The sequence below is a fragment of the Mesoplodon densirostris genome, chromosome 8, assembly GCF_025265405.1.
Source record: "Mesoplodon densirostris isolate mMesDen1 chromosome 8, mMesDen1 primary haplotype, whole genome shotgun sequence".
NCBI classification, from domain to species: Eukaryota; Metazoa; Chordata; class Mammalia; order Artiodactyla; family Ziphiidae; genus Mesoplodon; species Mesoplodon densirostris.
Genome location: NC_082668.1, coordinates 1,458,828 through 1,603,006, shown reverse-complemented (window position 1 = coordinate 1,603,006; position 144,179 = coordinate 1,458,828). Strand labels below are relative to the sequence as shown.

The following is a 144,179-nucleotide window of genomic DNA, read 5'->3' as shown; positions in this document are numbered from 1 at the left end:
TCCCAAATGCCCCCCTGACATGCAAGCTTCCTGTGACCTGGCTTTGCTTCCCCTTCCACCACCTCGTTCTTGAGGGAGCCCTCTAAATGCGTCCTGGCCCGAGCCCCTGGGTCTGCCCACTTTAGCAGGTCTTCTCCATCACCCGCCAGCCCCACCCAGACTGGCCTCCTCCTGGCACCGTCACCTGGGATTCTGTATCGATCATTCACTCGCTTGTTACATAGTCTCTGGGATCCGAGCTCCCTTGGAGCAGGACATGGCCTGCCCTGTCCTCCAGCTTTACCAGCTCCTAGACCAGTGCCGAGCACGTACTTTAAATTAGTTAATTATTCCCCATTCTTAGAGCCACAGACAACACCCTCGGCAAATGGAGGCTTCAGCCTCTGGGACAATCCCTCACGAAGAGCAGGCGCTCCAGTCGTGGAATATCAGCATCAGGGCCCATCGGGGCGCCAAGAGGGCTCTGCGGTGCATGGTGACTTGACGTGAGAGGGCTGCTGTCCCCTGCCGGACTCCCACTGGAAAGGAGGAGCCTGAGGACGGGCCCAGCTGCGTGAGGTCCGCTTGCCTCCCACTGCGTGCGGGGCGGGTCCTGGACCACGTCCCCAGGCTCCGGGGTGAGAGGCCGGCAGGGCCGAGAGGAGAGAAGGAAGGGGGTGGCGGGGACCTGTTTGCAGGCACCCCTCCCCAGCCAGGACTTGGCAGGTGTCACCCAAGCAGGATAATTAACAGGAACAAACAACGGACAAGTCGGTGGAGGACGCGGCAGCCCCGTGAGGGCAGAGCCCATGTCCGGTGTCCTCAGGCCCCAAAGCACCCACTCAGGGATGAAGAAGTCCCTCCTTTACAGAGGGATCCTCAGGCCCAGAGAGCAGTTTTCCCCCTTTATTTATTTATTTACTTATTTTGGCCGCGCCGGGTGTTAGTTGCGGCGCACGGGATCTCTCGTTGAGGTAAGCGGGCTCTTCGCTGTGGCGAGAGGGTTTCTCTCTAGTTGCGGCGCACGGGCTTAGTTGCTCTGTGGCATTTGGGATCTTAGTTCCCCGACCAGGAAACCCGCGTTCCTTGCTTTGGAAGGAGGATTCTAAGCCACTGGACCACCAGGGAAGCCCCAAGGGCCCAGAGCAGGTTTTAACCAGGCCAGCAGGGACCAGCAGGCCTCCTGGTTTAGACAGTCCCCTCACTGTCCCACACGTCCTGTGAATAAGCAGTGCCCCCCTTGGAGCTTTATACAGCAGACCCGGCCCTCATGTCACCTCCCTCTCAAGGGTCAGGCCCTGGCTGGGTGCCCCGTGGCCCCTGTCCCACCATCTCAGCAGCTGCCTCTTCCTCAGGGCCTCTCCGGGCAGCGGGTGGGAGTGAGGTGGGTACAGGAAACACCGGTCCTCCTGGTGAGAGGCTCACACTCTCGTCAGACAACCAGGAGAGACGCCTGGCCTCCCTGTCTGTCACCAAGACGTCCCTGCCCTGAACTGTGCTCCTGAAAGCCAAGACCACGGTCACAGTCCTGCTGGTTATTCCTCTTTCCGTGGCCCCAGAGTGCCGTTATTTCATGTATGTTTACAGAGGCGCATCTCACACTTTCCAAGTCGTGTTTGTGGATGGGGCTCTGGCTGTTTTTCAGAGCTCAAAGGACACTGAGTCCAAGTTAATCCCATAGAGAACCGTAAAAGCTTAAGCCCTTGCTGCAGAAAGAGCATTTGGCAACCCGGTGTTAAAATTCTCAAAACAAACTTATTAGTTAATGCAGCCTGTCACCATGACAACCAAACAGCGCAGAAACAAACCATTAGCACACAGATTTATTACTGTGGAAGGTTTAGCTAATACCGTTCCAGGGGCGTATTATTTTCCACTTGCAGTTACAATAAAAAAGTCTAATTTAAAATCCGGCATGAGAGCAAGACCTGTCACAAATCTCCACTTGCAAAAGCAAAGCCCCCAGTGCACTCGCCCAGCCGTGTGTCTGCATGTGCGTGTGCGGCCCAGCACCTCCCTTACCAGCAAATTTCTCAGGTGTGCAAGGGGCACAGGTGCGCCCCCTGCAGTTGGCCACCCTCCTTGACCAAAGTGACACAGAAGGTGTCAGTAGTGACCACGAGACCTAGCTATGGACCAAGTCCTAGACCAGCGACACCAGCCAGGTGTCAGGGTGTCCTTTTAGAGTCATCCTCAGAAACACATTAGAAGGAGCTTCCCGAGTTCACTCCAGGAGACCCTGGTGGGACATGGTCCCATTTGCAGCTCGCGAAATGGTCATCGTGAGTCTGGGAGGTGACCAGTGCAGTTCCTGAACCCTCCCTCCCCTTGTTTTGGAATTTCAATTTCTTTCTGGAAGAGAAACCCCACCCAAAGCGGGTCTGACCGGGTCTCCTGGTGCCCCTCTCCCTCTCGGTGCCCTGACCTTCCCCATGACCTTCCTCCCCTCTCCACCCTCCTCTTCCCCCTGCCTAGAAAGACGCTCCTTCCCCCTGTCCTTTCCTTGGCCACATTTACTCTTCCTCCAAGACTCAGTTCCCAGCAGGCTGGGGTCCTGGCTGGGGTCTGATTACACCTTTGCCAAATCTCTGTCCCTTGTGACCATTCTCTAGTTTTCTAGATTATCTATACCCTGAAAGTAGAAACTTGGGGCTTTAGCTGCATCTCCAGCTCAGTGGGCTTGCATCCATGATCAAACTACGAGGAGGGGACGTCCTGAGATTCCCCTAGGTAGCCAGAAGGGGGTGATTCCATGATCGGACGAGGGGCTGGTAAAGATGGTGACAACGTGGACATTAGTCCACGTCACTGTGAGGCCACGGCACCCCAGCGAGTATCCCAAAGTGCAAGGGATGGCTTCCAGGGACAGGAAACCCCTACAGGGAAGGAAAGGACCAGGAGAGTGGAGGGGTCTGACCAGGTCACCTTAGAGACGCCTCAGGGAGGGACCAAGATGCTCCCATGGGCGTCGTTTGGAGGACACCACAATGGCTGGTGTCCCAGCCAAGGATGGGGACCATGGTGGTCGAGAACAGTGGGAGTCAGGGACAGGAGAGACGTCTGCTGACCAGGGTGTGACTGTGCTCACCACCTCCTTAACTTCAGCCTTGACCATGAAGGTACAGAACAGGCGTAAGAGCGTACTGTGATCAGAAGGAAGAAAACACACCTGTCCATATCTTTACGAGCCTGAATCTAACAGCGGGCCCATGAAACGTGAACAATCACAGCAGAATGTAACAGGGAGGGCTGTACACGGGCCAGTTTCTACGGGGAGTGTTTCAGTACTTCATTCGCTCACTCAGTCCACCAGGCATCAGGGTCCGGACTGTCACTGCCCCCAGCGTAAGGCAGGGAAGAACGCAACGCTCATCACAGGGCTGAGTGTTTGCCTTCGACGCTGGAGCCCGAGTCCCGCCCCAGAGGAGAGACCCCGGGGCCCAAGGAGGCGGCAGCCGATCTGTGCGCCGTCCGGCCCCCACCAGAGTGTGTCGGGCAGACCCGGAGCTCCGGGGGCCGTCAGACAGTCAGGGCCTGGAACAAACCAGCTAACAGGTAAGCAGCTGGGACAGATGGACCAACTTCTTTCTGCCTTCGCTCCCCAAGCTCGGGGTCAAGAAGCACTTGCCCTGCTCCATCCCACGCCACACCCTTCATCTGAGGATTACCGTGGCAGCACGACCTCTGGGGAGTGGAGGCCAGGGCCGCTCGCCCCCAGACCTTCCCCAGCAGCAGCAGGAGGGGTTGGCTGGTGGACGGAAGGCCAGCTGAGCTTGTACACATCATCCCTCCTCCTCCTTTGAGCTGGACGGCGGGCCAGCCAGGGTCACTGCAGGGCCAGGAAGTGGTGGTGCTTGGCTTGAGGACTTGGCCAGTCTGGGTGGGGAGGGAAGGTGGACGCAGAGAGCCCTGGGGACCCACCCATCATCTGAGTGGGAAGCAGCCCCAGGCAGGAGCAGGCAAGACCCTGGGTGCCCACGTGCTGGGGTACCTTTCTGGGCAGGGCCTGGGAATGTGGGACAAATGGAAGATTCTGGAACAGAGCTCCCCTCCTGGGCAAGCAAGTGTCCTACCCGAGATGAAGCTCTGGGGTCCGAGGCTGAAGTTGGGAAGGGGTGGAGCTGGCGGAAGTGTAGAGAGGTTTAGAGCAAAGAGGCAGGAGGTCCACATCCAGACGGGAGGGTGCAAGAGGAGGAGCCTCCTTCAAAGCGGCAGGTCCAGGAGAGAGGAGAGGACAGAGGTCAGAGAGGCACTGAGAGTCGGGGGGTGGGGGCAGGAGGCAGAGCCTGCAGACAACAGGGTCACAGGAACCTCGGGAGGGCCAGCCCCCTGCAAGGGACGGAACACAACAGAAACAAGTGATCCTCACTGGGGGCGGTCATTACAGAGCCAGAGGGAGGGATCCAGGACGGGGTGGGTGTGGTGATGGATCTTCACCCAAAAGAAGATGAAGTGCGGCTGCAGGATGGTGGGCAGGGACCCCACCTGACAGTTGTCTGCTCTGAGAAATGTGGACTCAGGGCCTCTGAGGAGAGCGAGGGGAGGGGGGCAGGAGGTGCCTGAGCAGATGGACAGGAAAGGCAGGGACAGAGAATCCTGTGCAGCCCTGGGGCCACAGCTGGGATTGGAGCCTCTGCTCATTGGGCACCAAGTGGTGGCATTTGCATTTTCTCCAGCTGTGTTCAGCATCCTGAGGGGGTGAGTAGGAAAGGGGAGTGTGGGATACAGGCACCAGTGGACAGGGCAGCATTGGGAGTGGGTTTTGTGCATGAAAAATGTTGCTGCCATATCAGGAAACAAAGGATGTTGCAGCCATCAAGCCATCACATTACAGCCACCCCGATGGTGAGCCCTGAGGGAACTCAGGATGAAGACAATGGGCTGCCCACTGCCAAGTCCAACTACTTATCAGCCGCTGCAGCCACCCCCAACGGTGCACCATGCAGACACTCAGGATGAGAAAGCACAGGATGCTGGCCCCAGATAGCTGAGGTGCATATTAAAGGGGTGATTTCAGTGAGCCCAGACTCTTGCATCTTCCCATACATAGAAAAGCACTAAATTCCTTAACTTGAGATGTCTGGTTTTCTTTAATTAACAGTAATCTTTTGATGTCCCAACGACCTGGTTTTTGTTGCAAAATCTCCTATATATCCTCCCCCCAACCCTTGTCTCTTTGGAGCAGTCCCTCAGAGCTATCTGAGGTGCTGTGTCCCGAGCTTAAGGTCTCAGTTTTGTCAGCTGAATAAAACATAATTCTCAACTTTAAGGTTGTACTTTTTTTTTTCAGTTGACAGTATAGAGGGGAGTGTTGGTTCAGCCCTCCATTTTTAATAAGTCCCTTCATAATGACTCTGGGGAACAAGCAGTCCGGGGACATTAGAGGACAGAGGGGTGCAGTGGGTTACACTGGATGGAAATAGCAAAGGCCTGAGGGGAGGAGAGATGTCGACAGATGGATGAACAAGACCATGTAATTTTTCATTTTACTTCCAAGCATTTTTCCCATCACCTTTCTTGTAGGAGCAACATACAGCTTCTCTCAGGAAATGGCTTCTCCCCTCTCTGCCCTACTTGGCTCTGGAAGGACCAAGAGATTGCTCTTGATTTTGCCACATTTATCTGGAGACATTTTGACCTCATGGCAAACACTTTGTTCTGTCAAATAACAGATGGTTATTCATAGTTCATGAAAGAACTGAATAAGCCATAAAATTCAGTCATGGACAAGAACAATTATCCAAGGGTAATTACATGTCACTTTTTTCAGGACTAGCTAAGAAATACAAAGTACTGGACTTTTTTCCAATTCAAATTTAAGGTTATTGGTAGAAGTAACACAAAATAAAGCCAACAAAAACTGAGGCTGCATACAATAGACATCATTATAGATAAAAATTGAACAAAAAATCGTTGCTAATATTGAAAATTATGAAATTGAACCAGAAAGAAATGAGCCTTGTTAGAAATAATCAATGGAAAATGAAACTGACAGTATGTAAAAATACACGTTAAATTTTTTAAGATTTAGATCGAAGAATTCTTAACAAAATTTATTTTTTTTATTAATTTTTTTTATGTGGACCACTTTTAAAGTCTTTGTTGAATTTGTAAAAATATTGTTTCTGTTTTACGTTTTGGTTTTTTGGCCCCAAGGCATGTGGGATCTTAATTCCCTGATCAGGGATTGAACCTGCACACCCTCTGCAGTAGAAGGCAAAGTCTCAACCACTGGGCCGCCAGGGAAGTCCCCTTAACAAAATTTAGATCTGTGCAAATTACCCAAGAAACCTGGCTTTGTAGAAGTAATAGCCACAAAAGAATACTCATTAGCAGAAGATACAATTCTGAAATTAGACATCATTTAAAAACAAAAATGAAAAAACACACAAAAATGGATGAATCAAATCTTCACTGAAAAATAAAAATGGAAACAATCTGGTTAACTGCACTTTGTAGAAGTTGATCCAAGAACTAAACTGGCTTAATGGAATTAGCTTCAGAAAATGCTTCCTTGACAGACTTCAACAGCTGCTGGTGTCATTCTGATTAAATGATGGTGCATGAACTCAGAGTTAGAAACTTTCTCAGGATGAAAATGTCTTCTGGTCAAAATGGTGAAGCCAAACAGCCTAACTTGAGAGACCCTCAGTGAATGGGCCAACCTTTCCCTCGGCACCGGTGGGGGTGGTCATGCCACGGTGGCCCCCTGGGGCCAGCAGCCAATCCAGTGACCACGTGTGAGCAGGGCACAGTCTGTCAAAGCCCTTCCATGAGATTTAATACCTGGACTCTGCCAGAAGGAACGTCTCTTTCTTTCTTCTAGATCACAAGCTGTAAGAATCCGGACTTGGGCTCCGCTGGCCACCTTGGCAGCCAGGTGGAGACACCTGCTTGAAGAACAAAGTCAGTCCAAATTGAGACAGAGAAGGGAAGGCAGCAGGAGAGGGGGGCATGGAAGGAACAGACGGCCTCCCCTGAGCCCAGGGCTCCAGCTGTGCCTGCAGCCGTCAGGTCCTGGATGTGCCAGGTAGGTGAGCCAGCCATTTAAGTTGGGTTTCTGTGACCTGTGACCTAAAGAGCCTGAATAGCATAGGAGCTGACCTCTGGACCAGGTCACAGAGCAGGTGTCAGAGAGTGAGGGGACGAGCGAGCCAGAAGGCAGGAGGTTACAGTACAGACGTGGCTGCAGGTTCCAGTTCCAGCGCGATGCCAAGGTACGGCTCAAGGTCATGAGCACGTCTGCTTGAAAGACGGTGAGGGTCAATAATCTTGAGAAAGTTCAGGGATTGGGGCTAAGACGGTGAAGACGTGACCCACTAGGAACTCAGAATCACCCAGAATGGTGTCTGTATTGGAGAGATGATGAGCCAGCCTCCAAATTCCCTGGGGAACAGGAGAGGGGCTGGTCAGGAGGTCTGTAGGTGACAACGAGGATGTGTCAAGGGTGGCATCCCCAGATGTTATGAGGCTCGAAACCAAGGAAGGCCACTTCATGGGGCTCATTGTCAGCGTTCTATGAAGTTCAATTCCCCAACTCAGTTACTGTGGGCTGAATTGTGTCCCTGCCAAAATTCGTATATTGAACGCCTCATCCCCAGGACCTTGGAAGGTGACCTGATTTGGAAATAGGGTCACTGTCGAGGTTCTTAGGTAGGGTGATGTCAGACTGGAGCAGGGTGTCCTCTAATGCAACAGGACCGATGTTCTTACAAAAGGAGGGTGTTCGAACCCGGACAGGCACCCGGGAGAACAGCGAGCGAAGGAAGATGGAGGCACGAGACAAGGAGCACAAAGCGTGTGAGCAGGAGGGACGCCACAGGCAGATTCTCCCCGGCAGCCTCAGAAGGAAACAGCCCCGCGGCCCCTCCGGTCTCCTGACGGCGCGGGAATGCACCCTGTGGTGTAAGGCACCAGCTGGCGGTTCCTGCTACGCTGCCCGGGAAACTAGCGCGCTTAGGAGCCAATAATCCCACCCCAAGGAGTCCTCCCGTGAGAATGAGTGTGATGTCCAGACAGACGTGTAGGGGGGGATCCTATGAACCCCAACCTGGAAACACACCGATGTCATCAACAGACGCGTGGATGAGCAAGTGCCCCTCGGGCGAGCCTGTCACCCACCCGATTTGGGTTCCCAGGGGACCAGAGGCAGAGATGGCAAAGGCGTGGAGGTCACCCATAGGGGTGGGGGCAGTGATCTGGGAAGGGAAGTCCCTCCCTGGGGAGGGGATAAGGGAATGGAGCAGGGGTGGGGTGGGGAGAGAAGTTGGGGGCGTAGGGGAGCCGCGGCCTGGCTGGACAGGACCCAGGTGAGTGAGCTCTGTGTCCACTCGCCACAGCCCCTCTCTCTCATGGGCCACCACCGGAGGCCACTAAAGCTGTCCCGTCCTGAGACAGTCCTCAAAACCATGTGGCCATGCCCACCTTGCACACCTTCACTTATAGGGTAGACCCAAACCTCTGCCCACCCCCTTTGGTCTGGAAAGACCCAGCTCCTGGCTCCTCCCCGTGTGGCCCCTTCACCCCAAAGCCCAGGCTCAGGCCCCTGCCCGCCCGGAGCAGCTCTGCCCAGGGCAGGGCTTTGACCCCCAGCTCCCACAGGCTCTGTGGCTTTGGACAAACCCCTCAGGGCTCTGAAATGGTCCCTTCATGTGTAAAACAGAGATCTGGGACTCACCAAGGTCCTTTCTATAAGATGATCACCAATGTCACTGTTGCAGGTAGGGAAACTCCTTCCAGGGCCCGAGAGCGGGCTCTTGTCTAACCCTCGGAAATGAACTGTCCGAGGAGACACTCGTGCTGACAAAGCAAGAGACTCTATTGGGAAGGGGCGCCCGGGGGGGGGCAGGAGGGTGAGGGGCCCAGGAGGGCTGCTCTCCACGTGGCTCGTGGTCTCGGGTTTTACGGTGATGGGGTGAGCTTCCGGATTGTCTCTGGCAAATTGTTCTGACTCAGGGCCCTTCCTGGTGGTGCACGCATCGCTCAGCCAAGATGGATTCCAGTGAGAAGGACTCTGGGAGGTTGGTAGGACATATGGACTGGCATCTCCTCTCTCCTTTTGACCTTTCCCGAATTCTTCCGGTCGGTGGTGGCTTGTTAGTTCCGAGTTCCTTACCAGGACCTCCTGTTTCATGCAAGTGGTTACTATGAGGCCTGGCCAGGACGGGCGGTTTCTGTCAGTGGTTCCCCTAACATCACCATTCCGCGTTGCCCCAGAATTTGTCCCCCTCCCATCGCACTGCCCCGCTCTGGGTCCACTGTCCTCCCCGACTTGGCTCCTGCAAACAGAGGAGGGTGAGGGTGCTGCTGACTGCTGGGCTATAGGTTTGGGCAAGGGCAGGGCCAGGCTGGGAAAGCTGAGCTGGGTCCCGGGCACTCCTTTGCCCTCGCAAATACACGGTCCCAGCCAGGCGCACACCCCAGGGGCTCTCAAACGGCCCTCCAGTCTCGTCTCCAGGCTGGACTCTCCAGGAGGCCTGCTCCTTTGTCCACCCGGGGAAGCCAGCCCAGTCAGGAAAAGCGAGCCCTCACACACAGGCCACACTCAAGGATGCCATGTGTGTTTTATTTTCTTTTTGAGCCTGAGCATACTTCGCTTCTGGCAGGATTGCCCAGATAATTCATCACCCAAGACAATTCTCATTTTCACTTAATGGGAAATCAAAGGTGTCCCCGAGTCACCGGCCCTAACGTTGGGCTAACGTCGTGTGAGGTGAAAGGGGAGGGGATGGAGGCTGCGTTACTTACTTTTCTGTGATTGGTGAACAACTGGCCCCTTCTCCTGCTTTTAAAACTCTTCCTTTTCATGCCAGAGAAAACCCAGTAATGAGAGCTGTGTTCTTTTAGGGAAAGGTTGTGCATCTGAGAGCACGGGGCTGCCTTACTGCGAGCGCAAAGCCTGACCTGAGGTGCTGTGATCCCACCACCTCCTCCTCCTTGGAGCCACAGCCTGCGTGGTTTGCTGCTCGGCCTTCAGCTGGTTTTGAGAAATAATTGTAATCTACCCACTGACACCATTGCAGCTTGTTCTGATCTAGGGACACGAGCTATTGCTGCAGGGCTGTGTGGAAGAGTCTGTCTTAGGGTTAACCTCCCAGCCCTGCCAGTCCTGCTCGCAGGCCAACATGGAGGGAGTGCCTGGGGGGGAGGGGGCGCTGATTCATCAAGGTCCAGCCGTGCCGTGAGGACACCATTGCCGATGGCGCCTTAGGGTGTATCCCTTGGGGAGATCTGGAAGCGACCTGGAGGTCTCGGTGAACGGGTGACAGCTGGCTTTCTGCCACCCCCTGGCCATGGGGCTTTGCTCACTAGTAGGGACGAGGCTGCCGTAACAGACACACCAACCTATTGGAGGGAAGTCACGGCGGGGGCGGCTCCAGGTGGTCACTCAGGGATCCAGCCAAGGAGGGGCTGCCCTCTGGAACACGAGGCTTCCAAGAGCACCCTGGTGTCTCTATCCCAGGAGGGAAGGAAGGAAGGACATGGAGGAGGAACACAGGTGGGGTCTTCCTGGACCAGGCCTGGAAGAAACCGAAATGGCTCCCCCACACTCCATTGGCCAGAACTCAAGACACAGCATCCTCTATAAGCACGGGATGCTGGGAAGTGTAGTCCCAAACAAGGTGGAATGCTGGGAACTGTAGTCCCCAACAACACTGGATACTGGAGAGTATAGTCTCTAATAGCATGGGACGCTGGGCAGTGTAGTCCAGCTGTGCGCTGGGGCTGCAGGGCTGCCATTATGGCCTTCCAGAGCACCTGGGATGGGGCAGGGGAAGAGGTCCAGAGGCTCTGCCGTGTGAGGACCTGATGAGAGAGCTGAAGACACTCATCCTGGAAAAGGAAACTCAAGCGCGTTTGCGTCTTCAAGTACTTGAAAGTCTGAAGCAGCTGGACTCTGTACTTGAGAATCCAAAGGGAAGTGGAGAAAAGGGTAAAATGCACAGAGAGCTATTCTGAGTCTCAGGGAAAATTCTCCCTGAGTGGAACAGCTGCTTCGTGAAGCAGGGATCTTGCTGTGTGGATGGAATCCCTAGGCCACAGAGAGCCCGGGGCCGAAACTGCAAAGCAAGAGGGCTCCTCATCTTACTGCTTTTTAAAAATCTTTTTCTGCACATCCCTCTTTCTTTTCTTAATCCATCTTGTTTCGTGTCTTTTTCTTTGATCTGTGAACTGTTGCTCCTTCATCTCTGAGCAAGAGGTTGAGGCCTGGCCTGCAGAGCTGGGTTTATCCAGTTGTGTCTCTGCTCAGGCAAGCCCTCAGTTTCTGTTTGTTACCTTGTTTCTTCACCAGAACAAGAAAAAAAATTATTTGAGAAGAAAGAGGATATTGAAGGCCACCTACCTACCTTTAGAACAGACAAGAAATATTACAAAGCTCTATTTGTAAGCCACCGTGAGCTTAAAAACAAGAGTGCCCCAGATGTTATTGTTGCCAAATATTTCCCCATGATATTCACGGATGTGACGTGGGAAGGCAGGTAACCTGAGGCCACCAGGTGCGCACGCTCGGTGGAGGGCAGGCTGAGGGCAGGTCTTGCTGTATCGTCCTCTCAAGAGAGAAGGAGCCTGGAACTGTCAGTCAGCACGTCTCCTGCCAGGCACTGCAATTTGGTTCTAAATGGGGGCGGCACTCAGATCACAGCTTTCAGACTGGACAAGATGCCCCTTGAACTCAGCCTGGGACCCACCACGTGGCAAAGGTGGCCTGGTGACAAAAGGAGCTGGGGGAGGTTGGTTGGCAAGACCCCCCCATTCCCTCAGGGGCCAAGCTCCCTGGCAGCTCTCTCCCCTCCCTGGGCTGATCCCCATATTCATCTCAGAAACCAAGTGGCTGCAATGCCTTCCCCACCCTGTGCGCAGGCCTAAGGGTCAGGTACAACAGTGCGTGCAGAGCTCAGCCCCTGGCCCAGGATGAGGGCTCAGGCGCCTCAGTTATTATCAGGACATTAAGCATATTGCTAAATCAGGGTCACCTTCAGCCCGAGCTGTGCCAGCCATGCCTTATTTTCACCACCAAAGAGCCCACAGGCCAATTCCAGGGTATTTTACTCTTTCAGTAAGTGTGTCTTTAATACTAACTCCAAAATCCCCTACTCCTGTAGAAAAACACAGAAGCCTCCTCCGAAGACCCCTGAACCAACCCTGGAGACTGCTTGCCTGCCGATGGGCCAGAGAAATAAGCGGGCCCCCTGCACACTCCCTCTGGCAGCGAGACACCGCGTCCCCGGCAGCAGACCAAGTCCCCGCAGGGTTAGCCCTAACCCTGCACCGTCCAGCTCTCCAGCTCGCGCTGAGCTCCGGTGAGCTCTGCACCTGTCAGGCCGCTGGCCTGGCCCGGCTGGGCTGCCAAGGCCCCAGGCTGAGTCCCTGCGTCGGAGAGCGGCTGGGGGCCCCCTGCCGGCCCCTCCTGTGTCAACCAGCAGCTCTGCCAGAGCAGAAGTGCTGGCCTGGTTAGTTTCTAGGTTGTTTATCTCCCAGCACAGAACACACATTCCTGAGTGTGTGTTTAAATCCATAGATTCCAAAGGGCAACCAGGACTGTTTATCCAAAGCGGGGCCTCCTTAAACCATTGTTTTACGTAGCCCCCTTTTCCAAGCCATTTCCTACTTTCCTGCTGATACCATGAAAACTTAAAATGTTTCCAAAGGCTGTGAACGCCTGGAACGGCAGACAGCTGGCCTGAAGCTGGAGACGCGTTAGAGGATCAATGGCCCACGGGAAATGGGCGATTAGCCCCTCAGATCAGCTGCTCCTGCTGATAAAGGGCCCCTCCCTTCTGCACGTCCTCTCCGCCACTGGAAACCAGCCACTGACTCTTGGGGCTAAGAGGGCAGAGGGGAGGGTCACGCCCCAGCCAGGCCTCGTCTCTTGGCCTGACCCCTCACCACCAGCCCCTTCGGAGCAGCCCTGGGGCCCCGTGTGCTTGTGCTGGAGGGCCGAGCACGGAGGTCTCTGCAATCTCGTCCATGCAGATGCTGACATGGCAGCGCCAGCTGGTGGGAGGTGCCGCAGCTCTGCAGCCTCCTGGTGATGGCGGTGAGGCTGCTCTGTTCAGGGTCACGAGCTGCCCATCAGCACCGCTGAGGCCCTTCGTGAAACCTTAAGGACTCTGGGCACGACACTCTTTCACGTACAGATTCACCTTTACCCCACGAAGGAGGCAGAAATTTCTCCATATTGCAACTTGAGAAAATGAATGCAGAAGTGACCGCTGAAAATCACAGCCAGGTCATGGATTCATTCAACAAACACCTCTTGAGCACCGACGATATGCCAGGCATTGGGATGCAGGGCTGAGCGAAGTCAGAAGTGGGTAAGGTTTAGTGAGGAAGGCGGAGAGTGTTGAACAGCTGTGCAAACAGCAAGAACCAGGAAGGGGTGGACTTAGTCTGGACTGGGGCCCAGGAATCTGAATTTTACAGAGAACTCCAGGGAGTTCTCACCAAAGAGATCTGGGGAGAGCATCAGAGCTGTGGTTCTCGGTGCCCCCAGAGATTGGCTGCACCCCGAGAGAACCCATTAAATGGGTGCTCCCACGGGCACGGGGGTCTCTGAAAGTGCCCAGAAGGCCTAGTGAGCATCGTGGCCTCTGGGCGGGTTTGGCGGTCCGGCGAGGCAGGGAGGCATCCCCAGGAAGTGACAGCCGGAAGTGCCCTGCCCACATGTGGGCAGCGAGGGTCCAGCCTGGGGCTGGGCTGAGCTCTGGGCCCTCCCCTTGGGGATCCTCCACGTGACTGTCTGAGAAGGGCGGAAGGGCCGGATGGGCTGGGGCCGTGGGCAGTGGGCAGCCCCAGGGACCGAGGGGCTCCCTCCCTGGCCGCATCCAGCCTCTCCCCCTGCTGAGCCCACCCGGGGAAGTTAGCAGGCACCCACTTAAGACAGCACCGAGCCGCGCACACAGAGCAGAATCACAACGTCACCCTCCTGCTGGGCCACAGTCAAGGTCACCTCTGGCTCCAGGGCCTGAGGATGCGAGTTATGCAGCTGCAACACCCGACCTCCAGCCCCAGGAGGGAATGTGGGGTTCGCATCCCAACACGATGCTGCCTGGACACACGGCAGGCAAGGCCTGGCTTGCCATGAGCCCGGAGGCCCCCAGACAGAGACCCCGGCCCTCCTGCCCGGCTGGCATCGGACTGTGCTTTATGACAGATGGGTAACGGGCTGGTTTCAGCCCCCCGGAGTCTGGCAAATGGGCCGAAACCAGCCATGGGAGACTCTCGGGGCTTTCTTTGCCAGCACACCACACCAGAGGGCAATGGCTTGAGAATCTCAGAGGGAATATATTGCCTCTGAATTTAGGAAGATTCTTAAAAAAAAAAAAAGCAGAAACTAATGAATAAAAGTGAAGCCAAAACAGCAAACGGTTTAGCTGTGGATCAGAAAATCCTCTCACCAAACGCCTATGGAGTGTGATGAGCCCAAGTCCCTGGGCTGTGTCCTCGGTGGAAATGGGGGTGGGGACGCCCAGGCCCGGCCCCATGAGAAGAGCAGGCCTCTCAGCGAGGACAGGAGAGCAGGACGGCAGGCGGCCACCTGGAGGGGGGCGGTGAGGGGTCGGAGAAGACCGCTGGCCAGGGGGACCGGGTCTGCCCTGGGTGGGCCGTCTCCAGGTTTATAATAAAGACTCCAGGACGCACAGTCTTTACCCAGACTTACCTTGAGGGTCTCAGAGCTGCCCATCTTATGATTTTCACCAACACCGAACGTTCCATGGTGTAAAAGGCTGAGGGGTCAGCTCTTTCTCACTTCTGTGGTGTTTGGATGTTCTCTGTTTTGTTTTGATTTTTTCAAATAAACAATGTTGTAATGCGTAGGAATCCTAGTATACTTAATGTGAGAGTTTCTCTAGGCTGGAGAGCTAGGAGTTGAATTGGAAGTAAGCTGTCAGCTTTTAAGACAATGTCAGGTTCCTTCCAAAGTAGTTGTGCCCACATTTTATTTACACCCCCTTCTCTGTTGCACATTTTCCTATCACCAACCACGTTGCATTGTGTACGAGGTGTTTCAGTTTGCATCTCTGATTGCCGGTGATGCGAAGCCCTGTTTGTGTGTTCACTGGTCACTCGTACTTCTCCTCTGCAGACTGCTCTTCCTAATTTTGCCATTTTCTGTTGGGCTGTGTGTCTGTCTCTGTGGCACTGGCGCAGTCTCTTGGTACATTCCGGGCCATTCATCTTTGCCTGGATATCAGTAGTATCTTATCCAGTTTGTGCTTATTTTTTTAGCTTAGTTTTTTATCTCTTGTGTCATAAATCTCAATGTGATCGATATTTTTCATTTTGCTGTGAAGTCTCTCTTTTAAGGAGGATTTCCACACATCAATGTCAAACATATTCTCTCCTCTATAGAAATGATTTTAGAATTCCATATGCCTTTACGTTTAAGTCATTAATAAATATATCTGGCATCCATCTGTATGTATGGTATGAGGTAGGAATGTAATCTTTCCCAGTGTTGCAAGCAATTCCTGGTGAACGCCTGTCACCCCCTCCCTGGTTCTGTTAAGCCCTGGTTCACGCACGTAAATGGCCTCCTGGTCCTGTGTGCATGACCCGGCACTCTTGTCAGCTTGTGCTTTCACAGCTGGTGGGACAGGAAATAAAAAATAAAAACAAAACCAAAACTCCTTTGCTTTTCCACCTTAAAATTGCTTGCAATTTACACCTTCATATGAATTTTAGAATCGCTTTGTCAAGTTCCACAAAAAAATCTTTTTTCCTATTACATTGTGGAATTTCAATTCGATTTGCACTGATTTTAAAAGTTCATCAGGGGCTGAATTAACATGTTTAGAACAGGAAGTCTTCCCACCATCTGACATGGCATCACTCTCAATTTTTTCAGGTCCTTGTGTCTGTCAGCAAAGTTTTATGACTTTCCCAGAAAGCTATTCTTAGGCCTGTTTCTAAGTACATATTTCTGTAGGGGTTTCGAACACGACCTGTTTTTCTATTATACTCTCTGATTAGTTTCCGCTGGGACATAGAGAGGTTTGGATTTGCACAGAGATTGCACGCCCCCTGTGCTTCGGAGCTCTAATAATTCCATGTTTGTCAAACCATCGGCCCAAAAGCTTTGGAAAAATAAAATCTTGAGTTGAGAATCCCACTGACAGAAGGGATGAAAGCGCTAAGCGGGTCTTTGATGCTGTCTGATGCCTTCACGGTTTAGCTGAAAGCAGGGGTGACTGGCCAGCTGGGCTGCTTCCAGCTCTGAGGGTCAGTGCCCTAGAGACCAGCCCCTACCCCCTATTCCCACACAGTTCCGGCCAAGCCTGGCTCCCCCTGGCAGGAACTGAGGACCTCTGCCCTCCTGGGCCATCACACAGGTGCGATGATCCCGGGCCGCAGGTGGTGGGAGTGGGCTGGGACCACCCTGGGCCCTCTGACCTCCAGGCACACCTTCCCTCACCCATCATGGGGGTCTCAATAGCAGAACCTGCCAACCAAGAATTCTGGTCAGAGACGTTTTTTTCTTTTTTTGTTCTCAAAGTCAATGTGGTTTCTTCTCTGATTTCCACCTGGGCTCTTCTTGGCCTAAATATTATGTTAGACCTAGATTCACATCTGCCTGCCTGTCTCGTCCAATTTTCCCCTTGAAGATGACAAGTTTCATGGCAGGTTTCCCTTCTGACTTCAGATAATTCCACCATAATCCACGATTGCCCATCCCCTGTTCCTGACAGGACTTTGAGTGACTAAGGGGACCTTCAAGGTCACGGCCATATGGGATCAGGGTTCCCTGTAACGACCCAACTTAACTTGATCCTCTGCAAAGACCCTGTTCCCAAATAAGGTCACCTTCACAAACATTGGGGTTAGGAGCCCAGCATCTCTTGGGGGGCCACAGTTCCCCCCTTGGCAGTCTGTAGAGGGGTAATAACTAGGCCTGCAGGGTTGTGAGTTGTGAGGATCTGGGAGGTGTGCCATCCTAGGGTCGAGAGCAGGGGTGTGAGCGAGTCTCTTGGGGGTTACTCGTCCCCCGCCCGGCCTGGGAACTCAGGGCTCTGTCTGCCGGGAGGTGAGTGACCTGGACACTGGCCTGGGATTCCTGAGTGCCCACTCTATGGCTTCAGGGACCCAGCGGCCTCTGGACTGACCCCAGCCTGGGCAGTCAGATTTCCTGCTTCTGTGAAGCCCGAGTGTGGACCTGAGGCTTTTTGGTTGGTTCTAGTCTCCTTGTTCATGACCCTGTGGTTTAAGGGGAAAAAAGGAAAATAAAGCCCACCTTCCTTAGTTCTGCACCAGGTGCCATAGTTATTGTAACAGGAGTTTCTTGTTTGGTCCAGTGACCACATGGGGACCGGGGGGTCTCACTGTAAGGTCCCATGGCTCCAGAGCACAGATCCCACAGCCTTCAAACCTGGGGCCACTGGGAAGGGGACAAGGAGCAAGGGAGGGCATACGCAGCCGAGAGCTCCATGGCCTTGATGGGTGAGTTCCTGGCCTCAGGGAGTGTGTTTGGGTGGGCAGGCAGGTTGAGACAAGGATATGCCAAATCACCTCCAGGGGACACCACCTCCGGGGGGCAGAGGTCTTACCCCCAGGGAACATCACCTCCAGGGACATCACCTCTAGGGGATACTACCTCTAGGGGATACCATCTCCAGGGGAGACATTACCCCCATGGAACATCACCTCTAGAGGACATCACCTCCAGGGGACATCACCTCTAGGGGACATCACCTCCAGGGGACATCACCTCTAGGGGGTCATCACCTCCAGGGAACATCACCTCTAGGGGCTTCCCTGGGGTGGTGCCACATGATATAGACCACATACTTCATTCTGTAACATTTGAGCAAAATGTCTTTGCTTTCAAACATTAGTAACTTTCTTATGCTCCCATGTTTTTCTTAAAGTGGACTTTGACTTACATAAAACTGTACTGTTGTCCTGGACTCTGAAACTTCTCTGCTCTCCTTGGGCAACAGCATGTGCTGTGAGCTGCTGAGTGGGAAGGAGGTGGACGGCCCCTCCCGCTGTGACACTCCAGTGGCCTCTCCATCGCCTTCTCCAGCAGCGCCCCGCATTCCACCACCACACACGCAGCCGCTCCCTTCTTGCTCTCTGCATCCCTGTTTCCCATCGTTCTCTGCCTTGCAAGTCCCTCTCTCCTGATCTCAGCGGACAGGCCCACAGAGCCAGCCTGGGTCTCAGCACCAGCAGCCCGAGCAGTGAGGGCACCCTTGTCTGCTTCTCTTGCCAATTCCTGATGGCAGAGGCATCTGGACACTGTGGATGCCCTCGTCCCGCTTGGTGGGGAGACAAACGAGGAGGGAGGTAGCGAACCCGGTCCTCCAACTCCTCAACAAAATCATCAAACCTAGGCTCACGTGCACCTGTGTGGGGTCGTGCACCTCGGTCCGACCAAGAAAGGAAAGTCAGGACCATCTCTGGGAGGAGGGGATTTTCTGTGCCTGTCCCTGCACCTACATCCACACATTACCCTGGAACCCACCTCCATGATTGGGGCAAGTATGCTCCTGTGCACACATCATGGGTTCCAGCATCACAGTGTGGAAAGGGTTAGGGGGGCAGGCAGCTAGTTTTTGACTTTTTGAGATGAGGTCATCAACACAGAAATCACTCCAAAAGGAGAATGAAGGAGAGGTCCTCATGCAGATGGCTTTCTGCCTCCTAGCAGGTGCCCCAACCCCACGTGTTCCTCCTTACTAAGAGATTCCCCACTGGGTCGGGAGGCAGGGGGAGATCTCATATTCTCAGGGGGCATACACTCTTCCCCTGCTTCTTAGCTGATTTTGAAAACCCTGATCCTATTTTCCAGATGTTCATTCTCCCAGCCTCCCTTGCAGAAAGGGATGGGCACATGACACAGCTATGCTGAGTAAGATGTAAGCAGAAAACTGCTCGGATATTTCTGGGAAAGGTTTTCCCTCCTCATAAGAACTATAGATGCAAGAGGAGAGTTCTCTGGTGCTATTCTTCTCCCTTTGTTCTGCCTTGGAATGTAGATATGATTCCTGGGCCAGTGGCAGCCACCTTGCAACCATGTAGTATAGGCATAAGGTTGAGAAGATTTCATAGCAGGAAGATAAAAAGAATCTGGAGCCCTGATGGCATTACTGAGCTTCCAGACTAATACTGATACTACTTATTAGAATTCTTGTTGACATCATGACAAATATCCTGATGGTTCAAATCATGCTGTTGGATTTTCTGTTACTTGCAGCTATAGATGTCCTAACTGATGTGTCATTTATAAGATAAATTTCTACACATCAAGTGCTATTGCTGATACAGGGAGGTATCAGTGGAGACCTACTGGGGATTGGAAAACTCCTATCCCCACCTTGCAGTAATCAGGATCCCTTCTCCCAGGGGTCAATGGAGGTCAAGTAGGGAATCTGGATTTCTTCCCACCTGGAAGTAATGGGGCAGTGCTCCCACTTCCCCTGCAAGAGCAGCGTCACAGGAAATCAGCTAAAACAGATGATTTAAACAAGATCCAGAGTTTCAAAACATAATACACAAAGTATCCAGATCAATTGAGAATCATTTGTCATACCAAGAGCCAGGAAGTCTCAAATGGTATAAAACAAGAAAATCAAAAGATGCCAACAATGGGATAACAGATATCAGAATTATCTGACAAAGATTTCAAAGCAGCCATTATGAAAATACTTCAATAAGCAATTAAAAATACGCTTGAAGTAAATGAAAAACTAGAAAGTTTCAGAAAACAAAACAGAAAGTCCCAACAATAAAATAGAAGATATGTAGAAGAACCAAACAGGAATTTTAGAACTTAAAATATATGTAATAACTAAATTAAAAAACAATTTTTTTTGAAAAATCAGTGGATGGGCCCAACCAGAAGAATGGAGGAGACAGAGGAAAAATAAGTGAACTAGAAGATAGAGTATAAGGATTACCCAATCTGAATAATAGAAAATTTAATTAAAATAACAGAACCTCAGGGACCCGTGGGACTCTAACAAAAGACCTAGGACTTGTGCCTTCGGAGCCTCAGAAAGAGAGGAGAAAGAGGGAGGGGCCAAAAAAGTACTTGAAGAAATAATGGCCAAACTTCCCAAATTTAGCAAAAGACATAACCCTATAGATTCAAGAAGCTGAACAAACCCCAAACAGAACAAACCACAAATAGTCCAAAGACAACATCATAGTCAAACTTGACAAAGAAAAAAGTTTGAAAGCTGCCAGGCAGAAATGAAGCATTACATGTGAGGGTGGGAGAGGGTAGGGGTGGGGGAAACAATTTATATTACAGTGAATTTCTCATCAGAAACCATGGAGGCCAGACAAAAATAAATGTGGCAAAACATTTTTCCCATGTTGAAGGAAAAAAACTGTCAACCCAGAGTCCTATATCGGAAATCAAGGCATTCTGAAATGAAGAAAAATTCAGAGAATTTATCACCTGCAGATCTACCATAAAAGAATGGTTAAATGAAAAGAAAAGATAAAAGAAGGAAATTTAGGGTATCTGGAAGGCAGAAAGAACAGGTAGGAAAAAAAAGGGTAAATACAACAGATTTTCCTTTCATTCATGAGTTTTTTAAAGTATGGTTGGTGATTCAAGCAAACGTTGTAACACTCTGATATGGTTCTAAGTGTATACAGAAGAAATATTTAAGACAACAATGCTATAAATCAGGGGATAAAGGCATGTAAGGAGAAGTGACTCAAATTAGCAAACTAAAGATACTGGTAGACTGTGATAAGGTATGTATGTATAATATAACACTTAAAACAACCACTAAAAAAGCTACACAAAGATATACACTTAAACCCCATAGATAAATCAAGATGGAATGCTAAAAAATGTCAAGTAACCCACAAAAATACAGGAAAAAGAAACAAAAACCAGATCCGGCAGAAAACAAAAAGTAAAACGGGAACCATAGCCTTTACATATCAATGACTGCATTAAGTGCAAATAGTCTCAATACTCCAATTAAAAGACAGAGATTGGAAGAGTGGATAAAAAACCATGACTCAACTATAAGCACACCACAAGAAATTCACTTTAATATAATGATATAGAAAGGCTGAGATTAAAATCATGAAAAGAATGTATCATCCAAAAATTAACTGAAGGTAAGCGGGAGTGGCCACATAAATAGTAAAGTGGACTTCAAAGCAAAGAAAAATACCAGAGACAAACAGAACATCATTTTGTAATAAAAGGTCAATTCATCAAGAAGACATAGCAATCCTAACTAAATGTGTATGCACCAAAAACAGAGCTAAAAAATATAAGAAACAAAAACTGAAAGACATGAAAAAAGTAAACAAACCCTCAATTAGAGTTGGAGACCTCAACACCTCTCTCAACTATGTATAGACCAACTAGACAAAACTCAGCAAGGATATGGACAAACTCACAACACGACCAACCAACTTACAGAACACTCCATTCAACCACAGCAGAGTATGTATTCTTTTCAGTCCCAAGGATATAGCAAAATAAACCATGTCCTGTGCCATAAATAAACCTCAACAGATGTAAAAGAATTGATCATACGAGTGTGTTCTCTGACTAAAATGGATTCAAACCAACAATCAAAAATAGAAAGATAACAGAAAATCCTCCAAACAATTGGAAACTAAACAACACACTCTAAAATAATTCATGGGTCTAAAACTGAATCTCAAGGAAAATTTGAAAAAAATACATTGAACTGAATGAAAATGAAAATACAGCAGATCAAAACTTGTAGGACAGACAAAGCAATGCAGAGAGGGAAATTCATAGTACTAAATGCATATGTTAAAAAAGAGGAAAAGTCTCAACTAAATAACCCAACACCCTGCCTCAAAACCCAGAGAAACTGAGAACAAAATAAACCCAAAGCAAGTGGATGGAAGAAAATAATGAAAATCAGAAATCAATAAAATGGAAAACCAAAAAACAAGAGAGAAAAATAAACAAATAAAAGAAAATTTTAGTTTGAAATATAAAAATTATGGCAAGTCTCTAGGAAGACTGACTGTGATACACAGAATAATGATTCCCCCTAAATATGTCTACATCCTAATCCTCGGAACTTGTCAACATGCTAGTGTACACAACAAAGATGAATTGTTTGCAGATGGAATTAAGTTTGCTAACAGGTCATCTTAAAAAGGATAGGAAAAAGATACCAAGTAAATAATATTTCAAAGAAAATTAGACTGACTATATTAATATAACACAAAGAAGATTTTTAGAGCACAAAGTATCAGAGCAAAAGAAATATTTCATAGCCTAATTTTATAAGAGTTAAATCATCAAAAGGAGAGAAGTCTTAAATACGGATATACCTAATAACAGAGCTTCAAAATGTATTAAAAAAAACTGCTCAAACTAAAAGGCAAAATAGACAAATCCACCTTTTTAATCAGACTTCAACATTCCTCTCTCAATAATAGAACAAGCACATCAAAAATTAGTAAGGATAAAAAGACCTGAATAAATATATAAACCAATATTATCTATTTGACATTTATACAACACTCCACCCAATGAAAGCAGAATACACATTGTTTTTAATTGCATATGAGATGTTTACATAAATAGACCATTAAAATTTTCATTAAATTTTAAAGTATTCAAATCATTGCAAGTATGATTTCTGATCACAACAGACTTATACCAGAAATCTATAATTAAAAACCCTGGAAAATCCCCAAATACTTGTATATTAAATGTAAACTTTTAAATAACCATTGGGCCAAAGAAAAAAAATTGCAAGAAAAGTTAGAAATAACTTGAACTGAATAAAAATATACAAATACCAACATTTATGGAGTACAGCAAAAACTGTACTTAGAGGTAAATTTATAATATTAAATGCATATATAAGTAAAGAAGAAAGGTCCCCAATTAATAATCAAAACTTCCATTCTAAAGATCTTCAAAAAGAGCAAAATTAATCATCAAGGAAGCATAAAGAAGGAAATAATAAAGATAAAATCCAAAGTCAATACAATCAATGAAAATATAACAAAAATGGAGAAAATAAATAAAAAAGCTGATTCTATGAAAATATGAATAAACATGGTAAACATCTATCCAGATTATCTGAAAAAAAAGAGAGAAGTCAAGTTATACATGGAGGGACAACACTACAGATCCCACAGACATTAAGATTAAATACTATGAAAAACTTTATGTCAATACATTTGTTAACTTAGAGGAAATGGGGAAATTCCTTGAAAGACACAAACTACCAAAGCTTACTCAAGAAGAAATGTATAACACAGATGGTCCTGTATCTCAGTTTGGGGAGAACTAACTTCCTTTCTTCCATGTCTTAATCCCACGTGCTCTGGGATGCCACCTTCGATGCTCTCCTCTCTGGATCAGCTGCCAGCCCTGTTTCTCACTGCCACTCCCCTCTACTTAGCCAACTGTCCAGAAGGTTCAGCCTCTTTAGCACCCCTACCCCATTTCTCACCCCCAGCCTCCTCCTGCCTGGTTATTGAAGAAACAAGATCGGGGGCCCTTCTTGTGTTGAGCGTGTGCTCCTAACACCTTCAGGGAAACAGAGGAACGTTTGAAAGATCAAGTCTGTACAAGCCCCACAGGTTCTAGAAACACACAGCTCTCAATGCTGATGCCGGTGACCCCTCTGAAATGGTATTAAAAAGCCTCCAGGTCTTCATTCTTCATGTGGGTGTAATTAACCAGAAGCCTCAGCCCTCCCCCTTGTACTCGCAGGAGCTCTGGTCCTTTCTCTGGTGGTCCAGCCCATCAATGACCCAAAAGTCCTCCAGCGGGAGGGAGAGTAAATGATAGAACAATGGATGCGTCCATCACTGAATGGGCATTTTACCCTGCAGGGCACTCTGGGGTGTCTCATCCCTTCCGTGCTCCTGGTTACACTTCAAGTGTAACGTGGTAACTCTTCAAGTTCTTGTCAAATATCTTCTCTCTGCTTCTCTTCTTGACCTGCCCATGTAGTCATCTTTCAACGCTCCCATGGCACTTTGTAGCCTGGGGTTACCTGCCTTGGAATGGTTGTGAGAACCTAACAATATAAAGACAGACACCACAGGGCACGGCACGTGGCACACAGTGTGCCCTCAACAAGCTCCAGTTCACTTCTTCACCAAATGTGTCTACAGCCAAGGGCTACACAGACCTCAGGGGTGACAGCAGGTTGGGGGGAGAAATATTCTATTGGGATTTACCAGGCCTTGATTCAGAGTGGTTTAACCTGCCTCCCCTGACAGTATGTGTACTTCACAAACGGTACCTTAATAATCTTTATACACCAGGCAGAGAGAAGAGGCTCAGTAATAATTTCTTGATGTGAAATAAATAAGAGGAGAAGGAGGGGAAAATAGAGGGAGAAGGAATGTATTTTGGGAAATGGATCTCATTTGGAAAAAAATTATCAAAGATGAGAAAGGAGAGGAAAAAATAGCCTTTTAGCTTTTAAGTAAGAGTAAAAAAGTGTTCACTCAACAGCAAATGAAAGCGACTTTGGAAAGGGGCTTGAAATGCTCCTAGGCCTGACCCCACCCCTTGGTGGCCTCTGTCCCTGGGCTGGGTGTTGTTGTCACACACACAGAGTTAATGTGACCCCAGCCCCAGAGGTGTCCCTGAGGGGAACTGCACACGACCTCCTGCCAAGTGGAGAGGAGACTCAGCAGGACCGAAGGTCTTCTTGCTCCCGAAGGCTGGTGCCAAGTGGGGAGTGGCGGGGGGATGTGAGCCGCAGACCGGGCCCTGCCCCATCTCTCCACCCCTGTGGTCGGCCCAGGTTTGTGCTGGAAGGTGAGAAGGGCAGATTGGCCCTTAACCTCAGCCCCTGGGCCCCTGGGCCCCTGGCCCCTCCCGGACTCAGGCCAGCTGTGCTCCATGTCCTCCTCTTCTGGGAATGCCAGCCCCCGCTTCCTCTTCCAGGTGCTGCCAGGTGATGCCCCCAACCCGGGGATATGCTCCATCCTCTCCAATCCCCCCTCGTCCCCGCTGCTTTCCTGTGTTCTCCTCCTGGGATGGGGGGTGATGGGGGGAGGCTGGGTTAGCGGAAGTCACTTCCAGTTATTCCTTTGATGTTGAGTGTCTGGCACATTGTTCACCCCACCCCGGACACCCCCAGTGCCCCACAGCACCGGGGACAGGACGGGTAGGTGGCCCATTCACATCCAGCAGAGGCAGGGTCAGTCTTCCAGGCACACGTCTGCTGTCTGGACGGCGTCCACAATGGGGTGAGTGGAGATGACAGGGTGAGCCGAGGGGCTGGAAGGGTGCGTGTGCCCGGGCGTGGAGGGGAAGCAGCAAGGCGGGCGGGGGGGATGTGGGCCTCATGTGTCCGGCTGCAGAGACCGGACCTGAGCCTCTCATCAGTGTTTCTCCAAGTGAGGACTTCTGGCTAAGCTAGTTTGTTGGCTGCTTCCTCCCTGACCCCGCGGCAGGTTCCCAGCTCTCCTGTAGCCCCCGAGAGGGTCGTGGGGCCCCAAGGGTAAGGGGACCGGGTCTCCCAGAGTCAGAAGGAAGACACAGAAGAAACTGTCAATTCACCCACAATTCTGACCACAAACACGTTTATGATGACTGCTGCTCCACACGAGCACACTGCTGAAAATCGTGGAAGTGTTCACCTCACATGAGCGAACTTTATGATAAAAAGACATTTTTAGGGCCTTACACAGGGTTTACTGCATTTGCCCCCCACTCGCCATCACCCACTTCCCCGGGAGTCCACCTGGGGGCAGGGTGGGCACTGGTTTGGTTGCAGGCAGAATGCTCTCAGTGTTCTGTCTGGGCTTTTGTGGTCAGCAGGTCCCAGAGACCTGAGACCTCCACAGTGGCCTGAGGGCTGGCAGTGTCCCTGCTGTTCTGTGTCACGCTGGTCCTGGAGACGGGGTCCCAGGCAGTGGCAGTGCCTTGGGGATGGGAGGTGGGATGAAGAGGATGCCTGCATCGTGCTGGAGATGGTGGTACTGAAGGTTCTTATTGGCTCAGTCACTACTGGGATCTGACTTGGTTCAGGCAGAGACAGACTGGCCGCAGAGTGTCAGCCTGCCTGTGAGGGTTGGAAAGGACACATTTTTAAAAGCTCAGCCTGGTCAGCAACAAGCCCACAGGAAAGAGTCACCTTCTGTGGAAGCCGGATCAGAGGGTCCAACTTCAGAAAGAGGAAAAGCAACCAACAAGGAGCAAGAAAGAGAAACTCTTTCCTGGGGTGTAAAGTAGACAGTTTCCGAAAAGGAACAAAAGAAGACACATCTCAGCATCTGGAACAACTCACACCGATGGCAGACATTCCCAGAAAGACACGTCTGACGAGGCAATCAGACAATCCCCCCAAAATCAAGTAGCTGCCACCTGCATCCATGACGTTCCATCAGGAGACGGTGACAGCTTCAGGCTACTCCGAGAGGTTCAGGAGAAAATCAGCACCTTCAGGGAAGCCTGGAGCTGCTTTCACAGACACTGGAGGATTCAGGGGAGCAGGGAGTAAACTTGTTCTGCAGCAGAAAGAACATGAGGAACCTGGAGCAGGTGCACAGGAGGCCCAGGTGGACATGCCAAACAAAGAGAGGTGAGGAGACCTGCTGGGAAGGGCACTTGGACTGGATGGAAAAAATCCATCAGAAACAGACCAGCTGGGAGGTGCAGCAGGGGGTCCAAGGGCCCCGATGGATGAGGCTCAGTTAAACTCCTGTTTGAAAGATGCCACGTGTGCAGGAGAGCAACCGGCGCAGGTGAAACCATCGATGCCCTTAAAGGCCACCTGCCATTTCTGCCCTGGGAAAGCTTCGCCACAGTCAGGAAACCACAGTCAGAAGGGGGAGGCCAGGGTCTTTGGATCCACCCACCATCGGAACAGCGTGCCGCCTGCCTGGCCTCCATCCTCACCTTGCCCCCTTGTCCCAGAGCAGAGGTTCCAGGGGTCCCTGAGGCAGCTCCTGGGAAGAGGACTCTGCCCTGCCCCCCAGATTCCAGAACAGGAGGAAGAGAAGCCTGGGAATCTTCCCCACCAGGGCTCCCCTGCCAGGCACACCCTCCAGGAGGGCGTCTGCACCCAGCACTGTCCACACAGCCTGGAAGCAGAAGTGAGTCTCCTCTGAGTTGCCCCACCTGCTCCCGAGGATCCAGAACCACAGGGAGATGCTTTTCTCTCTATTAAAATAATTTTGATTTTTCTTCTTGAGTTTTATTACTGTGAAATGATTAATCAGTGGCTCAGATGGAATCCTCTTATTTTATAAATTCTAGATAATATTCTATAACTGCAGTGTTTGAACAACTCTTATGCTGTTCCTTACATTTTATCCTATTTACAAGTAGTGTAATTATAGTACCTTGTTATTGCTAATAAATTTATTAAAATAACCTAGGAACATAGCCAGAATCTTGTCTTCTAAAATAAATACAATTTTTTTCTCTTCTGGTTTTGTTGCTATTATGTGAATGATCACACAACATCTCAAATGGAGACTTGGAATTATGGCTCTTGGGACTGTGTTCTATAAAGTATATTATATAAATGTGAATCATTATGAAACTGTCACTTCTCATTTGATTTCCACAGAGTACAAGTAGAATATTTTTGTCACGTGGTTTAAAGAATGCCTCCTATTGATCCAGGAGCTGCAATATTTGGTCTCTCACATAAAGCAATTTTGGATTTCCTCTCGTTTGGTTTCACTGCTGTAGCTAAGTGATCACACAATCTCTCACACTGAGGCTGGACAGGATTGTAACTCCTAGGACGGCAATTTGTCAACAGAGCTCGTGTGGGCCTGGCCGGAGACAACCCTAACCTTACGGGGAAAAGGCCCCAGATGCCCCAAACAGAGTTTACAGGTCAGACCAGCCACTCTGCAGCCAGGCCTGCCCCAGGAAAGGTAGAGGTGACAGAGATTTTCCAGGACCCCCGACTACCTTCCCCAGCTCGCAAGTCTGGTCTTGGGTTTGGAAAGGACCTCAGATGTCAAGCCCCTCACCCTCTCCCTGGCCACCTTTGACCTCAGCCTCTGCTTGGCCACTCCTGTGACAGTTGGAACTGATGGCTGTTTGCAGGGCCCAGAAACACAGGACCACTGAGGCCCCCCCGCATGGCGTGACCTCGGGCACTGTGGACCCTGCTCACTCAGCCCCCGTTCACCACTGCCGTTGGGTCAGGGAGGGCCACCGTGGGGCTTGACCATCGTGGGCGTCCAGCTGTCCTGTATCTGGCACCCACTGAGGGTATCTGGGCTCACCAGGGCATGCATCTGAGAAAACCGATGTTTATGTGAATGCAAAAACACCTAGCACCCAACGAGTTAAGTCCACAGTGTCTGGATCCAACTTAAAATCACAAAGCCTGCCAAGAAGGAGGGAAATGTGACCCATTATAAAAAGGAAAATCAAGGGAAACTGACGGTGCTGTGACTGGATGGCGGCACTCGTAGACAGGACATCGAGGAAGTTGTTACAACTTCACCCCATGTGTTTAAGGAGCCAGAAGCAGACACACTGGTTAAACAGAGCAGTGAAGGTGTTAGAAGTACCCAAACCTGAGTCATAGAGACAAAAACTGCAGTGTTGGAGGGACTGATGGATGGTTTGATATTGCAGATGAAAAGATGACTGAACTTGAAGACAGTGATGGAAACCATCCAGAATGAAACACAGAAATTTAAAAAGACCAAAAAAAAAGCAAAGAAAGAAGTACGTACTGCACGAATCCATTGATACAAAATTCTTGGAGAGTGGATAGTGACAGGTGTCACCATACAGCTGGGGGTGGTATGGGCCATCAGGGAGGGAGGAAGGGACCTCAAAGGAGCATGAGGAAAATTTGGGGGTGATGGGTATTTCAGTATCCAGATTGCGATGGAGGTTTCATGGTTGCAAATTCATGTCAAACTTATCAAACTGTGTAGTACAAAATACACAGTTTATTGTAGGTCAATTATAGGTCAATAAAGTTGTTGAATATATATATATATACATATATATATATGCATATATATACATGTATATATAGACACATATATATGTATATATATGTCTATATATACATACATATATATATACATATATATGTCTATATATACATATGTTTGAGAGAGAGAGAGAAAGAGAGAATAGAAAATATTTGGAAGGCCATTCAGCAGAATGGTCACTGTGGTCATGTCTAGATGGGTTCATTACCAGTGGTTTTTATTTTCTTCATTTGTCATCTGGATTTGCTGATCTTAGTACCGGGGATTTGCACTGCTTTTTGTCATAGTTATCTGCTTCCACATAACAAATGATCACAAGTGAGCAGCTTAGTCAACACTCGTTTTATCAGCCCACATTTCCATGGGGCAGAATTCAGCATGGTGAGACTGGGTTCTCTGCTCGGGGTCTCATAAACACCAACCAACATGTGGCAGGACAGTGTCCCCTTCTGGAGATTCTGCCAAAGAACACTCGCCTAGCACATGTGGCACGTTGGTTGAATCTGTGTGACTGAGGTCCCATGTCCTTAAGCTTCAGCTGGGGCTGCTCTTGGCCTTTGGAGGCTCCTTCAGCTCCCGCCTTGTGGACCCTCAGGCACGCGTGACAGACTTTCTCCATGCATCTTCTGTGTCTCTGGCCTCTATACTGAGAGCTAAAAGCCTCCACTGACTAGGCCAGCCCACCCCAATAATCTCCTCTTTGATTAACCCAAAGTCCACTGATTGGTGATCTGAATTCCATTTGTAAAGTCCTCTTTGTCATGCTAAGTGTTCACGAATTCTGCTGCTCCTGCCCCTGCCTGGGGGTCTCTAGGGCTTGGGTCATCCACCTGGTCAGACTCCAACTCCCATCTAGCCTCAAGCCCCCAGGACAGCCACAGGGTCTTGGAGAAACAGTAGAGTTTTCAGGCCTTGCCCTGGACCCTCAAAACCCCAATCCTACCAAAGCTGGCCCCCTTCAGCGCCTTGGCAGGGGGGGGGACTTCACCATGGCCCCTTTTGTTAGGAAAGTGCCAGCTCCGCTGGGCACACACTGAAGGGCAGTTCCCACCCGACCAGCGAGGGGACTTCCCCAGAGTGTCCTCCTCCAAGCCCGCCTAGGATGCACACCAGCAGAGCCCTGAAGGCCCCTAGGGAGAGGGACCCAGGTCACATGACCCACAACGAGTGGCTTGGGAAGGGAAGTGACTGGTCACAGCCACACTGTCCTCCCTGCTGCCCACGACTGGGCCAGCGTCCACGCCCCTCCAGCTCTTCAGTACGGCCTCTGGGTGGACAGCTAATTCAGGTGCAACGCTTCATAAAATCGGAGCCTCTTGTTTGCAGAGCGCTTGGCGGCATTCAAAGGGTTTCATGCACTCTGAGATCAGAGCAAGAAGGGCCAAAAGGGTGGGTCTGGTGCTTTCCCAGGGACCCCCCAGCTTCCAACCAGAAGCTGAACCCACCACAAATATCACCTTATAGGGCTGCGTGCCAGCAGAGCCCCCTGAGGGGTCACAGGGCCTGCTCTCCAGGGTCCCAGAGAGCAGTGCCAACCCCTCTCCCAGCCAGGCCCCCCCACCCTCTTGCCTCTTCTGGTCACCCTCATCCCAGGGGACCCCGAGTCCTGCCCGGCACAGAGCATCCTTGTGGAGTAAATGACAGCATGAATGAATGCATTTTCAAAATGCGAAAATTATCGAAATATCAATGAAAGAGAAGCAGGTAAAAGGGGAAAAGCGGAGAGGTGTTCCATTTCACCAGGAAACTCCTGCTGTTGGCACCCACAACAAAGGGGTCTCCCTGGTCTGGGCAAGCAGAGCCCCAGAAAGCCCTGCCCACTCCCACCAGGGGGCCTGCCCTGGGGGGTCTGGGGTCCCTTGTGGCTGGATCCTGTGGGTGATGCACTCGGCCTCTGTCTTCACAGGCCGTGTGTTTTTAACACACATTTCCTCCTGCAATCTCTTGGATTGTCCCCCTAGACCCAGCGGCGCAAAACCCCACAGGGGTGAGATTGTATCTCTGTTTGTTTTGGTCGACTGAACATTTTCTTTCCTTGTTCAACATTTTTCAGATTTCTGGGGGCTGTTTTCCACCTCTTGATGTTATCTGGGCCCCAGCCAATGGAAACACACGCCGTCTGCCTGTGGCTGAGGGCGGAGAGCAGAAGCGAGGGGCTGAGATCCTTGTGAAATTTAGCTGCTCCCGGGCAGTTTATCTCCGCTAATCATAACCAAGTGGAATCTGATTTCCCTAAAGCCAGCCCCCTGTGTGAATAAGTGCTTCCCTCCCAGGGCGAATTTCCTGGATCATAGGCCAACACGGCTCCCTAAAGAGTCCAGCTGCCGCAGCAAAGGGCAGAAACAAGGGGGACACAGGCACTGGGGGTTTCTCACTGAAGCCTCGGACCAAGAGGCGGGAAGCACACAGGGCTGGGTTCCTGTGACCCGAGATGGGGCAGCCTGATATCCCACCCAAAGCCTGCCCTGGAGGGCCCTACATCCAGCTGGGAGGGGACAGCCCATCTGTCACCCATCACAGAATGGATGGTTGATCTGGGTGGTGGGCACACAGACGAGGGTCTGTGTGTGAAAATCTTCATAATCGGAAAAGAAAGGAAATCTAAAAGTCTTTGGATCCACACACGGCCCATGTATCGGGTCACCTTCTTAATCAAGTGGGTTCTAAGGTCTCCATTGACCAGAAGATGACTGACCCACAGTTCCCAGGCCTCCAGCTTCTGCTGGGTGGTGCAGCTCTGGACCAACTGGGGTGTCGAGGTGAGATGGGCATCCCCCGCCCGCCATGTCCCCCACTCAGGGCGCCTGGACAGCCCGTCTGCCTAGGAGCTTGGCACCCCCCCCACTGGGCAAACCCCCCCCCCAGCTCTGTGCCCAGAGCTCAGGTGCTCCCACTCACCGGAGGCATCGGCCATGCTGGGGACCAGGCAGAGGCTCCTCAGGAGGTCAGCCTCAGTGGATGTGACAGGTTGGAGGCCTCGGGGAGGACATCAGGACCGAGAGGGGTGTGCTGTCCTGAAAAAGATTTTCCAAGAAGATTTCTAACATGCTCATCCACCAGCTGCCCAGCCAGGCTGTGAAAACCCACCACCGTGCAAAGAGAAGCATTTACCAGCCACGGAACAGTCGGCACCCTCCACCCTGATGAGCTCAGCGCCCAGGAGCACGGCCCATCATGAGCAGAGGTAATTGAGAGGAAGGAACCTCGCTTCACCAGCAACTAGGAAGAAAACTGATTCAAAGTCGCTGCATCCGGACTCAGGTGGCTGGGGGGATGGCGCCCAGAGCCCAGGTGCGGTGGCCACAGCCAATGCTCTGCTGTCCGAGACTGAAGCCCCTGCCCCCTGCAGACAGCACTGGTGTGTCAACAGCTCTGGCTGCTGGGCCACGGCAAGAAGAGGTACTTGTGACTCGGGAGTCAGCACTCTCGCGGCCTCCTGCTGCCGTGACGGTCACCCTTTCCAGGAAGGGGAGGAGACGCCAAAGGTGAGGGGCCACGCTGAGCCTCTGTGCAGGGACAGGGCCTGGGAGAGGCGACTCCACAGCCATGACTCTGTGTGCCTGTGAATAAACCTCTATCCTAATGCAACTTGTTGCAGTAGCATGAGCCTGGCTCAGCCAGGCGGCACCCGGGTCGGCGATGAGCTGGTGGCCCAGGGGTCAGATGAGCCCGGCCCTGATCTGGGTCCACTTCCCTCCCACTGGCTGCATAACCTCAAGCAAAGCATCTCTTCACCATGAGTTACATACAGCTCGTGCTTGTCAAAGCGAGGCTGCAACACCTAGTCCACAGAGCAGTGTGAAAACCAAATGAGAAACGTCTGCCAGGGAGCCCAGGGTTACAGATACTGCCCTCCACGATGAGCACAACTCACATGTGAAAAGAGAAACTTTCAGACTGTATGCACCAGGCAAGACCACCCAAATGGCAGGGCTGGGGTTCAAGGTAAGCAACTCTCTCTCTAAGCCCCAGTGATCTCACCTGTGAATGGGGATGACAATACACCTGCCTCAGTATATGAGGTACATGCTGTCCTCAAGAGACACACTTTAGATCAAAGATGCCCACAGATTGAAAGGAAAACCATGGGAAGATTCAGCACGCAAACAGCAGTCACAAGCAGGCTGGAGTGGCCACTTTACTAACAAACAAAATAGAACTGGAAACAAAAATACGACAAGGGATAAACAGTGACACTTCATAACAAGAAAAGGGTCAATCCATCAGGAAGAGATAACAATTATATATGCACCTAACAACAGACCACTACAATTCATGAAGCAAAAACTGACCAAAGTGAAGCATGAAACAGGCACTTCAGCAATAACAGCTGGAGATTTCGATCGCCCCACTGTCAGCAGTGGAGACAACCAAGAAGGAAATAGAAGATTTAAATAACAGGGTAACAGACCTGTGTAGAACACCACACCCAATCGCTGCAAGACATACCTGCTTCTTGGAGGCACATGGAACACTCTCCAAGAGAGAGCGTATGCTCGGCCATAAATAAACCTCAGTGAATGTAACAGGACAGAAATAATACTATATTCTGTGACCACCATGGAATGGAAGTCAACAGCACAAAGAAAATTGGGAAACTTGCAAATACGTGGGAATTAAATAGGTCAAAGAAGAAATCAAAAGGACATTTCAAGATGTTTTGAGATAAATGACAATGAAGACACGACACAGCAAAACTTACCGGGTGCAGCAGAAGCAGGGCTTAGAAGGAAATGCACTGCTGTAAGTGATTATACCAAAAAAGTAGAAATATCCCCAATCTTTCTAACCTTCCATATTAAGACACTGGAAAGTGAAAGCATATTAAATGTAAAAGAAGCAGAGGGAAGGAAACAATATTAATTAGTCTGCAAATTAATGAAATAGAGACTAGAAAAGCAACAGAGAAAAATCAATGCAACCAAAACTGGGTTCCTTAAAAAGGTTAACAAAAATAACAAGCCGTTAGCCAGACTGATCAAGAAAAAAAGAGAGGAGACTCAAACTACTAGAATCAGAACTGAAAAAGAGGGGTCATTACAACCAATCTTACAAAACTAAAAAGGATTATAAAGGGGGACTTCCCTGGCGGTCCAGTGGTTAGGACTCCGTGCTTCCAATCAGGGGGTGCGTTCATCCCAGGTCGGGAAACTAAGATCACACATGCTGCGCGGTTCGGCCAAAAAAAAAAAAAAGGATTATAAAGGAATGTCAGTGTTGCTGAGGATGAGGAGAAATTGTGGCCTTTATGCACAATTCCCTTTGGCCTTTGTGCTGGGGGGAGATGTAAATGGTGTCGCCACTTTAGAAAAACGTCTGGCATTTCCACAAACAGTTAAATATAGAATTACCATGTGATGCAGCAATTCCACCCTTAGGCAAATAATCGAGGGAAATGAAAACATACATCCACGCAAAAACTTGTACATGAACGTTCATATTGGCATTATTCATAGTATGTTTTTTATTTTTATTTTTTTGCGGTACGCGGGCCTCTCACTGTTGTGGCCTCTCCCGTGGCGGAGCACAGGCTCCGGACCCGCAGGCTCAGCGGCCATGGCTCACGGGCCCAGCCGCTCCGTGGCATGTGGGATCTTCCCGGACCGGGGCACGAACCCGCGTCCCCTGCATCAGCAGGCGGACTCAACCACTGCGCCACCAGGGAAGCCCTATTCATGGTATTTAGAGGATGGAAAAGAACCCAAAACTGTATCAACAGATGATGGATAAACAAAATGTGGTTCATCCATACAGTGGAATATCATTTGGCCACAAAAAGGAAAGTAGTTCTGATACATTCTACAACATTGTGCTAAGTGAAAGGAGCCACTCCCAAAAGAAATGTCCAGAATAAGCAAATGTGTACAGACAGAAAGTAGATTATCGGTAGCTTGGTGTGGGGGATGGGAGGATAATGAGGATGATGGCTAAAGGGTTTGGGATTTCTTCTGGGACGAAATGTTCTCAAGTTTACTGTGGTTTGGTTGCGTTTACCTGTGAATATACTAAAAAACCACTGAATTGTACACAAAAAACTCAGTCGGATGAACACAGTAAGACACAAATAGGAAAATAATTCACACCTGAAAAAATGAGAAAAGCTTATCAATACACCTACAGTGCAACAGGGAAGAATGGAAAGTAACTGTAGAAAACATGAGATTAGCCCAGGAGCAAACAATAAAGCCCTTCACGTGCTAAGCGGTAGCTGGAATTTGGCTCTGAGATTGGGGTCATCCAGAGCAAAGAGCAGAACACACGCTGGTCCCATCCTGTCTCGAGGTCTGGCTGGTCCTGGCTTCGAGGGAGTCCCCTTGGAAAGGTGAGGCTGGAGCCCCATCCCACTACTGTCCATGAGACCCCACTCACGTCTGGCTCAGCCTCACACCAGCCTTGCCTTCCTGGCCCAGAACCTCTCATAAGAAAACCCCGAACACAGAGTCGAAATTCCATCCCTCAAACACTCAGAGTCTGTGTCTCTGCCCAGTGGAGGCCTGGCGGTCAGAGCCCCTGACTCTATCTCCTCTTCCTCAAGCAGGAGTGGGACATGGCAGAATATGGGTGCCCACCCTTCTGAGTGGGGTCTGCATCAGCACCTCGGGGACCTGCTTATGTGAATCCTGCAGCAATGCCTGGCTGGAGCTTATCTCAGTTCAAATCATCATACTGCTTTGCAAACAAGTCATGGGATACACAGGCTTGGGCTGAGGCCAGGCCTCCCATGGGAGTCCCCACGGTGGACACAAGAGGACAAGTCTTCACCTTCCCTGGGTCAAAATCATTCAACTATGAGTGGGGTGGGGCCCTAGCAGGAGTTAGGGTCCTCGCCTTGGGGAATTTGATGATGACGCCCCCAAGGTCAGGGAAGGGGTCTGGGGGAGGCAGCCACTCCCATATCCCAGCCAACTGGGCTCTGCTGTAGCAGATGACAAGGCCGAGAAGGTTGGAATCACAGCTGCTCTGGGTCTGGCTGGGCTTTCGGATGTGCTCGCCAGCCCCGAACGGAGCCCCGAGGCAGCCGGCGGGTGAGTGGCAGAGGAGGCCTGGGGTCGCTATCTCCGACGATCAAGTCTGAAGCCATCTCAGGACATGAAGCAAAATAAGCAACCTCCAGTCGAGGTCACTCAACAGCCAGTGCGCCAAGAACTGATTCATGAATGAAACCCCTGTTGTTACCGTTAGAAACACGAGCTAGAACCAAAGACGCCGCTCCACGTGCATGAGGAGGGTGGACCAAGCTGGCAGAGCCGCGGAAGATGCAAGATTTGACACTGAAGATGAGAACGAGTCATTTCAGTGGATCTGTTGTTAAAAGGAGATGCTGGAATCAGCTGCGAATTACAGAAGGGCTGAAGAAGAAGATAAGATGTCACCTGAACAACAGAGAGAAAAGACAGTGGGCAGACAAGATCACATCTTTCACAGAGGAACAGGTGAATGTTATGTTTACTTCAAATACTACCCAGGGTTTAGCACCAGTGTACACCTTGCATTTCAATAAAAATGGTGAGGGGAGACCCTGGGTACCCTGTCCCCGGCACTCACAACAGCTTCTGCTGGTGTGTGGACAGCATCCGGCCTCCTCTGGGGGCACACCGCGACACCGCTGTCTCTGCTGACTCAGGGTCCCTGGGTGGGAACTTCTAATCCACAACACATCGTAGTGGAGAGATTTTGTTAAGTTTCCCTTAACGTCTGAAGAAAGCAGCAGTGCCTATATGTCTGACTGTCGCTCATAAAGTAAGCAAGCCTGATATCTCAGGGAGATTCCTGATGCCACACGGCATGTGGCTGAAGAAAGATGCTCCCCGGTGAGCCTTCACACAGAGAAACCGCTCTAACAGGGCTCTTTGTGGAGGGTCCAGGAACCCCCTTGGAATTATCACAAGTATCAGTGTTGAAAATACAGGACGAGAACATTTCTCAGCACCGTCTTCACGTGAAACATAATTTCAGTGATTATTCACATTCCCAATCATCTTTTGTGTATCTGAAAACAAACAGTTTGGCCAGGACAAAACCAAATGCATCCGATTTTGTATCACCTTGTTCACTGTCCGAGTTGACTGTCACACGTCATGACATGGACGTTTCAGATCCAAGCTGACTTGCGGAAGTAGGGGTTACCGCACACTCACAGCATCTCCCACGGGCTCCAGCACTAAGGGTCACGGCCTTCAAGACAAGGTGGACCAAGGCAGACGTCAGCAGGGCCACGGGCCCCGGATGCATGTGGACCGTCACATGGGTGGAGGGTGCCAGCGAGAGAACGTTTGAGGCCCTGGGAATTCTGCTAAAGCTCTCCTGGTTCAAGCTCACACCAGCATGGTCCGGCTCTCCTCCCAGTTTGTGACGACCAGTGTCTCTCTCCATAAGCTTCCGGCACGGGGTGAGGGTCTGTTTCCGGCCTCTTCCAGCACCAACTGCATCACCAAGGCCTGTCTCTTCGGCCTCCGTAATGGCTCTGGCTGGCGTCCTCCTCTCGCTACCAACGGGCGCCTTCAGGGCCTGCTTCCTCCGCTTCTCTACCCACGTAGCTCCGTCGGCAGCACCACCCCGCCCCGCATCTTGACCCCCGCCCCTGTGACAGTGCCCCCTTCCGGCTCTCCTCCGCTCTCTGTGACTCTCCCTTCTCCCCTCTCCACGGACCCCCTGTTCTGACACCCTCACCTCTTCTCTGCCCGTGACTCTCTGTTGAAAACATCACATCTTTCTCATAGGATAGGCTGAAACTCAGGGGCCACCGACCCCCCAATGAGGTGCCCTCTTCCACGTTGGATGTGGCTACAAGAATGTTCCTGAAGTACCTCGAAGTCAGCAGGTCCCAAATGGACATGTACTTGCCGCCCAGCAAACCTGACCCCCTTCTCCACACTCTCCATCTACCCCGTCACCGGAGCCAGAAACCTGGAGCCCGGTTCCCCTTACTCCCCTTCCCCCGCACCCATTCCAGCCCCGAGGCTGGTGGCTGTGCCTTGAAGAGAAGAACCTTGACTTTGTCCTCTTCTTCATCCCTAGCATCACCAGTCTGGTTCCCATCTTCATCCTCCCTCTCCAGGACGTCTGTGAGGCCCCTTGCTTCCATTGGCTGAGTTATTGACGGGCACTTAGGCGTCTCCTCCATGAACAGTCTGTGCTGAGCACAGGGAACCCAGCGGAGAACTGAGCAGGGCTGACCCGTCTGTGCCCTGGGTCTGCTGGGATCCAGAGATGAATTTTCTACGCCAGGGGAGCACTGCGACCTCCGCCAGCCCGTGGACACCCCCATCCAGGCTGTCTAACCTCACATATGTCCTTACCAAGATTAATGGCAAAACCAAGAATAATTCTCTCCGGAAAACATTCAGAAAAAGAAAATTTTTAGCTTCCACGGAATACCACCTGAACCACCGGTCAGTGTTGGCCTCATTAAAAGTGGAACAACCGGCCACCACGAGCGTCAAGACGTGATATGGTAAGAAGTCTACATCACCACCTATGAGACGTTCTTCCCTGAAAAATTGGACCTGAAAATAACTCAGGCTCCGGTCCTAAGTGAACCGGACCTGGTTTCTCCAAGGAGCCAGTGGCACAGAGAATGAAAGGGAGGGGAGAAAAGAGAGTGAAGCAGACTTCGCAACCTCCTGCGGGGTGTGCCGGTGCACATCCTCATTCACATCAGTGGTGAAAGCACATTCCCGGGTGATTAGGGACATTTGAATATGAACTTGTGTTTGGTATAAGATGGTATAAAGGAAGTCTTGTTAACTTAGTCAAATGTGACAATATGTGTGTGGTTACAGAGGAAACAACCTTTATCAATTAAAGATGCAGGCGGAAGTTTCTACAGGTAAGATGACAGGATGTTTGATATTTAATGTATTTTATAAAAAGAAAAAAAAAGGGGGACAGGGGAATAGATACAACAAGATTGGAAACTTTGAAAATGTTTGCATCTGGGTGATAGGTACAGCATTTTATTCTCTCTACTTTTGTAAGTAGTTTTAAATTTTCTGTAATGGAGAGAAGGAAAACAAAGCATATATCATTTTTATTCTGTATTTTTAAAGAAGCAAACATTTTCTCTTAGTTTATAAGGAATTCTATTTTCAACACTGAATTATCTTTTTTTGCAACAAATTACTAAGCAGTTAATGAAAACATAAATTCTGTGATCAACGAGTGAGGATCTCGGCCTGAAAATCCCTTTGTCTCAACTTGGTAGCTGCCTTCTCATTACTTAGAGCAATATGGAAATGTTCCCAGTGCCTAGACACATGTGAACATTCTTTCTTGAAAATGTAAGTATACACATCTAAGTGGCTAATTTTTCAAGTTTCTATTTAATAACAAATTCAAGAGAAATCCCATTTTATTGAAAAATCTATCACTAAAATTATGTGTGATGAATCACCTCCCATGACTGTTCAAGGAAAAGGAAAAACAACATTTTTAATATCACACTTTTTCTCACAGTGAAGAAAAATGAATATGCATATGTTACAGATGAGCGAGTTAGAGAGAGCTTTAGAACAGAAGTAGATTGGATTTGACTAAATATGGCCTTAAATTAATAAAGCCAGAGGGGTAACGTTGGCTGCTTTTTTCTGTTGTTGTGAAGCTCCTGTTGTATTTTGAAAAGTAGCCCTATGTGATGCAGATGTTGGGAAAAAAATCCTTAGAATAGACAGACTCTCAAACAGTGAGGCCAAGACTGTCATGCTTTTCCTGATAACCTCTGAAATACTTTTTTTTTTTTTTTTTTTTTTTTTTTTTTGCGGTACACGGGCCTCTCAGTGTTATGGCCTCTCCCATTGCGGAGCACAGGCTCCGGACGCGCAGGCTCAGCGGCCATGGCTCACGGGCCCAGCCACTCCGTGGCATGTGGTATCTTCCCAGACCGGGGCATGAACCCATGTCCCCTGCATCAGCAGGCGGACTCTCAACCACTGCGCCACCAGGGAAGCCCCTGAAATACTTTTTATTTTATTTTGAAGTAGCTCAGCCGGAAGTTCCCTCAAAAGAGGTAGCTGCCCCCATCTGGTTCTCAATTATTAGACATGCTGTTTAAAAAAAAGACAACAGACCCCAAAAGGAAGCGTGGACGCCAGAGGCTCATCCCTGTGAGGAGGGCCTTTGGGTGACATGGGTCGTGGTCTGCTGCTTCTGCGAGGGCACCCGGGCCAGCGCCCAGCCAGCCGGGTCCCTCCTCTGGCCGCTGGGCAGGCCCTGGAACAGAGCAGGGCTGAGGGAGGGTTTTGTGCTCCTTTGCTTAGTGGTGGAAGGTCAGTAAGTGCACGACTGGGCGGAGGCCTCAGCCGTGAAGATGGCTCCCCTGCTGCCCTTCTCGTGAAGGCAAAGGAGGGGCCGGTGGTGCCCCAGGTCCTCCACCCGGTGCTCCTGCAGCTCTCAAGGTGGGGAAGGCACGGGGCCGGGAGGGTGACGTGGCTTTGCCAGAGCAGTGTGGCTGCTTCCAGGCTCAGGGGGGAGCTGTCAGCGGGGCAGCCCCACCCCACTGGTGGGACACACCTTGGAAAAACACCGGGCTATGGGGCACACAGTGGGAGCGGGCACGGACCCTCCAAGGGAGACCTCTCAAACCTCCCTGGAATCACAGAACGGTCTTCAGAGGACTCCAAACTGGGACCACAGGGCCTGAAGTGGGCTGGCCTGGGACGGTGCCAGGACCAAGCAGGCAGCGGGCCGCTGGGGCATCTGCGTCCACCCTTTGGCATCCCGAGCCGGGGCCTGGCTCCTGTTGTGGGCACCTGACAGACGTGTGTAATAGAGCTCACTGCGGGTCTCCAGGCAGCCATGCTTCAGGGGGCAGCCTCCCCTCGAGGGTGGGCAGGGGAGAGCAGCTCCAGGCCACCAGCCCTGCCCACCTGTCCCACCTCCGCCCCCGATACCCACTGGCCCTGAGGGGGCTTCCTGGCTCAGTCTGAAAGCCGCTGATGCCAATGGGAAGCCTTCGCTTGCAGGTGGAGAAACCAAGCCCCAGAGAGGAGTGACGACTCCCTAGTGGAAACAAGCGTCCCAGATCAGCACACAGACCAAGTAGGAAGCCGCTGACCCCAGAGGGGCAGCTCAGCAAGCGGCCTTGGCAGGTGGCCGGAGTGCGCAGTGGCAGGGGACCTGACCTGGACACAGAGTCTTTCCGTTGGGTGTCTCTCACCAGCACAGCCCTGGGCCCCGCAGGAGAGAAGGCAGACTGCCCGGGCAGAGCCGGGAGGGCCGAGGCAGGTGTGGGCCAGAGTGGGAGGTGGAGCTTTGGGCGTCGTGCGGGGGCCACGAGAGCTCAGTAATCACAGCTCTGGCTTTGGAAGCTCCTGTGAAGAGTCTAAAAGGGATCACGTGTCTAGGCTCAAAAGACGCTTGTTTAAGCCCTAATTCTGTTCCTGTCATTCTAACAAGGCTCAGGGCCCGTGGCCAATGGGAAGGCCCCGGAGCTGGGCCCAGGCCTCCTGGTCTGACTTGTGAGGCGAGAGGTGCCAGGTGCACCCCTCCTCCTCCGATCAGGATCCAGGATCGGGGCAGGGTCCGTGAAGAGCAAGTCGTCAGGAGAGAGCGCGGCATTGACTCTGCACGCAGCGTGTGCCGGCATTTTGTCTGCCTTCTCTCCAGTGGGGCAGGGTGTCGTGACCCCCCCTTGCAAGAACCAGGATCAGACAGGAATCTGGTCATGGGGCGTGGTCGGCAAACCTTCATTCTGGGGAAAATGAGTCTCTCCACTTGCCAGCTAGAGAGGCTGGGCCTCGGGGCCAAACGCTTCAGCACCCACTGGGTGGCGGCTCCAGTCCAGACGCGGAGCTTACCCCTGGAGGACACTGGACCCCCAGCCAAGACCCTGAAAGTCTGTGCCAGATGCTGACCGGTGTGAGGGATGCAGTCCGGACACTGCCCTGGCCCTTGGAGGGGCTGAGGGCAAAAGTCAGCCAGCAAGGGCAGAGCAGGCGGGGGCCTTCACTTCAGGGCCTCTGAGGCTGGTCATCCTGTGCAGTGTCCCCGGGGCCACGTGGTGAGACCAGGCCAGACACCGCAGCCCCCCCGGCGCCCTCCCCATCTCTAACCGCTGGGCGGTGGGCCAGTCAGTGCCCCAACGGCAGGCGCCCAGCACAGAGTCCAAAGCAAGCTGAGTCCTCGAAGCCGTTCTCGCAAGTAAACGCCATCTCCCACTTCCTACCGCGTCATCCCCTGGGGCAGCAGCAGCCCCGGGATGAAGCCCCCCCCACCGGTCCCGGGAACTGCGCTTTACCGTTTCCAGTCCCTCCCGCACCCCCTGACTCCCAGGCCAGCCTTAGGCAGTGAGTGGAGTGGGGGTTCAAGCCCTCATGAACAGAGACCCAAATTCAGGGTCAGAACCAAGTGCAACTTTGCAGATCGGTTACCAGGATGACCAAGTCTCACGGGGTCTCTGAGACCTGTGTTGTCACTGTCCCCGCCGAGGGCAATGACCCTGCCAGCAAAGGGAAGTGACTGCCCAGGGAGACGGGGTCTCTCTCGGGGCTGGGCCTCCCAGCTCTACTTTCTCCTGCAGATCTGGTCACCTTTGCAGCGGGGCTGTCCCCCCATGCCCTCCCCCCCATGCCATCCTTCATGGCCCTGTCAATCATTCATCAAGCTCACTTCCGTCTCCTTCTAGAAGGGAAGCCCCTCAAGGGCAAGACTATCTTCAGTTTTGATTTTTTCCCACTAAAGCTCCAGCACCCAGAACCGTTCCTAACACGTAATAGGCATATGATATCTGTTGAGTGAATAAGTAATGAGTGTAGCCCTAATTGATTATAGTCTTATTAAAGGTTCTACAAACAAAAATTCACCACGTGGTCACAGTGATTGCCTCTGGGTACTGGGGACGTCGGGGTTTGAAGGTTCTTCGTGTAACTCAACCAACCCGTGGACCTGTGAGGTCCCATTTCAAGACAGAATCATATTCCAAGACACCTGACAGGGACTTCTCTGGTGGTCCAGTAGTTAAGATTCCATGCTTCCAGTGCAGGGGGCGGGGTTTCGATCCCTGGTCAGGGAATTCATAACCACATGTGGCACGGCCAAAAAAAACCAAAGAAAACAAAACAAAAAAAAAACACACAGACACCTGACGTACAAACAAACAAGAATAATTCCCAATTTTTACTTGCTTCGCAAAAGGACTTCTCTTACCCTGCAGTCTCCTTCCAAACTTCACTCAGCCCATGAAACATTTATTTGATAGACTCTGCGGATTTTCATGCCATCTGGGAGGAGAATGTCACGGGAGAGCCCTCAGGTAGGTGGGGGGCCGTGGACTGGGACTCAGCCATGTTGTGGTTCCCAAGGAGACCCGTTTTCCCTCCCATCAGGGGGGTTGTGAGCTAAGGCTTAAAATTACGGTGCAATTCAGCCATGAGAAAGAACGACATTTTGCCATTTGCAGGAACATGGATGGACTTGGAGGGCATTATGCTAAGTGAAATAAGTCAGGCAGAGAAAGACAAATATTGTATGACATCACTTATATGTGGAATCTAAAAAATACAACAAACTAGTGAATGTAACAAAAAAGAAGCAGATTCACAGCTATAAAGAACAAACTAGTGGTTACCACTGGGGAGATGGGGGAGGAAGAGGTACGAACTATTAAGTATAAAATAAGCCACAAGAATATATTGTACAATACAGGGAATATAGCCAATATTTTATAATAACTATAAATGGAGTATAATCTTTAAAAATTATGAATCACTATATTGTACACCTGTGACTTATATAAATTGTATAGAACTATACTTCAGTAAAAAAATAAATAAAAATATTACGTGCAACAAACTACAGAAAAACATTAAGGTGCAACATTAGGTGCCTGACTGTGTGGTGAACCTGGCAGGGCCTCCAGGGGTCTGAGCTCAGGCTCTGTCCCCCACGCTGCTCCAGGGTGCTGCAGACTGACTGTGTGCCTGCCCGCAATTCATATGTTGAAGGCCTAACCCCCATGTGAAGGCATTAGGAGGTGGGGCCTTTGGGAGGTGATGAGGGCTGGACAAGGTCATGGGGTGGGGTCCCATGGTGGGATTAGTGCCCTTATGAGAGGAGATAGCAGAACCTCATGTGAGGACACAGCGGCCGGCCATCTGCAGGCCAGGACGAGAGCTCCCACCAGAACCCGACCTGCTGGCACCTGTTCTCAGTCTATGACATTTTGTTACAGCTGCCGGAGCTGAGTAAGGGCCCAGACAGAGAGTCCTCCTCGTTCAGGGACCGGGAGCAGAGCCTGCTCACCCCTGAGTACTGTCTTCAGTTCGCTGCCAGCCTCCAGAATTACGTAAGCAAGTTCATCGTGTCCTTTGGAAAGCAGGGAGCCCCACCCTCCTGTCACAGCACAGCCCCCTATGTTCATTCCATTGCCCAACACAGCCCATGTGGCCCTGCCTGCTGTGCAGCCCCTCCCTGGGCTGTGAGTGTACGTGACTGATGACTGCTGTCTGTCTGGTCTGCCCAGCATCCCGGGTTCAGCCTCCCCATAACCCCACAGAGGGGACCCCTCCTTCACCACCGAGCTGAGTAGAAGGTGATTGAATGACAGCTGCCTGCCAGACGCTGGGCAAAGCCACCTGTGTCCCACGGAAGGACACTCCCATCAGAAGACAGCCCTGTGGCCTCTGTGGGACGTGGCAGGAGATGGCTCAGGCCCCCACCTGCAGAGCCTGCAGACAGCCTGGGGCCCGGAAAGGGGCAGCAAAGTGAGAGAAGGAGGTTAAGCCTTCTGCAGACCGACACCTCCAGTCTGAGGAAGTGTTCCCTCCTGGGCTATCCATTGAGAACAGGAGTCTCCAAATAGAAGTCCCATTTCCCAAAAGGAGTCGGGGTCTCTTTAACCTCCCTGGAGTCCTGTAATCCCAGTGGGGCTCAGCCATGGCCCGAGCTACAGAATGTGAGCCCCATGGAAGCAGGAGGCTCTGGGCCCCAAAAGGAGTTGGGGTCAGTGGAGGTGACTGGCTTCAGATCACTTTTAATCCTCAAGCAGCTCCGGATCGGGGTGTGGGGGTTGTCCTCAGGAGAGTGCAGCAGAGAGCCAGGCACGCTGCTATTCGCCAATCAATTAATAACTGTTATTTGCAAATCAATATGATAGGCTGACCCCATGTAAGCTCCCGCAGGTCCCAGCCTGTGGGCACTGCTGCAGGAGCCACATAACAGACCCCTGAAGTGCCATCTGATCAGGTCCCACTTGGGAGTGTGGCCCCCAGACCCCACGGTCTCCCACTCCTGCCTGGGGAGGGGAGACAGCCAGGCAGGCTGCTTAGCTGACCTGCTCACCCCACTGACCAATGGGAACAACACACTTTGGCTGAACTTGTCTCCTTTCTCTGGGCCCCCGAGCTTTGGCATCCCACCCTGCACGCAGCCCCCTGCTTGGGGCCCCCCAAGACACAGCTGGCCTGGGGGAGACTCCCTGGATGGAGGGTCGGGTCCTGCCTCCCTTGGTCTCACGTCCCCGTTCTTCCAGCCTGTTTGCACCCGTCTCTCTAAAAGGAAACCTCTGTGTGCCTGACTCAGACGTGCCAGCAGACTCGTGGTCAGTGCTGTCCCTGACAGTGGCCCCCGATCCCCACCCTGTATTGTAATAGCTCCCCCCATGATCCTAAATCCCAGTTTGTTTCTCCTTGGACACCCACCAGCATCCACTGCAGAGAGGCTCACTCTGAGTGTTTGAGGGGTGGGATTTCTGCCCGGGGACAGGTAGCTAGCAGCAGGGGTCAAGGCTGTGGTTCTGCAGCCAGGAGTTCAGGGCCAGGCAGACACGGTCAGACGTCCGTGGGGCCCATGGACACCAGTGGGGTGGGGCTCCCACTCACCCTTACAGGTGGGTCCCTGAAGGCAGATGGACCTCGGGGCAGGATTGTGGCTTGTGTGCTTCTCATCCTGAGTCTCCTCAGAGTGCACCGTCGGGGGTGGCTGCAGCGGCTGATGAGTAGTTGGACTTGGCAGTGGGCAGCCCGTTCGTCTCCATCCTGAGCTCCCTCAGGGCTCAGCATCGGGGTGGCTGTAATGTGATGGCTTGATGGCCGCAACAGCCTTTGCTTACTGATGTGGCAGCAACATTTCAGTTCTTACTTCCCTCTTCCCTTCCTTCCTCCCTCCTCCTCTTCCCCCTCTCTTCCTTCCCTCCTAATCTCCCCTCAATTATAAACAATCGTTCTTGAATGAGTTTGCCCGACATCACCTAGAGGGAAGCAAGGATATAATTTACAGCAGATTTCTCATCTGAAAGCAGCGAGGCCAGAAAGAATGGGCACATTTTCCAAAAAAGAACTGCCAGTTGCAAATTCTACACCCAGTGAAGATATCTTCACTGGGTGAAGGAATAAAGGAATAAAGCAGGAATAAAGGAATTCTGTGATGAAGGGACATTAAGAGCACCTGGTGCATGAGCTAGTGAACCTCCGTGGACAGAAGAAATGAAAAATAACCAAAGTCTCCCGCCATGTATAAAAATTCACTCAAAAGTGGTCACAGACGCAACGTGGAAAACTATAAAACTTTTGGAAAACAACACAGGAAAGTCTCAGGGATCTAGGCGAGGTGAAGAATTCTTAGACCTGACACAAAAGCACAATCCATAAAAGACAAAACGTGATAAAATTGGGACTCATGAAAATTAAAAACTTTTGCTCTGTGAAGCCCCTGAGAGAATGAAAAGACACACTGTGGTCTGGTAGACCGTCTGACAATGGACTCAGATCTGAGATAAATAAAAGAGCCTCAAATCTCAACAGTTAAAAATATGCAAAACATGCAAACAGATATTTCACCAAGAAGATACACAGATGAGCACACGAAGAACATCCGACATTGTTAGTCACTAAGGGAATGAAAATTATGACCACAATGAAATATCACCTCACACCTTCTAGCACAACTGAAATAAAAAGTGGGCATAGCACCAAGGGGGGGATGAATTGGGAGACTGGGATTGACATATACACACTCCTATATATAAAACAGATAACTAATAAGGACTGCTGTAGAGCACAGGGAACTCTACTCAATACTCCGTAATAACCTATATGGGGAAAGAATCTGAAAAAAGAGTGGATACATGTATACATATAACTGATTCACTTTGCTGTACCCCTGAAACTAACACAACATGGTAAATCAGCTCTATTTCCATATAAAATGAAAATTAAATTTTAAAAAGTGGGGACAGGGCTTCCCTGTTGGCACAGTGGTTGAGAGTCCGCCTGCAGATGCAGGGGACACGGGCTCGTGCCCCGGTCCGGGAGGATCCCACGTGCCGCGGAGCGGCTGGGCCCGTGAGCCATGGCCGCTGAGCCTGCGCGTCGAGCCTGTGCTCCGCAACGGGAGAGGCCACAGCAGTGAGAGGCCCGCGAACCGCAAAAACAAAACAAAAAAAAAAGTGGGGACAACACCAAAGGTTTTCAGGAGCCGCACTGCCTTCCCGAGTTCATGCTCATGTCTGTCCTTCTCTACAGCCGCCCAGCTGAGCTGTGAAGACAAAAACCAAAGTGCGTGGCCACTCGGCTTAAGTCCTTCTGGCGTCCTCCCGTCGTTCTGAGTCGATGAGGAGAGAATGTCGTGTTGGACCCGATGAAGCAGGTGTCCGGCATCTCTGGGCCGCGGGTGGCAGGTAGGCAGACGGCAGTGGTGAGAGCGCCCGGGGCATGAGCCTTGGGGACACGGGTGAGGCCGGGGAGGAGGCTGCCACGTCTGAGCCAGGAGGTGACTCAGGACAGTGGGGCTCCGACGTGAAGAGGGAGGGGAGGCCGGGGAGGCTGACCCGCTCGTCCCACACGGGTTCAGTCCGTGCATCGCGCCTGTGCTCACATAAGGGGAAAATGAGAGCGCAGGCGGCTCTTTCAGGGGCACAGGGTAAATGATGACACAATATTCTCTTGTCTCTCAAAATTGTTTAACTGGCAGTGACTTCCGTCTTGGAGAACCAGCGCCTCCTGCCGGGGCTTGGGGGAGGCGATGAGATACAGGGGCGCACGGCCTTCCTGGCCTCCCCGTGGGCCCCATGCCTCCACCTCCTCCCGTGGTCCCTCAAAACCAGCCGCTGGGGGCTCCCGGGGGCGTCCACTACCCAGCTGTCCTTGGGGCAACTCTCGGTCCTCCGCCCCCTCGCTTCTCCGCAGGGCCGCAGGGACCCCGGCCGCCGTCCCGGCAGAGTCCTCGCCCCGCCCACTGGCCCCCCGCCGCTCCAGGGACAGACGGCGCAGAGGACAACCTCTCTCCAGGTCACCGCGTCCACGGACGCCTCCTGGACGCGGGGACATTTCTCCGCCTGCCTTCCTAGTCTCTCTTGGGCCCTGTTCCCAACCCAGAGATGGGTGTTTTCCCCAAATTCCATCCTCACCCCCACCCAGGTTCAGAAGCTGCCTTCTCAAGGTCAGCCACAGCCATGGGGGAGACCCCCAGCCCCTCTGCACTCCCGGGGCACCCGGGGCCCCTCAGACTCGGCGCGCGCACGCGCCCACACATCCTCTGACCGCCTGCGCTGTCTATCCCCTCGCCCTCCTGCCCCGTTCCTCAATGGGGCCGCCACCCTCTCTCACTGGCTATCTGTCATGGCGGAGAACTGGTCCTTTGTGTCCCCCCGGTGCTGGAGGGAAGAACGCCCAGAGACGCGCGTCTGTCCCCGCGTGACGCTGCACGCTTCTCCCTGCTGGGGGAGAGGAGCCCTGAGCGCCCCTGCCCCTCGCGCGACCCTCCGCATCCCTGCCCACGGCCTTGTCCGCAGCTCCCACCTCCCTCCGCCAGGGGAGGGGTCTGGGATGGGGAGGGCTGGGGAGGGGCAGGAGGCAGGAGGCAGCTCTTCACTGGAGCCTCTGCTGCCCTGCTCTCTCCTGCAGGAAGTTTCCTTGCTTCCCACTCACGACAGGCCGTGAGCCCCAACTCTGGTGCCACGGGACTTGTACCTCACCCCCTGGACACTCAGCTCCAGTGCCGTCTTATCAGGCTGCTGTCCCCATGGTTCAAACACTGATGCAGATGCTGCTGTGAAGGTACCTGGCAGGTTGGTTAGCACCAACCATCAGCATCTTTGAGTAATGATCAACCTCAATAAAGCAGGTGGGCCTCACCCAATCAGTTGAAGGCTTTAAGAGAAAACCCGGAAGTTTCCTGGAGAAACAGGGAATTCTGCCTCAAGGCTGCGGCATCAAGTCCCACCCGAGTTTCCAGACTGCTGCCTGCTCCATGGATTCAGCCCTGCCAGCCACCAATCCTTAAAGCTTAAAATATATTCTCTCTCCTATTGGTTGGGTCTCCCTGGGAACTCACGGTTGATTCATTCCACAGGTAGAACCCGGGCTGCTGCTTGGAGTCAGGTGTGGGGACGCAGCAGAAAACAGTGTAAACCCCCTGCCCCGGAGGAAACAGGAGTAAAGGGTAAACAGAGCCCGTGGGTTAGAAGGTGAGTGGTCAGGAGAAAAAGGGGAGAGAGGGCAGTGGGGCAGGGGGCGCAGCTGAGGGGGGACAGCTGCCCTGTAACTGCAGCCCCCTGCAGCGTGCCTGTACACAAGGAGGTGACAGGTGTACAGGGACAGGGGCCAGAGAAGTAGTGGGCCCAACGGCGGGACGCCACGTTTGCAGCAAAAACAGAGATTACCTGCCCAAGACAGGCCATTAAGCCTTCCGTTTTCAAAGGGATTTGTCAGTCTGGGTGGGTCGCCACGAGCGGGTTTAAGTAAGTGCCCACTTGTGGGACCCCTTCCATGAACCTGGCTATTCGCTACTCCCTCAAACACAATAATTCCGTGTTCCTGATGGCTGGCTAAATATACATCCTTCGCTCTTTGAGGAAGTACCAGGTAGCTGACTCATAGGTCCTGATACCGTGCTCCAGAAAGCGCTTATTATGAGCTTTTTCACAGCTTCCCGGCTGCGCGCTGGACCATTCTGGCTCCTTGCTGAGTAAAGAGTGAATTAAGAGCATTGCCTCTAAACCACAGCGCTGGGGCCAGAGGCGAGTCCTGCTCGGGCCGCCTCCCAGACCTGCCTGGACCCTGTACTCCCATCCGTGGGCCGGACTCAGAGGGGCTGGCTGCTGGGGTTCAGGTCTTCCTCACACATTGGAGGAAGCCACCCTCTGCCGTCCACAAGGGAGGGTCATGCGGCCGGGTTCCCGGTGACCCCTGCGCCCCACACCCCAGCTGGGCACACCCCCACCTCCCCTCCAGGAGTTACTGGGTGACCGCACTTCACAGCCACGTGACCTCGGCCGAGGCTCTCTCTCTGAGCCCCTCCTTCCTCATCTATAATAGGCTGGGGTCCTGCCTAACAGGGCAGTCGGAGCGTCCAAAGATGCAGAATTTGGGAGATGTGGCTTGGAGACCTTCAGGAGGCCGTCCAGTCACAGAACTTTCTGGGCAGGTGTGCACACGCTGAGGTCTTGAGACCACGCTGCGCCCACACACCCAAGTTGGGGGCCGGGAGACCCGGGACCCCGCTCTCCGCGAGGGGCAGCCTGCCTGCCGCGGGATCCCCTGTGGGCTGCGGGCTCCCCGCCCTGCACAGGTGTGCTCTGGCCCGTCTGCTCCCGCATGCCCTCCGCCTGGACGCAGGCTCATGCCCTGAGTGCGTGCACGGCATCAGGCCCCCTCCTCCCTCCCCTCCCCTCCCGGGTGGGCCCTGTGGCCCCTCTTGCCTCCACTGGGCCCTGCTGGCTCCAATCCTGTCTGCTCCATCCTGCAGTGGATTTTAAGTGCTCCTTGGTGTTTCCACGGATTTTCCTAGACTATTCTGGAATAACGCTCCCAGAAAATTACTCCTGAGATGAGCAAAGTACGGGGCTTCCATTCCGTGTTGCTCTGACCTCACTGTGCTGATCCACGGTGTCCACGTGCAGACACACCCGCGGGTCCCCACATGAAGCAGACACCCTCCCGCCTCCGGGAGTGCACGCCCGCCAAGGTCCGCGGCCCGTCCCGAGGGACGGGGTGGGAGGGGCAGGGGTCCCAGCAGGTGCCCTCTGCCCGAGACACCCTCAGGTGCCCCACGGCCCCCCCGTCCCCCGACAGTGACAGCCTGAGCGTGACCCGTGTGTCCACCCCCAGGGCCTCCGGCCCTGCCCCTCGCCTGGAACGTCCTCCCCCCAGTGCTCAGGGTCTCTGCTCCGGGGGTGTCCCAGCCCCCACTCTGTCCTGCGGCCCCGCGGGCACGGGCGGGCTCTTCTCCCGGGGCTCCCACTGAGCACAGCCACGCCGGCCATCTAGCTCGTCTCCGGCTTGAGTTTCCTGGGGCGGCTGCGATGAAAGCCCCAGGCTGGCTTCAAGCCATAGCGCGGAGAAGAGTCCCCGTTCAAGGCGCTGGCAGGGCTGGTCCCTCCCGAGGCTGTGGAGGAGAATGTCTTGCTCCTCGCCCAGCCCCTGGGGGCTGCTGCCACGCTGGCACCAGCCCACCTCCGCTGCGTCATCACTTGGCTTCTCCCTGTTTCTCTCTGTGCCCTCTCCGTCCCCTTACATGACACCAGTCGCTGGACTCAGGCCCCGCCCTAAATGCAGAAGGCTCTCTTGTCAATATCCTCAAATAATCACATCTGCAAAGACCCTTTTTCCAAATAAGGCCACACTCACAAGCCCCAGGTGGACACACCCCACACCCACTACAACCATTTTCCAGCAAGCGGGGTCTCTGCACAGACCACTCCCTCCCGGACCTCCAGCGCCCAAACCAGCGTCTGGAACACAGTAGGCACCCAGTGAGTGTGTGTTCACTCACTGAGTGTAAAGTAAGTAAAATGAGAAGGATGGCCCAAGGATTGCACGCAGCCTCTCAAGCCCTCCGTCCTGGGGGAGGACAGCCACCCTCCCCCGGCCTCCTGGAGACAGTCGGGGCCGGCATCTCCTGAACAGGATTTCGGCCAAATCATAGTCGTGGTGCTTAGCTCTGAATTTTTATTTTTATTAAATACCTATCTTTATATTTGGAAAGCACAGTAAATAAAACCGCAAATACCCTTTTACCATTAAACGCCAAGGATTCGATTCATATGCTTGATTCCAGTCCCTATTTTTGGACAATTTTATGTGGTTGAAATAAGTGTATATGCGTTCTTTCACATTCTCTTTTTCTTTTAACAGTTTAAAAACTGTTTTCCAAGAACCACGAATGTCCACGCAGTCACCACTTTGATAGAAGCGAGATATTTCTTGCTTTGCCATCGGCATGGTTTCCAGGGCGCTGGTCAGAGGACGGTGGGCAGGTTTCTTTGTGCATTTGGCTGTTTTCGACATCGAAACTGTGAATCCTTTTGTAAAATAGGCCTTTCTTTGGCACGTGTTTCCAAAAGTGAGACTCTCTGGTCAGAGTATGTCATAGATTGCATAATCCATTTATCCAAAAGTCATTTTTCAGGCTCACACCGTGAATGTCAGCACCCTCCACTCTAGAAGCTTCCCGAGGTGGGGCAGACAGGCCTGTGGACAAAGGCTGCGGCCCCGAGTGACCTGAGGTTCCGACAAGGGCCCGTCCGGGTGGAGGCAGCGCTGCGGCCCCTGCCGAGGTGGAGCCATGCAGGACCAGGAGCCCGGGGTGGGGTGGGGACAGGGGGCCGCAGAGCTGGGGGTCCATCACGTCCTCACTCCTTCGAGGCTGACAGCAAATCTGGGAGCCACACTCCCCCCACAGTCCTGCCTCTTTTTCCCCATCTGGACTGGGCGCTTCTGACACTGGCCAGAGATCCTCGAAGCTCTTCCACGTCTACCCAGGATTTCCCACTTCTTTTGGTTTCCTGAGGGAGCCCAGGGCCCTGCAGAGACGTCATCAGGGGGACAGAGGCCTCAGCCAGGCCTGGGGGAGCACAGGTAGGGTGGCTGGTCCTTGGGGGGCCGTGGGGCCTGGGGCGGCCGCCTCGGTGCTGAACCTTCATCTCTGATGTGCAGCCAAAGGGCCTCTCCCTGGCCCGCGCCGGTCCTCACAGCGCTGGTGTGCAGGGGGTCCTGCAAACTCCTGTGTGAAAACATCTCGGGTCTGCGGATGCTATGTCGCGGGAACATCCTAAACATCAGCAAAATAGGGACATTCGTTCCCCAAAACCGCAGGCAAGAGAGAGGCATCGGGAGGGCACCTTTCCTGGGACAAGCGGCTATCACAGTAAGATGGTCTCACGTTCATTTATTTTATTTTTTTTATTTTTTTTTTTTTGCGGTACACGGGCCTCTCACTGTTGTGGCCTCTCCTGTTGCAGAGCACAGGCTCCGGACGCGCAGGCTCAGCGGCCATGGCTCACGGGCCTAGCCGCTCCGCGGCATGTGGGATCTTCCCGGACCGGGGCACGAACCCGTCTCCCCTGCATCGGCAGGCAGACTCTCAACTACTGCGCCACTAGGGAAGCCCTCATGTTCATTTTTTAAGTGAATTAACAGTCCAGAAGGCTGGGGGTCCCCCTTGGCACTACTCCTCTCCTGCTCGGGCCGGGAGGGTGGGCACAGGGCTTCCCACCTCTGGACCTCTGGGCCTGAGCATCCTCGTGTGGATGTCACACACCTCCTTCCCTGGAGACTCCTTCCCCGCTAAGTCTCCCTGCGTGCGCACTCAAGGGGCCTGCCTGCCCTTCCAGCCGCGCCGCAGGCATGAATCAGAGTGAACCAAAGCCACCCAAATACATTTAGTGAGAGGACTGGAAGTAAGCCAAGGGAAGAGTCTTTCCTAATGTGGACTCTGCCCTGCGTCATTGGGTAGGAACATCGACATAGGCGGTCCCCAACTTAGGATGGTTCAACTTCTGAGTTTTCGACTTAAGGATGGTGTGAAAGTGATTCGGGTTCAGTAGAAACTGTGCTTTGAATTTTGGGTCTTGCATTTCTCCTGGGCAGTGGTGTGTCGTCCAATCCCCTCTCGCGATGCCGGGCAGTGCATCTCCCCGTCGGTCCTGTGATCGCCAGGTGAACAACCAATACACTGACAGCCATTCTGTTTTTCACTCTCAGGACAGTGTTCAATAAATCACACGAGGGGCTCCCCTGGTGGCACAGCAATTGAGAGTACGCCTGCCGATGCAGGGGACACAGGTTCGTGCCCCGGTCGGGGAAGATCCCACATGCCGCGGAGTGGCTGGGCCCGTGAGCCATGGCCGCTGAGCCTGAGCGTCCGAAGCCTGTGCTCCGCAACGGGAGAGGCCACAACAGTGAGAGGCCTGTGAACCGCAAAAAAAAAAAAAAAAAAATTTAAAAAATAAAAATTAAAAATAAATCACATGAGTCATCACTTTCCTGTGAAATAGGCTTGGTGCTCAATGGTTTTGCCCAATTGTAGGCTGACGTAGGTGTTCTGAGCACCTTTAAGCTATGAGGCTAAGCTGTGATGGTCAGTAGGTCAGGGGTGGTAAATGCATTTTCAACTGACAATATTTTCAACATAGGATGGGTTTATCAGGACATAACCTCGTTGAAAGTTGAGGGAGATCTGTGATTCACGGCAGAATAAGAGAAAGGAACTGCTCCCAGCTCTATCCCAAGATCCCTTGGTCCCGCTGGCCAACGGGACCCTGAGGGGCTGGTTCGGGGCATGTTAACTGCTCAGCTTTTCATTGTGTATTTACTGATAAACACTTTTGTCTCCACCACTGAGCTCACTGGCCTTTAACATCTTCCCACAAAGTCAGGGATGACATCAGCAGGCATGTCCTGACCCGGAGGAGACCCCTGCCACCTTCAGAAACGTCCTGGAAACCACCCGTGATTAAGGAAGCTGTCCATACCTGCTCAGCCGGGGCTCAGCAGAGCTGACCAGGCAGCGGGCTGTGTGGTTATCAAAATGCTGACTGTGGATCCAGGGCTGTGTGGTTATCAAAATGCTGACTGTGGATCCAGCCGTTATTCTTCTGTTCAAGAGCGCTCGTGAGGATGCGGGAGGGTGAGGGAGAGGGGAAGGAAGCGGGGGGTGGGGGAAGGAAGAACGGAGACAGGCAGTCAGGACGATTTTGCTGAGTAAGCACAATTCCCTACACACACCGGCTTCAGCAGGAAAGCTCCAGAGCCCAGGATCTCCCACGTCCCTGCTGGTTTCCTCAAGGCTACAAGATGGCTGGACGTGGAGACGGGGAGAAGTCCAGGGGCAGGGGGTGGGCATCTCGTCTGGTGCCTCCTTCTTAAAAGTGATGAACTCTTTTCTAGAAGCCTCAGCAGCCCTCCCCTCCTGTCTCATGGGCCAGAACCGGGTCACGTGCCCCCTCTCGGTGAATCAGGAGTGGAGGGAACAGCGTGCCTCATTCCTGGCTCAAACTCCAGGGTGAAGGCATGGACACAGGAAGCGCACGGAGGCTCAGCCAGCAGAGTCTACCTCGAGACAATCTCCGCTCAGCTGAGATGTACAAAAGTGTCAGTAATATGCAAACTCGAACCCATTAACTTTACTTTTTTGCCACTTAGTTTTTTAACAACTTTACAGAGGCATAACTTACATACCATAAAATTCACCCATTTTAAGTGCACAACTTAACACTTTTTCATCAATTGACAGAGTTGTGCAACAGTCACTGCAATCCAACGTTAGAACATTCCCACGACCCCAAGGGACCCCTCCGGCTCACTGGTCATCATTGCTCATTCCCATCCACCCAGCCCCTGGCAACCACTAATCTACTTTCTGCTTCTCTGGCTTTGAAATTCTGAACATTTCAAATAAAGGGAATCATGAAATATGTGATCATTTTCTGAGTGGCTTTATCCACTCAGTGTCATGGGTTCAAGGTTCATCCACATTGTAGCATGTTATCAGGGCTTCATTCCTTTTTATGGCCAAATAGTATTCCACTGTGTGGATAGACCACGTTCTGATGGACATTAGGGGTGTCTCCATGTTTTGGCTATTGTGAATAGAGCTGCTGTGAACATCCCTATACAAGGGTTTGTGTGGACATGTGTTTTCATTTCTTTCGAGTATCAACCTAGGAGTGGAACCGCCAGGTCACAGGTGACTCTGTGTTTACAAAACAGCTGCCTGTTTACACTCCCAGCAGCTGTGCACGAGGGCTCCAGCTTCTCCACATCTTTGCCAACGCTTGTTATTGTCTGATCTTTTTCTACAGTCACTGACTTTCATTGTAGCAAACTGTTTGTGACACACCTCACAGCTGCTCGTGGCACCCGGATTCAGCACGTTGTCCCCGTGGGACCCACTAGGTCATGGGTAAGTCCCTGGAGAGCAGCCTCTACTTTACCTCATTTTCACACCAGACCCCCAGTACCAGTTTGAGTTGTTGGGACGGAGCTGCTGTAAACACGACCGGCCAGGCTGCCCACCCACGATCTTCAGCCGTCAACCGTGTGGGCAGATAAATCAGACCCAGTGCTGGCCCATCGCCGCTAAAGAGTTTACGGGGTCGCAAGCGGTCGTGCGGGTCCTATGGCTCATCTAACGGATCAACTGCTCCCCATTTGGCCAGAGGCTATATAAATAATGCAGGAAGGGACCCTGTGTCTGTGCGCGGAGGATGTGTCCCCTCCCTGTGCCCTCTGCTCCAAGCAGGTGCTGAGTTGGGTCCTGCCGAGCTGCAGGGCCGAGCTGCCAGGAGAGGACATGGGGGCGTGGGCCAGGCCGGGTTCCTGCTTGGCGGGCCTGCAAGGTTGAACCACTAAACCGGAGTGGTTGGGGGGAGGCTGGGCTGCCCCAGGCCTGCGGGCAGGGATGCAGGAGTGTTGATTGGCCAGCGCGCCCAGTAAACACACACGGAGTAACGAGGGCAGTGGGGTCTCTCGTCCACCATCTGGTTCCTGTTCAACCACAAAGTTGAGAGAAACACTTCTTGGTGGAGGGACATCCCACAGGTGGTGCCATGTGTCCAGACAGGGAGGATTTGGGGAGACTGTACCCATTAGGGTCCCGGCAGACAGCACCCATCCTCCCTGGGGGCGCTGAGTGGGAAGAGAGGTGGCTGTCTTAGGCCCCAAAGGGTCTCAGCTGGGTGGACCGTACCCACCCCGGCGTCTTCCCTTCCCGCAACTTTCCAAGGAGGTGACATTCAGCCCACCCCACAGGGCGGCTGCTGAAACAACTGTGGGTTTCGGGGGAGCAGGCAGCAGGGCTCTGTGGAAGAAAGGAGCAGGAATACCCACCAGCAAAGCTCACGCAACCAGGAAGTGATGCTGCTATGCTCTGCGCAGTTCCCTGGGGTTCGCTTATCCCAAGGTTTCCACCGCTGCTTAAAGCATTTCTGCTCTTGCCACACTTTTGTGTGTGTGTTTTTAAGAAAAATCTCATTGTTTTGGTAAAAATTATGCAAGTTCATTATGAAGGATTCTAGCCGTGCAGAAACACTCAAGAAATGGTAAGAGATGTTTGTAATGTGCAGTTTCTAGAATAGAAAAGGATTTTCTCCATGTCAGCAACAAAGGGACAGCTCTCCCAGCCAGAAAGGGGCCAAGAACACAGCAGGCGACTCGGGAGAAATCCGAACTCGGGCACGAAGCAAGACCCTAACGGATGCACCCATGGGAAATCGTGCCTCGAAACCAGGGCTCTTCAGGGAGAAACAGTCATGGAGGGGGGCAAGCCTGATGTGGGAGGGGTGTGGGAAGGGGCTGGGGAGCAGCCTGCATTGTCACGTGCAGAGCCGCTGGGAGCCTGAGAACAGATCTGAGCGGCCTGCCCGGCAGAGGGCTGGCTCCTGGACGTGCTGGAAGTGGGCTCTGCTTCACGTGATGGAGGCTCTACCACCCAGAACAAGGTCAGCAGGCCTTTCCTGTGTTGTAAAGATTCATCTCTGCCCAACAGAAGAGCCAGTGAATGAGAGGCAGCTGTGTTCCAATAAAACTTTATTTACAAAAACAGACGGTGAGTCGGCCCACGGGCCACAGTTAGCTGACCCCTGATCTAGAACATCGCCCATCCCCAGGGCCAGGGAAGTGAGTATGGAGCACACAGTTCTCATCGGGGGTGGGGGGGTCTCCTCTGCTTTGGAGATGTCGCGTCACGTCTACTCCCAGCCCAGAGACCTGAAGGAGTCATCCGGTGCCACCTGGCTGTCAGGCACCCGGAGGGAGGAGAGAACAGACGCTGGTGAGGACCAGCAATACCCGGCCCATCAGTGAGATCCTCCTTTGACACGTTTCCCAAAGAAACACTCACATGGCTCCCTGAGGAGTCAGGGGTCCCCTCAGGGGACAAGATAATTTTTAGAAAGAAAGTCATGTCTCTCAATGGAGAGATATAAAAGGAACACATTAGAGATTTTATTCTGTTCATTGTAGGAACTGGACTGACGTTATAACTGGTTCAGAGAGAATCCAAAGACCAGACACTGATGGACCCAGATTTAAAGGGACAAGGACATTGTGAGAGGAGGTATTGGTTAGCGTCCATGGGTGGTGCAGGGCTTGCCCATCTATAAGGAGTATTTTGTGCTCATCAGTCACCTACGCCCCACAGAGCTGGAAAACAGCCCAAAGCCCACAACAGACTAGAATCAAGTAACCTTGACTGCGTTCTCTAGACAAAGTACAGTTTAATGTTGAAGTGGGAACGTTCTCCACACCTGCAGGGTTGTCCTCACAGCGCTGCCTGAGTGTCCGTCCCGAATCCCACGGGGCAGTTAGGGATGACCAGCCAGGTGCACACAGCATCAGGATGGATCTTTAAGACACAGCAGTGGGCAAAATATATCAGCAGCGAAAGGAGCTGTAGATCCCATAGACATGCGTGGGCATTAAAATGCATGCACACAAAACAACACATCAGGCAAGAACACACACAAACAGCACAGAGGTACTAAGCACAGGAGCCCCACTGCCTGTCAGGGGCGAGACGGCGGACGTAAACACATCAGCAAACGAACGAGGAGGGGCTGCCATTGCCCAATTATGATGACACACCAGGAGCTGAGAGTCTGGTCACCTCAGTCCTTGGTGTCAGACGTCCCTCCACGCCATCTACACAACAAAAACACATAAGGAAGGAGGAAAACAGGCCAAGGTCTTCTCTTCAGCAAAACCACCATTAACATAAGGGAACGTGATACTTTCAAGTGCGTACATGTAGGAGGACAGCGACACCTTTATAAAATGGAATCTTACTATATAGATACTACCTCAGAGTATATTTAATTTCATTTAATGTTAGGTTTAACATAATAGAAGTAAAACTAGTGCATTTTCTAAACTTGAAATATTTCTGCACCACAACAGTCTATACCTTTGATTTTAAAAATCCCTTGAAATGAAAAAAAAAAACCCACCAAAACTGGTTTTGCATTTTGAAAGATCACATCATGTACACACAAACGTACACACGTGTGCACACACCCACGTGTACACCCCATATGTGTACATACACCCTACACGTGTACACACACATAAAACATATGTACACCCCCCCCACTGCACTCCACACATAACACACACACATACCCCCCACAGGCACACCTTTTCAGTTCCTTTTGCTGGAAGCTCCACTTCAAGAGCACCAATTATCCTTATGTTGGATCGTCTTGTCTATTCTTAATGTGAATTAGGTTTACACAGTTCTTAATAAAAACCTATTTAACTTACTTCATTTACTGGGTCATCTAAACCAGGCTGGGTGCCCCCCTGCACCCGGAGCTTCTGAGTCAATATGGTCTGCCTGAGAATCTGCATTTATAACAGAGTTGCTGGCACCGTTGCTCCAGGGACCACACTCCGAGAACACTGCTTTTCGTCCCCCGCTTGATTTCAGCCTTGTCTGTTTTGCTCCTTGCTCTCTGTAATTCATTTATTGGTTCTTTATTGATACTGTTTGGTTTTCAAGTTGTTTTCTGAGGTCTGGAACCTTATTTTCATGTCTTAGCCTTTTGTATATTTTTGATGCTTATCTTATGAGTCCATGTTCTTAAACTATTCTCTCAGCCAGAGCATGGGAGGAGGTTTCGTTCTGTTCCCTAGCTGTTTTTCCTAAGTTGGGTGTGTAGTCATCTTTGCAGGCTATGACCCTGTCCTGTGCACTGAGTCACTTATTTTCCCATGGCTGTTTGCACACAGCCTGGTCACCCCACCCCTTTCCATCTTGTTCAAGCCTGAGGGACTGTGTCCAAGTGTCCCACTGCCTCTTTAACCCTTGTCCCTCCAAGCCTGGCAATGATTTTCCCATCGGAGGCACAGATGTTTGTGTTCTGGACGACTTGGGATGCTTGAGGGGCTGGTGGCAGAAGGAAGGTCTCCACGACCCGGGAGGGGTGTTGTTAGAAGCCCGGCCTTGCTTCCTCCTGAAATCCCATGAAATGTCCTGGACTCACAGTGGGAGGGTGGCGCGTCCAGTCCCAGATCCCAGGCCACTCCCACGGCCGGTGTGCCTGGAGCCTCCCCTTCCCCCAGGGAGGGTCAGCCCACAGCCTCCCCCATTTCTGCTATGCCACAGCCTCCCAGGGTCCATATGTGCAGACGATCCAGGGTTCCCAGCCCCGGTCACCAGCGGCATGTTTCCAAGGCAGGAGGGCGGGCCCGGGCGCCAACTGGTCTCCACCTCCGCTCTGCTGTGGAGCCCTCCCCTCTTTCCTCAGCTCCCTGTGTCTGAAGTTTATGGCCTAGCTTGTTTTTTGCTGGGATTCTTTTTCTAATTTGTCATCGTGTCCTTTCTATTCGTTCAGGGACCGGGGGCAGGAGCCTCTGCCTCATCTGCTATCTTTGACCTTTTTTTTGAATGTTCACAAACAGGGACAACTCTTAGCCCCACAAGAGCATATCTGATTTGGGGGTGCTGGGAATGTCCTTGAGAAGGGAAAACGTAGTGGTTTAGGGCCATGACTGGAGCGCAATCCAGGTCAAAAGAGCAAAAAGTAATATCAAGGCCAAGAAGGGAGACGTCCCCCAGGCAGGTTCCGGATCTGACGACGTCCTCCCAGGCGGGACTCGGGCTCCTTAGAAAGCGAGGCGCTTCCCAGACGCCCTGCAGCCGTGGAAGCCCGAGGCGGGTGGGCTGTGCGACCAGGATGCCGTGCCGGGCCTCAGACCTCACGGTGCCCGCTGCTCCTGCACAGCCCACCCGCGCCCGCCCCGCCCTCCTCTTGAGCTCCTGCCCCCTTGGGACCTCACCACCCACCTCTGCAGCCGCGCTGACTTTCCAGACACAGGACCGGTTGCTCCCCGCTCCTGGGTACTGACTCCAGGGCTCCCCTGCTCTCCCGCCCTCCCCACCTCGGCCCACTTCCGGGACCCTGGCCCATCTGTACAGGGCCCCCCACCCCTCGCTGCTCCGGCCTCTCAAGAGTGATCGTCAGGGCTCTGTGTGCGACCTTCCACTTGGACCCCTTCCCCCCCGCCCCGTCACATCCTCATCCCCTGCAGGCGGCCAGGGGGCCTTCCCATCCCCCTCAGTGCTGACCCCACCCTGCAGAGCGCCTGGCACCCACTGGAGCTTTATAAAGGTGGGAGAGCGAGCGGGGGCAGGTGAGCCTGGTAGCCTGGAGCTCCCGCCTCCTCACGTCAGGGCCGGGGTCTCTAGGCCGCTTCCCAGGGATGGACCTCAGCACGCAAGTGCTCGGGGCAAAGAGCTGAGGTCAGCCCTAGCCGGCCACCGCCGCCGGGGGACCTCAGACTCCAGGTGCCCTGCTCCCTCGTCCCTGCGCATTGCGGGGCCTCCCCCGGCATCCTGAGGGTCTGTGGCCACCCAGACTGGTCCTCCCGGGGACACAGAGCACGGATCCAGACCCAGGCTGCTGATACAGGCTGGACAACCCCTGCCTGGCACTGCGGTCCTCCTACTAGGAGCCCCAGGACAGACCTGAAAGGACCCATGGACGCTGAGGCCTTTCCCATCACTCGACGTAGCAGGAGAGCATCCCACGGGGTGGCGGGGTGGGTCTCTGTCCCCCTCTGGGGACCACTGAATGCAGTCCCAGAGGGTGGAGACTCCCAAGGCCCAGGCTGTCAGGCTTGCTATCGGCGAGCCCACGGGGATGGGTTTTCTCTCCTGTGTTAACTCAGCCCTGTCCTAGACAAGCCAGGGAGGTGGGGCTCCCGCCATGCTGGTTTGGGAGGTTTGAGAGTGTTTTCCTTCATGGAAACTGGCAGCCTGGATCAAAAAAATGATCTGCAATTCAATAGAAGCTGGAGTCTTCCTGGGAAACAAGATCAAACTCCGGGAGCGTGGCTCCAAGGCCCCCTGGCAGCGCTCGCGATGGTGTCCCTGGTCTGGGGCTGAGCCCCATCCAGGCCTCCCACCCGCCAGCCTGCTCCCCAGGCCCGCGGGCCGCACTGAGCTCGGAGGGAAATGGTCTGCCGGCTGCTACTGACTCAAGGACCCGACGGTAAAACGAGGCCGGGTCTCCGGCGCACCCACCCAGCCCTCCACCTACCCAGAGCCTTGTCAGAGCACAGGCGTGGTCATGAGACCCCGGGAACCCGCCGACAGCTGAAGCCCGCAGAGCCCTCGAGGCGCCTTCCCCTTGGAGATCAGGAGGGTGGCCAGGCCCTTCCCTGCCCTCAGACGCTGACTTGGGAATCTGACTGGTGTAGGAATCAGAAGCACAGATCCACTCTCCCATGCCCATCTGAAGCTGCAGGCACTGGGCTCGGGCCTGCACGGAACCAGAGACACCCCAAAGCGGGCCCACGTCCCTCACCGGGTTCAGGGGTAGCACCCATGACACCCCGCTTCTTCATCCTGGTGTCTGGGGGCCCCTCGCGCTCTGCCGTGTCCTTAGAACAGGCAGACATTTGAAGGCTACTGTCCCATATTTTACAGGGAAACCGTTCTCACGACTCCCGCACCTGCTTCAGGAAGGTGTCCTGTCAGCGTCCAGCTGACCATGTGCCGGCCACGGCTTCTGTATCTCTCCACTCCTGCCCGGCTCCCTCGGCAGGCGGTTGATCTTGGGAGGGCTCGGCCTCAGAGGATCCACTAATTAAGTGAAAACTCCTGAATCAACACAGACGGTGCCCACTGAGGCCTCTCCTCGCCAGGCTGGAGGTTGCCGGGCTCTGGGGCCCCTTCTCAGGTCCACGCATGTCCTCGCTCGCGGGCAAGCTCGGCTAAGACCACTGAGAGGCGCAGGCATCAGAGCTGTGCCCACCACTGCCTGATGTCCGGCCACAAGGAATCAGGGAAAGTTCATTTTGGAAGAGGGAAAACCCAGCAAAGCGAAGGTGGCAGAGGTACCAACGCCAGCGGCCCCGTGAGATGCCCGCGGCACTGGGCCAGGGTCCACCACTCAGCACGCTCCCCCCGGTGCCCTGAACCCCCAATACGGGGCACACTGGCCACTGGGCTCAGGTGAGAAACCCCAGGGTGGGATCACAACTTCTATCCTGTCTGGGCAGGGGGCACCGAGCACCGTCACACTGTCTGGGAAGGTCTTTAAGGACGTGGAGAAAGAGAACACAGCTGACTCTGAAGTTCTCTTCCTTGTTGCTGCCTGGAATCCCTAAATTGTGTAAAACGGTCACACAGTACTGGCGCATCAGGAAGTGGGGAGGAAGGATTGTAAGGAAACGGGGTACTGATGCCCCCGGCTGGGCTGAGGCACTTCCCCAGAGCCCTGACCTCCAGGGCCCCGCCCAGTCATCATCCCGGCAGCAGGGAGGGCAGGGGGTGGGAGCGTCCCTCTCCGGTCCTGACATCCCCTCCCATCCCCGGGGTCGGGGCTCGAGCAGCGGCCGGTAGGACGTGCCCAGCTCAGCGGGGCCACAGTACCCAGACCGCGCTTGGGAAGGGGCTTTGGTGCCCAGCACTCCTGTCCCCGCCCAGCCTCAGGGTCCGGCCCACGGTCCACACGAGGTCTGCGCACAGTGACCCCGCCGGGCCCGGCCCACGCCATCACGCACGTGGCCCCGACGCTGTATCTCAGAGGAGCTGGGCCACGGGTGGAGAGCCGGGCGTCTTCTGGGTGGAGCAGCTTGCGGAGAGGGACGCAGCAGAGGCCCCGGAAGACAGAGGCTGCAGGCAGGCCCGGGGAGGGGGTGGGGGGCCGGCAGGGCTCCGGGGAGCACAAAGCGGGGGCGGCAGCAGAGGGCGCACCCCGACCCGGGCAGGGAGGAGGAGGCGGGTGTCGTGGACGGTGAAGGTCCGGGAGGACAGCAGCTCTGGTGGGGACCCTCCCCAGGGAGCAGCCCCCACGCTGGGCAAGCCCGTGGAGACCGCTCAGAGCCGCCCCCCAAGGTGTGGGCAGCCGGCCTGGGTCCGGGCAGGGCGCCCCAGGGAGGGCAGGGCCCACCTTGGGAGCTGCTGGATCCCAGCGAGTGTGGGCCTGCTCACGACGGCCAGGGGGCGGTGGACAGCTGCCGGGGACAGTAGGGTACAGCCCCGAGGTGGGCCTCAGTGCTGAGCACCTTCTCCAAGGATGGACCTTCCCAGCCAGGCCCCTCGGAGACGGGGCGTTGAGGTCAGGACCGCCGGGAGCACTGCCAGGCCATCCCCATGGGCTTTAAAGGGCCTTTCAGTCGTTGTTATGGGGTTCGTGGGGGAGAGACCGGCGGCCCCCGAGATGTCCACGTCCTGGTCCCGGAACCTGTGGCTCTGAGCCTGTGTGGCAGACGGGGCTCTGCAGATGTGATCGGGGACCTTGAGACGGGCCCCTGGCTTATCTCGGTGGGCCATGTCCTCACGGGGCCCTCAAGGAGGGAGGCAGGAGGGCCAGAGTCAGAGGAGACGTGTGGACAGAAGCAGAGGCCCGCGGTGCAAGGAAGGGGCCGCGAGCCAGGGCCTGCGGGAGGCGCCCAGAAGCTGCAAAAGCCAGGGAACCGGCCTCTGTCCGCTGAGCCTCCGGGAGGAAGCAGCCCTGCCGGCAGCTGGACCCGAGGCCCCCTGCGAGAGGACACAGGTATCCTCTGACCCCCTAAGTCCATGGCGGCTGTGACGGACCCACCCCGGCCCCGCCGAGCACACCTGGCAGACTCGCACTGGGCTCCGGGCGCCCACCGCGGGCCCCTCCCGCCTGGACACCCGCTCTGACCGCCGAGCGCCGGACACCGCCCTTCACAGGACGGCTCCCCACCGCTGCCTCACCAGGGCTCCAGGCCTGGCCCTGCAGGGAGAAGCCAGTCCCCCGGCGTCCCCACGTGCACCTGCCGCAGCTTCCTCTGGGGTACGTCCCGGCCCTGGGGAAGTCCACCGCCAACCAGCTTCCAGAGCAGCGGCGTCGAGGCAGAGGAGCGGCTCCTAAGGAGGGCGAGGTGACTGCACGCATGGCCGACCCTGCACCTTCGAGGGAAGCAGGGGCAACAGACACAGACCCACGAGAAGAGCAAACGTGATGATACTTGTTGGCGGAGAGAAAAGGGCTGTTTTATGTTAAAACAAAGAAGGTCTGGGGTCTTTCCAGTCACCTCTGACCAGGTAAAAATTATTAGATTTTTTTTTGTACTCACAGATGTAAAAACTGCTGACAGCTGGAAAAAGCCAGAGCAAGACCAGAGATGCCTGACTGCACAGCACGGCTGGCAGGCAGTGACTGACGCCATAACGCTGGCTTCGAGTTCGTTCTGGAAACGAGGGTCCTAGGTCCCAGGCGTCACCGCCGTCACCGCCGCCACCCCTCCCGGCCACGGACGGCCACGCTTCCTCGGACAAGCGGCTCACCTGTCGGCTTTCTGCAGCGGGGATTCCTCGCCAGCTGGAGCTCTGTCTGCGTCTCAGCTACACTCTCTCGGCAAGACCGTCCCCCTTCGCAGAAGGGACTCATTTTCGTTTCAGCTTTGACGGGTGCGTTGCAAGTCTTGCTTTTTATTTCAACAGAAATGGGTTTATTGCATTTATCTCCTAAGAAAGCAAGGCTCACATTAAGTAGACAAATACTATAGACGTATATATGTAGAAAACTGCCCTGAGAGCAGGTCATCTCGGCAACCTCAGCACTTGGGGGGCTGGGGGTGGGGGACGACCCTTCTGCAGAATGTGAAGGGGCCAGAGGAGGGTGGAGGGGCCCTCGGGGTGCCTGGCTGTGTGACGACTGGGGGCCAGCGGGGGCGTCCAGGCCTCAGGATGGCAGAGAGCTCATGGCAACGGGACCGGGACGCGGCTGTCCAGCGGCCACAGCGCTCGGTGCCCAGGCCTCCTCATCCGGGTCCGGCCCACAGGGTGCACGCTGACCACCCGGTCGGCCCCTCAGCTCCAGGCACACAGTGCCCGGCACCCAGAGGGAAGAGCCTACGAGGTGAGGGTGAGAGTTGTGAGTCCACTGAAGACCCCCCCATCCAGAGCCGCCCACAGGCAGCCTGGGCTGAGGGGGGGCAAGCTGGGGGCGGCGCTGGGGGAGGGGGCAGCCACCGGCCCACGAGCTCTGCGTGGACTCCGCCGCCGGCCCCCTCTGCGGACACGCTCTCCTCCAGCGGCAGCCCTGCCTCCCCGCGGAGGGACCAAGGGCAGGTAGGGCAGCAGCAGTGAGGCTCGGGGCTGCACGCACCCACGCCGTGGGGGGGTGGGCCGGGTGCCCCGGGACAGGGACAGGAGAGGGGGCAGCAACAGGACAAGGGGCCAGGGCCAGGTCAGGGGCCTGGAGTCACCCCTGGAGACACACGCTGCGCTGACGCAGACACACTCCCTGGCCCCCGACAGAAAACCGAGCTCTGGACACCCCACTGCTGACGCACCGCCCACCTAAGCCCAGGTGAGCCCCCGGGGCCGCACAGGTGAGACGCACAAACTCAAGCAAAGACACTGGCGTCTTCACCACGTGTGGGGTAACTTCTCTAGAGGGAGAACAGGTGGGAAGCAGCAGCACAAGCAGGAAGGGGACTGAGCGTTGGCTCTCGTCCCGGCCGGGGCCCCGGCCTCACTCAGTGCACGTCTGGGAGGCTAGAGTCGAAGTCCTCCTTCAGGCTCCCAGACTCCTACGAAAGGGTTCCAGCTGTACGCTCCACTGCGACACTCAGAGAAGACGTGGCCTCCCCGGCCCGAGTGTCCCTGCGTCTCGGGAGGGAATGCTCAGCACGGGCGAGGCTGCCCCCAGTGACTCCCAGCCGTCTCTTCACGGAGCTCCCCAAGCAGACGAAGGCTCAGCAACGAGGGACGGGCACACGCTCACCCTCGTGTACTTCTGGCGTGGGGACTGACTTTACAAGAAGGCTCAGTGGAAAACTCGGAATTTAACAGGACCCTGGCCTCTGCTCCCAGCTGTCCCCATGTGCTTCCCTGCCCCACCTGGTCCCCACCCACCAGGCTCTCTGTCCACCTCCGGCCGCAGCTCTTGCTGGGGGTCAAATCCCCGGCCGTCTTCCCGGCCCAGATCCTCCCAGGACCTCGGCCCAGCCACCTCCCAAGGCCACACTGTCCCCCGACCTCAGCTCCCGAGCCTGAGCTGGGGTGCCCCGGGGGGCCGGCCTGGACCTCCTGGGCCGACACACTCGCCCCGCCGGTCACCGAGCCTCATGGCGTCCAGCGCTTCTCCACACGAGGGACCCGACATCTGGAGCTGCGGTTGGTGTCTGTTTCTTCTTTGCCCTCCGTCCAGGGCCGCAAACGGTGCCTGGGACCCAGGAGGCTCCACACACCCGCGTATTAAAGAACCCACCACCACGCAAACCTTGCTGAGGAAAAGGCCTTTTTAAAAATGAAAAGCTGGGATTTTATTACAGTCACTAACATAGCCTCGTGGTTAAAAAAAAGTTAATTCCATGAAACTACATGGTACCAACCTGAGTACTTTCCAAACTATAAGCAGCAGCTGGGTCTAAGCACGGAGCCTCAGAGCCTCAACTAGGAAGCAGCACTTGCGAGACACACGTCATTGTTCTTCTTACAATTTTTCGTTAGGAATTTCAAAACTAGTAAGTCAACAGTATAGATGTGGAATTTATTTACGTGTTTGAAGATAAAGTCTGACCACGTTTCACTGCTTCCTGCGGGGAGAATCCTAACAGGAACTTGAGCCAAACTGCGAGCCCGGTGACCACGCTGTGCGGGGAAGCGTCACCTCTTCCTGCAGCCCTGAGGGTCCCAACACCCCAGGTTCATCCTGGCCAAGCCCCCAGCACCTCCCCGAGGAAACCTCTGGTTCAAGTCCTGGATGTGGACTTAAAAGCACGCTTTGCTCAGCAAAATTCAAAAAAGTATCAGGTGGTCCCTGCAGTGGGCGGGCACCGGAGCCGCTGCCCTTGCGTTCTCCCGAGGTTCCCGAAGGAAGGCTCAGGTCCCCGCCTTTCACTTCCAGCCAGATGAAAGCCCCGCATCCCTCGGGTGCACACTTCCCCTCACCCAGTCCTGACCAGCCGGGGCTGCTGCCCACACAGGCTTCTCTTCTAAAGCCCAACGTGACAGTAAAGGCAGCTTTCTCCCCACCCCCACTGCCCTCCCCCGAATCACACCGACCTGCACCCAGTGTGAGCACGGGCAGGGCTTTCTTACAGAAAAGCAGCTGAAGGCCAACCCAGAAATGGGTAACTGGTAAGGACACAGGACACAGGAAGGTCCCAAGCCAAGTTGGTGGCTGAAGGGCTTTTTGGAGGGGGGGAGGCTTTTGACAAACAAAAGGGGCTTTTTTGGCAGGCAAGGCAGGCGCGCCTTTCGTTCTGTTGTATCACAGACCCCAGCCCTCGAGATTAGATGAGAACAACATAACGAGAGTCCTCAGCACACCTGCCGTCTGAGGGGCCTCGTCACCTGCCCTCGCTGGGCCACACGCCTTGTCAGCACGAGGCCGTGGGCCCCGGCGGGTGGCTGCTGAATGGCTGCAGCCAGCGGGGGGACGGTGAGGCCGGGGCCACCTGCCGGCTAGGGTGGACGGAAGGAACCGTCTGCCGTTTCCCTCTGGGCAGCCGACGTTCTCACCTTTCTGCTTACAAAACCTGATAGAACAAAAAAGGTACTTTAGGAAAAGAATGAGCATCTTTTCCTCAATACAGTCTCCCGCCTGGAAACATACACCTGCGAGACACATAACCGCGTCGTTCCGACGACACATTTACTTCCCGATCCTCGAGCAGGAAATACTCAGTTACCGCAGTTTGACTGCCACCCTGGGTTTTCTCAGGGCTGCGAGCATTCCTGTGAGGCGAAGACGCGGCAGCCCTGGGGGAAGAGGCGGCGTCGGCCGGGCCCCTCGGGGCTCCAACGTGCAGAGGCTTGGGCGCCATCCACGTGCTCTTCTGCCCAACCTCACGGGAAAGGAGACACCGAACGTGACACCATTCACCTTCTCAGCCCCACCAATCACAAAGCCACACCCCGTCGGGGGTGCAGGCTGCCCCCAAAGCCGGAACCGGCCTTGCCCGTCCGAGAGGCCTGTCTGCCACCAAAGTCCTCTGGCCACACGCACGCCGACCCCGGCGGGAGGGACACTGCAGGGCGGTGGCGAGAGAAGGGACGTGCTGGCCATTACAGCCCAGACGCCAGAGCAGCCAAGACAGTTGAACGTGGTCCCCTCTTCCGTCCTCCCCTCTCTAAGGGGTCTGTGAGGCGCCCGGGCCGCAAGACTGCAGGACCGGCCCCACGCCTGGCGCACTTTCAGTCAACGGTGAAAGTGCTTTGTGTCTTAGTGAAATGCAAAATGTCGCCCACTTAAATCTAGACTCCAACTCGGAAACTGCTGGGAAGCTTTACGTTCAGTTCTTAAAATCCAAAGAGAGAGAGAGGGAGAGACGGGCGAGGGGAGGGAGGGAGGGAAAAGAAGGATGGTGCGGGGGCCGGCGGGAGCTCTAACACAGCCACACCAGAGGGCACCTTCCACAGTGAGGACGCCTTCTCTCCTGCACCGTCCAGGACGGAAGCCACGGGCCACGTGGCTTCCGAGCACCTGAGCTGTGGCCAGTGCAACTGAGGAAGTGAATCTTAGTTCATTTATATTTAAATAGACACGTGCGGCTCGGAGGGACCATGCTGAACACAGCGGGGCTCCACAGTAGAAAGCCCAATTTAACAGGATTCACAACTTACAGCTTAACTCCGGAACTAAAACGCGGATCTCAACAATTGGGCTTCAGGAAATCTTACTTTTGTTTTCTAAGTTTCAACAGAGGTGAATAAACAAGTGTGATTTTCTCTCACGTGACTCATTTTTGATCAACAACTTGATTTTTAGGTAATAAAGAGAGTATATTGTTTTGCTCTTGTGTTTTATCCCACTGACATTCTGTGCTTGAATCTCCCCTCAGAGGAAGGAGTCACAAGACCAGCTGATGATGGTCACCACAGGAGACTTCCAAACTCTCTTTCACAGCAAATACTCTGCTCTATAAATCTAGGGTAATTGCTTCCTCTTTTTGGTATTTCCTCTTTGCTTTTTTCCTTTTTCTCTAATGTAGTAGTTACATTCTAAAACAAAAAGAATGCTTCAGAAAAACTCTTCAATCCTAATATATGTCTTGATCAAACCAAACCACATCAAAGCAAACTGTTGGCTAATGGTAAGTGTGTGTGCATACACACGTATGTGACACGTATGCGTGTGTGGGCAGATGTATAATGGAGAGAAGTGCCATAGAACGGTTTTATTTCTTGAAGTCTGAACACACAACGTACAAAACCTGCCTGACACAGAGCATGACTGTGACGAAATGAGATTCTCCAAGTGATACCTGCTCTTTCACAGCAGACTGTTTCTCCCCGTGATCATCGTCCCAGAATAAAGCTGGAGGGCCCCCAGCTTTAAATGGGGGTGCCTCCTTCCATTCCCGTAACTACACTTCAGGGCAGACTGCTGTTTGCTGGGCCGTTTCTTCCACTGTGCAACTTCAGGATCATTCACTCCCATCCCCGATTTTAAGCAATGTGGAGTCCAGGGGAGTCAGGCGGCCTGGGTGCATCTTCATCCTCGCGAGGCAGCTTCCACGGAGGCGTCCGTCACTTCAGCCAGATCCATTTGTCCCCCACGTCCTTGTTGTACCCAGGGCTGTACCTGCGGCCCGGCAGCTGCGGGAGGGAAAGCCGTGGTCACCAGCAGTTTACAACGTACGTCCGTCCCCCCAGCTCACCTAACGGCTTCCTCCACTCCATCCTTCCCCTCCCTGCGCCGGCGGGGCCTGCTTCTGGCAGTCCCGCTGTAAGGGTGAGAGGTCCCGCAAAATGAAGCACAACACGACCCTGCCCTTGGGAGCTCACATGCTGCTGGGGGTGCTACACATGCCAGTGGCCAATCCAAGTGTCCGTGCTGCTGTCGGGAGGGTGGCCATGGAGCCTCGGGCAGAAGTGGCACTGACCTAGGGGAGCCACAGCTTTGGGGGGGGGAGGGCGGGAGGGGAGATGTCTCAGCCCCTCTCTCTGCCCCACGTGCCCATCTCCTACCAGCACCTCCTGCCATGGGCCCCACCACAAATCAGGGGCAGGGGTCCCAGGGGCACAGGGCACACACAGGGTGGACCTGGAGGGGCACAGAGGCTCCCTCACATAGCCAGGAGGGCTCCCAGGGGAAGGGAGCCTGCGGCGAGGGCGAGGGGTCCACAGGCTGGGATGGAGCGTCACGGGGTCGGCCTCCACTGTGGAGCGTGGAAGCCTGGCTCTGAAGGCGAGGCTAGAAGGAGTCTTGCGTAGGCCAGGCAGGGAACAGGCAAGCACAATGAGATTCATCCAGTTACACAGTGGGGACAAAATACGGAGTTTTCTTTTTCCCACCTTCCAGTTAATGTGGTCCAACAGTAGATATGTACACACTACATACTACACACGAAAATCTTCCACACTTTGCCCTTAAGAACAAGTGCTAAAGCAGGTTAAAAAACAAATCAGCCTCTCCTTGATTCTCATCAGCAGAGGGCATTCATTACCAGCCACACCGAGGTGGAGGCAGAGGCTGCAGTGCAAGGAGGGGGGTCACAGCCACACCCGAGGCCAGACACAGCCCTGCCTGGACACTCCCCGCGGCCACACGACCCACCCCGGCCCTGAGCCTGCGCCCCCTCTGGCAGGTGCACAGGCCTGCAGTGGGCGTGCACGGCTGCAGGACGCTGAGAGAAGCGGGGACCTGTAAGTGGGGAGGACAGAAGTGCAGGCTGACCGCAGCTTCCTGCCCTGGGAGCCTCTGTGCACGAGGTTTCGTCCAGGTGCCAGGAGCATCCTGGGTATACAACAGGGCAAACAAGAAAACACCCGGCTCCCCCCCAGGAGTCATCCTCTTGGGCGGAGACTGGGAAGGGATCCAGTGGCACACGAGGCCCAGGGTTCCGCCAAGGGGGAGCCAGCGGGGGGCGCACATGGAGCAGCAGAGCCCAGGGGCAGGGCGAGAGGGGACGCCTGGCGTGGCCACCGGAGGAGCAGGGGACAGGAGTGGCGGGAGGACCCGGGAGTGAGAGCGGAAGCCCTGCTCTCCAGCTCCGACAGGCACTCCGGCAGAAGGTGGTCGCTGGGCCGGAAGAGCTGCAGGTGCCGCCCTGTGTGAGGGTCTCAGCGACCTCCATGGGCCTTAAGGGCTCAGGAGAGCCTGGGCAGCACAGCGGAGGCGGGCACCCAGGTTGGCTCCCAAGCAGAATGGAAGCAGCGCGTGGGCCGCCGCGGGGAGACCACCAACGGGCAGGTGGGGAACTGGGTCGGTGGCCGAGAAGGTGGGGCTGTGCTGGAGACCCAGCTGCACAGCCGCCACCTGGCAGCTCGAGGGAGGGGGCGCCATCCCAGCGAGGACGGCGCGGGGAAGAACCCGAGGAGAGGAGACGCCCCGGAGCCTGCGAGCAGGGGGCGCTGTGCGCGGAGACGGGGTGTGAGCAGTGCCTCTGTGTCGAGGGGGTACTGAGATCGCAAAATCCCCCCCCAGACTCCCATGTCCTCACCCTCAGACCCTGTGCCTGTGCAGACATGATTAAGCCGGGACCTCGAGGCGGGGAGACCGCCCTGGACTGACAGGTGGGCCCAGAGTCATCATGAGGGTCCTGGGAGAGGGTCAGATCAGGAGATGCGGTGGCAGAAGCAGAGGTCGGCCTGACCAGGGACGGGAGCCAAGGCACGAGGGGCCTCCAGAAGCTGGAAGGGAAAGAAGCAGAGGCTCCCCAGAGCCCCAGTGGGAGCACAGCCCCACGCCTGCGTTTGTGCTCTGACCCCCAGAACTGGAAAATGACACGGGCACCTTCTCACCCGCTCAGCCTGTGGCCGTTCGTTACAGCTGCTACAGAAAACTCATGCAGCATGTTCTGCGTTTTATGACGGAGACATTGGGCGTGTCTGTACAACGAGAGAGAGGCCGCGCTGAGGCCGTGGGAGAGCGGCCACCCCCTGGGAACAAGAACCAGGACGGGGGCAGAGTGGCCACAAAGCAGGAGCCACGGGTGCATCTCCCCGCGTGGTCTCTCCCTGTCCACAAAGACGTTCCCAGCCAACTGCTATGAATACACAACTGCTGTAGCAAGAAAAGAACAATCTTAATTTTTATCACTCCGTAATTTTTATCACACCAGAAAGTGGTATCTTTTCATCGGAAAGGTTTTCAAGCTTCACCGACACCAGCAAACCGGCACCAGGCCAGCCCCCAGCACCTGCTGAGGAAGGGCCGGGGAGGCCATAGTTTGGCTCTTCTGTCTTCTTTGCAAATCAAATTTTAAACCATAGAGCAGAGAATAAAACCTCGCAGAATGTGGAACCGCTGAGTGCAGCCAGCATCTATCAACTGCGTCACAAAATCTGCTCTCTGGACCTCCTGGAGCAGCACCTAACTGGCCTTTGATACCCAGACAAGGGTCCCCAGACCCTCAGGGTTCCCTTTCAGTGCAGTTAAGCCAACAGAGAACCCCAGGAGGGTTCCCATTTGGGATGTTTCACAACGAGAATGCAAAACAAAGCTTCTTCCTTTTCATCACTCGTATCTGCATCTGCTTCTTTAAGTCCACCTTCAAACCTCTCAGCCCCAGTCCAGCACATTCATCGCCTGAGGGAACACGCCCTGTGGCCCTGTGAGGACGGAGTGGCCCAGGACCTCCTGGCGGGAGCATCTCTCAGAAGCCGACGCGGGCACCTCGTCCGACCGTCAGCACAAGAATGTGACTCCTGGACGCGGGCCCGCAGTCAGTTGTGTCCTGGGTCAGGCCGGGGAGCCACGGGCACGGCAGGTCTGAGCTCAGGGTGGTGCAGCTGAAACAAAGAGATGCTGCCGAGTTTGACTGTGAGGACAGTTTAAACCTTGGGTGAGTTCTGATTTTAGAAAAAGGCGCGCATCTCTACATGCTACAGGCCGGGACGGCACGGGTGTCATGAAGTGGCTCAAGAGGTCCGAGCTCACAGAGGCTGCTCCTCCCAGGCACTCTGTCACACGCAGCTTAGAGAGGCCGGCACAGGCTTAAACTGCCAGCTGCCTGGACAAAAGCCAGTTGAGAAGAGAAATACATATGCACTCATCCTCCTGGAGGGAACTGTGAATTCCTTCTACATTTGATACACTGTGTGCTGGCTGCTTTGAGACACGAATAAAAGTCCCATCTTCTCTAACCTCATAAAATACACAGAGTATATAAACCAGTTGGGAAGTGGAATGGTAGCAGGTGGAAAGTGCTGGACGAGTGGAGGGGATGCAGAAGTCCTCCCTGACCAACCCGGACAGCGGAGAAGAGGACACGGTCAGGAGGAAGGGGGGGCAAGGGTGACAGGATGGGGTGGAGCGCGCGTCCTGCTGGAGCCGCCGGGCGTGGAAAGCTGCTCCCTGACGGCCGCGACTTCAGTCACCTTGGCCTCTAGCGGCGCCTCGGCCGGCCTCCGGTTCCACCACTAGGGACAGCCCAAGTGAGAGGCCAACCCATGCCAGGTAACGCCTGCAGCTTCCCGCCACGAGGGAGTAAGAGGGCCTGGACTCAACCCCTGGCCACACGCATCTGGAAACTGGACCAACTGAGTGTGCTGGTGGCCCTGAGCAGACATGTGCTAGCGGGAAGGACCTAGGCAGAAAAGGGCCCCGTCCACCCAGCGCGTTCGGTCTCTGGCTGAGCAGCAGGCAGCGTGCGTGGGGCGGTGCCCCCGAGGCGGGTGGAGAGCACCCCAGGCAAAGGACGTCCCAGGGTGTCTCCGGGCGAGCAGTCCAACAGCTGCCCTGGGGCTGAGCCAGCCAGAGCAGAGGGACCGCTCACTGCACACACGGGCACGGAGACCCCCGGGACACACCGGGGACGGGGCTAACCCTTCCCTAGAAGACAGGCTGCTCTAGACCCACCAAAACGGTTCAACATCAAGCCCCCAAAGCTTAAACTGACTTGCAAGTATCTTAACTGCCTGCCAGAAAGAATTCTAACACTCTTCAAAAGAATGAAACAAAACCTAGTGCTCGTAAACATAAAAATTCATGATTTATGGCAACCGATGAAAAATGTCTAGACACGTGAAAAGAGAAAAATGTAACTTGTAACCAGGGGAAGAAAATCAAGCAGACTAAGGACATGACAAAGATGACGGATTAGGAAACAGGACATTAAAACAGCTGTAAAAATATTCAACGTAATCAAGAAATTAAATGGAAAAGGAAAATAATGAAAGAACTGGAAAATGTAAAAAGAACTTCTAGAGTTTACAAAAACCCAGGATTCCCGAAATAAAAATTCCACTGGGTAGGTGTGGCAGCCACGCAAATGTGCTGCTCAGATGTCCTGCTGAGAGGAGGCACAAGTAGCCGAGGGCCCAGGTGCTGACCCTCTGGGCCCGCTACGCTGTTCACGCCGAGGCCACGCTTCCCACAGAAGGGGCTCTGCCCACGACCAAGAGCAGCAGAGGTTCCATGGCAGCCTATCCGTGGGCCGTGGGCCTCTTCAGCAGGAGCCTTTGGCTCTAGGACACCCCGTCGGCCTGGCCAAACCCTTCCTGGACTGTTCCTCCCCAATCTCTTCCCCTCCCCTGCCCTGTCACAGGGCCAGACGCCTTCCACCTCAGGTCTGGTCCTTTTATCCTTCACAGGGGCTTCCCTCCAAAACCTCATCAGCGTTTAATCCCATCTTGGTTTCTGTTTCTCGGAGTACCCAAACTAACACAATGAATTAACAGCATATTACATGTAACCGCAGAAGAAAACAGCAGTGAACTTGAAGACTGAGCAACAGAAACTATCCCAAACAAAACACACAGAGAAAAAGGCCAAGGACAAATGGACAGACTCTTAGTGACCTGTGGGACAGGATCAAGTCATCCAGCATATGTGCACTCAGAGTCCTCGATGGGGGAGGAAAACAATCTGAAGAAATAACGACCAAACATTTTCCAAATGATAGGAAAACTAGAAACCCTCACATCCAAGAAACTCAATAAACCCCAAGCAGGACAAACAGAGAGAAAACCACAGAAGCACATAATACTTAAATTACTGAAAACCAGTGATAAAGAGAGTAAAGGAAAGTCTTAAAAGCAGCCAGAGAAAAAAGTTCCGTTAGGTACGAGGGCCAAAGATAAGAATAACTTCGTACTTCTCCTCAGAAACTGTGCAAGCCAGGAATCTATGGAGTATCTTTAGTGTTGGCAGAAAACAACTGTCAACCCAGAATTCTATGATGAATGAAAAATCTATCAAAATGAAATGGGAATAAATATATTTCTAAACAACAGCTAATAGAAGCCATCACTAGCAGGCCTGTACTATGAGGTCAGCTATTAAAGGGGGCTACTCGGCCAGATGAAACCTGGACCTACACGAAGGAACGGAGCACAGCAGAAACGACAGCTGCAGGAGGAAGGACAGGGAGGAGGAAAGACTGAATAGAAAGCTCGAATGAACTGTTTAAAGCCAAAGTAGTAACAGTATATCCTGAGGTTCCTAACATGTGTGGAAGTGAAATACACAAGCGTAACAGCACAGAGGACAGAGCGGGGAGAGAAGCCGGCTGCCAGGGGCTCACGTCGTGTGTGACGTGGCCCGATGCTGGCTGCCTGGGGCACCGTGACAAGGTAAAGGTGTGCACTGCACACCTCACAGCAGTCACTAACGATGAGATAAAGAGGTGCAGCTGACAGGTCAACGGAGGGAATGAAACAGAACCACGGAAAACAATCAACTAGCCCACAGAAGCCAGGGACAGAGGGAGCAAGACGCTGCTGCAGGGCTGAAATGTGAGCAAGTCAGGAGCAGCAGATCCCTCAGCTGAAGCCCCTCCCCGGAGGCGGGTGACAGCACGAAGGTCACGGGCGCGCCCCCTTTGATGGATGACCTCTGTGCCGGTACTCCGGTTTCTGCTCAGAGAACGTCTAACTCTCCAGCCCCAGCTGCTACTGCACGCAGTTATCTACCAGTTAGAGAATCACTCTCAGGAAAGAAGTCCCGTAAGAAAACTGCCGCTTTATGAACACTAACGATTCGGTAGGAAAGAACACCCAGTGAGTCTGATGACCCGATGCCCTTGGAAACACCATTCGGGAGAAAGCCGACCAAACCCCCGCCGCTCAGCCCCCATCAGACAAATCGAGGGTCCTCCCGGGCCCACAAGCGACCCTCCTGGATGGGCGGCTGACCCGCTCTCCCCGGAACTTGCTGCCCGAGCTGGCTGCCCTCCCTGGAGCGCCCTCCTGGGCATCTATCTCCTCCTCCTGAACGCCTGCCCTACACGACGCCCGCTCCTCCACGACACCTCTCCTCGAGCCGAGGGAACCAGCACCACTCCTGGGGACTCCCGAGTCCACTGTCCCTTCCTGTGGGTACCCACCCTGGTGACGCCCGCCGCAATCAAGAGGGACTTGGATCCTAGAGGGCGGCCTGCCTGCCAGTCCCATTCCCAGCACCGCCTTGGGATCGGACACGTGAGGTCAGCAGGCAGGCACTGTCTCGGAGGTAAAAGATGTTAAGTGACGCGCGCGAGGTCACCGGGCGAGAAGGGGCAGGCTGACACCCGAGCCCAGATGCTCTGACCCTTGAATCCCGGAACGTCTTGCCCACCACCCCCTGCAGATATCCGCTGCGTTAAATGGCACGTCTCCGTGCGCTGTTAGCGCGTGAAGTCCCTGCACCACGTGGAGCTTTCCCCTCCCGTCAGCCGGTACACACTGAGCTCTACCGCTATGAGACTGTAGGACGCATGTCAGGGTCCAGTCCACAACCACCCTGCCCTGGGAAGGCCGGCTGCCCTGCTTTTCCTGCCCTTTTACGGGTGCCTCAAATAACTACCCGGGGAGCGGGGGGCACTTTTATTTCTTAGCATCACCTCAGGGATAGTCAGTGATGCTCGGGGTTTCCTGGTTGGAAGAGTTTTCCTGGAGGACTAAATATATGTAGTAATTCTAGCATCAAATCCTGTGCTGTATTACTGTAAAAAGGTGAATTTTTTAAAAAAGGATGGAATACGCCTTGGCTCTTCGGGATCTGCTTTACTCCACTGGAGCGATAAATTGTAATATTAGGTACTATTGACTGTGCTCTCTCTAGATGCACCAAGGAGCTGAAAACTACTAAATAATTGTGGGGTGGCTCGGGGATTCCAATTTCCCACCCCTGTTACTCACTATTACATACAAATGCTGATGAGCCCTGCTAAGAATTCCTCATTAATTTTAAAGAAGAGCACCAGGGAAGTTATTTATGAAAGTCACTTCTGTGATATGCAATGTCCCCAATTTTCCATTACCGTTAAACACAAATCAAGTATAAAAAAAATGAAATCAACTTCCAAAAAATGTTATTTTATCAAAGGCCATTTTCAAAAACAATCTTTTTATTTTAAAAATAAGTGCCTCCTGGGCCTCCCTGGTGGCGCAAGTGGTTGAGAGTCCGCCTGCCGATGCAGGGGATACGGGTTCGTGCCCCGGTCTGGGAGGATCCCATATGCCGCGGAGCGGCTGGGCCCGTGAGCCATGGCCGCTGAGCCTGCGCGTCCGGAGCCTGCGCGTCCGGAGCCTGTGCTCCGCAACGGGGGAGGCCACAACAGTGAGAGGCCCGCAAACCGCAAAAAAAAAAAAAAAAAAAGTGCCTCCTATTTTTAGCACACAAACACCACAGCCTATTACAAATACTCCACATTGAGGTCCTATCTTCACACCACAAGCATCACATCATCATATACTTTAAATGTCTTAATCCCATTTAACTCATATTAACTGTGAAAAAGAAAAGCTCCTAACTCAAGCACTCGTTCAAATACCTGAAACCGGGATGTGTCCTAAAAATTCTAAAACCAGAGTAATGACTGGACACACGCAAAGTCCAGGCACCCCTGGTGGGTCAGGGTGCGTGTGAAACACTACCCTTTCATTTCGCACCAGCAGGTTCCTGTGAAAACCTGCAACTGCACACAAATCAGTGCACCTGGTAAAAAGTCTACCTTTTATATACTAACTTTCTTCTCCAAGGGACATACGTTATTTTCTGTATGCAGAAATATAAATAATGGGACATGGAGACAAACACTGAACTTCAATCATGAGCTTTCCACAGAGCACGCAGTGAGGGCAGAGGGGTGCATGCCTCTTCCAGCCACAACTAATGAAGGACAGACTGAAGACATTTAGCACCTACTCTCACGTTAAACGACTTCTAAACTGAGAACTGGTATTTTAACATAAAAGATAGATACCAAATTAAGTTCTAACTAAGGTTTGAACATCGAGAGGAAACATGAAACGACCAAGTCTGTACCTTTCTTCTACAGCAGGTTTAGATACATTGATCCTAAGGCTTTTCTGTTTACTGCAAGTTTGTCTTTATTAAGGTGAACTTCGTAAAGGCAAGAACATACAGTGTTAACATATTAAAGTTATTAAACATCTCTATTTTAAAAAATGGTAAAGAAGAACTTGATACAGAAAATGAAAATAGTAACCTGAGATAGTAAAGAAATAAAAATAGCAGGAGAGAAAACCGAAGATCCTGTTGTCCTAGCAACTGTCTTGGACAAGATCGGATTCATGGAAGGAACTCAGTATCTTAATAGCATCTGGCCTCCTTAAATTGGAAAGAGATGGAATCGGTAAAGTGGAGACCGACTCACAGTTTGTCTACCCCAAGGGAGGGCTGCTCAGTAATAAAAAGTGACCTGGCACAGTGTCTGAAAAATGACTTTAAAAAATTAGCAGGCGCTCATGCACACGTTAGGTATTTATATGAATTTGTCTATAGGGTCACTTCCAAACAAAATCAGAGGGGCTGTGTGAATGAAAAATGCGTTGACACATGCTTCTCAGGCTCCGGGTACTCACGCCCCTCCGAGATCCCCGGGCAGCCCCTGGAGACCAGATGGGAGGCTGAAGGCCAGCAGGACCCCAGCCAGTCCAGCCACAGGACTGAGCCAAACGCCCAGGCCACCGGATCAACCAAACAAAACCAAACCGACGTTACAAGTCCTTCTGTTCTATGAAAACCCGAGATCCTTTCTCTCCTAAAAAGGTCACTCCGCACCAGTGGAGGCCCCAGGGCCACGACACAGCGGAAGGGGTAATGCTGACACGTGAACTATGCCGCAAGCCGCTGGCCCGGTCTGCACGGGAGGCCCCGCGGCCCCAGCCGGGACCTGGGCGTGAGGGGCTGCCTGCCATGGACGGCAGACGCCGTGGCCTCACCTGCCCTCCCGGAACCACGCCTACAAGCGGCGACGAGAACCGTCGTGCCTTCCTGTGGGCACAGCGCAGGGCCCGCCCCCACAGATGCTCAAAGCTGGCCGGCGAGGCCACTTCCCCGTCAGCCTCGTCCCCCTCCCGTCCCGAGCCCTCAGGCCCGCTCCCAGCAGGACACTCCGGCCTCACCCTCAGGCCGGCCTCCCCGACTCGACTCCCGCCTGCTCCTGCCGCCGCGGGTGCCCCAGGTGCGGGGCTGGAGGGAAACGCCTTCCTGACTCGACCTCCACCCGCTTCTGCCCGCACACCTCCTCCTACCAGTGTCGCCCTGAGCTGGCCCCCGAGCCTCACGCCCTTCCCTTGTCTCTCAGGTTCTCCTCACAGGGCTTCTTGCAGTCAGTGATTCTGAACAAAGCCCACAGCTCATCCCAGGGGGCCCACGAAAGCCCTTTCCCCACAGCGAGACTCAGGATCCCCGAGCAGCCGGGAGCCCCCGGGCCCTGCCTCGGTTCTCAGTCCTCACCGCTCCCCCTTCCCTTCATGAACACGCGGCCCGGAGCCAACACACCAGCGCCCCTGCCCGCGGCAGCCCCGTTCCGGCGGCCTCCGGCCCTCACGATGCTGCTCCTCCTCTCGGAGAAGACCCAGGCCCCCAGGCCCCCGACGACTGGGCTCACCCCCTCATCCTGTAATCCCAACGCCTGGGCCACCACCGTGAAGCCCTCTCCCCCGTCAGCCCCCAGCGGCAACCACGTCGCATCCTATGTCCGCGTGTCTGTGGTTCCCACTGGTCGGTGACTCTCCAGAGCTCTGTGTCCTTAGAGCAGCGTCTGGCACTGAGAGTGCAACGAATGGGAACCGGATGAATACACAGGCCAGGGGAGCTCCCAGGGCCTCTTCCTGGCTCTGCAGTGTGACAAGCGTGGCCACCACGGAAACACGCTGCGGAGCCAGAAAGCAGGCGCCCAACTCCAGGGCTGCAAGAGCTGAGAGGCCCCATGAAGAAGTTCCCGGAAAAACAGCCCCCTTCCCAGGATATGGGCCACCTGTCGGGGCATAAGTCATGCAGACCGCATGCCCAAATGTCAGCATGGACCTCAAACTACACAAGGACAAGCAAAAGAAAAAATTACAAAAGCCCAAGAAGCCAAATGAGTTGTCTGGACCCTGTGACCTGGACACTTGCCAGCTCAGGCCCCGGTGCCCCCGAGTCTGTCCAGCCTCTAGAGGAAAGATATCCATAAACCAGTGTGCCTGACGGTCTACAACACAAGGCCGCTGTTGCCACAAGCAACTCCCCCTCTTAGGAATCCCCTGCGCCCCCACATCGTCCCCACTGCCACCAGCATCCAGTTCAGAGCACACCCAGGTGTGGTCTACACTGCTCCCCCACTCTCTTCCTAGGGCCATACACGTGAGTCTGAAAGTCATATGACCAATACCAATACCTATGTCCATCGCAGGGACCTCAGGCGCCCGCTCTCCTGTCTTGCAGTCACAGCCCTTCCCCTGTGGACCCTCTTTCATTTGAATCCTTCAACGATAGTTTAGTTTAGAAAACCTAGGGAGTAAGAACAAATCTGGCTGCACAGGGAACGGCGAGGTTGCCCCGGGAGACAGCGGCTGCGGGGAAGGAAGGTGAGCTTGTCCTGGTCACAGCCATGCCCCCGTCGTCTCTCAGCCATTCCCTGAAGCTCTGCTTCCCCGCCTCCACCTGTGCCCCAGTCGACATCCAACACGGCACGCAGAGCCATCCTCCTAGCACGTGGTTCAGATTCTATCACTCAGAGCACGCCAACGGGCCACAGCTTCGCTACGACTTCAACCAAAGCCCTCACACCACAGCCCACGGGCCCTTGCTGCGCGCCCTGCTACCTTCTCACCTCACCTGCGCTGGGCCTGCCCCTCCACTTCACCACGTGGACTCTTCCTTTCCTAGAACGTGCCGAGCCTGCCTCTACCTCCCAACCCCGCCCCCTCCCCGCAAGTGTAGCCGGGACACCCACGTCTTCTGGTACCCAAGGCCTCTCTCCACAAAACAGCTCCCACCCAGGACGGCTTTGCTCCCACCCCACAGCACTCAGAGGCCTCCCTACGTACTGGTGATCGCTGGTCCACTCCTCCCCCAACTCTGTCTTATTCCCCAATATCCCCAGTGCTCAGAACAGCGCCTGCAACAGAAAGTAAGTATTTGCTGCGTGGTAAGTGACTCGATGTAGAACACAGCTGACATGACCCCGCTGGGGCGTGTCTGCAACGTCAGGCTCAGCACCACGTGCGCGGGGTGAGCCGCCCTCCCTCGTACTGCTCAGTGCTCTGAGATGCCCGAATAGCTCTCCCGGACACAATCCTCCCATCACCGCACAAGCCTTTTATCCTCTGCGTTTCCCTCCTACGCCTTCAACGCTGGGGACTGAAAGATTTCTCCATCCCGGGGGTTCACTGAGCAAATACATTCTGAGCAAAGGGAGACACAGAGCTCCCCACTTGGACCCTCTGTGGAAGGGACATGGGAAGAACCAGCACCAAATCAGCTTTCGGGTCACACAGAGAAACAGACGCCTTCCGTTTCCGGCAAAACAACAGCCCGGTACCCTGAAAAACCTCTTGATATAAAACCTCTACAAATGCTTTTAAATGCACTGATGAGCTCTACGAGAAATCACAAGGGGCTGAAATGAAGAGCGAGCTGGAAACCAGAGGGAGAGTTGCAGCCTCCGCCACCCCGGGGCATCTTCAGAGCCGCTGGGAGGCAAGGCAAAGCGGTGCCAGAGCAGGTGGACACCTGTGATGCACCTGTGCACATATGCGCAGCTCCGAGGGCGCACCCTCAGGGAAAGGCGGGAGGGAAGAAAGCGCCCTGACGGCAAGGGTGTCTCAGCGGGCGTCTTAAGAATTCACAGCCTCAGCCTGTCCTCACACAAGTGTGGGGTTCCAAGCCTCACCATCCGGGGCCTGGAATCCCACAAGCAGCAAAGGAAGCTTACAACCGGGCTCCTCCTGAATCTCAGGGCCTGGAGGCGGCAGCAGTCCTTCCAGGAGCAGGGCTGTCAGCATTAGCAAACGACACAGGATGCCCCATGAACGAAATATTTGGGGCGTGCTTATACCGAGAGAGTCTGGGTTCACCTGAAATCCAACGTCCCTGGGGCCCAGGGATAAATACCCATGAAGCATGAGCTCAGTGTCCAAAGTCTCCAAAATGCAGAAGGAAATAAGCCACCATGGGTAAGAATCAGAGGAAACAATGAACGACAGAGTCAGAGACAGGCCTCCAAACCTGAGATCACACACAGAAGATAGTGACTACATTTAAGATGTTTAAAGCAAGGGAAGAAACTGAGAACAGAAGCAAGGAATAAGATCCTACCAACAAATCAGGAAGTACCCACGTAACAAAAAAGAAATTTAAATCTAGACCTATCTTGGTTAAACTCTAAAATACCAAAGACAGAAAGAGTAGAAAGTTCCTGAAAGAGAAAAGGAGACCATAATATTTCATTAAAAAAAAACAAAAGGAAGCAGACACTTCTGGGGAAGAAACTGTCATAAAGGGACTTCCCTGGTGGTGCAGTGGTTAAGAATCCACCTGCCAATGCGTGGGACACAGGTTCAAGCCCTGGTCCAGGAGGATCCCACATGCCGCGGAGCAACTAAGCCCGTGTGCCACAACTACTGAGCCTGCGCTCTAGGGCCCACAAGCCACAACTACAGAGCCCAAGTGCTGCAACTACTGAAGCCCGCACACCTAGAGCCTGTGCTCCACAACAACAAGCCCACGCACCGCAACGAAGAGTAGCCCCTGCTCACCACAACTAGAGAAAGCCCGTGCGCAGCAACAAAGATCCGATACAGCCATTAATTAATTAATTAATTAATTTTTTAAAGAAAGAAGAAACTGTCATAAATTCCTATTGCTGGGGTGTTTATGGCCATGAACATATGGAAAATACCACTTGCACCTGCATAAACAATTAGTATCACAAATTTTCTTACTTCCCACTTGTTCCCCTAGAAACAAAACTGTTCTTCTGATGCAAGCTTCTTGTTGTCCCTCCCTTTCCCTTCTGAAGTTAACCATGTAAGCGTCTAATTTTAGCCATTTACCACCTACTTATTTTGTAATTCCCCATATGCATATGAATAAATTTTGGGTTACTTTTTCTGTGTTTAAAGAAAAAAAAACACAAAAGGACACTGCATGACTTCTTTTTCCAAGAATTAGAAGTGTTAGCCAATAATTTCCAGCCACAAAGTATCAACAAGTTCCATACCCACTATAAAACATGCATACGATATAATGGATGTATTATGAGAACACCACCCTCCTCATGCTTCCCAAGTGTCTCCATAAGCACAGTGCAAGTGAACTTCAAGCCTCTTATGAAATCATGAAGTGTGTTTCTACTAAGTTTATTACCCTTATTATATTAATCAGGATGATACAGTTGACCCCGGAACAACATGGGCTGAACTCTGTGGGTCCATTTATCTGCGGATATTTTTCGGTAGTGAACACTACCATGCAACCGGGGCCCTGGGTGGCTGAATCCACGGACAGGGGTGAACCACAGACCGTGGATACAGAGGCCCGCCTATAAGTTATATGCCCCCACGTTGTTCAAGGGTCAACTGTATAAACTTCTCACGTTGTCAGTGGAGTTTGGCTGAAACATACTTAACATTAAAATTTTTTTTCCTAGAAAATGAGGAAGCAGGGAAACTGATTTCTACAGACCACCGCCATAAAAAAGCACCCCACCAACCCCTCCCTTATTCCAGGAAATGAATGGCCACAAAACACCCTCCACTCTAATACTGAACCAGTCCTTCTCTAAAAGAAACAATTCCTTAAAATGTTCCCAAACTGCTCGCTCCCTCCCTGCAGGGCACCAACCGGTGTCTCGGTGTCTCAGAGACACACAAGCCTCACGGCTGCTCGCCTGGGCGTTTCTAGAAATACGCTCTGCAGCCTGGCCAGGGAACCTTCTCTGAGGAGCAACAAACCTTTCCAGCTACAAACAGCTGCAAAAGACACTCACAGAAGGGCTTTATTCATTCGTCTTTATCCCTCATAACACACTTTCTAGAGGGAAATTTGGTAGTAACTGTTGCTCATGTCTTTAACACTCAAAAGAAATTCTGTGAATGAAGAAATATAGTCACTATTATTTACATTCTAATTTCAATTTATCATTTTTTAAAATATCAAACAACTAAATTTCCTTTCAAAAAACAGCATTCCTCTAAATAGTCATACAATTTTTACCCCACAAATATAAAGGCTATGGCAGGCATGGTGACTTCTGGTAAGGGGGAAAGAGCAAACACACAGCGGAGAGAACTGACAGACATACCTCAGCCAGGTGTCAACGTCAACACCAGCAGTGACGTGTCATGTTGATGGTACTTCAACCCTGTGGTCTTTCTCCCCCAAACACACACATCCAGGCTAATGGTAAGAAAAACACCAGACAAACTCCAATTGATGGACATTCTCTAAAACACCTGACCAGTACTCCTCAAAACTGTCAGAATCACTAAAAACAAGGAAAGTCTGAGAAGTCATCACAGCCAGGAGGGGCCGATGGAGACGTGACAATTGAAAGCCACTTGCTGTTCTGCATGGGATCCTGGGACAGAAAAAGGACATTAGGGAAAAACGATGGAAATCTGAATAAGGTATGGACTTTAGTTAGTAATATGTATCAATATTGTTCAGTACTGGTAACAAATATACCACACTAATATAAGATGTTAATATGGGAAACTGGGGTATATGAGAACTCTCCAGTACCTTCATTTTTCTGTAACTCTAAAACCGTTCTAAAAAATGAAGTTATTTTTTAAAAACACTTAAGCATTTTAAAAATTAGATTTCCCCAATCATTTAAATATTGACTAAAAATTTCAACATTTCTAAACATTTAAATTGTAAGTCCAATAAATGCCCTTTAATGCTCACAGATTAAAAATAAGACAAAACTTAACAACGATGAAAAATTGCCAAATAGCCTCCCTGTGTCACTGGGTAAAATGACGAATATGTCCAGCTTCTGGTGGACTAGTGCAGATCAAGGCCCCTCCCAAGCCACCAAGAAAAACGGACAACATATGAAAAAACATCTGTGCCGAGACATCAAAGGCAGGGCGGTTCCAAGGCCCCAGGAAAGGAAAGCAAGAAGGGTGGCTGCAAGGGGACTGCTTCCCCCTAGGGCCCCGCCCACTCTCACAGGCAGGAGCCTGGGGCTGAGCCAGCCCTCAGCAGGAAGGGGCCCTGGGGACAAAACTGCAGGTCAGGACCCACCAAAGAGGAGGGGCTCTAGTAAAAGTGCTCCATCAGGAAGGTCAAACAGGAAATACACCAGACCTCAGCAACCTCAGCACAGTGTCCCCTGGCTTGGTTTCTGACAGACTCGGGAGTCTGTCCTACGAAAACGCCGCCAGAAGACAGTAAGGACAGCAACAGCAGCCTCACGCTAGCTTTACAGTCCTTCCAAAATAATGACTGGCATTTTAAAAAATACCAGCATCCCAAAAAAGATTGAACGTCCCCAAACGGAAAGGACAGAGGGAGAATCAGTTTAAACAGATGGAACAGAGGTCCAGATATTACAGTTACCAGATAACTTTGTGATTAATATGTCAAAGAATTTGGATAACAAACTAATTTCAATGGACAACTCAAAATTATACAAAAATGGAAATTCTAAAATCAAAAAGGACTACAATTAAAGTTAAAACTTCAAATATAGAAAATACATGTCTAGGAGCAGATTGGGAAGAGCTGAAAGAGTAGTAACTTAGAAGACAGAGTGAAGAACATATCCAGGCTGAAGGTCATAGAGAAAACAGAATGAAAGATACAGAAAAGAGGGACACAGAACATGGTGAAAAGGTCCAAGATGTGGTCAAGTGGAGCCCAAGGAGAGCAGAGAAAACGGGGTGCAAGCAATATTGAAGAGGTACTAGCAAGACTCTTCTAAAACTGACAACGAATATCAGCCAAAGAATGATCTGAACTACAAGCAAAGCACACACGAAAGTACAGACGCACACACCCCAAGACAGTGTAAATGCTCAAAACCAAGTCAGAAACGCCACCTAAAAACAAAACAAAACAAAACCTTGCCAGAAACACAGGAAAACGGTCTTCAAAAGAGGTCTGCACCTACATGGGTGGGCAGCAGGACACAGCAGAGGCAGGAGAAACACCAGTGAAAACTGTGGAAGGAGCAGGGGTAGCAGTGGTGGGAACCTGGTGATACACTGGGGGGACGGATCCGGGAAGGAGATGCACTGACCTGAGGGAAGCCGGGTTTCTCACTATCTGAGAAGGACATGGGCTGGGGGACGATGAAAACGAGCCTTGTTGTGTCACTCTGGAATTGAAGGTACTGATGTGAATTCATAGCTGTCAATATACTGAGAGACAGAAACGAATATAGATGTATATGGATAAAACAGAAATCTGTGAGTCCATAGTGATATAAATAAATAAATGAATAAACAGAGAAGAGAGAGCATTTCTTTATAGTAGAATAGTAACTAATAATGTAGAAGGAATGACAGAATTAGGAAAATTACATAATCATTAATTTAGCCAAGAAAATCAACAGATGCTAACTACTGCGTCAAGGTTTGATGAGAAAATGGATATTTACCTAGTTTCAAAGTACTTCCCCTGAAAATACTTATTAATTACAAGGAGTAAAAGAATAACTTTACAGCGAGGACACTATCTCAGTCAAGTGATCAAAGTTAATAGAAACAGTGATGGGACAAAGAGGAATCACAGTGCTACCTGATAAGATATAATGAGTTCTGTGACCTTCCTACAAAAAACACATGAAACCTAAATCTAATCATGGGAAAACAAGACCAAATTGAGGGATATTAAAAAGTAACCATCCTGTAATCTTCAGAAGTGTCAAGGTCTTGAATATCAAGGAAAGCCTGAAGAACTGATCAGATTCAAAGATTCTAAAGAGACAAGATAATTAAATGCAATCTATTATCCTGGATTAGACCTTTTTGCTCTGAAGAACATTACTGGGACAACTGATTAGCCTTGAACAAGGTCTGTAGATTAGAGGTAGCAATGTATGAATGTTAATTTCCTGATTTTGATAGCTATATTGTGGTCATGGAGGAGAATGTCCTTGTTTACAAGAATTACACATTAAAACAGTGGTTCCCAAACCTTACTGCATATCAGAATTGGCTGGAGGACTCCTTAAAATAGATTCCTGGGCCCCATCCCCAGAGAATCTCATCCAGTATGCCCGGGCTGGGGCCTGAGAACTTGCATTCCTCATGAATGCCCAGGTGATGCCGATATGGGGACCACACTCTGAGAATCTGTGCGTTAAGATGTTTGAAGATAATGGGGTATAAGGATGACCACTTACAAAGGTTCAGAAGTTATTTTTCTATTCTTGCTATTTTTCTAAGTTTGAAAAATTCCAAAATAAAAACTAGAACAAATTAAAGACCATTTTAAACAATAAGGGTGAGAATTTGTTGTCAGCAAAGCTTCCTCAGTCAGAAGAACTATGATCCTGTGTGAAGGTATGGAGACCAGGGAGGGTAAGAGCAGCAGCAGGGCAGCCACGGGTCAATCTGCACGAACTGACCACATAAACAATAACCACAATGTCCCGAGGGCTTAAAATACTCGAAGAATCCCGACATGTGACAAAAACAACACAAAACAGCAGAGGTGGGTAAATGGAGTTAGAAGTGTTACGAGGTCCTTACAGTGTTCTGGGACTAGAGGGCTACTAACTTATAACAGAAGTCAATAAATCAAGGATGAATACTGTAATTACCAGGTTAGCCACTAAACACTATTAAAAGAATGATAACTAGTAAGCAAATAGAGGTGGAAATGGAATAAAAATGTTAAAAAAAAACCCTCTTAATCCAAAAGAAGGCAAGAAAAAAAAGACAACAAATACAAAGAACAGGTAAGAAAAATATAAAACATGTAGTAGGATAAGCTATTTAAACACAAATGTATCAGTAATTACACTAAATGTGAATGGACAAATATTCCCAATATTTAAACTGGACAAAAACTAAAGACATAACTGTTTTCAGGCTAAAAGGTGTCCACTGGAAATACAAAGATACAGAATGAATGAAATTAAAAGATGAAGAAAAAGCAATACCATGCAAATGCTAACCAAAGGAAAGTTGTAGACACTACATAAGTTTCAAATAAAGTAACCTTTAAGGTAAGAACCGTGACTAAAGTTAACGGGGAAAATTTCATAACATATAAAAGGGTGACTCTATTAGGAATGTAGAGCAAGTCTAAATTTGTGTATGTCTAATAATACAACCTCAAGATACACACAAAGCAGAACTTGACAGAAATAAAGGAGGCAGAAACCCACACAGAGTGACAGATTTCCAGACGCCTCTCACAGCAAACTGACAGAAGAAGGAAACAAAAATCAGTGAGAATAGAGACAATCTGAAGAATGTGATCAAGAGACTTCCTTTCAATGACGCTGCAAGAACCTTGCACACGACGGGGCAGAGTAAGCCTTCTTCTCAAGGACCGTGAAACATCACCAAAATGACCAATGCTCAGCCGAAAAGTCAGTCTCAGTCACGTTCCAAGAACAGGAATAAGACTGTTTCTGACTAGAGTGAAATTAAGCAAGAAATCAGTAACAAAAAGACAATTAGAAAGATTCCAACTGCTTTTAAATGATCCAATATCATTTGAATTCGCACACTGGTCAAAAAAGAAATCAGATTAAAATTAGAAAATGTTTTGAATTGAAGGATAATGAAAACATAACATCAAGAATTATGAGATGAGGACTTCCCTGGTGGCGCAGTGGTTAAGAATCCGCCTGCCAATGCAGGGGACACGGGTTCGAGCCCTGGTCCGGGAAGATCCCACATGCCGTGGAGCAACTAAGCCCGTGCGCCACAACTACTGAGCCTGCACTCCAGGGCCTGCAAGCCACAACTACTGAGCCCACATGCCACAACTACTGAAGCCCGCGCGCCTAGAGCCTGTGCTCCGCAACAAGAGAAGACACCACCAACAGAAGCCCACACACTGCAACGAAGAGTAGCCCCGCTCGACGCAACTAGAGAAAGCCCGCGTGCAGCAACGAAGACCCGATGCAGCCAAAATAAATAAAATTTTTTTAAAATTAAAAAAAAAGAAAGAATTATGAGATCAAGTTAATTAAGACAAATTTGGAGGGCAATGTGACCAGCTTTACATGCATATATTCAAAAGCAAGACAGGCTGAAAATCAATGATCCACCCACTCATACTAAGAAGATAGAAAAACAGCAAATGAAAAGGAAAAAATAAGGAGCAATAATCAGTGAATTCGAATGTACAACAAACAATACCAAGCAAGAAGCTAGTTCACTAAATGACAAACTTCTTTCAAGAGTATAGAAGGAAGGGACACACCAGGACCAACAACAGGGGTGGAGAAGGGGACAGCAGTCACCATCAGATATGATCTAATTAAAACATTAAAAAAGGACACTTTAAACAACTTAGTGAAAGAAATTAGAAATGAGGGCAACTTCCTCAACAAACACAACTTTCAAAACCTAAGAAGTAACAGAATATTGAACATTCCACATCAATTAAACAAATTTATAATTTAAAATATTTCAACATAGCTCCATCAGTCAATCCTTCTAAACACTGAAAGAAGCAGTAATAACAATCTTAGGCAAACTCTTCCAGAGAATAAAATGTGAGGGTCCCATCTCAACTTAGTGTTTGATAGCAGCATGATCCTGATAATAAATCTGACAAGGATATTACAAGAAAGAAAAATTACCATCCAATATAAATACAAAACTCCTAAACTAAATACGTGAATTAGGTTCAGCTACACATGAAGAGGATAAAGCACACGCAAGTGGGACTGATCCAGGAAATCAAGGTTGGCCTCACATTAGAAAATCAATCACTAAAATTTTTATGACCATATTAACATAAAGAAGAGAAAAACCACCCATGACAGACAAATGTGATAAAACTCAACACCCATACTCAATAGAAGGTCCTTGGAAACTACTAATAAAATGGAACTTCCCTAATCTGAGAAAGAGTATCTACACCTAACCCAGAGCAAACATAATATTTGGTGAATTATTGAAAACTTGCTCCACGAGATCAGAAACAAGAGAAGGACGACCACGGTTACAATTTCTATCCAACCATGAACTAGAGACTCACCCAGTGTAGTAAGGCAAGGAAGAAACACAGGTATAAAGATTAGAAAGAAACAAAACTGTCATTATTTGCTGGCATGCATTTTCCTTTTTATATGGGACTTTCAAATGCCCATTTTCCATACAGATTTAATTTTTTTTTTTTTTTTTTTTTTTTTTTTTTTTTTTTTTGCGGTACGCGGGCCTCTCACTGTTGTGGCCTCTCCCATTGCGGAACACGGGCTCCGGACGCGCAGGCTCAGCGGCCATGGCTCACGGGCCCAGCTGCTCTGCGGCATGTGGGATCTTCCCGGACTGGGGCACGAACCCCTGTCCCCTGCATCAGCAGGCAGACTCTCAACCACCGCGCCACCAGGGAAGCCCCAGATTTAATTTTTGAAACTTGTAGTGTTTCCCATAATTGTCATGACGATGGCCTGGGCTGTTGGTTCGTTGGAATTTATTTGCTCTGAGAAGCGTCTCCTCCCAGCAGTAAGCAGGGCCACCTGGGGCCCTCACCCACTCCACGAGGGACGACATTGGTGCAACTGGGTCTCCTCCATGACACATCAGGCCACTCCGTCCCTGGGAGCCCTGCTGGACCTCCTGAGCCCCTCATCTGCCCACCCATGCTCGACCACAGTGCATGCCCCCCTACCTGGCTACCACGAGGGTCCCGCCTGTTCTGGGTACCATTCAACTTCTCTGGGGTCATTTGGCTCAATCTTCCTTGCTTACAGAGATAGAGATAAACACAACCTGTTTATAAAGAGACATACATCAACAGAAAAGACGAAATGCCTATGAACAGTCCCCCACTTGTAAAGATAACTGACGAAGTAATAAACACAAAAAAGCGTAAGCTCCCTGAAGACAGTGACTTGGGTCCCCTGCCGTCTCCCGCCCCCCTGAACCTCGTGCTCCCCTTCTCTCCTCACTGCAAAGCCATCCCAACCAGGACCACAGCTTCACACGACCGTCACACGCTGATGACCTTCAGACCCCAAACCCGTTACGGGCAGACCTCGGAGGCAGGTTCAGGTCCAAACAACACAATGATGCAAGTCACGTGAATTTCTGGCTTCCCAGCGCGTATAAAAGTTACGTTTATGCTATACTGTAGTCTATTAGGTGTGCAGTAGCATTATGTCTGCAAAAACCACTGTGCATGCCTTACTGCAAACCTTCAATCAGTAAGAAACACAGTATCCACACAGTGCGATGAAACGAGGGCAACCACCCACTCCGCACCTCCTCTGGGGAATAACGAGCATCTCAGACCTGCCGTGGCTACTGAAAAGTTCTTGATCCTTCCTGGAAACCTGGACCTCTGCGCCTCCCCAAAGTCTGCCGGTTCCAGCTCCAGAGTTCTAGTTCCTGAGGCCAGAAACCTAGAAATCAGCTTCCTTTTCTCACTTCCCAATACAAAAGCTCAATAGCCTCTGTCGGTTCTATCCACAGCCTGAGCACTGTCCCAAACGCCCACAAGGACCACCCTGGCCCCTGTTGACACGCCTCTCGGCCCGTACGCCGTTACCAGCCTCCCGGCTTATCTCCCTGCTTCTGCCTGCACCCCTACTCATCCATCCTTTAATCAGAAACCAGAACGTTCCCACTACCAAGTGCATCACACAAATCCTTCTCCTGCCCCGTATCCTGCAGAGGACAAGCCAGAGCCCTCACACCAGCCCGGGGGGCTTCCGCAACCTCTTACTGCTTGTCCCTGCCCGCCCGCCCGCCCTCCCTCCCCCTCCACGCTCCAGCCACAGTGGCCTCCTGCCTGTGTCTCTGATGTCCCAGACACGCAGAGCTGCGCTGCCTCGGTTCTCCTCCCCGTGTGGCCACCTCCCCCAGGACACCCACCCCCTCCCCTCGCCCCTGTAGCCTCTGCTCACCCATCAGCTTCTCGGTGAGGCCTTCCTGGACCATGACCAGGACTTCAAATCCAACTCCCCCAGCCCACAACAGCTCGGCCCTGCCCTCCTCTGGGAATTTAATTTTCTCCACAGCACTTGCCACCGTCACTTAACGAATTCTTTGCTTCACCTTCCGTTTATTTTCTGTTTCCTCCCACTCTGATGTAAGTGCCTGGGAGGTCGGGGATTCTTCTCCGGGTCACACGCTGCTTTGTTCCCAGGGCCTAGGACAGGTCTGGCACCTAGTACACACTCAATAAATATTTAGTGGAATAAATAACTGAACTAATGAACAAACGGAGTAAATGCATGAAAGAACAAGACGAAAGCGCCTGATGCCTGAAGAACCTGAAATGAGCAGAGGCGGCTACTCAAGTCATCCAAAGGCACCTTGCCCATCAGGTCACAGCTGCATACCAAGTGCACTGCCTCTTACATTAAAAAATGCAATGCCTCTTTTTATTACATAAATGCATTTTAAAAGGAAACTTTATATCAGTAATACAAGTGAAAAGCCAGTATCACTCAACACAAACAGTAGCAAGCATAAGAAAAACTACTGAAACAAAGCCACGTCCCTAAATCTCACTCACATGTGGGTAACTGCACAATCTCTGAACCCTCTGCCCGTTGCTTCCTTGTTTAAAAGTGAGGTCACAGAACGTTACAGAGGCGTTAAAGACACATTATCAGGAAATCACTACTCTGGTGTAATCAGAAGAATTTACAAGTTAAAAGGGCAATTTATTTATCTGTTTCAAAATTCTCTGTGCACCACCTCCAAGCCCCCAGGGCCCGTATATGGACTAACGGACACCACCAGTGAGACCACAGGCGCTCGCAGGGCTGTGATGAGGGAGGGGACTCTGCAGGGGCCAGGGCACCCACCCTGCAGGACCGGATTCATCAGAGGTCACAGAAGGGCTGCAGGCATGGGACAGACTCTTCCGCTTTGGCATTTCAGCTCAGGCGCTTCTGCACTGCAGAGGAGGGCTGCAGGGAGAGACCCGACGCGGAGGAGGCCAGACAGGAAGCTGCAGGACAAATTTAAGTAGGACGGTGGAGGCCGGCACAAGGTAGCAGCCCTGATGACAGGACCCAGCCGCCTGTAAGACGGCCTCATCAAGGCCCAGTGGGTCATCACGTGTAGGGTGGGGACAGTGACGGGGGTGGGTCTCCCGGCTCAGCCTCTGGCCTGCCAGCTCCCCTCAAAAAGAGAAAGAGACACCACGCACGCACTCACATCCCCGCAAACGTCAGGAAGAAAGAAACATGCCAAAGTACTAACTGTAGGTCCCTCTGAGTGACACCTTTACGGTTTTACGTACTTCCCCGAATGTCTACATTTAATAAAACCACTTCCAAGGCCACCAAAAGAACTTACTTAAAAGAAAAGGCCAAGTATCTCAGGTAAGAAAGAGAGCAACGGGGTATCCCTGGACATTTGATCAAGCATCAAATCAGAGAATCACAGTCTCTAACCAAGATTTCAACTCACCTAAGTATTGACTGCTCAGCTTGAAGTTCTGACTTAAGTACAATCATTTCTCGCCTTTGCCGATAACCAAACACAACCACCACTGACGGGGAAACGGGTCACGTTCTCACTACCCCACTGATGCCACGATTCTCAGAGGAGGTGCTCACTCACCGGCCAGGTTGCAAGGCAGAACTTACAATGTTCTCTAAGTTCACCATTCACCATGCTGAAAACAGGTAATTCACTAAAAAGCTACGGAAATTAGAAAGAAGACCAACAAACACTCGGCCCCGCCCAGCTCCCGCCTCACTCCTGCCCCTCGCCCTCCAGAGGGCTCTCGTCCAACCGAGAACCTTCTGCAGAAACACACACCTTCCCTCCTTATGGAGGATGTACCATGAAGAGGGAGGCGACGCCAGAAGTGAAATCTGACATGAAAGGACGTAGAGGAAAGCTGAGGAAGAGAGAAGGTCCTGACGTCAAGACAACACGCTGACCCAGAAGGCTGCCCGCGGCATACACGGCCCAGACGGGCAGCGCCCTGCACGCGGCCCTGCCTTTCAAGGAGCTACGTCAATACACTGATGAAGGGGGAAAGGAGAATTATTGCAGTGAAAACGGAGCTCTCTCACTAAAACAAACAAACAGAAAGCATTCTTCAGAGAAGTGACTTTGTGCCAGTCGTCTGAGACCCGGCACTCGAGCGTCTCACCTCCGTGAACTCATGGAAGACCCGGTCACTCTGGTGAGAGCCGATGGTGACCTCTGGGAGGTAGACAGGGATGGTTGTGTAATTCAGCACCTCCAACTTGTTCTGAACCCTAGAAGATAGGGCAGATACAGTCACACTAAACATCAAAGTAAATATAATAAAATAAGCTATCAGGCTGATTTTTTAAAACAACCGTATTCAAAAAATTCAACCATGCATTCCCAAGCAGTCATCTCAGAAGCCAAACTTTCCCCCAAAGACCATCTGGGCTGTGGGAGCTGCTCTTCTGAAACCACTTCCAGAGCCGGAGACAGGGTCTTTCAAGAGTCTCATGGCCACAGGTGACTCCCTTTGGGGACAGACACAGTTTTGAAAAATAAAAAAGGAGCCACAGTGTGTTTTAAACATAGGACTACCAGGAATACAAAGCTAAACACAAATACCACATGTCACAGTGCCGCGCGCGTGGTCTGCTCTCATGAAAAATGTGCACATTTAATGACTCTTGGGGGAAAGAGACGAGCAACTCTCCTGCATCTCCCCCCCCCACCCCACCCTCCGCCACCCCGCACGATGCCCACGCCGCCTGGGGGACCGATTCCAGGAGCCGAGGCTGACGAGGCCTTCGTGGAACCGGAGGGCGGGGCTGGGGTGAACTGCCCCGCAGGACAGCCTGCTGCACCCCTGCTTATAAACGTCTGCTTCCCTGCTTTTCTTGGCACCGAGAAACACACATGAGAGGACACACTCCATGCTTCACCATTTTATTTTGAATGCTAAAATATTTATACTTTGTTGTAACTTGCTTATTTTAAATTAAATTTAGTCTGAGTATAACCACTATACTTGAAGATAAAAAGCATTTTGAGTGCTTTTAGGAAAAAATGTTAAAATAAAGTTTCCTTTCTTACAGGCTCAAAACAAAGAAAATGATTATTTTAAATGGCCCCTTTCCCATTAATGACTTATAATGGCAGAAGACGTTTCTGTCTGTAATGGCCCAAACGGAAGCTCTTTAAGTGGATCTGGCTCTCAGCCGCTTTGTGAGGACAAGCCCAGGACTGTCCCCTGCACGCTGGGCAGACTCAGCCGCAGTCAGAACCGCCTGGTCCCAGCCCAAGCCCAGGCGACGCCCGGCCCCTCTCGCCCATAGAGGACCACAGAGCACTGAGAACCTGTGACAGGCTGAATGTGACTGAACAGGAGGCACAGGCACATCCCAGGGTCACAGTAAACACTGTGTCTGTGTCACTCGCATGACAACTAGTAATCCAATAACCAAACATCACTCCAAGCAAACACTGCTGCGACATCTTGCATATGGCTATAACGTACATGCTCAAACATGAGAATATTTTCTCAGTTTTAACCGTAAGTTGGTTATAGAATACCTTTCATCAGCATGTATCAATAAAGTACATATTTATTTTTAACACAAATAGAATTATTCTATACTTATTACAGCAAGGATAATTTTTAAAGTGATCTCACCATACATAATTTCAACTAAAACTGAAGTTTATATTTTTAAATGTTAATAAATATCAAAGTGGGGTATGATTTGATTTTCTCTGTGGTTTGAAAAACCTAAAACAACCCTGAAGAACTGGAAAGAACAGACTGGCCTGGGGGCTTGTGTGTAATATACAGAGCAACAGCGCCATCTGTGCTTAATTTGGCAGAATTACAGTTTACACACAACCCCGCTTTCAAAATGGGTGTATCTTTGAACAAATATCTTCAAACTGCCTTTGAAGATTAAAAAAATAACCTACAGTGACTGTTCTCCCACTTACTCAAACTTGGATAAACTGCTCCTTCACTTTCTCACTACCAGCTTAAACGATGACCAAGAAGAGCCCGTGTGTCCCGTCTCCAGTAAACCCCAAATCTCAGCCTCCAAAAACTACAGACACATTCCAGATTGAAGATAAGCGAGGAACCAAGAGACAACAGGAAGCCTTTTATGACTCAGGAGCAAAAAGCGGTGAAAGGAAACATTCTGTTCACAGAGCACTTAGTTTAATTAAGGAGATTCAAACCCTGAGCACACGCTCTTCACATCACAGGCCAAGGTGCCCCCCGTAAGAAGACGGAGCATCCTACAGTGTGGTTCACGAAACGACACGCTCTGCCATGGAATTCCAAAACAAAAGAGCGAGGCCAAGAAGAGAAAGAAAAAAAAAAATAGTGAACTATGACTTATGACTCAAACTGTTTCCCAATTAACAGAATGCTTATACTTTCTCCTAAAACATGTCCAGAGCATAGTCTTTAGTTTCTCCTGGATTGCAACGTTCTGCTTGAAACCCTATACTTCTGATACCAAACTCATACCCTGCAGTGTTTGTAGCACTGGAATTTCCTGTTAGAGAGCCATCCTCCAGGAGTCTTAGAAACACAAGTCGCAGTGATGAAGCAGCAAGGGCGAGAGGGGAGCCCAGGCTCTGGAGGGCGGGAGGAAGGTGGGCGCAGTGGGGGCCTCACTGGTAACAAGTCTCCAGCACGAGGACGAAACCACCAGGGCGGCGCCGGTCAGTTATGGATTATGGATACGAACACAAAATGCTATCAAGGTTGGGAAATAAGCCCTCACACGCACATAATTATATACCACACCCGTTCGGAGATGGTACAAAAATGTCCTAAACCAGTAATTTGGTCAGGTTCTAGACAAAATGAGTATAACTGGTAAATGACAGGTTTACCATAATTATCTTAGAAAATGGTCATAATTTTCACTTGAGTCTCCCAAATTACGAAATGGTACTTAAATGAAAGTAAACACAATGACCGTTGTAAACCATTATGCGATGTCCTTGGGAGGCAGAGGTGCAAAAAACTGGGAGAAGGAAGAACAATACCATTTATTTCAAAAATAATTAAAACGACTGAATGCCGTGATTTGTAAACCGTGAGGGAATGCCAGGCTCCCTCTCCATGCTCTGCTATCAACATAACCGAAGAACTAATAAGATGATCATCTGAAGACGTGAACGTGGGACATGGCCTAGCATCTAACTGATGCACATTCCAGAGCACCTTTAGGAATTACACTGTGCTTACTACCCGTGGAAGCAGGGGCAAAGGCATCCCACATTGCCCAGTCTCGGCAAGGTGTCAGGGTGCCAGGACAGTCACCTTTTTGTATGTTTTTCACGTACTCTGCCCCGCAGTAGCTAATACTAACAAGAATCACATAGAAATCCACATAAAACGACAGCCGGGAAAGTTAAGAGAAGGGTTCAAGTAGAAAAGAAGGTGACTAGAGCGAGGCTTAGGAGAATGCTCAGATCTTTGGGTAATTACTGGGCAGAGGGGGAGGTAATGGATTCAGGAGACTGTCTGTATCCTGATGGAAGAGGTAGAACGAGATGATTAGGACTGAATTAATTCTAGGAAATGAAACTTGGATTTATGCCTAAACCAAGATATGCCACTGAAGGATTCTGAGTAAAGAAAGAACAGGGTCACTGTGACATTTTATGAAAATTAACCTGGCGGGCGTACACACAGGGGATGGGTGGGATGAAGAAATAACTAACCAAGGAGCGGAGATCAAACCCCAAAGAAGAAGAGTCACCGGAGACCAGCACCACCTTGAGGGCAGGACCCAGGGGAAGGGGAGGTGTCAGTAGGGAAAAGGAGGGTTCAAGCAGATGACCCCAGGGGAGGAAGCAACGACCCCACCCAGACTCCAATGGAGGCCAAGATAGGAGGGGAGCCCGCAGGAGGGCGCGGCGAGCTGCGGGCTGCGCGGCCCACCACAGCTCCAGGACCTCAGCGGGGCAGTGCTCTTGGAGGCCCAAGAGGACGGGAGCCTCCACCAGGCGGAGTGCTGTGGACTCAGGAAACGTTTCTCAGACACCTCCCAGACACGGCGTCGACGCTGACTGTGTGCCTGTGATCAGGCTGACACCTCGAGACCTCAGCAGCGGGGGAACGCCAGGCAGCAGTGCAGGCAGGCCGCGTCTCACGTGCTCTGCTTTACCTCACTGTGCAGACGCTGCGTCTCTTACAAGTCGGAGGTTTGCGGCAACCCTGCGTTGTCAGATGGTGGTTACGATTTTTTAGCAATGAAGTATTTTTAAATTAAGGTATGTACATTTTTCTAGACATAATGCTACCGCACACCTAACAGACTACGGTTTGGTGTAAACATAACTTTTATATGCGCTGGGAAACCAAAAAGTTCACGTGACTTGCTTTGCTGTGAGACTTGCTTTACTGTGGTGGTCTGGAACCAACCTGCATTCTCTCTCAAGTCTGCCTGTAAAGATTATTCTTTTTAAACAAGGTTCAGAACGAAATAGTACTTAAAGTCATTTAGGTAAATCTACACACACATATACATATGTAAGTATCTGACAAAAAACAAAGTCAACCACTAAGCTTTAAAAAACAAAGAGGGACTCCAGGTTCAGCTCCAACAAGGAAATAGCCTGGAAACCATCCCTCTAGTCCTTACAACAAAGGAAGCTGAGAAAAATGAAAATCAATTGCTTGTCCTGGAATAACAGTAACAACAACATATGGGTGATTAGAGCACACAGAGAGTGGAATGAGTGACAGCGACGCCACGAGGGATGGAGGGAGGAACCTGCCCCTGAAAGCAGGCAGACGTGACCTGGAAACTACAACAACGATAACAAATTGTTACAGAGTACAACAGAGGTGCTAAGAGAAAAGATAAAATGGAATCGTACAGAATGCCCAATTAAAACCAGAAAAGGTAGGAAAAAAGGGGCAGGGGAAGGAAACAAAGAACAAATGCAACAAATAGAAAATGATGACAAACATGGTAAAAATTAATCCAAGTATATCAACAGCCACTTTAACTGTGAACTATCCAAATATACCAATGAAAAGGTGGGCACTGACAGAGTTGATTAAAAACAGAAGACCCACTATATGCCGTCTATAAGAAACCCACCTGAAATCAGTCCAAAGACAGGCTAAAAGTAAAGGGATGGAAAAAGATACACCATTCCTAGACTGAGTGAAAGCTGGAACAGACACATTAATTTCAGACAAAGCAGACTTCAGAGCAAGAAAAGGATCAGGAATAAAGAGGGGCACTGCGTAAGGATAAAGAGGTCAGTTGTCCAAGAAGACTTAACAATCCTAACACGTATGCAACTTACAGAGCTCCAAAATACAACGAGGCAAAAACGAATAAAACTCAAAGGAGAAACAGACAAATCTGCCATTGTAGTTAAAGATTTCCACACTCTCCTTCAGGAGCGGACAGATCCAGCAAACAGAAAAGCAGTAAGGACACGGATGACCTGAACATCACCATCAGTCAGCTCAATCTCGCTGACATTTGCAGGACACACCATTTGACGACAGCAGAATACACACTCTTCTCACGCTCAGCCAGAACATTATTCAAGACAGAAAACATTGCTGACCATATGAAACGTCTTAACAAAGGTAAAAGAGCAGAAATCATACAAAGTATGTTCTAAGACCACAATGGAATTAAACTAGAGGGAAATTCATAGCATCGAATGCATATACTAGAAAAGAAGAAAGATCCAAAATCAATCATCTAAGCTTCTACCTTAGGAAACTAGAGAAAGAAGAGCAATTGAAACCCAAAGGAAACAGGTTAAAAAAAATAGCAATAAAAATTGGAGTAGATGTCAATGAAACTGAAAATAAGAAAACAACAGGGAAAATCAATAAAACAAAGAGCTGGTGCTTTAAAAAGATCAATAAACATGAAGAAAAAATTCACAAAGGACAAATAAATAGCCAATAAAAATACACCTGTTTGAAGTTCAGTGTTTATGAAATGCAAAAATAAAGCAAATGCTTTTCTTTGATATCAAAATCACAAGCTTTTGTTTGCTTCTTATTTTAACTATTCTGTCTTAATAAGGGCTTTCAGAAGACCAGTTCAAGTGTGCAAGCTGGTACACATCTTCTGGAGAACAATTTCACAACACACCAATAGTTGCAAAATGTGTTCATATAATCTGACCCGGTAACTCCACTTTTATACCTTAAGAAAGTAACCTGAAATGGAACAAAAATAAATACACTATGCTCATTACTGTTATTACGATTACGAAGAAATGGAAATAACCCAAAAGACTGATATTAAAGAAACGGTAAATGGATTATGCCTGTATCTCAGAGGTTAAAGAAACGGTAAATGGATTATGCCTGTATCTCAGAGGTCAACACCTTTTTCTGTAAAGGGCCAGATAGTAAATATTTCAGCCTGAGAGAGCTACGTACGGCTTCATATATGTACTTTTTCCTTTTAAAAATGTAAGGACCATTCTTAGCAGCTGAGGCCTGGGTGGGCCCACAGACCACAGTTTGCCAACCCCTGACTGGCATCAGTCAGTGGATTTATGCAGCGTGAGCAGCCATTAAGAAATCGAGTTTTAAACGTTTGACAAGATAGGGACACGCTCGTATTAGAAGTTACAATACAAAGACTAATGCAAGGTAATTTTTATTTAGAAATATATGAACACACCCACACTTTACAGAAGACTGGAAGAGCCTGCATGAAACTCCGACACTGGCCCCTGTGGTGGCAGAACCGCAGGTGACCTGGCTCTGTCCTGGACTTCTGTTTCCTAACTTTCTTCTACGAGTGGCTGTGACTGACCTCTGACCCTCTTGACCCCAGTCTGTTGCCAGTGCTCCTCCCCAGCTTAAGTTCTCCCTCCTCACACACACTCTCAGCTCCCATGCGCGCTCCCATCCACCGGGCAAACCCCAACCTGTTCGCGTGCGGAGCTCCGCCTCACCCCCACCGCACCTCCGTGACCACGGACCCCCGTCCCCGGCAGCCGCCCGCAGCTCCTCCCCCTTCCGGTCCTCCCCACGGGCCTGGGCAGCGTTCTGGACCCTCTCCTCCCTCCTCAAACGGCGCCTCCCGCCCTCAAGGCCTCTGGGGCTGATGACCCGTCTCTCATTTCACTATGAAGACAGAAGCCAGCTGAAGAGAAGCTCCAGGCGCGCCTGGCACAGACCCACTTCCCTAAGCCCCGCCCTGTCCCCGCCTGCCCTGCACCGGCGTGGGAAGCAGGGACTGCCCACCAGTGCACCAGCCCACGCCCTCCTCTGGGGCCTCTCCTGTCCTCTCGGCATCCATACCCCCAGCCCAGCCACAGGACCTCTCTCATTGGTACAAAACATGCGATTTCTTCCACCTTAAAACACACACACAACAAAAACCGTGAAAAATGAATAAAATTTTAAGTCTTAGTTTTAACAACTAAATCAATAGGTTCAAAAGGAACAATTATTCACTTTCAAGCACAGGACATGGAAAACTAATGGCAGTCCATTTTCCATACATGCTCATATTAGGATGCGTCCAAGTGGAAAAAAACAAGTGCGTTCGCTACTGAGAGCAAAACGGACCTAGCAAAGTGCCCTGCACCGCGGAAGGCCAGCGGACCAGCTCCGCGGCGCTCACCCGATGGGCTGACGGCAGAGCGGTCACCCAGGCAGAAGGCCACACGAGGGTCACACAGACGTGTGTTCCCCAACACTGACCCAGCCCCGCCACCGCCTGAGCCCGGGTGCCAGCAGCACAGGCCAATGCGAGCCTCCGCCAGGCCCCCGCCCCGGGGCACAACGGGGGTCGGCTCCCTGGGTCCCTCCAGCACAGGGGCAGTCACCTACGTTCACAGGAAAGTGATGTTTCCTGTGTTGGAGCTGTCTTCTCTGCCTGGAACGCTTCTGCAGAAGCACAGCTCGCACGCCTACAGAACCTGCCCATTGCTGCGAGCAGAGCAGGCCTGCACCGCCATCTCCCTGGGCTGGAGCACCAAGCCCCACGCACCAAGGACAGCGTGACCACGGTGAGCACCTGCCTCCTTGCTGGGAGGCTGGGACCCAAGTAGGTACTAAAGCAGAGGGCGCTGTGTGACCAGCACCCAGCACAAGTTCTGCGCACTGAGTGTCTAATGGGCTTTCTGGGCAAAATACTGCCCACGTGTTACTGCATCTCTCATGAACAAAGTAGTTCACTCAGCATGTCCCCTTCTGCCGTGGCCTCCCCTCCATGGCCTCCCCGCCCCTTCTCTCCCGGCTTCAGCCCCAGCGGTTCCTGTCTCAGGACCTCTCCACCCGCCGGCATCCCTGCCCCGCACTCACCCCAGACACTGCGGGGCCCAGTCCTCGCACACTCGGGTCTCCTCAGGAGCGAGGCCTTCGAGCCTTCCCCAGAGCGCCCTCTGTCACTCGCCCCAGCCACTCGCTGCCCCATTACTCAGGGTCACCTTTCTCCCCGGCCTTTAGCACCCGTATGGCTCCACTGATTCAGTGACAGCAGGACTTTTACTTGACACTATATTCCCTAAATCTGGAACACTGCCTGGCACAGGGTGCAAGCAAAATATCTGTTGAATTAATAATGGCAGTCTATCGATTCACTGTCAGGTCAGAGAGAGCAAGAGCCTGTTTGGAAGGGAATAGGAAGTACGCCTCAGTATCTGGCAACCTGCAACACAGTTACTCCAAAATTCTGTAAGTTCCCACAGCGGGCGACGCGCCACACTGGAAGCCAGCCCTGCCCCATCCCGACAACGCCCAGCTCCGGCAGACTCACCGCATCCTCAGACTGTGGAAAGTGCGGTCGTCCTGGTCCAGCCACGGGCCTTTCTCGTACTTCAGATACTCAATATCCTCGATCACCTGGACAGAGGAATTTAATGAGACAACATTCAGTGCACGACAAACCACAAATACCTGGCAGGGAGAATCGCACCGTGCAAGTCAAAATGAAAGGAAGTTGGGCAGACAGCCTTCTGTGAAGTGGGGGCCGAGTGACGACGCCCAGTGTGGGCACCTGGGGTGCTGTGGCAACTCCCTGGCAGGCTGGGAGAAAAGGAGCAGGTGCAGAAAGAATCAAGATGACGGAGGAAAATCAGCACCCCTCACAGACTCCTCATTTCCTCCCTAACTTTATTCCAGAAGGCAAGATTCAGCCACTCAAAACAACAACAGGACAAGAAAATAAATACATTTCCTAGAGAGCTCCAATAATCCAAGTTCCTCAGCCCCAAAGCCTGTGGTCTGTACAGCCTGACCTTCCAGTGGGGCGGCCTTTCCAGACGCATTCTCCCCCAAAACACACCGAACTTGGGGACCTCTCTTTAGCTTTCAAGAATTGGAGCACATTCAGTTATGAACACAAATAATAACCCAGTCTCAGAGAAAATGTATTACTCTTCTGCTCAGGCACATGCCATGGAAACAGTCTGTCAAAGGAATAAAAATTACCTAAAGATAAACAAAAATCAACATCACAGAAAAAGAAGGCTGGAAGGAAATGAAATGCAACTTAACTGGTCCAAGTAGAAAGAACCAAGCCTAAAAGAACTGCCAGTGCTGGGCCCAGAGCCGGACTTGACTGTGGGTCTCCCGTCCTGGAGGAGAGAGGCCTATTCCCTCTAACTCTCTCCTCCCCTCTCCCCAAGCCAGGAGGCAGCTGAGGGCTGTGCTATCATTAAAGCAGCCAACTGCTTTGCAAAGCTTTCTGTTTGCTGTCACCACCTACACCCCAACCCCAGATCATAAAACCTGTATTTTCTTCTAGATTTTTTACACCTTTTTTTTGTGTTTTTAGTAATTTATGCTTAACATATAACATAAAATACGGGCCTTTTTTCTTTAACATAACGGATGGTCATTTGCCTCAATACCATTTAAGAAATAATCTATTTTCCTCTACTTTGTTTTTTATCAACATTTAAGGTACTGACTTTTCCAAGCTAAAGTCACAAACATACATGAACACACATATGCACCTGTTTCTGGACTCTGTTCTATTCCATTAAGCTATTTATTAATCCTTGTATTAATACCACAGTGCCTTAATTAACATAATTTTGTAATATGTTTTCATACTTGGGCAGGAAAATGGTATTCTTTCTCAAAATTTTTGGTTATTACTAAGTTCTGCAAATTGCAGAGGCTGACTTGATGTCACAAATGCACCTGCGAATCTGGGGGAAGCTGGTATCTTTACACAGTTGGCTGCTGCACAACACACTCCACGCAGTCAAAAACCCGAGTACAACTTGGAGGCGGCCCTCCTTGTGCGTGGATAGTGGTCCCTGCACATCCACGGTGCCGTGTAGCACCAGGATGTTTATTACTGAAAACTGAAGACCGTGCAGTGCTGTAGGATTTACTACTGAAAAAAATCCACGTATGAGCAGACACGCACGGTTCAAACCCATGTAGTTCAAGGGTCAACAGTCTTAATAAGTCTTTCCTGTTAACTAATCCAACTTTCAGTTTTACCATCTGTTTAACAAAAATGTTGGTGCAGATAACCTAAGGTTCTTTGTATCTTCACCATTCCACAATTTTAAGATTCTAGAAGCTGAATAATTTAAAAGAAAATCAAAATCTCATGACCAGGGGAATGTGATGGGTTGGCTCAGTACTGCTTTTAGATTATAAAACATAGACGCCTCTAAGACCAGTAGGAGCTGAACTCATTACCTGATTTGTAAAAACCTTATACACGAATTAAATTTAAGAATAATTATAAATTTTTCAGCCGTTTTCTTACCTTTTCTGCATCTTGAGCTTCCCTTGCACTGTACTGTAAAACCTCACATTTTTCACTGTAAGAGAAAACAAGATGACACTCATGTAAATTTTCCACGTGGATGTTCCTGTACAAATGAATACATGACATCAAGGTTCCCACTCTAAATATCAACACTCTACATTCTCTGAACTGGCTCACAGGGCATGACCAGCTAAGGAGAACAAGCCAGAAGCAGGGACATGCTCGAGGCTGGACAGTGACAGTCGCAGGTCTGTTTCCTGACTTCCCCTCTCACTGGACCGCCCCCCACTGCATGCGCATGAGGCCAGCGTCTACAGGGGGCAGGGACATGAGTCATCTCTGCTGCCACACAAACCATCTCCAGCTGCAGCACTCGCTAGAGGAAGGTACAGGGGAGCCCGGGGCCTGAGTGGGACGGACGCACAGAGAGCAGCTAAGTGGTGTTTGGGGGGTGGGGGTCGTGGAGCCAGAGAGGGGATGGGAGGGGCACATTACTTGAGCTGCTGGAATTTTGGAGACAAATGAAACCCTCAAAATAACCTGTTTCAACCAAACTATGCAACAGGACAGTAGCAACTCGGTTCCCTTAGTCCAGGTCCTTAGTCTGGACACTGAAAAGTCACGCCGGGTCCCAAAAAGGGGGACAGTGGAGTGAGCTTCCTGCACCTCTACCCATTTCCTCACCACACCTGCTGCTGTGCGGAGACCTGGCTGCCCAGCCAGGCGAAGACTGAAACCCGCCTCCTAGTCAGTGTGCCCTTGCCTCTGCCACCACCTCCAGACCAACCCGAGGGACGCTTCAGAGAGGCCCACTGGAGAGCCTGTCTCTGCAGAAGTGTTTGACACACACACACACACACACCCCGCTTCCAGGAGGGTACAGCAGAAAGGCAAGGCTGGACCACCGCTCCCATGAACACGGCTCCACATCTTCTCATTCAGGCGTCTTTACACCAGAGTGCCCCCTACTGACGGGAGCTACATCTACACCAGGGTCAATACTCCAAGAACACACGGCCCCCCATGCATATGCCCACATACAGCTCCTTCGATACAAACTACTGGAAGCAGGGCTCCACCCAACCTTCCTGCAAAGCAGCTCCAGGCGGGAAGCCCGGGCCCTGTGCAGTGTCGGGCAGCAGCGCACAGGATGGCCTGTAACACCATCATAAACAGAGTGGAGTTTCCTCTTTTCAGGTGAATAAATGCATCATCTTAAAATAAACATATTCTGTAGTCACAGTCCTGCGCTACATGTGTTGTGTGAAAAGCAAACAAACATCAACAAAAAACCCCTCTTTTTTATTTCATCTGGTTTGCTCACTGATTAGCAAAGTAGAAGCCAGCATTAGGGCCTGAGGTGCCCGACTGGTGGTGAGTCTGCAAGGAGAGAGACGGAAACAAAAGGACAGCAGCGCAGCCTCTCGGAGTGGAAGCCTGACTCCATGCCCCAACAGGTTCGGCTCCACAGACAGAGCCAGACCCTTGGCTGCACTTTCCCCTTTCAGGTGGCTGAGGCTAGGGACAAAGAGAGAAAGAAACCAACCTGGGAATCTGGGAAGTCCGCACGGCAGAAACAGAGGTCCGTTTCACAACACACAGTAGGTCTAACACTCCTGAGCGACTCTGAACTAACTAAGCCTGTGGCACTTAAAAACATCCAGACTCAGCCCAACCTGTGAAGACGCCAGAGAAGCCTCTCCCTCCAAAGTGCGACCTGCTTCTTAGGAGAGTGAGGGGCCCTGGCACGAGGAACCAGCAGAGGCGGCAAAGGCCCCGCTGTAAATGACCGGCGCACCTCACGTCCTCGGGCGCCTCCCAACGAGGGCCCCGCACACCGCAACGCAGGAAGCTCACGCCGCCCACAAGGTTTCTCAGAATGAGGTGCAGGTAATGACACTGCAGAGAAAGCTGCTGTTTCAAGCCCGGGAATCAGCTGGAAGGCACAACATCTGCGCTGTTACGGTGAAACCACCAAGCTCCCCAGACTGACCCCGGCAGGGTGACCCAGCGTGCGCCACCACCGTCCAGCAGAGACCAAGAGCCAGTAAAAACCCATCCTTAGGAACTACCAGTCCATCACCAGCGAGCCACGGCTTCCAAATCGTGCGGCAACCCACAAGGCCTGCACCTGACCACCGAGGCAGGGATGTGAAAACAGAGCTGAACGTCTAATCATCTGCCCCGATCAGTGAGGATGTGAAAAACCGTCTGCTCCACGCTGGGATTCACCAGTCACCAGAGGGCAACGTGCTGGGCTGGGTTCACCAGCTGAGGAGGAGGCTGTCTGATCTCCAGCACAACAGAAAGTGGCCCCTCAGGAGCGCTGAACCTTGGAGAGGCCACGAGCTGACTCTCAACGCAGCTCAAGGATGGAGCGCCAAATGAAGCAACGGATACTCAGAATCACTGCTAAACATTTCATGATCAGGAAGCCCTGAGGGTAAGTTCTGGAAGATAACTGTCAGGTACAAGAAAAATCCCACCCCATCTGCAAGTTCAATCTAGCCTTTACTTTCCTGATGTTACAGCTGAAAGTCCTATTTGAGAACTTGCTGGGCAGCCTTGTCTCGGTGGTGATTTTGTAGTCAGAAGATCTCCAAGAGGAATCTTTGGAACTGAAATCCTAGGGTCCACTATCTCTGTTTATTCTCATAGCTCTATATATTCCCCTTGACAAGATTTACAAAACTGACTTTTTTTCTGCACTTCTGGCCTTGAAAATAGAGCAGTACGACCTACAGTCCACCCTGTTGTTTCTACTGCCTATGAGAGAAAAGCTTATCACAAGCAAGCAGAGATACTATAAGCCTCAATGCTCACAGCTAAAAAAATTACATTCCAATTTAAAATCAAACTTTTCTTCCAAAACTGCTAGGCATTACTTTGTTTTTATTCACAATTTTACAGTTACTTTGAAATTTTAAACAAGAGCATAACATTTTAAGGTATCGCGAGAGGCTTACGTTTTCTAAAAGTCTGAGAAATACTACTAGAGACCTTCAGTAACAGCATTATTCAAACATCCTAATTTTACTTGGACTTGAGTGACAGTAGGAGATGACCCCTTCCACATGATACACACGCAGACCACAGAATGACCATCTAGAGCGAGTGGATGAAACCACGAATCCCTCAGTGCTTTCAATAAAGAGGGAGGGAGAGAAGAAACCAAATGGAAAAAAAGGTCTTGTGGTGTTTTCATTTAACCCAGACCTCACTTAAGAACATCTTTCAAAAGTATGTACAGACGTTGCTGACCTTTCACAAATTTTGTGTGGACTCACTGAGCACCTTCAGGCAAGCCTTCCAGGTAATAAACATGACCATTCAGTTGCCACCTAGAGTGAATACATGAGTTCTCTAACCCTAAAACCTGTCACAGAATACAGCTTCAGCTCACTACTAGTAACAAAATATTCTAAAAACACAACAAAAAAATGTCTTGGCAAAATAAGCGAATCAAAAAGCAAAAATCAGGGCTTCCCTGGTGGCGCAGTGGTTGGGAGTCCGCCTGCCGATGCAGGGGACACGGGTTCGTGCCCCAGTCCGGGAAGATCCCACATGCCGTGCAGTGGCTAGGCCCGTGAGCCATGGCCGCTGAGCCTGTGCATCCGGAGCCTGTGCTCCGCAACGGGAGAGGCCACAACAGTGAGAGGCCCGTGTACTGCAAAAAAAAAAAAAAAAAAAAAAAAGCAAAAATCAACCCCAAACCTACTAAATCAAACTGAAATATCTGCTGTCATTGTTGCTTATAAACGTCAGATTAAAACTCCCCAGATGACATCCACTGAAATCAACAAGAGTGCGCCCCTGGGCTGGTGGGGCCTAACTGCACGTGTGGAGATCTGTCGGATAAATCCTTGCGACTTCCCTGGTGGCCCAGTGGTTAAGACCTCCTCTACCAGTGCAGGGGGTGCAGGTCTGACTCCTGGTCAGGGAGCTAAGGTCCCACATGCCTTGAGGCCATAAAACAGAAGCAGTACTGTATCAAATTTAATAAAGACTTTAAAAATGGTCCACATCAAAAACATCTAGAAAAATAAAATTAAATAAAAATAAATAAATCAATCCACCGTGCCCTGGGCTCACCTCATCTCGGGAAGGAAGGTCCTCTTATAGGCATTCTCGATGCCCTCAAGGTAGGCGGAGGTGATCTTCATCTCATGTGGCTAAACAAAAGCAAAGAAGTGCGATACGTTTAGGACTTTTCTTTTTCCCGGGCTTATGGAAAATGTGAGACAATCAATGAACAGCTTTCCTAGAGCGAGTCATGCTGGGCGCTCTAGGAACTGTCGGGTGATGGGAGGGGCTTTAGTACCGGTTAGAACAGTTCTCATTCCGCCGCAGAGAGCACGGAAGCCTGCTCAGGTGAACGTATGGCATGACCTTTCTTTCACAGACTCTAAGAGGTGGACTTAGAACAGGATCAGGAAGAACCCCCTTTACAGTTACGGCCCCGCCTCCCGTTCTGGGCCGTGCCCGAGCGCGGGCAATGCAAGACGACATGCCGCACAAGGGGACTGGGAGGGGGACTGGCCCACTTCCCCCCGATCCGCAGAACCCGCCCCCGTGGCCAACTCTCTGCCCACTCCGCTTTTCTACCACTCACCCCAACCTCTCCCGCTTTTTCCATCTCCACTTCCCTTTCATATGACGTCTGCCAATTTCAGAAACGTAAAGCTCCAATTATGAGTGGCAAGTTTCCATACTGAAAACCTCTCATGGTTTAGCAACGCTAAAGGCTAAGTTATCTGTCACCCTGTTTGATTTTCTTCATGGCATTTGCCTTTATTTCCCGTACTTCTTATTTATTTCCTTGTTTACTATTAGTCTCCCCGCTAGAATATAGGAACACACATCTATTAATGACATAATGTTTCTTTGATAAAATGTCTCCTTTACTTAGACACGGTGGTAATTTTAGCTGGTAACAGTATTCATGGAATACTGGAAAAATAAAAATGTTCATAGCTCTAAGTTGTTCCTCAAGATGGTTTCTAAAATATTGCTATCCAGGTACCAAAAGAGTTATCTAGAGAATTCTCAATATATATCCTCATATTTCTCAATAAACGTCACTCTAATAAGCAAAAGTGTTCAAAATTATTCCACTGAATGATAATTAAATACTTTTGACTTGTAGTTCCCTCCTTCCGCCACTTGATGGAATATTCTCCAAAGTCTACATTACACGTCACACTTAGGCATAAACTCTTACACAGGTGCAGACTGCTAATCAACAGGGAGACACGGGTGTCACGTGCGTTCACTGCCAAATGAACGAGCAGGGTGGCCCACAGCCTCTTTCAGTTGCAGCGAAGACGCCCAGAGGGGCTCTGCCACCCTGGCAAGGACCTGCTATCAGAGAGGCACTCACGGAGCACCCACAAGACTCCCAGCGCTGAGGACGGGCCCTGGGATGAGAGATATCCAGGCAAGCCTACCTTTTCATCAAAATGTCAAAAAGAGCATTTCCTCCCAGGAAAAAATACTCTAAGTAGGAGGGATCTTTCCAAATAAGAACTAGTCAAAAGGGCAAAGACGGGCCTTGTTAACCTGCATCCTGCATCACACCTGCAGAGCCAACTTCAAATCGCAGGGTTTCTAGGCACCTGACTGTCTCAACGCCCCTAAGAGTAAATGAACGTGTGTGGAGATCACTGCTCAACTGTTTACTGAGTAGGAAAAAGAGGAAGACAGGCCCAACATTTGGGAGTGGTAAACTGAAAGGGTATTAGAAATTATTTTCAACTTGTAGGAAACAACAGGGCATGAAAAGCCCATTAGAAAACAGAAAGGGAAGTCCTGTCAGGAGATGCACCCATCCTCAGAGTGGTTCAGGTGACCCAGGGTCAGGGGACAATGGCAGGATGGCACCAGGGACGGAGAGCACTGGAGGAGAGCAGTGAGTGACCGGGGCCTCCTTCAGTCGTCCATCTCACAAGTGCCCACTCTCCCAGGGGGACCCATGTGCGTGCCCCCGTCCCTGTAGGGGCCACCAGGAATTCACAGTATCCCACTATAAGTATCGGTGGGAAGCACTGATCTATGTTAAACGTAACGAGGACACATAAAGAGACAGTGGTCTCAGAGTTAAAGGCTGAGTTACGTTTCCCTTCTTCTGGATCCGGCTCTGGATCTCGGGAACGGGCACGTCGACGTAGATGACCACGTGAGGGGGCAGGTACTCGCAAATGGTGACCTTCTTCACCTCGTTGTAGTGGTCCACACCTGGCACGAGAGAGGCACCATCTGTCAGCCGACAGTCCACGGACAGCCCTCAGATGCACACTTCTCTTCAAATAAAAGGCCAAAGGTACACGCGGTTCTCAGAGCCACGTGTCAACCTGCGAACCACGTAACAGTCACGGCCGTTACCGCCAGCTGCACACACGTGAGGCTGGCACACGGCAACCGCAGCACTCACAGCCACCCTGCAGGGCAGTGCTTCTCATCTCTACAGACCAAAAGAGTCATTATTCATCTATTTAACAGATGTTCACAAAATGCATACTAACTGCAGGGTGAGTCTAGCAGGGCCTTTACCAAGTTACCCCACGTGCCCGGGAAGGCCAGCCTGCCGGCCGGACTCACACTGCTTCCGGATGAAGCCTTGTCGGTACATCGCTTCCAGGAAGACAAAGTCACTGTAGATGGAGCGTTCCAACACCACACCTTGCCCTGTTTAAAAACATGGAAACAAAAATCAAAACTCAGATAGTAATTAAAGCAATGAAAACTAGCCCTTTCATCTTAGAAAGGGAAAAAATTATTTACAATTCCATTTCCAAACCAAATATTTTCAAAAGAACATACTTGCACTTCTAAGTGGGAAATCATTTTTAAAACTACAATACTTTTTTGGTTTTGGCAATATAATGTTCTGTTTCATTCTTTCAGCCCTGACGAAAGCATCTGGCTACTAGAGAAAGGGATTTCGTTTTGGAACCATAGGTCCTGCCCCCCGCCCCCCCCACCCCTGTTCACTGCAACCCTGCCCCCATCCCAGATGCTCAGTAAGACCCCCGGGGTGTCCACCCCACGCCCACCACCATGGATCTCAGAGAATCCATGATCTTATTGGAAAGCCAGAGCTTGCCTCATCAAATACCCTTTAAAAAAAGCTCTAATGAGCAGCAATCTAAAACGACTGCATTTCAGAAAAGGGTTCAAGTGCAGCATATGCCTGACAGCTACCCGACCACAGATACTGCACCTGTGCTCAGCATGTGCTCCAAGGCATCCGCGTACTGCAGGAGGCGACTGGCGTACAACCAGGACTGCAGGCGATAGCTGTTGCCATCGTTACTTTTCGGGTCATCGTAAAACTTCTCCAAACTGCAGTTGCTGCTGAGCTGTATGTCCAGGGGTTTCCCATCCCCAGTGGTGCTGGCTGCATAATGGATCCCTGCCTCGGGAAAGTGCTTCAGGCCTGAGGAGAGAAACAACCGGACAAAACATGCTATGGGCACGGTGCATCCCACCAGCAAGCGGCAGAGATGCATCTGAACACCATCGCTGAGGCCGGTCGGCGAAGACCTGGGGAAAGTTACCCTGACACCTGTGTTCTTGGTGCGTGACAGGGAGCACAGGAGACACAGAAGACGACCTGTCTGAAGCTCATGTGTAAGGGCAGCATGAAGCTCCAGGGCTATATGGCAGCATTTCTCACTGTACCATTCGTATGAACTCCTCCTGAGGAGAGCTGCCTCTGAGCGTGGGTGCCCGCTGCATGGAACTGGGCTTCGGCTTGTCAAATACTAGAGAAAGGCATGGGGACGACACCGGCTCCAGAGTCGGGAAACGGGGTGGATGCCTGGCCCTACACAAAGCAGCCTGTGACCCAGCTTCTTACTGAGGTTGCCCGTCCGTAAGTGAGAGCAGAATGTCAGCCCTGTTTCACGGGCTGTTACACAGTTCAAATGAGACTGCTCCTGTGAACGTGCTCTGCTTACATGGTCAAGATAAAATCCCAATTCGAACTGACAATCAGCATGGACTTCTAAAATTTTCCAAATCTGAAAGACTAAAAACAGCTTTTTCAGTAAATATTTCAAAAGCGTAAAAAACCTACCTTAGGCGCAATTCTACCTACTCAATATTAAAGTAAAATCCAACTCAGATAAGTAACTGTATATCTGAGAAAATTGTGTTACTCTGCAGGACACAAGTTCATCATACCTAGCTTCTCTGCTATTTCTTTTGCAAGCTTGCCTTTCCCCGAACATATGTTGCCATCTACAGTTATCACTTTGCTCTTTTCTGTCAGCTTTTTGGTCGTTCTTTCACCAAGCAGGTATGCCAGCGGGCCGTACTGCAGCTTGCTCTGGACACTTGTATGAATTCCTCCCTGAAAAACACACATCATACAACAGCACCACGTGAGCATTCTGGTCACCGCAGGCATCAGCAGCTATTAGGTAAATATAAATGCCAAGAAGACCCTCGGTGACAAAACAGCCAACATCGACATCTGTATAACCTATTTGTTGAATGACTGCCTCTCAGCCCCACCCCCAACGTAAGTTCATAAAGGCAGGGGTTGCCTGTTTTGATCACTGCTAAATCCTCAGGGCCTGGAACAGGACACACTTACCACGTTCAATAAAAATTGGATGGATGGATGGATGGACGGATGACAGAAAGGCAGGAAGGAGGGGGAGGGGGAGACAGGGCGGAAGGGGATAAAGAACATTTCTCTAGTGCAGGCTCCTGTCCTGAGCTCTGGAACGGGTTATCTCATGCCTTTAAACAGCTCCTGATGTCCTAGATGTCCTGAAAGTACCTGAAAGCTAAGAGACCTAAAACTGAAATTCAGCATCCACACCCCAAGCCCTAATCTGCTCCCCTCACAAGCTCCCCATCCACCATCCACCAAGCAGAACAAAGCCAAGAGTCACCTTTGATACCCTCCTCCTTCCTCCAACTCTATAATCACTCACAAAACCCTACTGATCCTAATCTTAAGTCTCTCTGGCCAGCGGCCCCACCCCCACCCCCAGTGCACCAATTCTGCGGACATCCTCATGCCTCTCGTCTGCAACGCAAATGCCTGCTCTGACTCCTGTCTCCAGTGTCCCAATCTACTCTCCACACGAAAACTCAAACAACCTCTATCCCTGAAAAACAAAACAAAAAAAAACCCCACAGATCAGCAAGGGGAGGAGCTGGAATGACCCATGCAGTACCGCATTAGAGCTACAGACACAGTATGAACTCGTGTTTAGTGGACAGCAGATGCAGACAGTCACACAGAGAAATACTTATAGATACGGGTATATACACAGGTTAGTATAGTACATTTCCTTGCTCTGTCTGCTGAGAGGACCTAGAAGCAACAACACTCCAAGATCAATTACACGGAGTACCTAGGTCTTGGTTTCTAATGCCATTCTCCAGGAAGAGGAACAAGGGCTCCTCAGAGAAATGGCTGATTCTATGACTACCATCTTGCCAGGCCAGGTAGTAAGGAAGTGCTCCAACACACACCACGAGGGGCAGGTTACAGGGATACAGGAGCCCCCTGAAAGGGCTCCCAATGGCCACAGCTGGAACGGTCTGAGCAACAAAGTAGAGCTGTACTGAATTTTACCCCAAAATATAAAATAAATATACACAAGTCCATACTGGTGTAAATAAATAAATGCGGAGAAGAGACAAACCTCCCATAAAGAAGAACTCCAAACAATTTATGTGGCTACTCTGCCTTCGAGGAAGGGAGCATAATCCCCCCACTCCCTGTGTGCACGCAGTGACTCCCCTCCAAAGAGGACACGATGGAAAGGGGGAAGCAAGAGTAACTTCACAGCAGAGACACTACCACTACCTCAGCCAGGTGATGAAGGTCACCAGTGATAAGTCACGCTCACAGTGTACCTTTCATATTATGTGATGAGAACAGCACGTTGCCTCTGCGCTCTTCCTCCTAAGAACACACAGCCCCAGTCAGGTCACGAGAAAATATCAGACGCGTCCCACTGAGGGACTAACTACCCACCCAGTACTGCTCAAAACTGCCAAGGTCATCAGAAACAAGGAGAATCTCAAAAAGCACCGCAACCAAGAGAAGCAAACAGGAGGAATGATACATATCAAAATGCTCATAGAAGTAACACCTGCAACAACAAACAACTGGAACCAACCAAAGGTCCATCGACAGGAGACCAGGATGGTACATGGCAGGACGTTCTCTATAAATTCCAAAACTCTCAAATCCCAACAACTGTGAACACCTAATTTACTCAGTTGCAACTGTATGTCATTCACTCATTCATTTATTCATTCAGCAACTGTTTATTAGATTCCCATACTATGCAGTCTTTTTTCTAGACAATGGGGATACAGCAGTGAGGCAAAAGATTCCACAGGAAAACAAAACAAATAACTATACAGCATATTAAGTGCGTGCTGTGAAGGGGAGGACGGTGTACGGGGTGGGAGGTACGTTAAAACAGGTGGTCACGGAACCCTCGCAGAAAGAGTGACATTTGAACCAAGACTGGACGGCAGTGAGGGAACTGGCCACGTGGCTATCTGGAAGAGGGTCTCCCTCTCGGGCAGGGGGAACATTAAGCGCCAACGCCCCGAGGCAAGAGCACTGCAAGGATCAGCAAGGCCAGTGTGGCTGGTGCCAAGTGGACTGGATGGGGGAAGAGTAGCAGATGAGATAAGTGACGAGGTGTTAATCATATTGGTACCTTGCACCCCAGAAATTAATCACTCTCTCCTCCAGGCTACCTCTGAGACATGTGCAAACTGTTTCCCATCTGTGTCTCCAACTTGAATCTACCTCAGATGTGGCACACAGCAGGTGCACAGTGATATGTGAATAAAGCAATCAACTATTCCCTGACTTCAAATCTTTAGAAAGTGCTTTTTTATGGTTATGATAGGCTTTCCATTATTTCCCATCCTCAGTCCCATTTTTCGGCTCTCTGGAATCACAGGGAATAAGTGATCTTTCACGACACATTTCCAATTCCTTCAATTATTCCAAGTAACAAGCTGTATACCCTTTTCATCTTATTCATTTTTCTCTGGACCTACTGAAGTCCATCTACATCCCCTGTAGGGAGTAGGGTCCAGAGGTGAACACAGTTTTACAGGTGGGTCCATCTAGTGTGTGCCCGGCAGCCCCCTCTACTCTGGGGCCCTCACTTTCACTAATGCAGGGAAGTACGCGGGGTGTTATAAAGACAATCACCTTTCCCTCTTTCATTCTTTCACTCTTTCTTCTATTTTGCAGCCCGAGTTATCTCCTGAAAACATTTATATGACTTTTTAATAAGGCTATTGTACTGTTCAAAATCCTTTGCTGATCAAAATCCTGAGCACAGAGGTCAAGTCCCTTTACAGTTCGACACCAACGTTGCTCCAGCCACTAGTATCCAAAGGAGCTATGATACAGTCACTGTCATAAAATCGTTTTCCTAAGGTTTCCAGCCACAGTTCATTTGCTTGTCTTGTTGAATCCGCGTACAATGTCATTCCACTGTCTCTACCATAGGAAGTCCTCCTAATCCAGATCTAACCTGAACGCCTTCTGTCGTTTCTGCTCAACGTCACATCGCCCCTTACCTGGCCCTTGACAGCGCTGCCACATGAATTAATGAATGAATGAGCGCCCCCAGGCTCTCGGGGCTCGCCCACACCAGCTCATCCGTCTATCACACAATCGCACTGGGTAATGATATCTGCAACCTGGCCTCCCCAAGCAGGGCGGCCCCTCCGGGCCCCACGTTCTGCTCGGAGCTGAGAGAAAACGACCTGGAGAAGCTCGCGGCGGCCCTTCCGAGGCCTGCCCTCGCGACTCAGGACCAAACACTCCAGGGGACAGTGGGATCCTCCCCGAGAATGACGCCAGGAGGCCCGGGGAGGTGAGGAAGGGGCGGCGCCAGGAGGACAAGCCAGGTCCCACCCGCGGCCCCCGCCCGCCGCCGCCTCACCACGCGCTGGACGACCGCCGCGAAGCCCCGAGAGGTCGCGGACACGGGGACCAGTCTCAGCAGCCTCAAGGCCATGGCTCCGCGGTCAGCACCGGCTCAAGGACCCGAGGGGACGCAGTCGCGACAGGGCCCCTCCCGCGACTGGCGCGCCACAGTGACGTCACGGCCGGGATGCCCGCGCCGCGCCTGTCGGGAACTTCCGGGCGGCGGACTCAGGCACGCAGAGCGCAGCTGGGGGCTGATTTACCTCGGGTCTACCTTGGCGCCCGCCTCCTCTGGACCTTGTAGTGCCCGCCTGCCGCCCGGGCTCCAAGAGGAGGGCCTCCAGCCACCCAGGCTCTAAGGGGAGGCCTGCCCACTGCCCGGTCTTGAGGGCGCGCAGTGCGGGGAGCCGAGGCCGCCCCAGACCTCATAGTTACTGCTGCAGCACATCCCGCGCCCAGGACGCTCCCCACCCTCCCAAACTCCCTAGACCGGCAGGTGCGGACTTCAAAACCACCTCCTTGAAAGTGTCTCCATAGTTGACAAACCACCCGAGGCTAGGAAGGCGGCCTGGGGCTGGGGCGGGGGGCGAAAGGAGCGCCGGTGTGAGAGCGACCCAGGACGAGCGCGGGCGTCCGAGAGGCTCTGAAGAAGGACCGTAGACTGACCTTCCCGACCCACGGCGCTTGTCCAGCAAGGCCGGCCTGGCTGAGGTCCGCGCATCCTCCACCTCCCCAGGGCCCATCTCCCCGCCTGGCTCACGACTCCAGGTCTAAGAGGTCTCATACCCCTTGGCGGGCCTGGTGGTGTTGACACCTTGAGTAACATGCAAACAAAAGCTGTCCTCATTCCCCCGTTAAAACCGCAATCAATCGATCCAATGACCTGGGGCCTCAGTTCCTTTCAGGTTAGTAGGTGACTTTCATGTGAGATTTCTTACCTACTAGCTGCCGTTTGAAAAGGTTTTATGATCCTCACTCTCCTCCTCGGGCTTATTGTTTTTAACACCCTAACTCTTCTTTTGTTTAAATTTCATTTGGTTTTCAACTTTTCAGAATGATCATGGAGTTGTAAAAACGAAGGTCCTTTCAATGGATGTTTCTCTAATAAGAGAATCCCTGCTTGTCCAGAATACAGATTCCTAGTCCCCAGTGCCAGAGGGTCTGATTCAGAAGATCTGGGATGGGCCCTAAACTGTGTTTCACAAGCTTCCAGCTAATTCTGATGTAAATTAGCCACATTGAGAGAATAGTGTGCTGCACCCTGCGTTGTCTGAGAGCATGGGCCACTTCCAGATCCTACACCACTGTGCCCCCAGCCCCAAGCAAAGCTTCTAACACATCACAGGTGCACCTCAAAAACAGTTGGATGAGCAGGTGTGACCAGGTAGCCCGAAGTCATCCAGCCCTGTGGAGTCACCGCTTACTACCCAAGGCTTGGCTCCGTTCTGATATGTCTGAGAAGCTCCGTGTCCTTGCCAGCGCGTCTGAGAAGTCCGGGGGGGGGGGGGGGGGGGTGAGGGTGGGGACACCTCCCTGTCAGATTCTCTGGCCTTGTGTCACTGTCCACCCCATTCGCACCTTCCCTCCAGCACTCGGGTTGTCTTTCCTGCTTCACCCCAAGCAAACACACATCCTTCATCTCACTTCCCAAAACAAAGTTCTGTGTTTAACAACTTTTACTGATGGCCTAGCGAAAAAGGGAGAGCGATCCCAGTAGGAAACAAAATAACCTTAAATTAGATATCGGACATCACTGTCCTAGGACTAGGGAAAGAATTCTTCGGCTTGACACCAAGTGCATAATACAAAAAAGGAAAAATTGGTAAATTGGACCTCATCAAAATTTTAAAAACGTTTTGCTCTGTGAGAAACGCTTAGAGGATGAAAAGGCAACTGTGGGGATGGGGGTGGGGGTGGACACCTGCAAACCACAGGTGTGACCAGGCACACGCATCTAGAACACATAAAGAAATCCCAAAACTGAACAGTAAGAAACAAGTAATCCAATTAAAAAGTGGGCAAAAGACATGAACAGACATTTCATTGAAGAGGTAATACACATAGCCAATAAGCACATGAAAAGATGTTCAACGTCATCAGCCATTAGAAAAATGTATATTAAATCCACAATGAGCTACCACTTCGCACTTATCAGAAAGGCCAAATTAAAAAAACAGTGATAACACCAAATGGTGGAGAAAATGAAGAGAAGCTAGTTCACTCATACACTGCTAGTAAGAATGTAAAAAGGTACAGCTGCTCTGCTAAAGAGCAGTTCAGCAGTTTCCAAATTGGAAAAGTTGTAAAACTAAAAATGAACTGTAATACAACCTAGCAATTATAGTCTTAAACATTAACCCCAGAGAAATGAAAATTTAGGTTCACAGAGAAACTCGAATGCATGTTCGTAGCAGCTTCATTCCTAGCAGCTAAAAACTGAGAACCACCCACCTGTTCTTCAAAGGTGAACAGCTAAACAAAGTGTGGTACATCCCTACCATGGAACACTGCTCGGCTAGAAAAACCAATGGACTGTTGATATAGGCAACAGCCTGGACTCCTGGAGAGAATTATGTTGAGTGAAGAAAGTCCATCTCAGAAGATTACATACAATATAATTCTGCTTAAATAACATCCCTGAAATAACAAAATTATATAGAGATGGAGAACAGATTAGTGGTCACCAGAGGCTAGTGAATGGGGGGGTTGTGATGGAAACGTTCCATATCTTGATGGTGATGGTCCACGAAGCTACACAGCTGGCAAAATAGCATAGAGCTACAAGCGTATCTGCATATGCATGCGCACGCACGCACACACACACACGCAGGTGCACGCACATAGGTGAATGCATGTATAACTGGTAGAAGCTAAGTTCCATGGATTGCATCAAAGTCAGTGTCCCAGTGTGGAAGCTACCGTCATGTAGGACAGTGTCATCAGGGAAGACAGGGTGAAGGGTGCACAGAACCTCCCTCCATCTTTCTTTGAAACTTCCTGTAAATCTGTAATTGTTTCAAGAAGAAAGTTTAAAAAATTGTGTTCTATGTACCAGCAACAAGAGAGATAAAAATTTTTAATTTTAACTTTAAAAATTTAAAAGAAAGGATGCCATTTGTGTTAGAATTTAAAAAAAAAAAAAACCAAAAAACTCAAATCCCCAGAAACATGTGAAAGAGTCCTACACTGAAAACCACAAAAGTGTATCGAGAAATTGAAGGACTTGTAAATGAAGAGAGGATTTGCCTTATTCTTGGATTAAAAGTCTTAAAATTGTAAAGAGCACAGTTACCTCCAAATTGATCTATAGATTTAATACAATCCCAATAAAAAGCCCCCCAAGTTTTCCTTTGTTGAAATTGACAAGCTGATTCTAAAATGTATCTCCCCCAACCCCCATTTGGGAAGGACTAAGAATAACCAAGGCGATCTTGAAGAAAAAGAACAAGGACAGAGGATTTACTACCAGGTATCAAGATATATGAAACAGCTGTAGTAATTACAACAGCATAGTATTAGTGCAGGAATAGACAAACAGACCAATGGGACAGAATGAGGAGTACAAAAAGAGGTAAGGGTAGATAGACAGACAGATAGATAGATAGATAGATAGATAGATAGACAGATAGATAGATAGATAGATAGATAGATAGACAGACAGATAGATAGACAGATAGATAGATAGGCAGATAGATAGATAGACAGATAGGTATTCAGTTTATGAAAAGGGTGACATTGCAGAGGGGAAAGCATGGTCTTTTCAATAAATAGTGGGTTCTTGTCAATTTCATATCCCTATAGAAAAGAATTAATGTTGACCCATATCTCATACATAAATAAAAATCAGTTTCAGATGGACTGAATCTAAACATGAAAGGTAAAACAACAAAGCTTCTGGAATTAAACAGGAGAATATCTTCATGATCTTGGAATAGGCAAACAAACGGAAAATAAAGAACTAACTATAAATGGGGAAAATGAACAAATTGGACATCAAAATAAAGAACTTCTCTTCATCAGAAGACACCATTAAGAGAATGAAAGGCAAGCCCAGACACTAGGGCATTTTTGCAGTGAATATAACCAATAGAGGCCATGGACCCAGAATATGTAAGAACTCCTGCATGTTAAAAAGAAAAAGTGACTCAATATAAAAATAGGCAAAAGACCTGATGGCAAGGGCCCTTCAGAAAGGGCACATCCGGAAGGACATTAAACCACTAAACTTACAAAAGTGCCCAGAAGACTTGGCCATTGGAAATGAGAGTTAAGGTTGCAGTGAGAACTTCTTCTGCAACCCCAGAAGAATGGCAAATAGAGAATGCTTAGAATGCCAAGTGTTGGTAAGGATATGGAGCTACTGGAATTCTCATGCACCCACTTGGGAAAACAGTCTTGCTGTTTCTATGAAGCCTGATCATATGTGAATCTTTTGTTGCAGGAATTGTAGGCATAGCCTTTATATACATAGGTCTGGCCTAGCACACAGCTCACAAAACTGTATGTACATTGAAGAAAAGACACAAACCGGTTATTTATAGCAGCACTATCCATAATAGGCAGTATCCATAATTCTATCCCCAACAGTAAAATGCATAAATGTATTGTGATGTATTTGTACTGTGGGATATTACACATTATATGCATGTATTATTGCTACATGCAGAAACATTGAGGATTCACTCAAACATCATAATGAATGCAAGAAGTCAAATGTAAAATCATCCTTCATGGTTTTATTCATAAAAACCTCAAAAACGTCAAAAGTAGTATCTGGTGTTAGAAGTCCGGATAGTGGAAATCTTGGGGACGGGGGCGTGAGGGTAGCTTCTGACTCTTGATCTGGGTGCTGGTGACATAAGTGTGGTTCTTTTGTGAAACCAAATCCAGATGAAGACTTATTATTTATTCACAGTTCTGTAGGTTTGCTAAATTTCATTTAAAAATTTTCTTTAAAAAACGTAAAGTGGGAATTCCCTAGTGGTCCAGTGGTTAGGACTCTGCACTTTCACTGCTGAGGGTGCGGGTTCGATTCCTGGTGGGGGAACTAACATCCTGCAAGCTGCATGGCACAGCCAAAAAGAAATTAATTAATTACATAAAGTGTCACTATTAAAGAAAGTAAAGTGTCCTGTAAGATGTTTTTATTATCACAACAGATTAGATTATAGGACATTTAATTGTGCTACGTGAAAGTTGACCTAAGTCCAGAGCCTTTTTCAGAGCATCCTTGAATTCTTTGTTCCTCAGACAGTAGATCAAGGGGTTGATGATTGGGGTGAGGACAGTGTAAACAGCAGAGATGAGCTTGTTGGAGCTCCGGGAATCAATGGCCTGGGGCCAGACGTACATGAAGATTAAGGCCGTGTAGAAGATGGTGACCACGGTGAGGTAGGAGGCGCAGGTGGAGAAGGCTAGCTGACGGCCCGTGGCCGAGGGGATGCGCAGGACGGCCAGGGTGATGTGTCCGTAGGAAAGCATGGTGGCCACAAGCGGGAACACCAGGATGATGAAGGCCAGGACAAAGTCGACCAGCTCGGCGGTCGAGAAGTCCGTGCAGGCCAGTTTGAGGATGGGGGAGATGTCACAGAAGACGTGCTTCAGGACATTGGAGCCACAGAACGTGGTGCTGGAGATAGAGTAGACCTTGATCACAGAGATGGTGAAGCCACTCACAAAGGAGAAGGCCACCAGCTGGACGCACAGCCCCATGGTCATGATGGCTTGGTAGCAGTCGCAGGCCATGGGGGCCAGGAGCACACACTCGGTGCACACCAGGGAGCTGAAGAAGTAGAGCTGAGTCATGCAGCCGATGAAGGAGATGTGTCCCCACTGCATGAGGAAGCCGTCCAGCATCTTAGGGATGATGCCAGACACGTACCAGATCTCCAGGGACGACATGATGCCCAGAAAGTAGTGCATGGGCCTGTGGAGGGAGGAGCTGCCCCAGATGGTGAGGATGACGGCCAGATTCTTCACCAGCACAAAGAGGGAGGTGAGAAGGAAGAGGAGGGAGAGCAGGTGTGCAGCCGGGGTCCGGGGGGAAGCCCACCAGGATGAAGGCGCCGACCTTGGTCACGCTCTCCCCCTCATCCTTCCGTGTGGGGAGCCCAGGGTTGCAAACGAGCTTCGTGACAGATGAGGGCCGAGGACGGCTGGGGAAGAAAGCAGAGCTCAGCCTGGGGGTGAGTTCTGGCCCAAGGAGGGCAGCGGGCTCCTGGAGCAGCAGGGGAGCAGAAAGTGTCTCCAAGTTAGGCCTTTACCACTGAACGTGGCGGCTCTAGGTCTCCTGGCGACCCGTGGGGCTCTGGAATACGCTGCCCTTTTCCTCCCCCTGGCAATCTTGAAACAGTCTAATTGCTCTTATAACCCAGGCTTTCCCAAGAAATCTAACAACAATAACGATGCACAGCCCTTCGCCACCAGGGTCACCTATATTAGTAGATGCTTGGTCTTTCACCTGGTTTCAGAGATGATTGTACAAGAGGAAGGAACACCAGGAGGGCTCATGGGACGGTGGGGTGTATGGCAGCCAGCTTAACCAGACCCCAGACCCATGGGGTCTCTCCATAGGGCTGGGGGTCTGCAGGAGCAGAAGCAGCTTCCCAGGCCAAGAGGGGAGAGTGGTCACGTGTCTATCTTTGCACCATGTCAAGGCCCCCTTAAAATATGGTAAAGGAATAAAAAGATAAAACCCCATAATATCAAAAAGATCCAGAGGGGAGTATCAGCAAGGGGAGGTGTCAACCCGATTCTGGAGGAGAGAAAACAGAAGGCAGAGGGTAGCTGGGCAGCAGAGAGGAGGAGTCCAGAACATTCTCGAGGGGTCTGTTGCTGAGGGAGAGGCCACCTGTCCAGCACGTGACAGAGGTGATGGGGGAGTGAAAGGGGCATGAAAACAGTGCTCCTACACGCAGTGTTTCCAGAACAGTCCAGTGGCTGCTCCGGCACGCTTTCTCCGTCCTGCAGGTGGGTCCCCCAGAGCCAGCCTCAACGCCATAAAGGGGCACCTAGCCCATAACAAGTGTCAGGTGTATCCACATAAATCCCCCCCTGTAATCCTCACCACGGCCCTGGGAGAACAAGGCTCACATTCTTCAGATGAAAATCTGAGGCTCACAGTGGACAGTTCATGGACTTACCCTAGGTCGTGGCAGCACCAGGACACACGGGTCCTCAAACACCAAGGCTGTGGCTCTTCCCGAGGGATGTCAACAAGAGAAAAAAGTGAGCCCATTTGGGTGTGGGATAGAAATTTGGAATTGTGAAGATGGACAGTTAGAGTTTCTGGTTGCCCCCGACACTATTCTAACAGGCTATAAAATGAAAGTTCACAAAATAAACAGTATTAGCCAGAAGAAAAGGCAGAGATTTACACAGTGGTTCTTTTTATAGCTTCATTTTACAGATGAGGAAAATGACACACCAAGAGCTTAGACAATTCCTAAAGGCAGTCAGTCATGCAATGGTCCGTGTTAGAGTCTCAAAGTCACCACTTTCTGAGAAAACTGACAAGTGAAGACAGAAAGCTCAACATCGCGACAATATAAACACAAGAATTGTTAGGGTTGCTTCAGAGAAAGCCAGTGGCCTCAGGTGCTTCACCAGCACGAATCTTCCCTTTACACCAGGAGCAGAGCTTCCTCATGTTTTGTAAACTGTCACAGGGCACAGGAATTTCTTCCCAATTCATCTCACAAAGTGGCAAATTCCTTTGCACAAAAGGAGAACTGTATGCCAATTATCTTTTTTTTTTTTACTATAGTTACAAAAGTCAAATAAAAAGCCAGCAAATTGCACCCAGCAGCACATTAGGAAGGCAGACACTGCAGATAAGCAAGCGTGCCACTGCTCGGAGTGCACGGAGGCTGCCAGGCTGGCAAAGTGACTAAAATGATCACACGAGAGCCCAGCTGATGCGGAAAGGCTTAGATTAAAAACGATTCCAAACTTTTTATACATTTGTCATCCCCAAATAAGTGGTTTATTTTAATATATAAATAATCTCTGACTCAACATAGAAAACAAACTTATGGTTACCAACGGGGAAAGGGAGGGGGATAAATTAGGAGTTTTGGATGAACAGATACACACTACTCTATATAAAACAGGTAAACAACAAGGACCTACTGTATAGCACAGGGAACTCTACTCAATATCTTGTAATAACCTGTAATGGAAAAGAATCTGAAAAAGAATAGATATATGTGTATATACATTATATATATATTTGTCTCAATCACTTTGCTGTACACCTGAAACTAACACAACATTGTAAATCAACTATACTCCAATAAAAATTTCAAACTAAAAAAATGTCAATACCATTTGTTGTAGATTCTTTTAGCAATGGCTTCCGATAAATCATGACTTCAGATAAAAAATAATAATAATAATCTCTTAACCAATAGCCTGTAACATTCCTGTGGTTGCCACCAGAATCACTCCCGTCCCGCTGAGATCAGGATGAAGGTGAGTCTTCTTCATAACCACCACTACACAACAACACTGCCCTCTGCTACCTACTACAAAAAGGAGAAAGTAGACAAAATTATCATTATTTCCAGATAACATGGCTTTTATTTATTTTCTTTTTTTAACACCTTTATTGGAGTATAACTGCTTTACAATGGTGTATTAGTTTCTGCTGTTTAACGAAGGGAATCAGCTATACATATACATATATCCCCATATCCCCTCCCTCTTGCGTCTCCCTCCCACCCTCCCTATCCGATAACATGGCTTTTAACTTAGAAAATCCAGAACCTTATTATAATTAAGGGATTTCAAAACCGATATTATAACTGTCTTCCTATATTCCAGCAATTAATAACGAAAACATTCCTTGATGAGAAAAATATATTGTAAAGCTACTAATATTTCCAAATGGATTTTAAATTTTAATTCGATTATAGTTGAAATCTCACCAAATTTTATTTTTCTTAAAACAGCATGAAGGGCTTCCCTGGTGGCACAGTGGATAAGAATCCGCCTGCCAACGCAGGGGACACGGGTTTGAGCCCTGGTCCGGGAAGATCCCACATGCCGCAGAGCAACTAAGCCCGTGCACCACAACTACTGAGCCTGCGCTCTAGAGCTAGCAAGCTACAACTACTGAGCCTGCATGCCACAACTACTGAGCCCGTGCACCTGGAGCCCGCGCTCTGCAACAAGAGAAGCCACCGCAATGAGAAGCCCGCGCACCGCAACAAAGAGTAGCCCCGCTCGCCGCAACTAGAGAAAGCCCGTGCACAGCAACAAAGACCCAATACAGCCAAAAATAAAAACAAATAAATTAATTAGTTTAAAAAACAGAATGAAATAATTCCTAAAATCATCTGCAAGTATGAACAGATGGGAATAGCAAATAAAGTTCATGAAAAAGAAAGGAGAGGATTAATGAACAGGACTTGCTATTTTGGAGATAAGAAAATACAATAAAATGGAACTAATAGTTTAATAAAATAAATGTTAAAAGTAATGAGTACTGCCATTTAGTCAATGGGACGGTGTGGAAACTGTAGAAAGTCCTAAATCAGAGCTCATGGGATACAATTAGTGAGGAAAGGGTGGATTGCTTAATAAGTGATGCCAAGGTCATAGGTTAAATATTTGTTAAAAAACTAAATGACTCTTTTCTCTATATGTTACATCAGAAAACAAACTTCCACTGGATAAAGCATCAGTACTTGCAGGTCCACCAGCCCCATCCTCCTTGTCCATGGACACCAGTGGAGCAGAAAGCATGGCCAGCAAGCGGTCCACTCGCCAGGGGCCTGCCTGCTCCTTGGTTTCCTTTGGGCTTTGGTTGTTAGAGAATAAGTCAAAGATTTAGATGAGCAACATTTTAAGAATACCTGGGGGGCAGGTTTCATGGCGGGGCAGAGGGAGCATTTAAATGAAGCCTGAGCAACGCTGCAGGTCCCTTCCAGACACCATTGTGTTATTATGCCCCCTTCTTATCCTACACGTTTTATAACAGAAAACTCTTTACACCCTCACTTTGATCATCGTTTTGGAAAATCAGCGCATTCCACACAGAAGCACAGATTTCTGGCTTCTCCTGAACAGTTGGAAGGGCTGGGGTGGCTTCTGTGTCCCCGTGCACCCCGAAGGGTTGGATCCTCCTCCGGGCTCTCCTGTTTGCCGCTGTCTCCGCTGAGCCCCCAGTCGTCCCCCCGACTTGGCACCTCTGTCACGCCTGGCCCCCTCTCGTCCATCAATGCTCACCGGCAGCCATGGTCTGGGTTCCTGCCCCCTCGGCCCGCAGCCACCTGGCTTCTGTCCCCACGCGCCGTGGACCGGTGGCCCCCCAGATGCCAGTGACCAGCCCTTCCCTAATTTCTGGGGGATGTTTCGTTCCGTCTCCACTTGCCTCGCCTCCGCATTTGGTGCTGTGGCCCCAGCCTTCTGCTCTCACTGTCCACACTCAGCAAAGCCACCCACCTCCAGTCTCCACCAGATGGCGCCCGCACCGCCCTGTCCCTCTGCAGATCCCACCCGTGCGTCCAGCCGACGACAGGAGGCCTCCACGGGCCCTGGAGTCCACGCCCTCCTTGTGTTCATCTCGGACCACGGCACCACCATCTACCCGGCTGCCCGGGCGGACACCAAGCTTCGGCTCTTCTCACCCCCGTGGCTAAGACAAGGCTGGTCCCACCCCTCCCACAGCCTCGCGTCTCTCCAGCAGGCTCCCTTGTCTCCACCCTTGTGGGCTTCCTCCAGCCCCCGCGAGTTCAGGCTCCATCACCACACCCGGACTGATCGTCACCGAAACTCTGACTGGTCCTCCTCCACGGTCCCTGACTCCATCTGGTCCACGCTGCGCGGGGCAGAGAACTGCACGCAGATCCCTCTCCCAGCCGCATCCGTCCAGCGTTCTCCGCACAAACGTCGCTCTCCTGAGCAAAGCCCTCTGCTGACCCCTCGCTCCTGTCTGTCCCTGTCGAACGACAGAATCCTGCCTGAGGAATCACGTTCAGTCCCTGAGAGCACCTTGCTGACCTCAGGTACCCCTGCCGCCCCGTCACCAGAGGAACTTGGGCATCCGTCAGGTCTCTGCTGTGATCTCCCGAGGGCTCCCTGGGCTCCCAGCACTGCTATGAGATGCCCCCAAAGGGAGAGTTCAGGATTTGGGTGCAGAAGGGAGGTGCACACTTGTAAGAGAAAGGAGGAGGAAGACCTTGTTTTGGAATGTGTTGGATCTGAGGGACCACCATGTAGAGACACAGTTAGTACGGCCGCGTTGTTCAGACCTCACGGAGGAAGCAGGGAAGGGGCCCCATCCTTCTGATACTTACTGAGCGCCCACTACTGGGAAGTGATGGTTTCAAGGTACTTGGGGTCGATGGGGAGAGAAAACAGTCGGAAACTTCTGTCTCCATGAAATGTAAGGTCTAGGGAGGGCAGGGAAGCAGACAGAACAGTAAACACCGCTCATAACATGCAGATAAGCTGCTTAGGATGTACGGAGGTTGTGAGTGAGACTGGAAGGCAGGTCCGGGTTAGGGCCGTGGGGAGCAAGTGTCAGTGAGAAGGCAACACCGACCCAGGGGCAAAGTCCCCACGGGGTGAGGACTGGCCAGGGGGCTACGGGTGGAGGGAGGGACACCGGGGCACCTCTGGGTGCGTGGAGGGCGGCAAGGACACAGCCTGGCTGGAGCAGAGTGACACAGAGCAGTGGTTGGGGGCTCTCTCACCAAGGAAGGGGGGGACGTCAGCAGAACCTCGTGGGCCATGGGGAGGCCACTTGCTTTCACACTGAGATGGGCAGCAGCCCTTAGTGTGACGGGCCGGAGCAGAGTGTTTCAAGGAAGTGACTCTTAGGTTCCTCTTCATTTCTTGTTGCTCTCAAAGTTCCCAGTTATGAGGAAAATGTGTGGTCATTTCCAGCCTCATCAGAGAGGGGATCAGTGGAAGTTTACATGAGGGCGAGACACTGGGATTGAGGGAGACAGTGGAAGGGAGCCTGAGCCGGGTGAGCAGAGGGGAGGATGCGGGTGCGCTGAGGGGAGGATGCGGGCTGGAGGGGAGGATGCGGATTCGCAGAGGGGAGGAGGCGGGTGCACAGAGGGGAGGAGGCGGGGCCGGAGGGGAGGAGGCGGGTGCGCAGAGGGGAGGAGGCGGGTGCACAGAGGGGAGGATGCGAGGGCGGAGGGGAGGATGCGGGTGCGCAGAGGGGAGGAGGCGGGGCCGGAGGGGAGGATGCGGGTGCGCAGAGAGGAGGAGGCGGGGCCGGAGGGGAGGATGCGGGCTGGAGGGGAGGATGCGGATTCGCAGAGGGGAGGATGCGGGTGCGCAGAGGGGAGGAGGCGGGGCCGAAGGGGAGGAGGCGGGGGCGCAGAGGGGAGGAGGCGGGTGCGCAGAGGGGAGGAGGCGGGGGCGGAGGGGAGGAGGCGGGGGCGCAGAGGGGAGGAGGCGGGGCCGGAGGGGCGGCGGCGGGGGTAACTCTCCCCCAAATCGGGGGTCCCTTGCACTGAGACTCAGGGCACCCCGATAGGGGACGTGAGCAAAGTGGAGACAGCACCAGCCTACGCCCCCCTCTCCCACCAACACCCGCTCTGGCTTTGCAGCAAACGGGGAATAGACACAAAGAGTGTTCCTGTCTGAAAACGTCCCTCCATGTCCAGTTTCAGCAGACTCCTTGTGAGGACAGGAGGGCACGGGTGGGGGACCGGGCAGGCAGGCATGGGTCGGGGAGAGAGATGGAGAGCATCCTATCAGTAGCTTGGGGTGGAGGGCAGGGACAAGCAGACTTTCGGCAGGGCTTCCCCCATGTTCCTAGAGTGGGGGGCGTCTCCTGGGGGGCGGACAAAGTGGGCGGTGGCAAGAGTGCCCCTCGGTGGAGAACTTCAGAGCTCAGGGCGGAGGATGCTGGAGATGCGGGGCGCAGTGGGGTGAAGCACGCGGGGAGGAAGCCCCCACCTTGTGAGATCAGGGCCGGGGGCCGCTGGTGGTGAGGGACCTCTCAACCCTGGCCCCGCCCCAAACACTTCCCCCCGAGGGACCAGGTCCAGAGGCAGCCAGACCGGCCACTTCACCGAGGGGCAGGACCCCGCGGAAACCTACCTGGAGAGCCGCGGGTGTCCCTGGCCTCCCCCAGCCCAGCGCAGGCCGGGTGTCGCTCCTCTCTGCCCACTGGCCCCTGAGCGGGCCCCCAGCGTGGCCTGGCCCGTCCTGAAGCAGCCGGCCTGGCTCTGGCATCTGCCAGTTCAAAGGCGGCGCCAGAAGAACGGCTGTTGGCCTGCTCCCCATCGCGCATAGATGTGGGGCTCCAGGGTCCAATTACCCCTCCACGGAGATGTAACTGCCCACATCACCAGTTAGCGCGGAATCTCCCGTCCCATGCCTCCGGTCCCTGCTCGTGACGTCTGCTGGGGGCACAGCTCTACTGGGCCTCGCTGCTGACACTCCCTGTGCCCTGTCCAGGTGTCCAGGCCCTTGACCGAGCTTCCTCTCCTGTCCACTCAGTCTCCAGCCACACAGCACTGACCTTACCAAGACCTCTGCTACCCCTTCCTTTGGGGCTGGGGAGGGGTATGGCTCCTGCTTGGGGGCAGGGGCTGCTCCATGTGCCATGACCGTGGCGTGGTCCAGGGCGATGGACTCGGTGGGGACCCTGCTCTATCTCAGGGTTCATGGATGTTATTACTCACAAAGGGGCAGGGGAATTTGAGTTTCTGGCATAAGAACTTTCCCCCCATATATGTAATCAACACACACACACCACTGTATTAGTCTCAGCCAAAACAGGCCCATCTTGCAAACATTTCCAAAAGATGGTTTTGTGTTGGCAGGAGAAATGGGAGTGACCTAGAGACCTGTGCTTGCCCAGGGAGTCTGGGGCTGCCCTTGTTGGAGAATCACTGAGCTTGGACATGGGGAGGAGGATGCAGAGGGGAGGTTGTCGTTCTTATAAATAAATACCTCAGGGGCTTCCCTGGTGGCGCAGTGGTTGAGAGTCCACCTGCCGATGCAGGGGACGCGGGTTCGTGTCCCGGTCCGGGAAGATCCCACATGCTGCGGAGCGGCTGGGCCTGTGAGCCATGGCCGCTGAGCCTGTGCGTCAGGAGCCTGTGCTCCGCAACGGGAGGGGCCACAACAGTGAGAGGCCCGCGTACCGCTAAATAAGTAAGTAAGTAAATAAATACATACATACATACATACATACATACATACATACATACATACATACATACCTCAACTTGCCAGTGACTTTCCTGCTCTTGGGAAAGCCAATGGAATGAAAAAAGGATGGCCAATTACAAAATGGGCAGACAGACGCTTCATCAAAGAGGATAAAAGGATGACCAGAATCACAGGAAAAAGTGTGCACCACCATTAGCCACAACCTCACTGCTGGCCAGGATGCAGGGAGACTGGAACTCCCAGACACTGCTGGTGCAGCTGCAACTCCGGTCGTACCGCCACCCTGGGAAACAGCTCAGTAGTTTCTTATAAAGCTAAGTATATTCACACAAAAACCTATGCACGAATGTTTATAGCAGCTCTTTTCACAATCGTTAAAAGCTGGAAATAACTCGGATGTCCTTTAACAAGCAAATTATACTACGTCCACGCAATAAAAGCTAACCAACTAATGAAGAGTGTGGATGGAGCTCACATTTTTATAAGTTTTTGTCCATTTTGTCCATATCTTCTTGTATTTTCCATGTGCGTTTCCCTAGCTGCTGATAAACTTGGGCCCCTGCTCATACACTTAGCATCCAGTGACTTTCTTGAGAAACTATTTAAGTCTTTTACTTGTTTTGCTTTTTTAAAAAATTTTTATTGGAATATAGTTCCTTTACAATGTTGTGTTAGTTTCAGGTACACAGCAAAGTTAATCAGTTATACATATACATATATCCACTCTTTTCTAGATTCTTTTCCCATATAGGTCATTACAGAATATTGAGTAGAGTTCCCTGTGCTCTACAGCAGGTCCTTATTAGTTATCTATTTTATATATAGTAGTGTGTATATGTCAATGCCAGTCTCCCAATTAATCCCTCCCCTCCTTACCCCTTATCCTCTTACCCCCTGGTAAAAGACTTAAGTCTTTTACTTGTTTTTAATTGAGCTCACTGTATTTCTTTCATTGATTTGAATTCTGTATTCATAACTTCAGGTGTTTTTGGTAATTTATTTGTATTACAAGTACATTCTCCACTCTGTATATTGGTATATTCTCCATTTTTCATCCTCTCACTAATATCTTCTGATGAACAGAAGTCCTGGGCACCAGTCTGTCTGGGTGCCCATCCCTTCCCTACTGAGTCCATGGGACTTGGGGCAAGACCACCTGTTCCTAACTCCTGGGAGAGTATTAATTAGTCTAAGCCTGTATACTAAGCGTGGTTGTTACATCCATTTGCCCTCAATAGATCCACAAGAACCCAGAATTCAGAAAACCAGCTCACAGTGTTGCCTTGGAAAGAGTTCAGCTTCAGGCAGACGTGTGACCTAAGTTGGCCCATGGTGCTGATAGAGGGAAGTTACTCCTTATTAATGGAGAGATGCCTTCTCCGTTATCAGTCTCATTGGTTCACGTTTTCTTTTAGATTGGCACTGTTCAAGAAATGTTTGTTCTCTCAAAGTCACAGGGGGTATCCCATGTCCTATTTGGGAGGCTGTCTGGACTTCCCTCCTTGCAGACCACATTTATGCATTCCTTTGCCCTCAGGTGTTATCTTTCCTTCTCTCCATTTGTCATCAGTTTTAGCCCAAACTTTTCCACCTTTGCAAGGGACATTAGTTTCAGCCCCTGTCCTAGTCCAGAATCCTGGCAGCAATGCCAGTCCAGCAAGGGCCTCCCCCTCATCCGGCTCCCCCAACATGATGGGGGCACCCAAGGGCAGAGTCCATGGGCCTCCTCAACCAGTGACCACACCGCTGCATTCCCCGCCCGCTCCAATGTTTCCAGAGAGAATGGGGCACAATTCACCCCATCTCCCTCGGAAATTCTGGCCTAAAGGTTTAAAGCATCCTTATAGGTTCTTGCTGAGGGGCCTTCCCTGCTTCCAGTACCTGCAGTGGCAGCCCTGGTCCCAGGACCACTGCACAGGAAAAGGGAAGTTGAGAACTGCATCTCCTCCTCCCCCTCCCCCAGCAAAGGAGGGGGCTACTGAGTAGGGACCCTCTCCTGGCCTCCCTCGTGCTGAGAGGGAGCCAGTGCTACGTACCCTTTAAACAAGCATTTCAACGACCCGTTCCAACTCCCTATCAAACCACTACTCTGAGGATGAAATGCTACATGATGTATCCAGCAGATACAGTGTCTCTTTGCCCACTGTTGGACACCATGGGCTGTAAAGCGTGTTCCCTGGTTTGAAGAAATGTAGCTCCGTGGTCCAAATCGGTACAGTATCTTATTTCCAGTCTTCTTACAGTATTTCAGCATTTTCATCTACCATCAGGTATGCAAAGCCTTGTCCGGAGTGTCTCTTCCCATCAGGACCCACTTACAGCCTTCTGGACTGCCCGGACACTGCCCGTCCACGTTGAGCTGCCCTCCCTAAACCAAGACTCTTATGGTTGGTCAATCAAGAGATGGTCATAGGACGTTGTCCACGTGGCAGCGGGATCTGGCCACTCCGCAGATGGCTCTAAAGCCAGCCATAGGCGAAGGGGCTCCCAGCTCGTGAATACAAGGGACCGGTCCTCCCACTCCCTGGCAGCATGCTCCTGGGTGTCCACTTCCATGTCGTCATGGAACTCCCTCCGTATCCCAGTGTTCCTCTGACATCGCCCAAGACATTATGGGTATCTCCGGCTTCAGGACTATTTTACGTCCTCAGTCTTAGGGACACTCGCACTCAATGCCCAACAGCAACTGGTGATTGTCTCTCAGATGGTGTGTGCCATCACCACTGGGTCTGGAGCCGTCCTGGTCCAAAATCCCAGTGTTTGCCACTGGGCGGCACTCACGGGCTTTAGCCATGAGCTCCAGTCTGCAAAGTGTGACTTACAGATTCTTCCAGAGTCATAACTGAGTGGGGATCATCAGGGCCAAGGGCATGGTAGAGCTACTGCTTTTTGCGACTCAGATATAACCTGCTGTTGTTTAGTCCCCCATTCAAATATGGCCTTCTTTAGGGCGTGGACTGGGGCTAGCAGTATTCCCCAATGTGGCATTTGCGTCCTCCAAACAACCCGACCATGCCTGGTGTTTCTCCTAAGTTCCAGGGATAGGCAAGGACTGCAGTTTATTTTCAGTTGCCTGTGGGATGTCAAGAGTGGCTTCTCCCAAGAATTTCACTATCTGGTCTGGCCCTTCTGTCTTTGCTGGAAATATCAGCCAGCTTCTCTTAATCACATGTATCAGCATTGTACATGTCAGTCCCAGCCTGCTCTTCAGTGTCTGATATTATTTTGGCAATACTTGTTCTTTCCAAACAACCCTGGCCATCCTACCCAGACACTTTTCGTGGGACTCTCTCACTCAGGCTAGTGCCCTCTGGGGGACTGTTCTTGTCCCTCATCTCTCTGTAATCATTTGCCCTCTCTCGGTGACCTCCAAGACCACTATCTCCGTATGAGGTCCTCCAATCTCCTCCATCCCCATTCGTAATGCACAAATACTAAGTGTGCAGCTCAGTGATTCTCATGGAAATCCTCATGAAACTACCGTTCATGTCAAGACTGAAAACACTTTCAGAACCAAAGAAGGCCCGCTTTTTTGTGTTCCTTTCCAATGAATACCTTGCTCCGAGGGTGACGACTATTCTGATCTCTAATAACATAAACTGCTTTTGTCTGCTTTTGAACATTATAAAAGTGGAATTACATAATGTATACTCTTTTGTCTGGCTTATTTGTCTCACCACAGTGCCCGTGAAAGGCATCCATGCTGTTGCATGTAGCAGTGCTTCATTCTTTCCCACTGCTGCCTAGTATTCTATCACGTAGATACACAAAACTTATTTATCCTCTCTACTGTTGATAGCCATTTGAGTTGTTTCACTTTGGGAGCTATTATAACTCAAGCTGCTATGAGCAATCTTTTGTATATCTTTTGATGGTTGTAAGTACTGATTTATATTGCAAATATACAAAGTAAACTAAAATTGCTGGGTCACATGTTTAACTTTAGTAGATAATGCCAGTTAAGAAGACTTCATGATTGTTTATACAGAAAATTTCAAAGAATCTATAAAATATCTCTTAGAACAATACAAAGTAGGATACAAAGTAGGCATACAAAATATTTGTATACTAGCAATAATATTTATATATACTAGCAATAAACAATTGGAATTGAAATTTTAAAAGTACCATTTACAGTAGCACCAAAGAAATGAAATGCTTCAGTGTGAATCTAACAAAATAAGCACAAGATATATTTGCACAAAATTATAAACACTAATTTTAAAATTAAAGAAAGCCTAAATAAATGGAGAGATAATTTTTGGTCACGAATTGGAATATTCTATACTGTTAAGATATCAATTCACCCAAATTTGATATATGGATTCAATCAATGCAAACCCAATCAAAATCCTCACAGATTTTCTTTTTTGGGGTACATATTTATGAGCTAAATCTAGAATTTACATGGAAATGCAAAGAAACTAGAATAGTTCTGTTATCTATTACCGATTAATAAATTACCCCAAAATTAGAGGCTAAAAAAAACAAAAACAAACAAAACAACAAAACACTTATCATCTTACAGTTTCTGTGGGTCAGGAATGTGGAAGCAGCTTAGCAGGGTTGTTCTGGCTCAAGGTCTCTCTTGAGGCAGAAATCAAATGTCATTCTGGGCTGTGGTCATCTAAAGGCTCAACTGGGGGAGTATCCACTCCCAAGATCACCTGTGTCCACAAACAAGACTCAAAAGTTCTACTTCCAAGCTCATTTATGCATCTTTTCAACAGCACTGACTAATGACATTGCAGTTGACTTCCTCCAGAATAAGCAATAAGAGACAGAAACACAGAGGAGAGAGAGAGAGAGAGAAAGAGAGAGAGAGAGAGAGATGGGGAGAAGAAAACCCCAAGATGGAAGCCAGAGTTGTTTCATAATCTAATCTCAGAAATACATCCCATATTTTTGTGTATTCTATTCATTTGATTCATTTCTATCCCACATGAATAATACACTCCTCATTCCATCCCAGGGTTCCCAAAATCTCATCCCATTACTACATCAGCTCAAAGTCTAGAATCTTATAATTTATATTAGGCCCAAGTGTGGATGAGGCTCCTCAGGTGTAGTTGCTTAATTATGGCTCATTGAGTACAGTTTTTCTCCATCTGTAGACTTGTAAAACTAAAGAGAGAAGTTATTTGCATCCCCACACACCAAGATACAATGGTGATAATGTCTATAGACATTCCTGCACAAAAAGGAAGGAAATGGGAGGCACAAAGGTGTCACTGAACCATAGCAAGTTTAAAATCTAGCTGGGAAATTCTGGAAGTTCCTTAATTATGTCTGGACTGCCTGGGAATAATTCTCTCTGGCTCTTTGCTCTGCCCTCTGGGTTTTCAGTTCTGCTATTTGACCCATCTTTCCTTTTACACGAAAGGTGTAAAATGTTTTTAGCTAAATAGCTCTCTCACCCTGACTTCTGCCAATACACACAATTCCACGGACCAGAAGGCCTCTCCACGTTCTGATTTATCACTGTCCTCCTCACAGCTAGCTGGTGGTGCTTCTGCATATTTAACTCTTTTAAGAACCTGGAAGGTATCCTGCAAATCTTAGGGCTCCTTGAGGCAATTCCTGCTATACTTTGGCATTCTGCTGGCAGACAATGTCCTTGTGCCACACAGAGGTACCATCGTGTGAGTAAAGGGGTCTTTGGGGCGTATCCTTATTCTCTTCTGAAAGAGTTTTTCTGACTGAGGCACCACTTTAGATCCTTCTAAGATCTTAACAAAGGATCTCATGGTCACACCCTTGGCTTGATCTCTTTCCCCGTTTTCCTAGCAGTGCCCTGGATTTGAGTTCTTCTTAGAGCTCATCTCTTAATTGAAGCACCATTTGTCATCTGGAGAAAATGAGAATTTTAAAAACCAAGATTCCTGGCTCCTTTTTGTTTAATAGCATATAATTTAGTTTATCTATATCCTCTTGTATTTTACTATAAGGATCAAAAAGAAAACAGGTGGCATCTCCAACACTTTGCTTGGAAATCTCCTTAGCAAAACATCTCAATTCATTAACCATAATTCCTAATTTCCTCATTAACGCAGGCAATAGCATTAACAAATTTTCTGCCACTACAAAGCTGGTGTCCCCTTCTATACAGTTTCCAATAAAAGTCCTCTCTTGTAAGCCCTTATCAAAGACGATGGGGCTTCTATAAATAGCTTCCTCAAGGCACCCTAGACTTTCACAAATACCTCATCAAAGCTCAGTGCCTGGTTCTAAAGCCACTCCTACATTTTAGCATTTTGTTATGGAAGCACCCACTTCCAGGTGCCAAAATCTGTGCTAGTTATCTATTAATGCACAACAAATTATCCCAAAGTTTAGTAGCTTAAAACAAACACATATATTATCTCACAAAGTTACTGAGGGTCTCCCATCTGGGAACAGCTTAGCTGCAATACTTTGAATTCGTCAAAGTTTTGGCTGCAGCTGCAATCAGCTGAAAGATCCACTTCCAAGCTCACTCATGTGATTGTGAACAGATATCAGTTCCTCACTGGATAACTCACTTCCTTGCCAAGTGGATCTCTCTATATGGTGCCTGAGTGTCCTGACAATATGAAAGCTGTCTTACCTCATGGAAAATGATGAGGGAGACAGAGAAGGAGAGAGAGATAAAGAAAGAGATCAAATGAGAAACCACAGTCTTTACATAACTAACCTATTCTTGGAAGAATCACATCATCACTTTTGCCATGTTCTACTCATTAAAAGGAAGTAACAAAGTTCTCAAGGGAAGGGAACTAAACAAAAGCATGAAACCAGGAGGCAAGAGATCTTCTGGGGGCCATCTTGGAAGTCCCCTACCTACCACACAAATCATATCCTGGAAGAAAAAATATATATACACATATATATTTTGCTACCAGTCCTTATTTAAAATTATAAATATAAACATATATAAATATATATATGGAGAAAGAGAAGCATTACATAATGCCAAAGGGGTCAATTCTCTAAGAAGATATAACAAACTTTAATGTGTATGCACCAAACAACAGAGCATCAAAATGCATGAGGTAAATGTTGTAGAACTGCCAGGAGAAATAGATGAATTCATTATTACAGTTGGAGATGTCAACACTCCTCTATCAGAAATGGGTGAATGTAGCTGGCAGAAAATTAGTTAAGGACATAGTTGAAAACAACGCTATTAATCAATATAATGGACATCTATAGATTACTTCATCAACAACAGTAGAAGACACGTTATTCTCAAACTTGCTTGGAACATTCACCAAGATAGATCACCTGCTGGTCTGTAAAACACCTTAACAAATTTAAAATAAAAGAAATCTTACAGTTTCTACCCTCATCCCACAGTGGAATAAACTAGAAATCAGTAACAGAAAGATAGCTGGAAAATTTCAAAATATGTGGATATTAAACAACTTACTCCTAAATAACATATGGGTCAAAGAAGATATCTCAAGAGAAGTCTAAATATATTTTGAACTAAAAGAAAATGAAAACACAATTCATCAGAGTTTGTGGAGTACCATGAAAGCATATATTAGAATACAAGAAAGATCTACAATCAATCATCTAAGGCTCCACCTTAGGGAAACAGAAAAAGAAGAGAAAATTAAATCCAAAGTAAGCAGGAGGAAAGAAATAATAAAAGTGAGAGCAGAAATTAATGAAATTAAAAGCAGAAAAACGAGAGGAAAATAATGAAACCAAAAGTTGGCACTTTGAAAATGTCAATAAAATTGATAAGCCTCTATCCAAGCTAACTAAGAAAAAGAGGAGAAAAATTACTAATATCAGAAATGACAAAGAGAACAGAACTACAGATACCATGGACATTAACAGGATAATAAAAGACTACTAAAACAACCCTATGCCAAACAATTTGACAGCCTAGATGAAATGAAATGGACTGATTCCTTGACTCAACCTTCCAAAACTCACACAAGAAGAAATTGACAACCTTGTTATGGCTGTATCTTTTAAAGAAATTAAAACAATAATTGATAACCTTCCAAAACAGAAAGCACCAAACCCAGATGGGTTCACTGGTGAATTCTACCAAACATTCAAGATAGAAACTGTGCCAGGGCGCACCGCAAGGAACAGTAGCCCCCATTCGCCACAATTAGAGAAAGCCTGCATGCAGCAACAGAGACCCAACACAGCCAAAAATTAATTAATTAATTAATTATTTTAAAAAAAGAAATTGTGCCAATTCTCTGTAATTTCTTTCAGAGGACAGAAGCAGAGGGAACAATTCCCAACTCATTCTATGAGGCCAGTGTTTTTCTAATACCAAAACCAGATGCAAACATTACATATGAATGGGGGGGGTGGCAAACTTCAGTGCATAACACAAAGAGCTTTTTTTTAAAATAAATTTGTTTATTTATTTATTTGCGGTGTGCTTGGGCTTCTCATGGCGGTGGCTTCTCTTGTTGTGGAGCACGGGTTCTAGGCACATGGGCTTCAGTAGTTGCAGCACACGAGCTCAGTAGTTGTGGCTCGTGGGCTCTAGAGCGCAGGCTCAGTAGTTGCGGCACACGGGCTTAGTTGCTCCGCAGCATGTGGGATCTTCCTGGACCAGGGATCGAACCCGTGTCCCCTGCATTGGTAGGTGGATTCTTAACCACTGCGCCACCAGGGAAGTCCCACAAAGAGTTTTAAAGAAGAAAAAATATTAATGCTAATACCTACCTTGCAGAGCGGTTGTAAGGATTAAGTGATAAAATGAGGTAAAGATCTGAGCAGGGAGCCTCACCCACACTAAAGAAGAGCCAGCCACAGTCCTCGCTCACAGTACGCCCTCCAAAGCCATGTTGCTTTGACTACACTCTTTGGGACTGTTAACCAAGTAATACGCGTAGGTCACGGCTCACACTGAAGTGAAGTTACTAGGGAGGGGTGGGGGGACTTTATCGATTAATGCATTAGTTTTTACTCTGGATTTTGGCCCTTCAAGTCAGTGTGAAAGGACGTTGCTCTGTCATTTGCCTGATCGTCGAGCATCTAGATGCTCAGCGGCCATTTGCACGTTTCCACGTATAAATTTTTCATTCCTGTCTTTTGCCCACATTTGCATTAGGTTGCCCTAGTTTTACTGTCGGTTTGTAGTTCTTTATATATGTGAATGGGTCCTTTGTGAGCTACATATACTGCAATACTCCCACAATTTCAGTTCGACTATTCCTCAATGGCGTCTTTTGCTGAGCAGAAATTCTTCACTTTTTCTTGAGCTGGGTGTTTCTATTACCTCCACTTGTGCAGATGGGAAATGCGAGGTAAGGAAGTTAACAAATTCAGAGGTAGAACCACGAGCCGGGCCTGAGTGTCCGAAGCAGGGCGCTCCACTGCACTGCTCCAGGGTGAAGCCCGGTCTGTCCCCTCGGGGGGCCAGTCCAGGCAGGTCTTGTCACCTCCAAGAGCCTAAGCTTATTCACCTGCAAACTGAGCACATGACCCTCCCCTCTGGAACATTCTGAGGACTTGATGGAATATAAATGCTGTGCTCAAAGTTGGCTTTCAATGAAAGGCATCTTTGGAGCATTATTAGGATCATCAGCAAGATGCTAAGTAAAGAAAAAATACAGCTAACTGTTCCAAATGTTCTTTTCACAGGTTTAGTGATTTTCCTGTCTCAGCAGCAAAAGTTCCAGCAGGTTCCTTCAACATTTATTTAACTGCTCTGGGCACAGTTGGGGACAGAACTGAGCCTTACAAGTGACAGGATAAATATTAAAGTTGAAAGAGTCAAAGGAAAAAAATAAAAAACAAACGAAACCAACAGCAGCGGCCAAGGACTGCCGGCTGGAACGATCATCTGGGTCCCCATACAGGCCCCTTCCGACAGGAAGCTTCCATCTGCCGACCCCAAGTGCCCTTCAGCGGTACAGAGTTGTCTCTGTGCTGCCAGGACACGGGCCAGTTCTCAGTGGAGCAGAAAACGCTGCGGTGCGGGGCAGGCTCCCGCTGAAGATGGCCCAGCGTGCCTTCCTCCAGGCAAGGCCCACCCGGCCTGCAGGTCTCAGCCAGGACCTGACAGTCTCTTCAAACTCAGGAATTCAGCCACGAAATCCGTCCCTCCTTTAGAGCTAATGTCCCTGACCTTGAAGGCCAGGCCTTCCTTCTCTGCTTCTGCTGCAAACCAAGGACCAGAGAAAACGGAGTGGGACCCCAGCTTGGGGAAGACGCAGGAGACGGGAAGAAGAGCCGCGTGAGCGCTGTGCTCCGCCCCAGCACCCCTCACTGCTCGGGGGGGCCCCCTCGCCACCCTGCTGGCAGCCCACCTGCCCACCTCTGGGCCCTGCACACATCTGGGCCACTCTCCCTCCCTCTCCTGAGGTTCCCTCTCCCATTCACCTCAAGGAGTGGGGCCAGCCCCTGGCTGCCTGCTCTCACACCTGCCCTCACACCTTTACACTGTGTTTTCACAGGCTCTTTGCTTGTTGTCCTTTCCCACGGGCTGTGAGCTCCATTTTTTGTGAAACTTTCACACACACACATCTGATCATATATATACACACAAGTATCATCATAACCCATGGGCTACGGTGAGTGTATAGGAGAAGGTGTACGTGCACACACACACACTCACCCCCAAAATATACCTCTTTACACACCCGAGAGGCAAGTTCTATATATCAGATGAACAGGTATAAATGTGCCAGGTAACAGCCCACCTCCTGCATCTCAGCTTCCCCATCCACAGGGCCCTATGGACCCCCCTCCAGGTCAAAGGCCACTCTGTCTAGGGGGTGCAGGGCTCCCCGTGGTGTGCACGCACCAATGCTTCTTCAAGCGACGATCGTTCACTCTTTCCATGGTCTGTTGCCAGGAGGGAAAATGCTGGAACCAACCTCCTGTCCTGGTTCCACCGGGTCTCCAGTCCTCATCGTGGCCACGTCCCATGGTCCCCCCACCCCGCATCAGCGTGGGCACTCTTCCATCACTCAAAGCCCTTGCCCTCCAGTGAGTAAAGCGGCGCCTTGCCGCCTTAATGGACGTTTACCAACTTCTTGTGATTCTGAGCACCTCTAAGTACTTACTGGCCCTTTGAACTTGTTCTTCTGCAAACTGACTTTTCAGTAACCTGTGCCCATCATTTTCCAATGCGTCACCTCCTTCATGCCACTTTGTAAAAGTTCTCTACGTCTGCAAATACGATCACTTCAGCCCTTTGTCTGTGAGCCAGGTTTCCTGTATTCCTTCCAAACCTGCTGGCTGTCTCCTGGCTTTGTTCGTGGTCTCTGCGGAGAGAGAATGCAGCCCTTGACGAAGGGCCACGGTCCGGCACCTCTCTGCCTCCCAAACGCTGAGTCACCTGGGGCAAATCACTCGTGCGATGAGAAGACAGTGTTTGTGCAAGGACAGGGACTTAGGGAAGGAAAAAACCCAAGCACAGGGCACACGGCGTTCCTGAGACTCACGAACCTGAAAACAACACTGCAGCTCATGTTCAAGGCACCTGCTCCGCCACACACAGGGCGCTGTTCCGGGTGCAACTCAAATTCACTCAGTGACCCCTCTCGTACCCGTACGGGGAAGGTGTTCATGGTACCCTCACTTCACAGGCTCAGAGGATGCGGGGGTCCCAAGACCACCCAGGGGGAGTCAAGCTCCAGGGACGCTGTTCATCACAGCCTTGGCTTGAGAGCTCTCCTTCTCCGCCTCCCTCTCCCCATCCCCGTCTCCATCAGAGCTGAGGCAAAGGCGGGGGCGGTCTTGTTTGGCAGGGCCTGTTTGACCCAGGTGAGGTTTGGCCTGTCCCACCTCCGGAGTCTCTGAATTGAGGGTCTCACACGGCAGCCTCTCTGGCCAGGTTGACCTGAGAACGAACGGCAGCACTTGAGTGCCAGGCTTTCCCTGTGAGTCACGCGTGGGCGGCTCCTGCGGCCTGGAGTTCGGTGCCCCGGCCCTGAGGGGCCAGGAGCCACGAGGCACCAGGATGGGGCTCCGGGCAGGTGGTCTGCACCCCTCCGGGTCAGTCTTCTCCCCTCCCAGCAGCACCAGGACTCGGTTATTACACCGTTGTCTGTTTACATGGATCAGACATGCACCGAGCACCTGCCGCGCGGGGGACACTCTGCTCAACT

General features: G+C 50.9%; 2 protein-coding genes across 3 annotated transcripts; both read right to left on the bottom strand.

The window, feature by feature from the left end:
- Nucleotides 1-70,205: 70,205 nt before the first annotated feature.
- Nucleotides 70,206-118,126, bottom strand: NDUFA10 (NADH:ubiquinone oxidoreductase subunit A10). 2 transcript variants are annotated; one of them, XM_060106359.1, is made up of 10 exons: nucleotides 117,971-118,126; nucleotides 114,207-114,375; nucleotides 113,242-113,457; nucleotides 112,620-112,706; nucleotides 112,135-112,256; nucleotides 110,115-110,194; nucleotides 106,020-106,074; nucleotides 104,046-104,131; nucleotides 95,462-95,570; nucleotides 70,206-70,635 (listed from the first exon to the last, which is right to left on the bottom strand). In XM_060106359.1, the coding sequence occupies exons 1-10, from the start codon at nucleotides 118,043-118,045 to the stop codon at nucleotides 70,567-70,569; spliced, it is 1,068 nt and encodes a 355-aa protein (XP_059962342.1). In that variant the 5' UTR covers nucleotides 118,046-118,126; the 3' UTR covers nucleotides 70,206-70,566. The 2 variants fall into 2 exon arrangements, with proteins under 2 accessions (XP_059962342.1, XP_059962343.1); XM_060106360.1 differs by lacking the exon at nucleotides 95,462-95,570.
- A 1,241-nt stretch (nucleotides 118,127-119,367) lies between these two features.
- Nucleotides 119,368-127,664, bottom strand: LOC132495420 (olfactory receptor 6B2-like). Its single transcript, XM_060107286.1, is given in 4 exon segments — nucleotides 119,368-119,438; nucleotides 123,144-123,982; nucleotides 123,984-124,171; nucleotides 127,644-127,664. Coding segments are annotated over 4 exon segments (1,119 nt in total).
- Nucleotides 127,665-144,179: the final 16,515 nt, after the last annotated feature.

Coding starts and splice junctions, on each gene's coding strand:
- NDUFA10 (XM_060106359.1), bottom strand. CDS start 118,045: ATGGCCTTGAGGCTGCTGAGACTGGTCCCCGTGTCCGCGACCTCTCGG. Junction 114,376..117,970: donor CGGCGGTCGTCCAGCGCGTG/GTGAGGCGGCGG, acceptor TGTGTTTTTCAG/GGAGGAATTCATACAAGTGT. Junction 112,257..112,619: donor AGGCTTCATCCGGAAGCAGT/GTGAGTCCGGCC, acceptor CTCTCGTGCCAG/GTGTGGACCACTACAACGAG.